General features: G+C 52.0%; 2 protein-coding genes across 12 annotated transcripts; both read left to right on the plus strand.

The window, feature by feature from the left end:
* Positions 1–506: 506 nt before the first annotated feature.
* On the plus strand, positions 507–97,890 carry EPB41L1 (erythrocyte membrane protein band 4.1 like 1). Of its 10 annotated transcripts, XM_037043979.1 has the most exons (26): positions 507–525; positions 971–1,020; positions 46,455–46,648; positions 47,612–47,776; positions 49,728–49,832; positions 50,446–50,488; positions 53,845–53,920; positions 56,363–56,581; positions 59,675–59,762; positions 60,323–60,475; positions 61,738–61,835; positions 62,111–62,286; positions 65,134–65,282; positions 66,135–66,170; positions 68,562–68,744; positions 71,334–71,438; positions 76,058–78,040; positions 78,526–78,633; positions 79,691–80,101; positions 82,147–82,248; positions 83,891–83,971; positions 88,379–88,465; positions 89,280–89,363; positions 91,318–91,398; positions 91,680–91,796; positions 92,978–93,201. In XM_037043979.1, exons 3-26 carry the CDS (start codon positions 46,469–46,471, stop codon positions 93,008–93,010), a joined length of 4,863 nt encoding a protein of 1,620 aa, XP_036899874.1. In that variant the 5' UTR covers positions 507–525; positions 971–1,020; positions 46,455–46,468; the 3' UTR covers positions 93,011–93,201. The 10 variants fall into 10 exon arrangements, with proteins under 10 accessions (XP_036899874.1, XP_036899871.1, XP_036899872.1 ...); XM_037043976.1 differs by lacking the exons at positions 507–525; positions 92,978–93,201 and adding an exon at positions 97,057–97,890 and having other exon boundaries at positions 874–1,020; XM_037043977.1 differs by lacking the exons at positions 507–525; positions 92,978–93,201 and adding an exon at positions 97,063–97,890 and having other exon boundaries at positions 874–1,020.
* Positions 97,891–103,900: 6,010 nt separating this feature from the next.
* AAR2 (AAR2 splicing factor) lies at positions 103,901–121,501 on the plus strand. 2 transcript variants are annotated; one of them, XM_037043987.1, is made up of 4 exons: positions 103,901–103,960; positions 106,556–107,359; positions 110,711–110,940; positions 120,148–121,501. In XM_037043987.1, the coding sequence occupies exons 2-4, from the start codon at positions 106,603–106,605 to the stop codon at positions 120,313–120,315; spliced, it is 1,155 nt and encodes a 384-aa protein (XP_036899882.1). In that variant the 5' UTR covers positions 103,901–103,960; positions 106,556–106,602; the 3' UTR covers positions 120,316–121,501. The 2 variants fall into 2 exon arrangements, with proteins under 2 accessions (XP_036899882.1, XP_036899883.1); XM_037043988.1 differs by having other exon boundaries at positions 120,171–121,501.
* Positions 121,502–121,874: the final 373 nt, after the last annotated feature.

The raw sequence follows: 121,874 nt of genomic DNA on the forward strand, positions 1-121,874 counted from the left end.
ACTGGGTGGGAAGCAGGTTGCCAGGTGACCGTTGCTGCAGCCAGAGTAGCAGTGTCCTGAGGCCCTTGTCCACCTCCGGAGGTGGGGCAGGAAAAAGTCACTTGGGCACACAACTTCCGTTCCTGCTGGTCCAACCTCAGCCCAAGTGACCTTCCTATTCACCCGACTCTTATGTTCTATAGGAAGTGGAAACACAGCCCACCTGGAGACTTACTGTTCTGAGTGTGTGAGTCCAGGGGACCTGAGGCTTCTCCCTCCTGCTGTCCTGCCCCACTGTGTAGTAGGCTAGGCCTGTAGTCGAGGCTTAAAGATGGTTGAAAAGGGGCTTAAATACTGTGAGCAGAATATACCAAAACAGAATCTTAATGCTAAAAAGACCCCAGGGACCACTGAGTCTGGCCACATTTATTTTTACAGATGGGGAGACTGAGGCAAGGATAGGCCAGGTTGGCAGAGTGATGGGTATGTTTTTCCCGGATCCTGGAGCCCATGGCACTGACAGGGAAGGAAGTGCCCAAGGGGCAGGTAGGCCCCTGCCCTCCCTCATGCCCTAGATCCAGCCCATTACCACTTTTTCTAGCTCTAGCACGGCCATCCGGTCTGGGCCCTTGTCACGTGCCCCCTGCACAACTGCAATGACCTCCTTACTCACACACCTCAAGCTACTCTTGCCCGTTTCCAGTCCAGTCTCTACATTACAAGCCACTCCCCACTGCTCTTGGAATCAACACCGGACCCTCTGCCTTGGCCTCCAAAGCCCTTCACGGCCTGGGCCCTGCTGGCTGCTCCAGCATCATGTTTGTTACTTTCCCTTTTGCTCTCTGCGTAGTCACACGGGCCTTTCTGTTTAACAGGTTCAGCAACTTCCCCAAGGTTCCTCGGAGAGTCAAATGCCAGCCTCTCACTTTCCAGCTCCATGCTGGGCCCATGATCTCAGTTCAGAGGAGCTAACACTGTTCCCTTCTTCTAGGTGCCCGAGTGACGTCGTGCCCCCAGGGAGCTGGTGCGAACCTCGGACCGGTGAGTCTTGCACTGCCACAGCCGGTCTTTCCTTCTCCTGCTCGGGTTGGACAGATCTGTCTCCCAGGTCCTCAGGCTCTCCGTTTTGATACATTTTACTGCTGTGGAGGCATGAGGATTTGTCTAGGGCACAGATTTCTGGTGGGTTTGAGAAAGGGGGGTGGCTCAGTGGGTCCTCCATGGTTTTGGCTTATTTTGAGGTAGGGGCTGAAATGCATATTTATTGAGCCAATCTGTGGTAGACAGTGTGCTCTGCCTGTGTAGCTTTTTCCATGCTATTGTGGCTGGTGACGGGTGACCTTGGACCTGGAAGCTGTATTAGTGGAAACCGGAGCCCTTGTTTTCTTTTGCTTAACCACTTCTAGATTGTAGACTGGATTCAGGAGAGGGCGTTTGGGTTCTGGTTTTGCCACTGATGACTAAGCGACCTTAGGCAGCTACCTTCCCTTTTGTTGGCCTCAGGGATCTATACACAAAGTCAGGGCAGGGGGTTGGGGAAGGTGGGGTCAGAGTAAATGAGTTGTTTTCCCACTTTCCAGCTGGAAAGTTCCCTTTTCAAATGAACTTGAAAGACTCTCAATGTATGAGTCAGGGAAAGGGGATGCAGTAGTGGATGGAGTTAGGGTAGGGCTCAGGCACCCCAACTGGCCAGTTCCTCAGCCCCCAGCAGCCCAAGACAGGGAACTGTCCTTGGCTCTGTGCAGGTTGTTTTCCCAGCCACTGGCCCCGGGACATGTCAAAGGCCCCTTCTAACTCCGAGGTTCTGTGAGTCTGGCAGAGTGAGGGCGTGGAGAGAGGACCTAGCCAGTGGAGTCCCACTGATGGGGGAATTGCGAAGTAATACACAAATGTCATCATGGGGTTATTAATAAGGCACAACTGCCAGGGTGGTGATGATGTCATGCTGGAATCCTCTGGTTTTTATTTTTGGTTAGCTGTGAGGCACCTCTGTACCCCTGGGGGAAGTCTTGGGGGGGTGTCTCTCTCCCTAAGGAGCAGGGCCTGTAGGAGATGGGTGGGGCTGAGCCAGGCTGGGGCAGGTAGAATAAATGCCAAACAGAGCTGGGAGCATGTTGCTGGGGGCAGGGTGGGGGGTTGGGGGAGAGGGGATGGGTGTAGGGGGTGGTGTTAGTTCCAGTTAAAAGGAGGCATTTGGCTCCTTCCTGCCAGTGCAGGGCCCACGGAGATCTCTGGGCAGGAAGCACTGGGAACAAGGAATCCTCTGTCCGCAGCCACAGCGCAGCCAGGACAGAGGAGGTGGGTTAGGAGTTCCCAGGAGGGGCCTGCTGGTCTCTCCCTGACATTTGGGCAAATGGGTAGGGAAAAGGGGAACTAAATGGATATGTGCATGGAGTAGGGGGAGCGTGGTAAGGGGAGCTAGAGGTCAGTTCATACATTTATTCCACAAGTTCCTTGAACTCCCAGAAGCCCTCCAAGAAGCCAGGCAACTCTCTAGGGCTCAGAGCTGAGAAAGATGAGACTCTGGGTATTAACCACCATCAGTTTACTGGAGGAGACGAGGAAATGCGAGAGGCGGTAGATTTCCACAGGCAGTGTGATGTAGGGGAAGCCGTTTGGCCTGCGAGCCCACAGCCCCACACTGAGGTCCTTGCTCTGGCACTGACGTGCTCTGTGGCCTTGGCTGCATCATATCCCCTTTCTGGGCCTCAGTTTCCTCTTCTGTAGAATAGGGATGGACACATCAGCCTTGGCTACTTCTCAATGCTCTTCTTATCCATTAGAATAGGGTCTTTCACATTTTGGGGGGCAGCAGAATCAATCTCTATAGGAAGCACTTGTAACACAGCTGCTGTGGTTGAACTGGCAACAGTTTACTCAGAATCTTGCCGCCTTCCTTACTGGATCAAAGACAATCCCAGAAGCTGTTCCAATACCCATCAGCACTGGCCAACGGCAGGAAAGCCTCAACACTGGCTTCTGTCTTCTAGCTTTGCTCTGCCACTCATTAGCTGTGTGACCTTGGAAAAGTCACTTACCTTCTCTGAGCCTCAGTTAACCCACCCACAAAATGGGGGTAATCCCTACCTTCCCTGTCAGGATTCTGGGTGAAATGTAATGAGATGAAGAATAGAAAAGCCCTTTGTAGGAAATACGCAAGGGATTTAGATTCTGGCCCAGGTGTAAACCAGGTGATAAAGGCCACGGGGATGAAGAAACTCCCAAAGAAACAATACCCCTACCCTTCTCCACCTCCTCATTCCCTTTGAAAATGCTGGAGTCCCTCCAGGCCAGCCCCAGCCTGCTGCTCTTGCCAGTCTTGGCTGACTGACAGGCTGGCCTTTTTCTTCTGACAAGGTGGATGTGATCAGCCATTTGTTGGGGAGCATCCCTTTGTGGGATGTTGGAAGCATGTGTTTCAGCCTGCTTCCCAGGGAGCAGATGGGGAAACTGAGGCCAAGGTCAGTACAATCGTGGCATTCAGGTCTGCTCAAGAGGCGAGGCTGGGCTGATATGGTGGGCCCCTTTCCCAGAAAAGCCACAACTTTGTTTCATGGAGTGGAACACAATGTCCACTGACTGTTTACATTTTGCTCAACTTCTGCTCCAGAGAAATTCTTCCTAGTGGCTCCCTGGTTCTTCCCAGAAAAGTGGCATTGGGGCCAAACCGGGGTGGGGCCCTGGGCTCCTAAGGAGCAGTGGGGGCTACGCTCAGCACTATCGAACAACAACTGGAATTCTGAAATTAAATGCCAGCGATGGTTGCACAACTCTGTGACTGTGGTGCTGGCATGTCCTTGAGCTCCAGATGTCCCTGGAGTTGGGGGCAGCAGGGAGCAAAGGCGCCGAGACTGGCCTCCTGGGCCTGACGTTGGCTTCTAGAACTCATTGCTGCACCAAGGTTAGTTTCCCCACATGGCATCTGGGGAAACGAAGACTCAGACTTGGAAAGTAATCGGCGTCGGGTGCCAGCTGTACCCGCTGCTGGCAAAGCAGTGGAGTGGGGGCAGCGTGATCAAACTAGAGCAGCAAACACTGCCTCCTTACGAGTGCTCCCCAGAAGGTCTCAGGAAGGCCTGAACGAATGACGTAGGCAGGCCCCTTTCCCTCTCTGGGTTTCAGTGGTCCTCTCAGGACCCATTCTCTGCAGTCCTTGGAGTTAAGGCACATGGTTGCCAAGTTTTCACAGGGGCTCAGTTGCCTCACCGGTCAAACAGCCAGTGCTACCTACCTCGAGGGTCAGCGAGGCCGCCACATGACTTCAGAGGCATGCCAGGCTTCAGCAAACGGGGAGTCGCTTTAACAAGGCTCACAGCCCAGTGCTCAGTACCTGGTGGGTGTTACTGTGTTGTTGACAACCATAACGGTGATGATAACGGACATCTAGAGATTGGGATTCTGTGGGGGCCAGCAATGGCAGTGTTATCATTATTAATAATCTCATATCTGTCACTGTATGTGACCTTCAGAGCACTTCTCAGTGGAGGCAGGAAGACATCATCATCTCCATTGTACAAGTGTGGGTATGAGTCTCAGGGGAGGAGAAGTGGCTTCTCCGTGACTTCAGCTCAGGCCTTTATGCGTTGGAAGCTCAACTCCTGGCCAGAGGTGTTGCGTGCACCAGCCTCTGGGTCAGGCAGCTCTGACAAGGACACAGGCCATGACTGTGACTCACCCTGACTTTCACTCTGTGAGTTTTGGAAAGTGAGTGAGCGACTGAATAGATGATAGAGTGTCTTGCTCAGTGGCCTTGCCCAGTCGCAGAAACACACAGGCAGGCCTTGAATTCATACACTCAGTGGGATGGGGGCAACCGGACTCTCACGTCAGATTTCTGGAGCCCTGGGCCAACAGTGTCCCTGCTTGTCCAAAACAGCCTGGCTGACCCCTGAGCCCCAGAAAGCCAGATCACATTTCCTCCCTATCAGTTCCTGCTCTCCCACCCCCTGCTGCAGGGCTGGGCCTGAGAAGTGGATTCTGCCTCCAGTCATTCCTCCACTGAGCCTTGGTGTGGCTGACCAAGTTCCCCCGAGTTCCTGGCACACACCAGGCACCGTCTCACATGCTAGGATACAGAGGTGAACACAGCAGCTGAACACATGATCAGTGTTGAGCAGAGCAGCAGAAGTTTGTACCAGTCTCTGGCCATTCCCAAGGGCTGGTGAGGAAGGTGTCTCGGTTCCCCTGTTGGGTGCACGATTGTGGATTTGGAAAAATGTCTGCTGTGGGAGGTGGTGTGTGCAAGGAGCCCTGGGCTGGGGGTCAGGCCTGAGTGGCGTTTCCATCTCAGCCACAGCCTTGCTGTGTGACCTTAGGCCAGTTGCTTCTGCTCTCTGGGCCTCCTTTTCCCTGTCTCCCAAAGGAAGGGGTTGGCTGAGATATGAGAATAGTCCCTGAGATTTGTGGGGAACTTGCCTGGCGCATGTGACCTGTGCTCACAGGAGCCCAGGCTGATGCCCAGGTTCCCTCCTACCCTGGAAGTGGTTTCTGACCTGGGCTCTGGGCTCCGGGATCATCGGCTCCCCCATAGCCTGGCCTGAGAAACCTTCTGCTGGCCAGCAGGCCCCCCTTCCTCAGCTGGGACCAGCGCTGATGGAACAGGTTCCAGCAGGGCAGCCCTGACACATGAGCCAGCCCTGTCCCACATGGACCCCACACAAGGTGGATGTACCCTCTTAGGCTTTCCTATCCAGGTGGTAAGAGATGGAGTGGAGATGGGGTGAGAACAAAATGTCAAGGTCCCAGGAACCATGGAGTTGACCCAGCCCCTCCACAGGAAGGGGGGTGAAACTGAAGACTGAGGTCAGGTTTCCCCGCATCTACCCAGAGTGTCACAGGGCTGTCTCGGAGCCACCCGTGAACACAGGTCTCCTGGCCCCCTCCCCCTACAGTTGCATCTTGTGTTTAGCTATTTCCTGGGCTTTGTTCACTGGGGTGGTGGTTGGGGGGAGCACGGAGGGTGGAGCAGGGGTGTCCAGTCCACGGCCTGCAGGCTGCACGTGGCCCAGGATGGCTGTGAATGTAGCTCAACACAAAATTGTAAATTTACTTAAAACATGAGATTTTTTTGTTTTTGTTAGTGTTTGTGTATTTAATGTGTGGCCCAAGACAACTCTTCTTCTTCCAGCATGGTCCAGAGACGCCAAAATGTTGGACACCCCTGGGTGGAGCGTGTGTGTGCCTGGCCAGACAGAGGGGGCCCCACTTCATCCTGGAGGCTGTGGTGGGAGGGCAGGTGTGTCTGTGAGCCATCTTGCTGTATTTCCCTGCCTCTCATCATGCTTCCCAGATTAGTTCCTTGCGCTCTCCTTTTGGTGGCCCTGACAGCTTATATGTCGAGGTTACAGAGGAGGAAAGGAAGCAGGGCGCAGGCCCTTGTGCCCGATGGGGACAGGAGGCCTGGTGAGTCTTGGTTGTGCCCGATTCTGGGTGAGGAGTGGTTCAGCCCTAAGCCCCCATCCTGGCCCTGGGACAGTGTCTGTGTGGCTGGCTGGCAGGCCAAGGAGGAGCCTCTCTGTGTCCTCTCTACTCCTCCCCACCCCCCGATGTTGGTATCTGCAGCCTCCCCATGCCTGGCAGCTCTAGGCCCTGCCACTTGGCCCTGGCACGGGGACTGGTTTGACAGGTTTTGCCACACTCATGAGCCACTGGGAGCTGGGGCAGGGCAGGCCTGATGAGGGAGGGCTGCCCTGTCCTTGCCTCGTCACCACCCCCCCCAATCCCAGCCTCACCTCTGTCCCCTTTCTCACCCGTCTCAAGGGAAGGTGCTGGGATCTGGAGAGCAGAAGCCACTCAGACTCCCGTCCCTGGCTCTGCCAATCACTCAGCATGTGACTGTGGGCAAATCCCTCTCCCTTCTTGCACGTCAGTGCCTTCATCTGCAGTGTGGCTTTGGGTTCAGTAATCCTCAAACTGCCACACACTACAATTCCAGTTTTCACTCTGCCATTTTCTCCCCTTCCCCGGGCAAGTCAAGCGCACGGAGGGCCTCAGGCTCTGAACGGGCAAAGTGAGGGTCACGACCCTTGCTCGATTCTTGGGGGTGGTGATAGGATTGGTTAACGTTCTAGCAAGTGTCCAGGCTCCTCCAAGGGAAGTGTTTTCTTTGTATATAGTCTGACATATCCTCAACTGGCTCAGAGGAGAGAGTTTACCCAGAGCTGGGGCTTCCTGTAGCTTCCCCTTCCCCCCATCCCCCTGAACCCATGATCTCCTGAGAAGCAGACTTTCTGAGCTTGTCCGTGAAGCAGCTGCGGGGAGAATGAGAACCCAGGGGGAGGCCTCCGAGCTCGCTGCTTCCTCTTCCTCCTTTCACATCAATCCAGGGTCCGGCTCAGGGGAAGGAGGGAGGCAGGAAAGCGCAACTGCAGTTCTTCTATCTAACAGTGAAGAGAGCACAGAGAGTTTTTCCTCAGAAACTCTGAATTCTGGAAATATAAAAATCAGAAGGAAGAGGAGTTGATAAATATATATATGTTGATATATATATATATATATATATATATATATATGAGAGTTGATATATATATATATATATGAGACACATACTGCCTCAGCTGGTGTGGATCAGTGGGTTGAGCGCTGGTCTGCAAATTGAAAGGTTGCTGGTTCGATTCCTAGTTAGGGCACATGCCTCAGTTGCGGGCCAGGTCTTCAATTGGGGGCGTTCAAGAGACCACTGATGGATGTTTCTCTCCCTCTCTTTCTCCCTCCCTTCCCCTCTCTCTAAAAATATATATGTGTTACCTATATCCTTAAGTCTTCTTTCCAAGTGGCAATGAGAATGACCTTTGTAAAGCAGCAGTCAGACCGTGTCACTCAGTGTCTTTCCTCTGCCCTTAGAATGAACTCTAGACTCCTAATCATGGCCCACAGGGCCCTGAGTAAGCTGGCCCCTGCCTCCCCTCTCCAGTTATGTATCTATCTCCCCATTGGTCATTTGCTTCAGCTCCAGGAGTCTTCTGTTTATTTAATAAATTCTTCCCCACCTCAAGGCCTCTACATGTGCTGTTTCCTCGGCCTGGAATTCTCTTTCCCCGGCTCTTGGCAGCCTCGGGTCCTTACTACCCTTCACAACCCAGCTTAATTAGGCACTTCCGTCCCCTGCCCCACTGCACTGCGCCCTGCCTCTCCCTCTGATTCCTCGTAATGCTTATCTCCACTTGTTGTCATTTGTCTTTTATTTTTAGTGTTGTATTCACTCGACCTCGCATTGCATGGCACAGAGTCATTATCAACAAGCATTTGTTGAATGAATGAATGACTGAGTTGTAGTGAAACAGGGGTGTTAGTCTAGTGCCTGGCAAAGGGCATGGCTCTCAGTAGGTGCTCAGTAAATGGCAGCTTTCAGTGAGAACCAACATGGATGGTAAATACCCACCGATTTATTGTGGCTGGAGCATGTATTGGGGCGGAGGATGTAGAGGGCAATTAAGGTTGAAAAGATGAGCTAGTACGAGATCCTGGTGGTCCCTGATGTGTGGCCAAAGAGTTTACACCTTAGAAAGGCCTTGCTGGGAGTTGCCACTGGGCCATTAGCTATAACTACAGAGCTTCGCTTCTGAGATGTGGGTCCAAGCAGTTTGTTCCCTCGGTGAGGCCACACTGTGCGTTTGAGGGCACAGCAGGGTGGGGAGCAAACTCAAAGAGGAACAGGCTGGACCCTCCCAGAGGCAGACTCTGAGGCCAGCTGCTTCCAAGCCCCAGAAGGAAGGGGTGGTGTTGGCAGCATGCTGTGCTTTCTGATTCACATCGTCACTGCTCTGCTCCTGGCGGGCAGAGGATTGTGGCCACCTAAGAGTCAGATGCTCGGATTTCTGTTTTGGCTCCTCCTCTTATCAACCATGTGGCTTCTGCCAGGTTCATTCACATCTCTGCTTCCTTTCTTCCTCTGTACACAGGCTGCATTTAGTGCCTGCCTCCTAGGGTCTTGGTGAAGATGAATGAGGTACTGTAGTGCATGCAAAGGGCTTAGCAGAGCACCTGGCACATTCTGAGCACGCAGTCAAGGTGAGCCATTATCTTCATTCAACAGTGGGGTGTTCAGAAAGGGAATTCCTGGCAGAGGGAACCATAAGTACAGAGAAAAATGTGCAGAGGCATGCCACAGGAGGGTGCTTTGGGGTTCACCGTGTGCGTGGAAGGAGGAGCGGCAGGCGTGCCCAGATCCTGCAGCACGCACACATCCGGCCAGGAGCTGGAACTTGGTCCCTGGGGAGAGGAAGGCCCTGCAGGGTTTTAGGTTGGCAGCGATATGATCTGATTTCTGGCCATGGGAGGATGAGTTGGAGGGGCATGGCTGGAGGCCCGGCCCCCACCATAGCTGGCAACCAGTGGACAAGCCCTTGGTGTGGCCCCATTGAGAAGTGATGGTCCTGAACTCAGGCATGCGGAGAACAGGGAACATATCAGAGAGTGTGTGAGGAGGGAGAGTGGACGGAGTGTGGGGCCCGATGGGAAGGGAGGGCAGAGAAAGCAACCGCATCCGGGTGGCTATGGGGTTTCTGTGTAGGGTGGCTGAGCTCTACAGAGCCGAAACCGTGCTGAGTACATGTTCATTGACCTTAGAGGGAGGGAAAGGGAGGGAGAGAGAGGGAGGGAGACACTGATGGGAGAGAGAAACGTCTACCGGCTGCCTCTTGTTCATACGCTCCCTGACTGGGGATGAACCCACAACCTAGGTATGTGCCCGGAGTGGTAACTGAACCTGTGACCTTTTAGTCTACAGGATGACGCTACAACCAACTGAGCCACACCAGCCAGGGCATATGTGGGTTTATTGACTTTCCTGGGAACTGAGAAGCTCCCTGAGAAATCTGCCTTTTTGTTTCGACGCTCTGTGGGAAATCTTTCTGAAATCTCTGAGTGATTGACTTCTCCCCTAGCAAGGACACCCTGAGCATACCTGCCCCCTGCCGGGCTAGGGCCTGGGCCAGGCGGTGGTGGCTTGGCCTGTAAGTGGCCAAAGCTAGGAATTTTATTTGGAAGGTGGTTTTTAGAGTCCGTCAGTTTTCTTGTGATTATCTTCCTTCTCCTTGAAGCATGCACGAAGAGGCGATGCCTGCTAGTAGAATGTGCTGTGTGTTGCAAGGCTGGGATCAGGGCGAGGCAGCCTTTCAACAGTGGTATGATTTTTCTTCTGGAAGTGTGGAGCGGGAGCTGTTTTAGCAGAGAACCCGAGACCTTTGATTTTACACTTTACAGATGGGGAAAATGAGGATGAGACTTGCTCAGGTCCAATTGCGAATTAAAGTCAGAGCTGGGTGGGGCCCGGCACCTCCCTTCCAGCCCCGGGCTCTTCTGCGCTTCTGCAGCTGACTCTGCGTCTCAGAGGAGTGTCGGGGTGGTGAACTGATTCAGGACAGCCACACAGGCCCCTGTCCCAGCTCAGAGGCACACACCTGGTGGCCGCACAACCCCACAGACTGGGCAGGACTCAGCTGTGGTCCGAAGGCCCCACCCAGGAGCCCATCAGTACACCTGCTCCTGGTTGCGGCTGGAGGTGGGAGGTGGTTAAAACCAGAAGGATTGGGTTGGTTTCCTCCTGATGAGAAGAGGAAAGCAGCCCATCTGGATTGGGGGACGTGCAGACCACATCTCTACTCCAGCTGATTGCTGTGCTGAGGAGAGGCCTTTGTCTGCGTTGCCAGGGGAACCAAAGTTTCTACCTCCATCCAGGGCTGTGATTGGCTCCTGGTGGAGCTTGAGCTTTGGTGAATGGAAGGGCCTCCTTCCTGCCTACAGCTTCCACAGACTGAGAGACTAGAGAGACACTGGGGTGCCCATGGAAGCACCGTGTGTGTTTCTGTGCCCTGCCCCCTCAGCTCCAGAGGTGATGGGTCTCCTCATTTATTTGCTTGTTCATTCATTCCAGGCAGCATCTGCTCCAGGCCCGTTATCCTTCTAGGTCTGGGAAAGCTAACCTAAGAGTCAGAGGACCTGCATTTGAATCCTGGCACAGCCATAGACTCACTCTTGGCCTTGGGTAGGTCCCTTCCCCTCCCCTGGCCTCTGTTTCCCTACCTGTAAAAACAGAGGCATTAGGCTGAACCTTCTGGTCCTTGCAGCTCTGACTTCTCTGTACAGCCCACATCCTCTCCTTTTTGACCTTCCAGGCTCCCATTTGGCCTCTAACCTGGGCTCTGACCATGTTCTCTCTTATACGTGCCCTTGTAAGGTATAGGAGAATAGGGAGGTGCAACAAGCTCTTAGCATTTTTTCCTAGAAACCTCAAACCCTACAGCCTCTCTTGCCACAGCCCTTCCTCCTGGACCCAGGCTCAGGGTAACAAGCCAAGGATAGCGAACCATGAATGCCCCATCTCTGCTGGGGGCGGGGCTAGGCAGCATGCAGAGCCGAGTTTGCAGGGCTGGGCAGTGCAGTTGGGAGAGCCCTGGAGCTCAGCATTCCTGGGTGCCAGGCCTGACTCGGTGACATGCTCGCTAGGTGACCTTGGCAGGGCGGCTCAGCTTTAGTCTCCACAGCTGTGACAGAGGAATTCAAATGCCACCTCGTGGGATTGTTGCAAAGGTTGAATGAGACGATATACTTGCCATGCAGGCGGCACCATGTCCCCTTCCCTGGTCTCTCCCCTAAAAAAGGCCAGATTGAGAAGGGCTCGAGGTGGCCAGGCCTGTGGTGCCATGTGGCAGGGCGGGTGCCGCTCATTGCTGGCGGTGCCAAAGGCAGGGAGAGGAAAATGTTGCCTTGGGTGGGTGATGTCTGAGTGGGGGAGGCGTGTGTCAGAGTTAATGTTCGAATAACACTTGTAAGATCCTCCAGGGAGCTCAAATGAAGATTTTTCAGATGAGCTGAAAATGCAGCGAAGTAATGAGGCTGAGCTCACTGGCAGGAAAGCGAGCAGCCTAACTGGTCTGGCCCTGTCTTGGCCCGGCCACTCGGTGCTACAGGCCTACCGGGAGGGCGGCCCTGCGTTTGGGCCATGGGCCGAACCAATCTATGTGAGCTTTCTTAGAGTGCGGCGGTAGAGGGGACCATCTGGCCATGACTCAGCCGTGCTTCTTGTTGACTCACTAAGCAGAAGGTCAGAGGTGGCTTCTTTCGGTCATTGGCCTTCAGAGCCTTGTTTAGCTTTTAGCTCTGTGACTCAGCTTCCCTCCACCTGTGGGCTGTGGGAACAGCAGCCCAGACGTGGCCACTGGCTTCCGTAGGTGTGGTAGGGGCAGGGATGGGGCCGTGAAGCCGGACCTGAACCTCTGAGGGGCCTCCCTGCTGTGGTCAGGTTTGTCTGGGTCGGTGATGAGGAGGTAGAGAGGGGAGGAAAGAGGCTCTCAGGGGAAGGAAGCAGGCTGGGGGTTGTGTGCGGGTGGGGGAGTAAGTGTGAATGGGGGTGTGACTGGGCATGCTTCCATCAAGGAGGCGCAGAATCTAAGGGACTTGTCTCAAGGAGGCTGAGCAAGGACCCAAGAAGCGAGTGCGCGTGTGTACATGTGGGTCCCAGTGGGAAGACGGGTGGTGGAACTGGACTATGGGCCAGGACAGTCTTGTGCTGAAGACACAAGAAAACCCTGACCAGGCCCTTCTATGGGAGGCCACCTGGGTGTCGCATGGACTGGGGCCGGAGTGGATGGCCATTGGGGCAGTGCGTCATTGCTTCTTCTGGGGCCCGGCCTGGTTTGCATTGGAAATGCTGCTTCTGGGAACACTAGTCATGGTGGGGACATTCTGAGAGTCCTCAGTGGGGAATGTGTGGGGGTCAATCACTGTAGCCTTCTTGGCACCTGGGCCGTGTTGTGAATGCATTTGGAGACATAGGGCCAAGTGTCAGGTCACCAGTGCCTCCCAGGCGCACTGTCCCCAGGGATCCCACCTCTTTACCTGCCCCTGGTCTCCACGATATCACTCCCTTCCAGCTCTCCCGCTCTCTGTCTGTCTGGCTGTCCTTCTCCTGTTCCCCCTTCTCAGCGAAACGTCTCACTGTGTGTGTGTTCCTCAGGGCTCCATTGCAGTTATGGCTCTTGTTTTTGTTTTTAATAATACTGTGAAATTTTTAAATTACGAAAGCAGTAACAGAGTGCAGAGGTTTTGGAAAACAGAAGGAGGAAAAACGTGATCCCTGGCTCCCCAGTGCGTCTCCAGCGCTGCCCTGCATTTCTGTCTGGCAGTGTGTGTGGGGCCACCTTCCGTGTCCCCACAGAGGATTCCGTCAAACCAGCATCCTTTCACCCCTTCTCCTGGTGATGGACGTTCAGGTTGTTCCCCATTTTTGCTGTTAGGCGTAACACTGCAGTGAACATTGCCTGGAGGGCTTTTTCTCTGTTTCAGATGATGTCACTTAGGGTGGGGTCCCAGGAGGGGACTTCTGGGCCAAAGGCTACAGATGCCTTTCAGGCTCGTGGGCCATCTTGCCAGACTGCTGTGCCACTTTAAGGCTCCAGCTTCCAGAGGGAAGGGGCAGGGATGGTTTTTGATTCCTCGCGTGTAGGCCCTGGGGGGCGTTGTGCTCTGTCCGGCCCCTCGTTCACTGAGATGGGTGGCAGGGAAGGCTGTGAAGTGAGGCGGCCAGGGCCAAACCAGGAGCTCCTCTCCACCCTGTTGAGCCCTTTCCTTGGTTGTGAAATGGCATGACCAGAGTGACTGCTCCACAGGGTGGTCGTGGGGCTTTATCTTGCACATAAAGCGTGGGAACGTGCAGCCCGGCACCCGGTAGATGCTGAGCTAGGAAGACAGTGCCCAGGCCCAGAGGGAGGAAGTGACTCAGGTCAAGCTGAAGCTAGATCCTAGACGTTCCGCCTTCTGAGTAGTCTCTTTCCTTGGTGCCAGCCTGCCGCTGGGGATGTCTGGCTTATGGGGGTTGGTGTCCCTGAGCTGGAGGATGTGGTTGGGGAAATTGAGTCCCTGGAGTTGAGCTGTAAGGGAAAGCCTCTCCCTTTGCTCCCAGAACCATCTGCTTTTCTTTTTCTAGGGTGCAGTTTCTCCCCAGGAGGTGTCTCTCTGGATTAGAGTTCAGGCCCCCAGGGCAGGCCTGTTCCCTAGAGGTGCACTCAGGGTACACTCTGGCCCTTGGGAGGGCTTCAATCCTGGGGGGAAAGTGGGCTCCAAGGGTCCCTCCTTAAGTGACTGTATTAGTTGCCTATTGCTGTCTATTGCTGTTGTAACAGATCACCACATACTTAGTGGCTTAAAACAACCCACATTTATTACCTTACAGTTCTGGAGATCAGACGTCTGAAAGTGGGCCTTATGGGGCTAACACCAAGCTGTTGACAGGACTGTGTTCCTTCTGGAGGCTCCCAGGCAGCATCTGTACCTCACCCTTTCCAGCCTCCAGAGGCTGCCCGCAGTGCTTGGCTCATGGCCCCCTCCCAGCAGTGACATCACTCCAACCTCTGCTTCCCTTGTCACACCTCTTCTCTGACCCTTGGTCACTTGCTGCTCTCTTTCACTCATAAGGACCTTGTGACTGATTGCATTAGGCACACTAGATAATTCAGGATAATCTCCCTACCTCAGAGTTCTTTTTAAATTTTTATTTATTTATTTATAGACATAGGGGAAAGGAGGGAGAAAGAGAGGGGGAGAAACATCAGTGTGTGGTTGCATCTTGTGCACCCCCCCATCAGGGACCTGGCCTGCAACCCAGGCAGGTAGCCTGACTAGGAATCGAACCTGTGACTGTTTGGTTTGCAGGCCGGCTCTGGATCCACTGAGCCACACCAGCCAGGACAGAAATCTTAACCTAATCACATGTGCCAAGTCCCTCTGCCATGAGAGGTATCATGTTCACAGATGCTAGGGATTAGGATGTGGACATTATGGGGGCACCATTATTCTACCCACCACAGAGGCCAGCACCAGGAGTCTCTCTGAATAGGTGGGCCCCAGGTACTGCTGGAGTTGTACCACCCTCCACAATGTAGAAAGGGCCAGGGCAATCCAGGCCTAACATGCTGTGGTTGGGGTGGGGCACGAGTCTGTGCCACCAGACGAAGGGTCCGGAGGGAGGCCTGGTACCCTGGGACAGTGTGACAAAGGTATTCTGTGAGGCAAATGTCAGAGAATGTAGCTCCTGGCCTTCGGGGTTAGGATCGGCAGGTGAGGGGACGCCGCGGGAAGCCGGCAGCCCTGCCTGTGCACCGCTATCACTGCTGCGTGTCTGTGTGTTTGTGTGTGTGTTCACTCGTCTGTGTCTCTGCAGCGGTACTCCTGGGAGGGGTCAAGGAATGACTCTTTAAAAGGCCTTTCTGTTCTTATTCTAAGCAAAATAATTACACAAGTGACTAATTTTATCCCTAATCCCATAATTACTTTATTATGAACTGGTGAGAGGGCCCCGGGCTGTGCCTATGGCGCCCCTTTGGCTGCTGGCCCAGCTGGCCTGTTCTGCCAGCGCGGGGCCTACCTTGCTTCCGGCCTCGGCCTGCCAGGGTGGCCGGGTCACTCCCGTGCCATCCCGGCTGAGTCCAGTGACATGTGGTATTGGGGTCTGAAAGATCATTCTCCTTCCCCCCAAATTTATACCCAAACACAGCTGCCTAGAGAGTGAGAGCTTGGACTTATGGGACGCAATCAGTAAGAGTCAGGAGATCTGGGTTCTGGGTCAGCTCTTTCATTAACTTGCTCCTGGAGCAAGTCATTTCCCTCTGGGTCTCAGTGCTGTTGTCTGAAAAATGGGACCCTTGCCAGCTTGACAGTTCATGGTCCCATGACAGGAAGTGAGAGAGCTAAAACTTTGAGACTGAGGTAACTTCTTTTTATGTTTATTGATTTTAGAGAGAGAGGAAGGGCTGGAGAGAGAGAGGGGGAGAGAGAAACACTGATGTGAAAGAGAAACATTGATAGGCTGCCTCCAATACACGCTCCAACCAGGGATTAAACCCACAACCTGGGTATGTGCCCTGACCAGGAGTCGAACCTGCAACCTTGGGTTGATGCTCCAAGGGATGATGCTTCAACCAACTGAGATACCTGGCCAGGGAAAGACTGAGGTAACTTCTTGCTATCTGCTGACAACATACTCCAATCAAAGCATTAAAGATAATTTGCTAACAGTAGACATCCACCGCAAGGATTGTACCAGGTCCTTTATATTTTTTCATCCTAAAATCACATGATTCTATGAGGCAGGTGGTGCAGAAGAGGAAACAGCAATGATTGGTAAAGTGACCTGCCCATCAGGAAGTGGCTGTGGTAGGTCTGTAAATTATGCCCTTAGCTGCTGCCCAGAGTTCTTGCCTTTCCCAGTCAGGCTTGTTGAGATGACTAACCCTCTGGAAATTTGAATATGTAAACTTCAACTTTATACAACAATAAATGGGGATGGCAAAATAAATTGGAATCTTCATTAGACCAGGCTGGTGAGAGGCCCAGGGTTGCCTTCTAGCTTTGCCAGGGGCTCAGTACGACCTTAAGCAGCTCCCTGCTTATCTCCAGGCGTCAGTGTTCCCCTCTGTATGAGGAGGGGTGGGACTCGATGGTCTCCCAAGACCCTCCTGGTGTTGATGCTCTGCACTTGTAGGTCGTCTGGTCCCAGGAGGTGCTGTGGGGTGGGGACAGCCCAGGGCAGAGGCCTGTGGGTAGCTGAGTTGGCGGCCCTGGCTGTTTCTAGGATGTTCACCCTGGTGAGAGTGGAGACCGCTTAGACTGCATCCCACTCGGCGTCTCCAGTACAACTTTCCCAGGCCATGGAGTTGAGAACAGAGTGGGGAGGTCACTTCCAGGATGTTCCTGCTGCTCCTGCAAGATGACTGCCCAGCCTGAGCTCTTAGCTCTCTTGGGGGTTGGGTCTGGGTTCTGCCTCGCTCCAAAGGGACTCAAGCAGGGACAAGTGGTGGCTCCGAGTTCATCTGTGGGCCTGTGGAAGGCCAATCAGGGGTGCCTAGAGACCTCAGCACAATGAGTAATAAAAGCTACTTTGTTTCCTGGCATTACCACATGCAATGCTGTTTCCTGGCAATATTACATTTAATTCTCTTAAAACCACATGTGGCAGGTGCCACAGCCATTCCCACTTTGTAGCTGAGGAAACCGACACTCAGAAGGCTAGGTAATTTCTCCAGATCACACAGCCAGTGAGGGATAGAACGGGATTTGGGATTCAGACTCCAGAGCCCACAGTGTGGCCTTAGGTCCTGATACTGCCTAAGCTGAAGGAATAAGCACGAGGTTAGGAGTCAGCTGGTGTCGGAATCCCTACTCTCTGCTCTGTATTTCCCCAGGCAAGTTACTTTATCTACCTGAATTTTCATTTCCTTCTCCACAAAGTGGGTATATTAATACCTGCCTGTTAGGGCTACTTTAAAAATTGCTGAGATGATGATGTGGGACCATGTCCAGTGTGTGGTATGTGGTCGATAAAGGCCTTTCACTGTTTGCCCCCCTCCTTACTTCTGCTTCTCTTCTGCCACCTCACAGTGCTCCTCACACATGGCTCATAACTCAGGGCCTTTGCACATGCTGCCGTGTGGCCTGCTGGAAGTTGCCGTTTTTTACTCCCTTTTGGGCTTTGATTCTTCCCTGTTTCCCTGGGGATTCCAAGAAGGAGAAGAGGAATGAGGCCTGATTCTCCCACAGGCCTGGGCTTCGCTGGGGATTAGAATTAGGGGTAGAGAACTGGCCTTGAGAGCCCCGGAAGTGCAAACCCCTGCTGAAAATTCCCTCCATTGCCCCTGAAGGACTGAGAGGGTGTGCATACGAAGTGTGTGGCCTCCTTTGGATCACTCCATTCCCCACCCTGCTGTGGTCTCGCTTTTCCCTATTTCTCTAACCTTTAATTCTCTTTCTTGTTTTCTCTCTGATACTTTTTAAAATTAAATAACATGTTATTGTGGTGAAATATACATAACGTCAAATTTATCATCCCCTAAGCGTTTTGAAGCATATAGTTAGGAGTGTTCGGAACACTCACATTGTTGTGTAACCATCACCGCCACCCAGCTCCAGAACTTCTTTGTCTTGCAGACTTAAACTCTGTGTCCATTAACAATAACTCTCCATCCCCCGCCCCCATCTCCCGTGGCAACCACCATTTCCGCTTCCTGTCTCTGCGAACTTGCCTACTCTAGGTACTGCATGGAAGTGGAATCATACAATATTTATCCTTTTGTACCAGCGTAATGTCCTCCAGGTTCATCCATGTTGTAGCAAGTGTCAGCATTTCCTTCCTTTTGAAGCTGAATAATATTCCATTGTATGTCTATACCATATTTTATTTATCCATGAATCTGTCATTGGACACTTGGGTTGTTTCCACATCTTGGCTGTTGTGAATAATGCTTGGAACATGGGTGTATAAATGTCTGTTCAAGACCCTGCTTTCAACTCTTTTGGGTGTACACCCAGAAATGGGTTTGCCGGGTCATATGATTAGCACTTAAAAAAAAGAGTTTGTTTATTTATTTTTAGAGAGAGGGGAAGGGAGGGAGAAAGAGAGGGAGAGAAACAATAACGTGAGAGAAAAACATCCGTCAGTTTCCTCTCGTAGATGCCCTGACCGGGGACCAAACCTGCGATGACCTTTGGCTTTATAGAATGATGCCCAACCCACTGAGCCGCAGCGGTCAGGGCTGGTTAGCACTTTTTAAAGCCACTATTTATTGCGTGCTTACTGTGTTCCAGAAACTGGGTTATGTACTTTTCATATATTGACTCACTCTGTCGCTCCAACCCCTCTATGTCGTGGGTAGAATTGTCCCCAATTTTCAGCTGAGAAAACCGAATCTCAGAGGTTGAAGTTATTTTCTCGAAGTCTCGGCCAGCGAGCGCTGGAGCAGGGGTTAGAGCCCCAAGCAGCGGCCAGTCCCTGGCCATCATGTTGCCCCGTCTCCCAGCGGCCTCTCTTTCTTCACCCGTCCATCAGATCTCCCGCCTCTACTGGGGTGCTTCGCTCTCTTCCTGTTCACATCGTCGTTCTCTCTCCTGCCTTATGCTGTATTTGCTGTCCCCAGAAACTGTGTGTGCCCTCTCTGGAAACTTTGAGCAACTTGAATCAAGGCCCTCTGACTGCTAGAAAGTTTTTGTGAGTTGGAAACCTATAGAGGAAGGCCTGTAATTTGCTTTCGAATCATAGTTCTCTGGATTTATAGCTACTTCTCTTCCAGCAGCTGACAATCTCATTCTGTTGCCATATGGCCTCTGGACCCACAGACGTGATTCCTAAGAGATTCAGTGTGGTCCAGTGGTGAGAGCATAGACTTTGGTAGCAGACACATTTGTTCAAGTCTTTGTGCTGCCGTTCATTAGCTGGGTGTCTTTAGGCAAACTGCGCCACAGTGTTCTCATCGGTAAAACGGACATACTAGCTCGGGCTTCTCGGGGCTGATTGTGAGGATTGGACAAAGATAAAGTAGCCGTCTTGTTCCTGGGACTTTTATTACTGCTGCTTTTAATCTTAATATTCTGGTGGGAAGAGTCCATGTATTTCAAAAATGCAAAAGTAAGTTGGAATTCACTAGCATTCAAATCCTAGGATTCAGCTTCTTTTTTTGTCCCAGTCAGCAGATCCACAGATAGTTAGACGCTCAAGAGAAGGTCAGTGCCGCCAAAGCCAGTGCCCCAAACGTGGAGCTGGGAAGAGGCCCTGAGCGGGACTCTGTGGGAGCTGTAACCCCCATGAGAGGAGCCTGCTGGCTGGAGACCGGCTTTAGCTGGAAGAGCCCAGAGGTGGAGAGAGTGGCTCTGCAGGATGTCTTGTTGCTAGGAGACCCCAGGAGGCAGCAAGGACCTGTTGCCAGATGATGGGCTGGTGTGGAGGCGCAGGGCACATGCCCCCAGATAGGCTTCTGTGGGGTTCTGGGCAGGAGACGCTGGTATAACATCTGTGACCTCAGCTTGGGGGAGGGGTTCAGTAGAATAGGGCTCCTGAGAACGAGGGCTCAGGAAAACCCATTCAGTTCTTCCATTTAACTCTTTTATGTCAAAGTTAGACCTACGTTTGAATCCTGATTCGCTGTGTGACCTTTGGGCAAGTGTCATGCTGCTGTATTCTTGCTGGGCCTCATTTCCCCATCTGTACATTGGGTAAATAATGCCAGCCTCACGAGCCATTGTGAAGGTTAAGTGAAATGTATATATAAAGCGCTCTAGAAATAGGAAAACAAAGTATAAATCTGAAGTTCCACTCCCCCTCTTATCTTTTTTATAATAATTATTATTTCCCTCACTGTAAAGTGAAGGGATTGGGCTCTCTCCACCTGGATGAGAGTCACAGACGGGGAGCCCTGGACGGTGGGATTGCCAACGTGGAGGCCTGTGTCAGGGGACTGTGGGCATCCGCTGATGGGGCCTCCAATTAGTGAGACTCCAGGGGGCGACTGAGAAGGGCTGCCAGAAGTTCAAAGCCAGAAGGAGATTCGATAGGACTGGTGGCCGAAGGGGCGGCAACTCTAGTGAGACTCCAGGAAGGCCTTTGAAGCCGTGAGATGAGGGTAGTGGGTCTTTTTTGTTGTTGTTTTCTTTAAATAATGTGTATTCTCACACACACACACACACACACACACACACACACACACACAAGAAAATAAGCAGTGAACCAAAACCCAAAGAAGCACGAAAGAAGTATTCCAGTGTCATAAAACAACCACTGGAAACATTTGGGAGGGATAGTTCATTCCAGCTTTCTTTTTTATGTGCATGCTCACATACATGTGTGTTCTATAGCAGTCAGATCATGTGTTGCATGCCGTTTTGTATATGTCTTTTTCACTCTGTATTATGATATGGACATGAGTACATAGGAATATATAGATCTATGACATTATTTTTTAGCAGCTGCTGCTTAGTATATTAGGATATGTGTGTGTTGCTATTTATATAATGTAGCTACTACTTTTGGACATTAATGTTTGTTCCACTTGTGTACTCTGGTATACAAGACAAGACTCTTGTATGTGACACACAGATGTTCTTAGAGCTGTGTCTTTGTGTAGCCATTTTTCCTGCAGGATGAATATGTAGGAGAGGGACTTCTGGGTGAGAAGGTTTGCGCACTTATCATGTGCTTTTCCAAAGTACCCTCCAGGAAGATGGAACTAGCAGTAGCCGCATTGATTCTGTCCAAGTCTGCCTGATTTGCTGAGTGCCCACCGCCTTGATGACCAGACTGGGGGGTGCGAGGCTCGCTCAGATGGCCGGGGGTGGGTGGCAGAAAGGGGACCACAGTTTCTGTAAAGGGACTGTGGCAGAGAGAGACCCCTGGGTGGCTTGCTAGAGGAGCTGGCCTGGCACACATTGTGCTTGTCCGGGCTGCACCTGTCTGACCGCTATTGGGCTGGGCTGCTGGCCTGGGTAGGCTGCCCTGGCCCAGGCAGGACAGTCTTACCCCTGGTGTGATCCTGGGCTCAGTTGAAGACATACCCCTGGTGTGACCAGCATGGGCTCCAGTTGAAGACATTCATTCTCAAAGCCGGCACAGCATCTCTGGCTGCCAGACGCACCCCTTCACATGGGGAATAGTGATTGGTCGGAGCTGGTAGAGGCAGCAGTGGCTCTGAGAGGGTGGGACTACCCTCACCCATCCTGTCACTCAGCCTCTAAAAATAACTCTTGCCAGTTCTGGGCGACCGCGCCACCAAGTGTCCAGAGGCACAGTTCTTTGGCCATGGCTAAGGGAGAGAGGGCAAGCACGTGGATATGTGTGTTGGGGGAGTGGTATCTGAGCCAGGGGTTTGGGGTAGGGAAATGAGAGGCAGGCCAGGCTCCTCTTCTTGAGGGGGCATCAGCTGGGGACCCTCTGTCTACTGGGGAAGTGGCAGAGAAGCTGGTGGGGGCACAGGTGTCTTTTGGATTGTGATCACGCCCTGCTGAACAGGGGGAGCATAGGAAGAGGGGGAGACTGGAAGCAATATGACAAGGGCGGGAGGCAGGCTCAGGGAGGAATGCATGGTGTTTAGCAGATCAGCAATTGAATCCTACAAAAGCCCACTTCAAATCTCAGCTTTAGGGTTTCCTTAAATTAAACACAAGTACAGCTGACTTCTTATCATGGATGACTAGGGACCATCTAGCCATGGTCTCTTAGGCAAGTATCCATGGACCTGGGTATGGAATCTCTTGATGCCTGAAATTGTAATAAGGGTGTGTGCACTTGTGTAAACTATGTGTCTCTGTGTTTGTGCCCATGTGCATTTTTCTGGGGAGAGGCTCTGCAGTTTTCATTGTATTTTCAAAAAAACAATGACCCATAAAAAGTTCAGAACCACCCTAGTCCAACCCCTCACATTACAGGTGAGGAAATTGAATCCAGTGAGAAAAATGTCTACTTGAGTTCCCATAGTCCAGATCAAAATCCCAGTTTCTTGACACTGTCCCCTCCCGACTGGTTCCCTGAATCAGGACCCAGCTACCTGCTGTAGGCAGGACCCCAGTGGCTGTTCCCCATGCCCTCTTCTTGGCTGGGATGGATCTGACTCAGCAGACTCGGGGCTCTCCATGGCAGTAGGCAGCCGAAAGCTCACTTCCAGACCATCTTGCTCACAGGTGGTCTTGAAGGAGAAGACTCCTGGGGCATCTGACTCGCTCCCTTAAAGGGCATGTCGGCTTCACACATCAAATCCGCCCCTTGTGCCTTGAGACTCTCCCCTGGCAGGAAGTGCTGCTGCTCTTTCTGAGGCTGGGCCTGGAGAAAGTAAACGGTGCTGTGGGGGGGGTGAGCTTCGGAAAAATCATATGATGCACCGGCAGGAAGTCATAGCTAACAGTAAGAGGCAGATGCTGGTCCACTGTCTGGGGGAGGAGTTCAACTTTGTACCAGAGGAGTTTAAATGAAGTGGCCTGTAAGGACTAGACGTGATAACTAGCACTCACTGAGCACTCCCTATAGGCCAGGCACTCTTCTAAGAAATGTACATGTGCTGACTCCTTTCATCTTTATCGTAACCACAAAGGGTTGTTGTAAGGAAACTGAGGCCCAGACGAGATTCAGCGCAGCCAGTAAATGGCTGAGCCAGGCTGTGAAGGCAGAACTGCTGACTCCGGCCACTCTGGACCCAGTGCGGCTCCTAGCCTCTGGGCAGGTGCGTCTCACACCTGAGTGCGCATCCGGGTCCTGAGAGGGCTGAGGAAAGCAGAGGTTGCTGCTCTGAATCCCCCCATTTCTGATTCAATCGTTCTGGGGTGGATTTGCACACTAAGGCATTCCCGGGTGATGCTGTCGTGTTCCAGCTCTGCCCTCCTGCTTACTGATAGCAAGAGAGGAACAGAGGGAAGAGAAGTGGTTATTGATCTCTCTTGTTTTATTGCAACGCTCCCCCTGGGTCCAGGCCTCGGCCACCCTTTTGTCACCTGCTCTTCACTGGGGACAAATTAATCTTCCTCAAGCCCAGCTCTGATCATGTCATGCTTCTGCTCAATCTTTTGGGCTCTCTGCTTTTTGCACTAGAGCTGTCCAGCAGAACAGTCTGCAGGGATGGAAATTTCTGCATCTGCACTGTCCATTAACCACATGTGCTACGAATATTACCTTTTTCTCAATGTCCAGTAATTGCACTTTAAATAGTCACATGCAGTTAGTTGTTAGTCAGGGCAGGGAACCACTCGGTGTGCCGTTCGAGGCTCCCATCTCCCTCTCCAGCCTCAGCCTCAGCCTCAGCCCAGGCTGTAGGCCATTTGAAGCGTTTCCTGGGTCGACCCTGCACTTCCCCAGCCCCGTTTTATGCTAGCTCCTCTGTCTGCACTGCACTTCGGCCCTGCCTTTGATGCTCAACCCAGATGCTTCTTCTGCCTTGGAGCCTTCTTTGATGCTGGCTCCCCTGTCATCTCTTTGAACTTCCAAAACTCTTTATCCTTTTCTTACAACCTCAGTACCTTTTGCCTTCTATCGCAGTTGGCTGGTGTAAGTCTTTTATTTCTTTTCGTAAACCGTGAGCTTTGGAGAACGTGACTGTTTTCCAGCGGGCACTTGTCCCCTAGCACACAGGTCCTTCCAGGCATGCAGAAGGGCTCACCAAATCCCAGAAACCTCTGTCCTGGTGCATTGGGGAAACAGAGGTGGATAACATGCCCTTCTTGTCCTCAAGCTGCCACGGGCTCTCATGAGAGTCTCCTGATTGATGCCCAGAGAACTGTTGAAGCCAATGGTTATTTTGGGCAGGAAGATAAAAGCCACAGAGGGCCCAGTTGGCAAGGGGAGTCTGACAGGAGCCTCGAGTGCAGAAGGCTGTGTTTACACACCCAGGTGGCTTCTCTGTCCAGCCCAGCCTGGTATCAGGAGATGGGTACATCCAGACGTTGCTGCCTGGCCACCTCCTGAAGTTGGGGATCAACCAGTGATGTAGCAGCTGGTCCAGCCGTCTGGTCCACCTGGGTGAGGGGGTGGAGGAGAGGGATGCAAATATTGCACAGCAGCGCAGGCTTCTGGAGATGGTGTTTGGCTCGGCGGCACCTGGGCTGGGAATGCAAATACAAGAAAATGCTCGTGTTCTAAGCATTGGACAGACAGCGGGTGAAATTTTGCTCTGGCTTGGGGATTTGTGAGGGCTTAGAACTTCCTCTATTGACACGGGAAGGCAATTGAAAAGAAAAAATAAACAGCTTTCTGGCTTCAGATGGTAATGCTAGAGAGTATTTCATGCCTCCCAAACTTCTAGCACAGATTCATCTCTGGGACAAAATGTTTTTAAAAGATAAAACTTTACTGAAGTTATAACATAAATGTAGAAAAATACACAGATCCTAAGTTTACATTTACTTGTGTGACTACCACCTGCCCACCCCCAGACCAGAACTGAAACACAGCCAGTGTTTCCACAGTAAATTTGTTAGAGCAGATAGATATGTAGGACTAATGGTGGAAAACAGGCTTTGCAGTCAGCCGTGCCTTGGCTTGAATCCTGGTTCTGCCCACTAGCAGTGTGAACTTGAACTAGCGACTTAATTGTCCTGAGCTTCAGTTTCCTTCCCTATAACATGAAGGTGGAGCATATAAGCTCTGCCTTACAGAGCTGTAAGAAATTAAAAACTGGAAGTGTATGTAAATTGCTAGGCACAAGTTGCCGGCAGGCAGTGGGGTCTCAAGCACTCTCTGCGACGATGATACTGATGGATGGTGTTGCTACAGCGTCTCCACTGGCATAGGCGGGTCCACAGGCATACGCGCAGGGCTTCGCTTCCGTGGCCTCTCACTGCTCCTGGCCTCTCTGTGATACTCTCTAAGGTCTCTTCTGACTGTAATGAGTCTGTGATGCTGGGATGATGCAAGTCTCAGCTGACAGTGCAGGCACCTGATGGGAAGATGCATGGATGTCTGTACTCAGTGGAATGTGGCCAGACCTTTTGTGTTCAGGCCCCAGGAGTGTGACTCCCGGCCCTCCTGGGGGAGGACTTATTTCCCAGGGGTGGTCAGCGTGTGTGTCCCAGGTAGAGTCGGAGTCAGCTGTGGGGGTGCCCTGGCACCCCGGTGAACTCCTGCCTCCCACTTGCCCCCAGCCCGTGGCTCCAGGAGTGCAGATGTGTCCCAGGGGGGACACACTGCACATGTTTTCAGCTGGGCACTGAGCTGGGCAGGGCTGGAAGGCAGAGGGCAAGAAGGAGGGAGAAGCCAGGGCATTTTTTCTAGCTGGGAGGGGTTGCTGTAAAGAGGAGGGCATCAGGGAGGGCTTCCTGGAGAATGGCTGGAAGAATGACCACGGGAAAGGGAAAGAGGGCCTCCCAGGCAGAGGAAAGGACGTGTGCAAATGCAGAGAGGGAGAGCCCTGCTGTGTGCTTGGGGGCCCAGAGCCATTCAGTTTGGCAGAGCTGCCCACACAGAGCCTGAGGACGAGCCTGAAGAATCGGGTGAGACCAGGCTGTGGACAGTGTGCAGAGACAGGCCGTGGTGTTTGGCTTGTTTTGTCAGAGATGAGGAGCCACTGAAGGTTCTTCCTGTGAGAAGGCACATCAGGACCAGCTCCTCAAGATTTGCTCAGTGGAGACCAGCATATGTGCAGTTATTCAGACCCGCAGTGTTTTTGGAAAAGATGGTGGCCCGCGCTATCCAAGCCACTGGAATGGGCTGTGAGAGCCTCTGGGATGCCTGGACCTGAGCAGGATGTGGGGATGGGGGTCTGGGGGTGGGGTAGCTGGCTGTGGGTACAGAGAGGAGGGGAAGGGGAAGGAGGAGGAGAAAGGGAGGAGTGGGAGGTGGAAGGGGGACAGAGCAGAAGGCCAGGCTCCCACCTTTGGGAGAGTGCAGTCCTGTTGGAGGAGCCAGAGAGCTTCATGACGACTGAGCCCCAAATTCAGAAGTGAAGAGGAGATGTGTAGCCCAGCAGGGTCAGGATGGCTGGAGCGGGGGTGGAGAAGGCAGGAGGGTGAACTCCCTGGAGCGGAGGAAGCCCCTGGAGGCTCTGGAGAGACAGAGGGCACTGCATGCTAAGCCCTGTGGTTATCGTTTCATGTTATCTTCCAGGAGCTCAAAGACATGGTGCCGATATTATCCCCATTCTACAGAAGTGGGAACTGAGGCTCAGAGAGATTGATACCTTGTCTAAGGTGGCACAGCTTCTGTAGTATTAATGAAGCTCCCCCATCCCCGTCTCTAGCCCCCTCCTAGAGATAAATGTTGCCTTCAGCATCTTCAACACCACTGTACTAGATATAGAAAAGCATCTCCTACTGTGTGACTTGTTGTAATTCCACCCTGCGTATCGCCTAATGCAGGAGTGTGTGAGCTGGCAGGTCCCTGCAGGTTGCAGTGCTGTCTGAGGGGCTTCCTGGAGGAGAATGAAGGAGAGAAGGTAGGGGCAGCTGGAGGGGAGAGGTCTCTGTCAGGTGGGTGCTACCACCTGTCTACCCTGCCTTCTCCCTTCGGACACAGCTGCCCCGTAGTGCCCTCCAGAGAGTGTCGTGGATTAGTGAGAGCCGCCTCGCCTGGCAGAGCTTCCCAGGCTCATGGGTCATGCTGCTCTGGAAGGTTTGGCTCTGGTCACTTCCTCCGGAGGCTGGCCCAGCGCTCAGCTGCCTGGGGCGACAGCTCAGCCCACCCAGGCCCTGCAGCCTTCTGGGGCCAGAACCAGATGCCCTGCAGCTCTCTGCCCTGGAATACCCTCCTCTCATGATCTTGCCTTTATCCCAGCTTGGTTTAGGCATTCCTCCTCCAGGAAGCCTTTTCTGAGCCCGATGGGCTGGGTTCAGATCTCAGAGTATCCAAACCTGTGTTGACCAAAAGAGATATAATGTGTATTACACATGCAAACTACTTACGTAATTTTTTATTTATTTATTTAGTCCTCACCCAAGGATATGTTTATTGATTTTAGAGAGAGAGGAAAGGAAAAAGAGAAATAAAGAGAGAGAGAAATAGCAATTAGTTGCCTCCTGAACATGCCTTGGCCAGAGATCGAACCTGCAACCTAGATATATACCCTAACTGGGGATCGAACCCACAACCTTTTTGTGTATGGGATGATGCGTTAACCGGGCCACCTGGCCAGGGCACCACTTATGTAATTTGAAGTTTTCTACTAGACACATGAGAAAAAGCAAAAAGAAACAGATAAAATTTTTCTCGTGACTTATTTAACCCCATGCATCTGAAATATTATCATGTCAATACAAAAAGGCATTAATGAGATGTATTACATTTCTTTAAATATTCCAAATCTAGTGTGAACTTTGCACTTACAGCACATCTCAATTTGCAGGTGCCACATTTGAAGTGCTTGGTAGCCACTGGTGGCTGGTGGCTGCCGTCGTGGTCAGCCCGGTTCTGGAGTCAGGGGGAGGAGCGAAAAGGCTGACGCTCAGGGTTTGGCATCAGGGAGACACAGCCCTGTTGTTTATTAGCTGGGTGAACTCCGGGAAGTCATTAAACCCTCTGAACCTCTGTTACTTCATCTGTGAAAGGCGCTAATAATTTTGATGCTGGAGAAGTGCTGCAAGGATTAAACAAATGAACGTGTGTCGGGTGCCAGAGTGAGTGCTCAGAAAGCGACGGTGGTTCATCTTACTCTGGCCTCTCGTGTACGGGATTTTAGGCCACCCTCCCCAACTGGACTGATTGCAACTTCAAGGGCGGAGGCTGCCCGATTTCTCTCTCCTTCCTCAGTGCCCATGTTCAGTGTGAACGTCACTACTTGATGAATGAAAGATTAATTCCTCGGGCTGGGAGCGTTTGCCACCCACCCTGCCCACTCTGGCCACTGGGAGTCAGAGAACACTCACTGCGTGGGGTGACCTTGGCAGAGACCACTGACTACATGGGGTGACCTTGGCAAGTCAGCTTTGTTCAGGACCTTGGTTTTCTCATTCAAAAGATAAAAAGGGGGTGGGAGGGGCATTGCCTGGAGTGTTTGGTTTAGTCTCTGTCCCACAGTGGCCTTGACAGGGGCCTGTGGCTCACACTATGTGCTTTGCCTTCCCAGCCAATGGAGAGGATCGTTTCCATAATTTCTCTGGCTTTCCTGTATCCTGGCACTTTTGCACCATGAAGAATTTCTCCTACCTTCTAGGCAGACCAGAGAGGAGACGAGGGATCCCGTCCCTTTCCCTCTGCCATCATGTGCTGACCTCCCATCACAGCAACCCTGGGACAGAAGTAGGCAGGAAGGGTTGCTCCCATTTTACAGGTGAGAGCACTGAGGCTCAGAGAGGTCAAATGATCTGCCCCAGTGACACAGAAAGAAGCCACAGAGCCGGGGCCGGAGGCAGAATTCAGAGTGAACTGAGAAGAGGCTCTCTTCGTTGTGGGGAGGGTCCTCTCCCTCCTTGCATTTGTCCATGGAAGCTTTCAGGAGATAGGGCCCAGGGTTGGGTCCTGTTTCTGTGCCTCAGTTTCCCTGCCTGGGGAATGAAGGCATGGTGATTTTAATTGATGCCTGTAGGGGTTGGGTGTTCTTCAGAGAGTGCCCCTAGCCTCCCCTGCCCCCAACCATATTTCTCTAGAAAAAGTCACTGTAGGGTGAAGTAGAAAGTGTCTGATTCACTGTGTTATGGTGCAGGTGTGACCTTGGACATGTCACTCACTCCTCTGGGCCTCTGCCTTCCTATTGATAAAGTGAGAGGTGAGGTGATGGTGTCTCCTCAGATGTGAAGATTGCCATGAAAATACTTCACAAACTGGAAAGTGCTTAGAGAAGTGTTAGTCAATAATAGTAATAATAATAATAACAATTTAGAAATAGAAATAATGTTAATGGAAGCAGCCTAATTTTTCTGTGTGGTCCTGCTGACCTGAAGTGAAATGGGCCCTGTGTGTATAAATCCAGAATGATGTCTGGGAATGTCCTGCCTTGGCCTTTGGAATGTAGTCTGGATTTGTCTGGGAAAGTGAGAGGCCCCATCCAGCTGAAGAGGGTGGGAAAGTGACCTTGCCCCAGGGGAGGAGGGGGAGGGCTCCTGCTTGGGGGCAGGAGGGGAGGGAAGAAGGGTCCAGGGAAGGAAAGGAGTGGAGGGCTCTGGCCATGCAGCTCTGTGATGCCCACAAGGGCCAGAGTTGGGAAGACCAGCCAACAGAGGAAGCTGAGTCAATTTGAAATAAAAATTCAAATTATTTTTTGAAATAATTCATTTATTCATTATTCAAATAATTCAAACATTTATTTTATTTTTTGAAATAAAAATTTGAAGGCAGGCAGTCAAGAATCTCTTAGCAGATGTGCATATGAAACAATAGGTTCATCTGAATAAATGGAGAGAGAACTGAACTCTTAGCACCCCCACCTGGCAAAGTGATATGCCAAAGCCACACCCCAGAAGGCCTGGGGAGTTCCTGGGAAGGACCGAGTTGGGGAGGCTGGGGAATGAAAAGTCCAAAGCACAGGAGGAAATCTGGAAGGAAGTCTGCCCAGCAGGACTCTGGTCCTTCTGTGAATTGGCTCTGGGCTGATTTGTCCAGCTCTGTCTCTTGTCTGGAGGGAGGACGTGTTCTCTGGGACTCGGAGGAGCTGGCTTCCTTCTGCTCTGCCCACTTCTGAGCCTAGTGGGCAGCAGGGAGAGTGAAGAGACAGGAAGCTTTGTCTTGGGAACATCTGGAGAAGGAGTCCATTGTGTCAAGTTGGAGAAGAGAAGGCTTGGTTCAGGGATGGGGAGAAGGGGCACAGTTGCTATCTTGGGCTTTCTGAGGGGTGCTGGGGAGAGCGCCTAGCCTCATTTTGTGGAGGCCTTAGTGTTGATACTAGGCCTCGAGCAGAACTTCACCGTGATGGAGCAGCCCCTCTGGGAGGGAGGAGTGAGGGAAGGAGTTACCTGGCCTGGAGTGTGGGGGCAGAGATAGATTCAGGTGACGCTGACACCGAGGAACCGCAGTGCAGCACTGGGGCCGGATGGCTCAGCTCACGTCTTCCCAGCTTGGACATCTGTGGTTTCCAGCTGGTGGATTCTGTGGTGCCTAGAACTATGGCTGGCACATAGTAGGTACTTAGAAATTATTTGAAGAGTTGAGAGAATAAATGCGCGTGCCACGGCGTGGGGGTGGTTAGGGAGTAGGGGCCATGCGCACTGCAGATGCAGACCTGCAGGAAGACATTTTTGAGCTCACGCAGTGGGTTACCCCCCATTTTCTCTCGGCCTTCCCATAGAGAACCGGGACCCCTAGAGATGGCTGCATCCATCCGTTTCTTTCATTGCCTGCAAACTGAGGAAAGCATTTTGCCTGAAGGTACTGGTTGGGCCAGTAATCCAGCTGGACTGGAACCCAGGCCCTCTGCCTCCCAGAGTCCTCTGCTGCTTGAGGTCCTGGTTTGTTGGTTGACTAAGTTGTAGGCGCAGCAGTTGAACCAGCTTTTTGAGTGAATGATGCTGGAGGGGAGGAACAGGGCTTCCCTTGGTTTTGAGCCACCACCCCTCACCCCAGGCCCCTTGGTCCCTTCCACCGCCTTCCTGCAGTCTGGGTGCACACCCAGTATGTGCTCACCCATGAACCTGGGCCTAGTCCCCGCTGTTACACTTATGGTCGTCATCCACACATATGTGGACAAATGTGCACGTACACACACAGAGTCGCACAGGATCCCAGGAGACATTTGCATATAACCTCCTTCTGGAGAGGGGAGGAGGTTGAGTCCAGGAGAGATGGCCCTGCCCTGCTGCCTGGGAAGCAAGGGTGTCTGGTTAGGTGGGCTGGCTGGGAGGCCCACTGAGACTGAGTCACCGCTGCTAAGTCAGGGATCCGCCCCCTCCCTCTATCGTCCCCCTTCCTCTCTCCCTGCTGAGCCCCCAGGAGGGGTTGGCCCAGCTAGGAGGGCTGAGGCTGGCTTGGGCCCTGGTGGAAGCAGTGGAGACCCAAGAGTTGGCTTGTGATGCACGGTCCCGCAGTGATCCGGAACTGCCGCTGTGGCAGTCAGTCCCTGGAGGGAGGAGGAGGCCTGGGAGCCTGAGCGATAGAGCGGGAGAGAGGGAGACAGGCAGAGAGGAGGCGGAGGCAGGGGCAGGGCTGCCCGAGGGAGCAGGCAGGCGCGCAGCGGCCGCTCCTGGGCTGGGCGAGGAGGCCGGGCGCGGGCGGGGGCTGGCCACACGTTGGGCGCCAGGCCCGGGGCTGTGGGCACAGTGCCCAGCCCCCGGCGCACGCCGAGCCGCCGCTGCTGCAGTCGGCATCCATCAGCGGGCGGGGGTGTCACGGAACAGGCTGCTCCGCAGAGCTCGCCCCGCCCCGAGGCCTGCCACCCGGAGGAGCCAAGGGGGCGCCCCACACCCAGACTTCCCGAGATGGGGACCTCCAGGCTCAGGTAGGCACATGGGGGAAGATCAGGTGGCGGGTGGGGGGCGGCGCTGCTCGGCACTTGTAGGCCCAGTCTCTAGCCCTGGGGGAGGGCTGGGGGGTGAGATTGGGAGGAACTGAGTTTTCAGGCGGTTGGTCCCCTGGCCAGTGTGGGGGTGGTCCTTGCTGTTTCTCCCTGCCTCCCTGCTCTGCAGTCTCCCCAGGGCCCAGAGAGAGAGGTGGGGAGGCTGGGCTGGTGCTTGCTGTAGGGATGGAAGGTTGCTGGGCTCATCCCACGGGTCCACTCTGTTCTCTGAGGCCAGTTCTGCCGCCTCCGTTGAGGTCGTGTTTCTCAGGGTCTCTCCCACCGGGCTTCAGGTGCTGCAGGGTAGTCTCTTGGCTTGGCTGGAGGCTGGGAGGCTGGGATTCTGGGGGGCTCCTGCCCTTGCCCCCACCCTCAAGGTACAGACATTTCCCTGCTCCAGGCTTACTTTCCACCCCACCCCCTTCCAAGTCTCCCCAAGCTGGGGGGTGGGCCTTACCCCCAGGATGTCAGTGGGCCTGACTTGGCATTGTTTCGGCAGTCGTTGTCCCCACTAATTAGAGGGAGAGGACTTGAGGGTCCCAGTGTGTCTGGCACCTTCATACTTGGAGATGCCCAGGGCCTCAGAGGCTAGGATCTTGGGGATAGACCCCGGGTTGTGTGTGGGGGGATCCATTAAGGTATTTACTGGGTGCCGAGGCCCCTGTCTGGCAGAGCTGTGGCCCACAGAGATCCATGCGGACCTTGAGGGACTGGACAAGGACTAGGAAGGAGTTCTGAGGATGCTGGTCTCCCTCCTGTGCCGGTCATGGCCCTTGCTTCTCCCCGAGCTCCGAGGGTGCACTGGTGGGGGAGAGACACCACCACATGTGCCTGCCTTCACCTCTGGATCTGCGCAGCACCTCCTCTGTGCCCAAAGGTGGGAGTGTAGGAGGGCTGGGTTCAGGCCCTCACTGAGGCCTCTGGGGTCCAGCTGCTCTGTCTCTCCTGCCCCTACCTCCATCACTGGGGGACTTTTAGAATCAGAACAGTTGGACCAGTTTGAAAGCCGGGGATTGGGATGGTGCCCTCAGAAGCTCCTGGAAGACTCAGTGCTGCCTGTCCTGGGCAAGGGTGTGGAGAATAGAGGCGGCCATGTGCCTGCCTGGCCATCCAGTCCTCCAGATGGAGCCTGCGGCAGAGGCAGCCTGTGCCAGCCTCCTCTCTGAGCCGCCGGGGCCTGTGGAGGCTCTGCCAGCTCCGTGCAGGGATAGTGCGGGCTTCTGCTGGCCAGTCTGAGGCCATGCTTGCTCGGGGACACCATGTACCGCATTTGTGGTGTGCAGAGCATGGTCCCTTGAGGGGTGGGCACCTGAAGGCAGTCCTGGAAGAGATCAGTGGGCACTGTTCCTATTAAGACCCTTCCTGGGCCACATGGCTGTCCCCTGGGCCCAGTTCTGTGAGCTCCGTGGAGGGTTGCTTCCACGGAGCTCACACAAGAACAGTGTTTGGTCCCGTAGTCCTCAGTCGACAAATATTGGAAGGTTGAGTGCAGCCTGGACTAGAGGAAGAGTGACTTGTCCAAGGTCATGTAGCAGCTGAGCGGGAGAGCCAGCACTGGTGTACCAGGTCTTCTGTCTCTGGGTTTGGGGGCTTGCAGCCCCAGTGCCTGCTGCCCTGTTGTGGTGGCTGTCCCATACCCAGGGCTCTGACAGGGGCTGGGCATTGTAGCCTGGAGCCCATGGCTATGCCTTAGGCGGGACCTTACACTGCGCCCCCCCCCCCCAAGCCTTTGCTCCCAAATGTGAGGAGGAGAGGCCAGGCTGCCTCATAGATAATGGGCCAAGACTGAGGCAACAGGTAATCGGTAGCACTGGGCCCTCTTGGGATTGTGCGGAGCTGAGAGGACGTCAGGTGTGCAGGGGTGTCCTGGGCCTGAGCCCAAGCCCCCTGGGACAGTGGAAAGGGCCTCAGGTGGGAGGTGGCCCTGTGTTAGCTTCAGCATGGGCATCGCTGTGGGTCCCCCTGGGCTTGTGTGTCCCCATTATTGAAAGGGGGTGATTAATCTCTACCTGTAGTGAGGATTATAAAATTGGAGTGAGGGTGCACCGAGTACTTACTGTATCCCACATGGTGCACTAGGCGCTTTGCATCAGCTCACAGCAGCCCCGTTAGGTAGGTGCTATTACTATCCGATTTTTAGAGATGGGAAACCAGGCTCAGAGAGGTCGTGTCACTTGCCCAAGGTTACACAGCTGGAAAGGGTGGGGCTGTGTGGGTTCAGAGCTCGTCTGTCCAGCAGGACGTTATACCAGGGTCAGTGTGTGGGAGAACCAGGTGGCTATTCAGCAGAGTCAGATACCTGGTTTGCCAGGGTGGATCCAAGCAGAGAGACCTGTGTGTCGGGTCTGTGGGGACAGGGTAGTCCTGTGGCCTCAGTGCTTCTGTGGTCCTGAGGGGCAGGGCCAGAGAAATACTAGCTAAGAGGCCTGAGAGTGGGGTCGGCCTTGACCCTTTGCTTCCTGGCCAGGTCTCCTAGAAGCGGGGATGCTCTGGATTCCCTGCCAGCATTGGCCATTAGGGAGACTGACTGGCCCTGAAACTCAACCCCATGCCACATTTGGTAGGTCCCCAGGGACCAGAAAACAGAAAGGTGGGAATGCAGGGCACCAGCTAGGATTGTGTGGAGGGGACCTGAGCCTGGGCGGGTGTCTTGGGAGTGGGAGTGGGCTGGTGCCACTTCCTCTGTGCGTGGGAGGCTTGTGGGTAAGACCAGTAACAGCCAGCACTTAGTGGGTACTTATTACCTGCCAGGCACTCTTTTAGGGGCTTACCTGTATAGCTTATACAAGCTTCACAAACCCTGTGAGATAGGAATTCTTCTCCTTCACACTTTACAGATTGAGGGAACTGGGCTTTGAAAGGGGAAGGCAGTTGCTCAAGGTCACACATTTAGGTCCCAGGGAAGTCAGGATTCAAATCTAGGCAGTGTGGGTCAGAGCCATGTTCCTGAAGGGCTTATGGTCCATCCGGGAGGCACAGACATGACACAGGAGAGCGAGAGGGGGAGCTGTGGCATGGGCTAAGCATGGGTTCCTATTTTGGTGATCCGAGAAGGCTTCTGGGCACCAAAGACCAAGTGGAATTCTGATGGTTTTGGGGGGAGGGCATCCACTCCCCCAAGTCAGAGGGGAAGGAAGTTGGGATGCCTTTGAAGAAGAGCAGATGTCTTGTGTGCTTGGAGCAGATGGTGCAGGGGGCTGGGGGTGCTGGGAGGTGACTCAGAAAGTCAGCTTGTGTTTGGGTCTTTTGGCCAAGCTCTGAAATCCACCAGATCTAGACTCTAGTCACAGCTTTGCTGTGCACTCACCACATGGCCTTGGGCACACAGCTGTTCTGAGCCTCAGTTTCCTCGTCTGTAAAATGTGGATAAACACAGTACCTCACAGGGCCCGAATTTGGTTGTTGTCATGTAGAGGACCTAGCGCCGTGCTGGCACGTCACTGGGACTCAGTCAACAGTAACTCTGCCCACCCTCCATCTCTCTGAAATGTCAGCCTAAGGTGTTTCCACTTGACAGGAGCCCGGAGGCCTTGGGCAACTGCAGGTGTTTGGTCTGCATAGAACGTGCACTGGGGCATGACAGAACTGTGTTTGGGAAGGTCCCCTCGACAAGTGTAAGGACCACAAGGAAGGGTGTGGATGTGGCCTTGTCGGAAAGAGCCAGCCCTGGTGACTCGGAGAGCTGGGCAGGAAGAAGGTTGCAATCACAGTAAGATGTCTGTTCCCTCGGGTGCTGGGAGCAGCTTGGGGTGGGGGAGCCACCAGGGCCATGACTTCAGTTTGAGGCCTCACGAGTTTAAGATGAAGGACTTATCTGAGGTTTTGCAGCGTCTTCTTTGTGATCAGCCTCCTTTCCCCTCTTCTGAGTAGTTTTCTTTGCATGAATCCCCATCAGAGCTTCCTCTGTAACAGCAGCAAATTGGGACTAAGTGCCTGACAATAGGAAGATGATTGAGAACATTTTGGAACATCCAGTGGATAAAGTAACACGCAAACGTGGATGGCCACAGGCATCCTTATGCTGCAGCATATGGAGCTGTGCACTCGTGAAGCTCTTTTGCATCCTTTATTCATTTCACTGCCTATGTCCCTGTGCCAGAGGCAGGACAGGGGTCAGATCCTTCCTGTGCATGAAGAGATTCAGGCTGGGCTCCGGGCTCTGTAAGGCAGGGTTCCTATTTTACTCATTGTTGTACCCTCAGCTTGTAGCTCAGTGATTTGCAAATGCTTGTTTGGTGAAAGCATTGTTTGTGTGAAGGAAGCAGAGGGGGAAGTGACCTGTCCAAGGTCATGGAAATGGTAAGATCCAGGATCTGAGTTTCCTCATTCCTACTTGCTGGGTGGAGAGGTTCCTGGCGAGGACTTGGGATGCACACACACCGGGTCTCCAGTCTAGTTTCTGTCCTTGTAACGGAGACGTGTTGGCAAATCAGCTCATCTGTTCAAACCTCAGTTTCCCATCTGGAGCGTGGGTGGTCCGAGCACCGCCATCTAGGGTTGTCGTCAGGACTAAGTGATTTACGGCATGTGGAGCTCCTAGTGCACAGTGTAACTCTCGTGAACATCAACTGCGAGGATATAACAACATGGAAATATTTCTGATACCATGAATGTTAAAGGAACCCCCCCCCCCCTACAGTTCTGAGCACTCAGATTAAAAGGATGTAAAGTCAGGGACGACTGTAAACAGAGATTGTACTCAGGCAGAAATGGAGTTTCAGCAGGTACCATGGGAAGTAACCAAGACTAAATCTTTTTTTAAATATTACATTTGTTTTTTTCTTAGTTTTAATTACAGAAGAATATGTAAAAAATCCTAATAATTCAGAAGTATATTCTCTCTTTGGCCCCCCAAATCCTTCTCTCTAGAAGTGGCCAATAGTGGCGTGGGCTGCGCCCTCCAGGGTATTTTCTGCCCTATGTGAGCACACACCAGAATGGCAATAAATTGCATTCGTGTTTTTAAAATTGTGGTTTTTTTCCATTTAATGCTGTATAGACATCTTTCCATGCCAGTACATAGAAAATCTATCTCAAAAATATTCACGATAGGTATGTACTACTTTTGTAATTAGTGTAATGGATGAAACCTCATTCATTTGGACACTTAGAGTGGCTTGCAGCTTTATTCCAAATAAAGCTGACAGTCAGCTCCTATGGTGTTTAAACAAGTGAAGGAAATCAAGTGGGAGGAAGGGCCGTCAGTGGCGGGGCTGTGAGAGGGGCAGTCGGCTGCTTCCCCTTCTCCTTTCCCTCCTCGCCTCCCTTCTCGGCAGAGCCTGAGGGTCCAAGGACACGGAGGGCTGGCCTGCTGGGAGGGGACCCCTGTGTCACCCTCAAAGTGTGGGGCTATCCAAGGGAAACCCCTCTACCACTCATCCAGTATGGAGCTCACCTATGAAATTTTAGAATTCTCTTTGGACACTAAAAGGGGCCCCCTGGGCCCTGCTGCTGCCTCTTGGGTGAGTGTTTTACATTTTTCGGACCTCAGTCTGTCCATCTGTGTGGTGGAGACAGCCTTACTGGTGGGAGCCACCGCTGCCACTTACTGAGCGTCCACTATACGGCAAACACGGTGCCAGAGTCGAGGTCCGTGTGCAGCCTCTCACTTAATTCTCACTAACTGCCTTTGGGATGCAGAGGGCATTATTCTCACTCTACATGCTCACACCGGCTCTCAGAGGTTAAGCACCCTGGCCAGGTCCCCAAGCCAGGGCAGCTGGGATGCAAGGCGGTGCGAAGCCCCTGTTTATAGCTGCCGTTCTGTGCTCCCTCTCGCCAACCGCCCATGAGTGAGGTCCATGCGAAACGATGGCTTTGAAAGGATCCTTTAAATTGTCAAGCACCTTGCGTGTGGGAAGGGTTGATACTGCTGTTATTATTTCTACATTCAGAGCAACGGTAGCTTTGGTTACATGGTTGACAGCAAGTTGGAGGTCGTGGGATGTAGCAGGATTGAGGGGGAAGAGCGGAGGACCGTGAGCCAGCAGACCTGGGTCCTGGTCCCGGCTCCACCCAATCTGACTGGCTGCATGACCTTGGCCAGCCAAGCCAGCCCCGGGAATGAGCCCACCTACCCTGTTTGGCCTTCATGCAGCTCCAATGAGACAAAGCCTGGAAGGGAGCCAGCTCATTGCCAGCCCTCAGAGGATGCCTGGTGACAGGGCGGCCTCTGTCTGCCTCTGCAGTCATCGGTGGGTCCGAGCTGGAGGCCTTTCTCCTTTCTGGTGCTATGGCTCCGCAGTGCTGGGCCTGTCACGTGGTCCCTGGCCCACAACTGCACATCAGTTTGTGGCTCCGTGGTGGCACGTGGAACCTTTGGGCAAGAAGCCAGTGCTAACGGGTGGCAGCCTCTTCACGTTGCTTGGCTCTATTTAATGCAGTGCCCACGGGCACCACAACCCCCTGACAAATTGCCATCTCCCCACTGGCGCTTGGGACCTGAGCAGCAGTAAGAACCTCTGTGGCCCGGCTCCCTCTTCAACCCCCCTTCGTCCATCGGGAGCTCCTGGCCTGGCTGGGGGGTGGCACGGAGGCCGCTCTCTCGCCCTGCACCCTCCCTCCTCTTTGCCGGCAGTCACTTCATTCACATCCACCCGGACTGCGTCACTCCAGGAAGTGAACGTTCCGTTCTGGGGAAATCCCAGTGGAAGTAGCATCATCTCCAGAGGAAGACAATGGGTCTTAATAGTCTCTCTCTCTTTCTCTCTCTCTCTCATTTTTCTTTTAATTCTTTTTCTCTTCTGACTCTAAAAGTCATACATGTGTCATACATGTTTGCATATAAAAATTGCAAAAGCAGAGAACCCCTAAAAAGAAAAAAATTACCCCCTCTCCAAGGGAATGTTAGTGTTCAATGTTATTAAACACTACAGCCTTTAGATGTAGTATTGAAGATGAGAATATCCACTGTTTCCTGAGCGCTAGGGTGGGTTTGGGCACATGCGAACTGCTTTACAGGCATGACCCGATTCAATGTTCGCAACCAACCTGGGAGGTAGGCCATATTATCATCCGGGTTTTACAGATGAAGATACAGTCACAGAGAGTGCAGGGACTTGATTAAGGTCTCCTTGTTTCCCATCTTTCCCTTAGCTACTAGGTTGCACTGCTTTTTCCTGGATTTCTCTTTCCCTCCCTTTCTTAGGTCCTTTTACATTTAGTGTCAGGAGGTATATCTGTCAGACTTTGGAAGAAAATAGAATTTCTTTATGGTACATGCATCAGATGCTTCCACTGAGTTCACTGGTAATAAAGGTATAGACAGGGTTAAGGGAACCCACAAGGAATGCCTGCAAGCCAGTGGTGACAGAAGCTGCTACAGTGAGAGAAGCTGTTACCTCCCCTTGGCCTGAGTGACCAGAGGGAGCAGACCACGTTCCCAGAATTCTCCGATGGCTGGGCTTGTGCAAGGAGCTGTCACAGAGGGGCTCAGCCACCGCCAGAACCACAGGAGGGGAATTGGGAAGCTATACCCTGACTTCTTTGCACCCTCTGACTTCCTGCCGGCGCCTCCCGTTGGCCAGACCCAACCAGGAGTTAGCAGGCAGGGGAGCTCAAGGGGCAGGCCAAGAGGTCAGCCTCTAGCTTCCTTGAGTGAGGCGTGTAAAAGGAGACCTGCAGCCCAGGAAGCGTGGGTGTAGGGGGATGGGGGAGATGGATTCCCCCTGCCCTGTGATTATGGAAACATCATTCAGAATGGAAGAGTTGCACTTCCTGCCTCCCATTTCAGCCTCTTGGTGTTTTGGCGTCTCCCATACCCTGTCCATTTCTCTCTTTCTGCTCCTTCCTACCACCCGTCGCTACCTGATTCAGAGTTCTGGGGAATGCCTGGATGAGTGCCGCCAGTGTCCAAGATTTAGAAGAGGCAGCCTTGCAGTTTAGGGAGTGATGGTTCATGGTCATGGGCATGTGTGGCCGTATGCATCCCAGTGCTGTTTCCCTGCGGTGCACGTGCACACAAAGACATGTTTCCGGTACACGTCATAAACATCTGTAGTCTGTACTCTCCCTGTATTTGCTGTGACTTCAGCTTTTGTGCTTTCAAGTGCTTTGCCTCTCTGCAACATCCTGTGTCCACATGGCCCTTTTCTGCAGCAGGAGGACAGGGGCTCTCGCCCCCCGTTTGACAAACGAGGAAATATGCTCGGAGAGGGAAAGCGACTCGCCCAAGGCCCCTTGGGTAGGAGGCAGCAGAATGGAAAGAAGCAGTGGCCCTGACCTGAGTGCAGCTTCTCCCGGTGCATTTGCCTTTCGATCTTGGGAAGTTTCTCCATAGCCAGCCTCACCACTGGCAGAAAGTACAGGATGGCCAGTTGCAGCTAGCTGCTGAAATGCCATGTAGTGGGGTGGGCCCAGGAGTCTGAGAGACTTGGCACAGCCTGTATGACCTTGAGCAAACTGGTGCGCCTCTCTGGGCCTGGGTGTCCTCGTCAGTAAGAGAAGGATGATACTATCAGGGGTTTGGATAGAAAAGTCAGGTGCTTAAGAGCTGATAAGTCATCAGGACAGGCTGGCTGACTGGTGCCCAGAAAGGCTCCCGAGGTGGGTGTAGTCCCAGTCTCTCGCCCCAGTTGAGAAGACTTCGGAATTGTCTCGTTGGGATTCCATCCATCCGCCCATCACCCCTGTGTTTGTCCATTTGCCCATCCACCCAGCCATCTGACCTGAGAGCCCTGGGTTTCAGTCCTGGCGCTGCTGTTTGCCAGCTGTGCGGTCATGGTCAAGTGACTTCTCAGTGGCTTCTTGTGTAAAGTGGAGATAAAAAGAGTATCTATTATAGGTTATTATAAAGATTAAATGAGTTAATTGATGTAAAGTGCTTAGATCAGTGCCTGGCAAAAAGTGAAATAGCTTTGGTGTTGTTGTTCATCGAAACTGCGCTAAGCCCCCGGGGTAAGGGCGAATGAGACAAAGGTTTGTCTTTTTGGAGTTTATGTTCTAGAGGTGAACAAATAAGTAAATTGACCAATAAATATAAGTGTTGTTTGGGACAGTTATTGGGGAAGAAATTCAGCCTGCTTGCTAATGGGTGCACAGTTTCTGTTGGGGGTAAGGAAACATTTTGGAAATAGGTACTGGTGATTTCTGTACGGCACTGTGCATGCAATTAGGAACCTGAGTCATTACACTTAAAAATGGTTAAAATGACAAAAAAATCCCTAAACCTGCCAAACAAACAAAAAATCAGCATGTTGTAACCAAAACTACTAGGGGGAGGGGTCCACTTTAGACAGAGTGGTCCAGGGGTGCACCGATTGAGATGTGAAGGGTGAGAGCCACCAGGGCCAAGACCCAGGGGACAAGCCACTGTCCACACAGAGGTTCCATTTAAGGACAGAGCTCCAGAGCAGAGGCAAGTTTGGTGTGGGGGAGGAGCCGACAGAAAGGCAGTGTGACAGGCTCACAGTGATGGTGGCAGTAGGGTGCAGGTCCCATAGCAGAGCTGCCATCCAAGGGCCATAGGCAGGGACCTGTAGCTTTGGTGAAGAGTCTGTGTTTTCTTTTGATGGGAAGTCATTGCAGGTTTTAGAGGGCATCCGATTGGAGTTTTGAAAAGGTCCTGGTGGCTCCTCAGTGAAGAATAAACCCTAGGGAGCCCCAGGGAGTGCGTGGAGAAGGCTGGGGCGGCCATGTGGGCATGAGGTAGAGTGGCTTGTACCTGGGCAGTGGCTGTAGGAATAGAGAAAAAAAATGCAAGTTACTGGACTCGGGGATGCTGACTCATGCCAACCCAGGTTGGAGGGCCTGATGTGTAAATCTGTCCATCGATTTCGGTGAGCAGAACAACAGCAGGCCAAGTGGATATTGTCTTGGACGGGCTAGAACCCCCTCTCCCAGAAGGCCACCCAGATGGAAAGCCACAGTGTGTGAAGGCTGCCTGGTGCCCCTGGAGGGCAAGCCAGCAGGCGGTTGTGATGTTGGAGAGCATCGGATGCGGCCGGCCTGCAGGGCTGGCCCCAGATCCACCACGTGAGCGCGCTGGGCCTCGCGGGGCCCCTCTCCTCCAGACAGGGCGGCACGCACTCCGCCAGCATTCACTTCTCTGGCTGACCTCTCCCTTTGCTAATCCTACACATTCCAGTTTTCATATTTAGCATCACCAGTCAGGCCTCTGTCTCTTAAAACATCTCTTTCTCCATCCGTTCTCGGTGGGCACTTCTGAGCTCCTGGTTCTTGGACCCTTCCCTACTGCGGCTTCCTGTTAACTGCTTGTGGTTACAGACCCTCTCTCAGGGTGCTTCTGTTGGGTGCAAACTGTGCGGAGCACTCTCTTGGTGTTATTTTCCTGAATCTCCCTCACCACCCCAGGAGGGAGGGAAGTGTATCTGTGTTTTTTAGGCGAGGCTACCTAGACTCAGAGAAGTGAAGTCACTTGCTCCCGGTTGCAGAGAGGGCTAGTGGTGGAGCCAGGCTATGGGTCTGGGTCTCCTGTCTGCCTGACCTAGGTCTGTCCCCGCCCTGCCACCCTGTGAAGGACCATGAAATGACCATGAAGTCCCTGAGCCTGGCCTGGTCCACAGCAGCACATAGTGATGGGAGTCTTGCCCTTCCCAGCAGAGTCACACTTCTGACCCCTGCAAGGCGGCCCGCACCGCCCCAGCGCCTTCACCTCTCCGGACTCTAGCCTGTGCCTCCTGCCAGGGTGCTTGACACGCACCTTTATGGGCTTCCTGTTCTGAGGTATCAGGGAGTCAAGTCCTCCTATCTGTCCTCTGCACAGTGCTACCTGTCCCCCTGTCCCCCTCTCTGGGCGTTGGCTCGCATGATGACTCAGCCCGAATGCCCTCCCTGCCGTCTCCTGTCTAAATTCTCCCGGTTTACAAAGCCTGACTCCGCCTCGCCCTCCATTCCCGACTCTATAAGCCCTTCTTTAAGAACTGCAGGCCATGTTCCCTATCACCAGATATCCAGAATCTTCTAGGGCCTGAAACGTACACGAAGTCACGTTGTGCCTGCTGTTAAATGGTTTCCCAGGTGAGCATCGCCCTTCCATGCAGCCGTGAGTACCAAAGGAACCAGCACCTGCTTCTGTGGGGTCCCCCATGGTGCTCGGCCAGCCTGGCTGCCTGTTGGCTCCGTCGGTCTGTGCTGACCTGGACCTGGGCAGAACTGTGCCCACGTGACTGGCTGTAGCAGAAGCCACAGCCAGGTTCTTGGCTTGTTTTCTGTGGCCTAGTGAGAGAGCCATGCCATTATCCTTGGACTTGTAAAATAAGGAAGGATGTCATCATAGGTTTTTTAAAATATTATTTTTCTTTTGAATTAGTGAAAAATTTTCAAGTTTAAGCAGACTTTATCTCCTCCTCATCCTGTTACATCAGCCACGTGCATTGAAAAAAATTATTTTTCAACCTTTGTTTTTATTTTTTAAATGTTGTGAAACATTTATTTATTTTTATTTATTTTTTAAATTCTTACCTGAGGACATGCTTACTGCTTTTTGAGAGAGGAGAAGGGAGGGAGAGAGAGGGAAGAGAAACATCGATGTGAGAGAGAAACATCAGCCAGCTGCCTCTCACATGCACCCTGACTGGAACCAAGCCATAACACAAGCAGGTGCCCCCAACCGGGAATCGAATTCGCGACCTTTTGATTTATGTGTCAGTGCTCCACCCAACTGAGCCACACCTGTCAGGGCAAACTCTAATGTTTTAAGTCAGAGAACATGTACGAATGACCCATGGACATGGACAATGGTGTGGGGATTGACTGAGGGAGTAGTGGGGGCTGGGCAGAGGAGGGCAAAGGGGGAAAAATTCTATAACTGTAATAGAATAACAATAAAAAAATTAAAAAAACAGAAAATAAAAGAAATCTCCAAGTATAGCAGAGAGAAATTGAGAACTACTATTAAGCAGAAAGAAAACAATCATCTATACTCTTGCTGTCTAGAAACAACCAAAGTGAATACTTTGCTGAATTTTCTGGGTCAGTCTATATGAGTTGATCAAAATAGGGTCAGTCTTTACAGACGTTTGTGTATCATGCTTTTTCATTCAGATGTTTCCCATCCTCTTTTTAAACCCTTAGGAGTGGGTGAGCCGTTGTTGGTCTAACTAGCCCCTGGCTGTGGCCCTTGTTGGTGGCTGATGCCACCTTCTTGTGCCTGAGCGCATTCTCCTTTGAGGAGAGTCCACTGAGATTGGCTTGAAGCAGCTGGGATGGGGCATCAGGAGGCCTGGAGGGAGGAGAGTGGGTGGGAGGAACTAGGGACCCCTGGCTGAGGAAGTGACTCAGTCAAGTCTCTTTTGCTCTCTGGGTACCTGTAAAAGAGGAGATTGAATTACCTTTAAAAAAAAATCCTCACCCAAGGATACGTTTATTGATTTGAGAGAGAGAGAGAATAAAGAGAAACGTTGATGTGAGACAGAAGCATCAATGGGTTGCCTCCTGTACACACCTTGACTGGGGGGGGGGGTCAAGCCTGCCACCTCTCTGTGTATGGGACGATGACCCCCAGCTGAGTGAGCCACCATCGAGAACAGATTGGATTATCTTAGAAGACGTCTAGCTCTTCTCATCTGTGGTTCTGCCACAACCAGATCTTTACTGCCAGCAGGCTCTGCTAAAGACCCGGGCAGCGCAAGGCTGGGGTATTTACTTGGGATTGTTCTCCCCGGTGGCTGCAAGGAGACGCAGGCCCGGGGAGGGTTCAGAGAGTGTGGGCTGACACCAGACCGAGGCAGAGGGGAGGAGCGGATGCGCCAGGGCCTCTGGGCTGCCACATGAGGGTCATGTGGACTCTGCTTCTCACAGCAAAAACAGCGATAAGTCTGGGGAGTCTTTTTTTTTCTTAAGCAAAGTTAAGTAGGCATTTATTTTAAGGATTCTTCCCTATATGCCTTATCTAGCATGATGGCCAATGGACTCTAGCCCAGGCAAAGAAGAGATCCTGAACCAGGCGGACAAGTCTCAGTTTGGGCTGCGAGCTCCCCGGGAGCAGTGGCTTTGTGTCCTGGCACAGATGGCACTTGGCGTCACCCAAGCGACAGGGAGCCTTTATTTTACTGTGGCTTTAGGTGATCCCCATAAAGCCCAGGGTAATGATGTGAGCAGCAAGCATTTCTGGGTGGGGATGAGGCAGCGCAAACCCAGGCCCTCCCTCCCGCTTCATCTTTTACCTTAACAGCATCATCGGTCACAGCCAGCCCTCTCATTTGTGCTACGAGTTCCAGCCTGTAGAGCAGCATTTCACTCGTTATCTCCTCGGTGAGGCGTGAGGGTGCTCGTGATCTGTCTGGGCCCCAGAGCTCTTGTGTGGTCTAGGGGGGCCCTTCGGGGCCCCTGATTTCTGTCCAGTGCCCTTTGCTTTGGGTTGGGCTGGTGCCCCCCCCAGAATACAGGGAGAGGGACTGAAAAAGGAGGTGTGGGGCAGGGGTGTGTGCCCTTGGAAGTAGTTTGATGTTGAAGGGTAGATCCAACATCTGTCTGTCTGTCTACCTGTCCGGGGGCTCCCGTGGTCAGGGAGGGGCCTGCAGGTGTAGTCTTGATCTTTCTCATTTATATCCTGGCACAGGGTTGCCAGTTGGTGACACATAAGTGACAGGTGGATTCGGAGGAAGGCTCCGGGCTCGGGGGTAAGGGCTCCCTGGTTTTAGTTCCAAACTTTTCTTTGAGGATCCACTGATTGGGGTCAGAATGGGTACTTTCCTCCTCTTAAAAAAACCAACTTGTAAATTAAAAATATAAGTATATACATATTTAAAGTTATACAAGTAATCCCAAAGTGTATAAAGTACAAAAGCAAGTCCCCTCTCTTATCCTACCCCATGGAATTCTCTCATTTTCCTTTATCCACTTCTGAATAGTTGGCCTTCCTTAACAGTTTGCTGAGTGTCCTGTCCGATCTTTTACTGCCCGCGCACAAGCACAGCGATGTGGTGTTGAGGTCATTTTGTGTTTTATCTATGAAGTGGGATCGTGCCATTCTCTCCCCTTTTCTGTGTTTGCGGTTTGCTTATTCCACAGACTAGCTGGGCAATAGGTCCTCGATTCTCTGAAATCTCACTTCTTGCTCCAAGGGGAAGATGATAACAATAGCCTGTCCCAGAGATAACTTCTCTAAGCCCCCTGCTCTTTGGGTGGGTCCCAGAGAGGTCAAGTGAATGCTCCATTTGTGGGCCACCTGGAGCCTGAGCTCAGTTGTGCAACTCTTCCTTCGACAGGGCTGTGTGTGTGTTAAGAGTGCCTTCCTGTCTTGCCCTTCGGATCCATCCTGACAACCTCCCTGTGGAGTCAGCAGGGCAGGAGTTACTGAGGCTTGGGGCATGAAGAACCTTGCCCAGACCAGTGCCAAGAGGGCCTGCAGCCCAGAGCTCTTTGGTCGAGTTCGGTCTACCCAGCCTTTGCTGAGGGGTTACTGTGTGCCAGCAGCCTAGTGGGGCTCTCTGGGCCTGCTGATCATTGGACGGACAGCCTGGCCAAGGCCCTGCCTGTGGGAGGTCACTTACTGACTGTCCCCTGTGTTCTGGGCAGAGCGGGACTCCCTAGAGAGACTCACATTGTCCCTAGAAAGGGCCCCCATTCCAGACCTGGGACTAGAAATTGGAGCTATATGGACACAAGGTTAGGAGAGAGGAGTCTATGACCTCAGTTGTGATCACTAACCCCTCACTTCACTCTCTGCATCCCTCCTTCCCTCCCTCCCTCCCTCCTTCCCTCCCTCCCTCCCTCCTTCCCTCCCTCCCTCCTCACTGTGGCTCTTTGTCCATTTGTCTCCATCTGTCTCTCTCTGCATGTGGTTCCTGCCCCTCTCGCTCTGTTCTGTCACACCATCGCTGCCCCTTTCTCCATCCCATGTTCTTCTTCATGCCAACGCAGGCGTGCTGGTCACCATGACAACAGAGACAGGCCCTGATTCTGAGGTGAAGAAGGCTCAGGAAGAGGCCCCGCAGCAGCCCGAGGCTGCCGCCGCTGCTGTGACCACCCCAGTGACCCCCGCAGGCCACGGCCACCCGGAGGCCAACTCCAATGAAAAGCATCTGCCCCAGCAGGACACTCGGCCGGCTGAACAGGTGTGTGCCCCGGAGGTGGGCATCCCTCTTCCCGCCCAGCACCTTCTCTGGGACAAGCCCTTAAGAGGAGGAAATGAGGGTTTGTTACTGACCCACTACATGCCGAGCGTAGTGCCAGAGGCATTGTTTTTGTTTTTATGTTTCATTCCCCCAAACCTAAGAGAGTAGCTATTAATCTCCCCATTTTACACTTGGGGCAACTGAGGCTCAGCAGGATGAAGGGCGTTACCCCAAGTCACATCGCTATAAAGTGACAGAGGCAGACGTCGAATCTAGATCTCATTTCGAAAACCCATGTTCTTTCCACCTTGATTTCCCTGCCTGTCTGTTCTAGCTGGGCAAGCCCCATGTCGCCCCAGAGCACAATTTATCACCCTGAAGCTGCAGGGGACTTCAAGAGTCACCTGGCCATTGAATCCACACCTTCCTTAATTCATGACAGGCCCAGGTAGGGCAGGGACTTGGCCAAGGTCATTGAGGGTGTTGGTGGTACAGCTAGGGCTAGGGGACAGGGCTTAGCCCCCCTCCCCCTCCATTAAATCACTCCACAAGTCCCCAGTGGGCCCCCACTGGGCCTCACGCTAGCCCCAGTGACAGGCCGAGGAGGAGGAGACCAGACGGCTGCCCTGATAACTCGTGCACCGTCCTTGGGGGACAGGACAGCTCTGGCCACCGGGTTTGGTTTTGTGGGGTGCTCTCGCCCACAGAGGCTGCCCCCAGCAGCAGGAGCCTGTGGGAAAGCTGCGGACCCCGCACGTGAGCCACCCTGAGCTCACGGAAGCTCTGGCTCTCCCCCTACACGTACCCACCACTGACCCTGGTCACCCCGGGGGCCTTGGCCGGCAGTGGCTCTCACCCTGGGGCTCTTCTTATCCCCAGCTGCCTCCTCATTGCATCTCGTTGGGATGAAAAGTTCTGGTTTCAAGCCCACTAACCAAGCTTTCCCCCTGCTTGGACCTGCAGAGCCTAGATATGGAGGAGAAGGACAACGGGGAGGCCGACGGCCTGTCAGAGAGGACCACGCCCAGCAAGGCCCAGAAGTCGCCCCAGAAGGTTGCCAAGAAATACAAGAGTGCCCTCTGCCGAGTCACTCTGCTCGACGCCTCTGAGTATGAGTGTGAGGTGGAGGTAGGGAGCACCCAGAGCCCCACGCCCCATCCCCGCCAGCTGGCCTCAGAGCCAGGGCAGGCTTCTGTGTGTACACAGCCCGGGCCGAGCCAGAGGGCGTCCATTCTCCACGGAGCCTTGGACAGACCACAGCGCCCTGGGGAGATGACCTCGCCAGCCCTCCTTTGTACAGATGGTGGCACCAAGGCTGGGGAGGGCTGTTTTGATTGCCGATAGAATTAGACGGGGCACCAGACTGGCACCAGGCAAAGGTTTCTCAGAGTGGCTGTACCTTGGCAAGGAGCCACTGTCTAGGGGCTGATCTGCAGCCCAGAAGGCCTAGGCACTGGGCCCCTCGGTGTGACCCAGCAGGTGCTGAGGTTTCAGCAAGAATCATTTTCATGTATTTATCGGGCAGGGAGAGGGTCCTCCCTCATGAACCACCCTGTCTAAGGCACCACCTCTAGTCTCCAGGATAAACTGGCCATTTGAGGGTTCCATGCTAAGGCTGTTGTCCCCTAGGCGTGGGGGGTGGCCATGTAGAAACGCTGTGGCATGGTCCTGTCCCACCCTGGGTGGCAGGGCAGATGCCTCCTCCCTGGGGTCAGCCCTCCTGGGCCCACATTTAGCATCTCTCTTTTCCTATATAGGCTCAGACTCTTGCCCGAATTCTGAACTCTCACTTGGCCCCTCGGGTTCTTCCCTAGTCCAGGCACCGTTCCTGGCTCTCTGCCTATGTATGGAAGAGTCCAGAGGTGGCCTCACTGCCAAGGGGCCACCTCCCCTTCTTCCCCATGTCCTCAAGGGAATTTGGCTGGCTCCTGAGCCCTGGGAAGCTGGATCCCTCTTATTTTCAGGGTTCGGTTTTTTATTATATTTTTAAATATATCTTGAAGCGTTTCAGAATAGACACCATGCCTATTTCTGGGCACCATAAAGCAATATCTTCCCTCTCGTCTCTCTTGCCCCCGCTGGCCCGGGAGGCTGCCTCAGGCTTCCCTGGGAGGGCGCAGGGCATTTGCCCGAGGCCTGTCTGCCTGACCTAGGTCTGTCCCCGCCCTGCCACCCTGTGAAGGACCATGAAATGACCCCTTTCTCTGCGGGACCCCTCCAGTCTCAGGAAGCTCTTTGCTTCCCAAAGCTGCTGGCCATAGTCAGGCCTGGTCTCGGTCCCCAGGACCTAGCCAGACCCTGCAGGGATCTCACCCTCTCTCTGGAAGCCCCTGCCTCTTTGAGTAGTGACTGCTTGTCACTCCCCCTGCCCTGCAATCCCTTTATCGGTGCTCACCCTCATCCCTGTGGGTTTGGGGTCCCCAGCCAGGTTCTGGGATTGGCCTTGTGCATGACTCCTCAGGCCCAGATGGTGTTCGGAGAGGCACTGAGCCCAGGCGTATGGGGGCGGGGCAGAAAGGGGGCTCTACGAGGGTGAGGTTGCTTCAAGCTGAGGCTGATTCAGGCCCCATGAGCCCCTATAAAACCTCACTCGCTGCCCAGGGGAGGGGTGGCATTCCAGGCAAGGCCACCCTGGGTTTCACTCACACTCAGTGTAAGGGGAAGGGCAAGGGAGGGAGAGCCACCCTGCAAGCCTGCATCCCAGGGCCCGCCCCTGCCCCTCTGTCCACATCCTTCATGTACTGCAGGCGGCTCTTCTCTGCTCATACCCAGAGCTTAGACTTCCACCCTCTGCTCTTTGCATCCAAGTTAGTCTCCTTCTCTTAATTGCTGTAAAGGAAGGAGAAACCGGCCTTGGGAGGCTCTGTTCCCAGCCCCAAGCAAGCCCAAGGTCTAGGAGGACCCCAGCAAGGCTTGGAAGAAGGCAGCTGACGACCCAGGCGTTAGGGTCAGAGCCAGGTGGATGGGGAGATGCCAGGTGCTGACATCTCTCCAGACACTGGGAGGCTCTCGGGGGTCTCCCCCTGCGCCTCACCGAGGTGTGTGTTCTGGCCTCACAGAGCTTTGCTCTCTTCTTCAGAAACATGGCCGGGGCCAGGTGCTATTTGAACTGGTCTGTGAGCACCTCAACCTGCTGGAGAAGGACTACTTTGGCCTGACCTTCTGTGACGCTGACAGCCAGAAGGTGCCTGGGTGGGGGAGCAGGGCTGGCAGGGGAGGTCTGCGGTGGGGGACACTTCTGCCCTCAGGGGCCCGGAGTCCTGGTGGCATCCCGTGGCTTCCATTGGTTCTCAGGTTGTCACTAGTCACCTTCTGTTTTTACACGTCCCTGAGGTTCAGCCAGTCCTACATTGTCCTCAGTTCCCTGTGTCCACTCCACCTCCTAGTCTTTTCTGGGTGACAGGGTGACTCTCCAAATGAGTCTCTGGAGAGCCAGCCATTGCTTCTCAGAGGGAACCAAGGCAGCTCCCCCCAACCCTTGGGAGGCTGTGTTCTGTGCTTCCCCTGGTTTCCTCCTTCCCCTGGTTTCCCGCCAGTCCACTGAAGCTGTATTACCTGTTCACCGTACTGCCTCAGGGCAACGCCAGCCTTAGGGCCTTGAGTCCCAAACCCTGTGATGGATCCAAGCATCGTTCCCTCACTTCCTAGTCCCAGGGAATTGAGCCTACAGAGCTCAGCCAGGGAAGGGTGTCCCCTGCCAGGGCTGTCAGGGGCCACCACGGGATATTCCACCCCCCTCCACCTACCTGGGTCCTCTTCTCTAACTTCCCTCTAAAGAACTCTGTCTTCTCTTGCAGAACTGGCTGGACCCGTCCAAGGAAATCAAGAAGCAGATCCGGAGTGAGTGGCCCGCAGTGGCTGGGAGCTGGGAGCCTAGAGGGAGGGCAGGCAGGGGCTCTGGGCCACGAGGCCGCGGTTGTGCCGCTCTGACCTGCTTCAGGAAGCGCATTCGGAGCCTTGAGTCTGTTTACTCCCCGTGGAAGGCCTTGGGGAAGGCAAGGCATTGGTGTATAGAGTTTATAGATGAGGAAACTAAGGCCTGGACAAGAGACCTGATTCCCCAGAGCAGCAATTTTCACCCTTTCATCTCAGGGTATACATAAACTACTAAGATTCTGCACATCAAAAAAAAAAAAAGGGTTTGCCAACCTGACAAAAAAATTGGCATAATATTGATTCATTCACACCAGGCGGTTATTGTTGCGTTGGCTGTTGTCATTTTATTTGACAGTCTCGGGGAAAAGAGGTCAGTACTCATGACTAAACAGTCAGGCATCGCGTGTTTTACAAATTCTTGTGGCACCGGTTGAAAGTCGCTGATCCGGAGCCACATGGCAGGTTAGCACAGGGATCAGCGACACCTCCAGGACGTCAGCACTGGAAGGGACCTGTGGGGTCCTCATCTAGGACAAGGGGGCAAACTGATGGCCTGAAAACTGTCCAGGGCCAGTGAGGGCTTTGGGAATCAGCTCGGAATCTCTGCCTCCACACACCCTGGGCCACTGTCAACTGACAGGGTTTAATGTGTCAGGAGAGAGCCAGGCCCATCCCTGGTCTCGGCTATCTCCTGTGTTGGGCGGGATGGCTGCAGGCCAGAGAGAGGCAGTTATATACCCAAGGTCACAGAGCAAGTGATCGGGTGAGTCGGGCCTTGAGCCCTGGCTTTCTGACACCATCCTGCACTCGTTTTCAACAGATGAGCAGGCCGACAACCTGTGCTCTACGTTGGGAGGGGTCGGGCAGCCTTCAAATGGAGCAAGGGGGAGGTAGGTGGCCTAGGCCAGGGCTATGCAGTAGGTGGAGACCTGGAGCCTAAACAGCCCTCCCCCTTGCTTGGACTCTCTCTCTGGTCCCTGAGCTAGAAGGCTCTAGCGGAGCCTGTTGCCATGACAGCAGGCATCTGGGCCCAGGGATGCCAGCTGACTCTGTGGGAGGGGGCTTGAGGAATTCTTCCCTTTGGCTCCTGTCAGTAGGAGACAAAGAGGGAGGCACACAGACAGAGCAAGCTCTTCTGGAGCCATCCGGGTCTTAGGTGTGAGCTTCAGGCTGTCCCTAGGAGCCCCAGCCTGGCTGGGAGGCTGGCCCTCCTGCCTGGAAGGATCAGAACACATACAGTGTTCAGTGTTGGGGAAGGACTTGAAGCTTAGGAAAGAGAAGCAGCTGGCAGTGGTGGAGTCTCAGCTCCCTCCCCGGGGCAGGGAGTCCGAGCCCTCCTGTCACCGAGGAGCAGTGCTGCCGCCTTGTGTAGAGCCACGGTCTCTGTCCCTACCCATGTGACTCCCACCCATTCATTCCGGTTCTGCGCTCTAGAGCCCCCATGGGGCGATTTTGGGCTCCCTTTCTTTCTCTGAGACAGCTCCCCCTGCCTTCGGAAGGTGGCACAAGTCCTCGTGTCTTGGGCTTCAGAGTTGGGTCTATGTCCTCCCAAATCTCTGTGGCCGTCCTCGAGGACACTTGGGGACAATGCCTCCACCCCTCTGGGCTCCTGCTTCTCCTTGGCAAGTTGATTAGTGATTCCTGCCTCACTCGGTGGGGATGACAGTTAAATGACACGTGTGTGAACAGTACCTGGCAGATAGTAGGGGCTTTTCTGAGGCAGTGGCGTGGTGGTTAAAAGGAGGGAGAATGAGGCTAAACTGCCTAGATTTGGTTTCTGACTCCATCACTTCTTACATGAATGGTTTTGTGTCTCATCTTCCTCTTCTGTAGAGTGGAAATAACGACAGTGCCTACCTTCAGTGTTGTTGTGAGGATTAAGCGAGGCATTAGGTACATAACACCTGAGATGGCGCCTGCACCAGTAGCATCCGATGTGTTTAGTTATTATTATTATTACTGTTATCATTTCTGAGACAAGGATTGTTTCCGCTGAGGCTTCCTTTTCCAGGGACTCAGCTGTGGTCCGGAGCCCGGGTTCTGGGGTCGGATGACACAAGGTTAGACCCTTGTCTAGCTGAGTGACCCTAGGAGAGTGACTTCATCTCTCAAAATGTTCATGTATAGAAACAAAAGGATCAGAATGAAGATTAAATTCCCATGCATGCCCATAGTGTTGTTAACAAAATAAGTGACCAGTGCTTAGTGAGGGTTGGGGACATGACAGCTGTATGGCAAAGATGGTGATGACCACGGGGACAAGGATTATAGTGACAGCTTGGCCTCCAGCCCTTCGTGACTCCTCTCCTGTCCTGGAAGGGCCTCACTTTCTTACTGTCAGGGGTCTTTCTAGAGCGTGGCGCCCGGAATGTCCCAGAGGTGGTCTGACCGTTGTTCGGGACTGTGGCCTTTCACCAACACCCCCTCTGCGTCTCTCCCCCGTCTCCCTCCTGCCGCCACCACCCTCTCCCATCCCAAGTGGTCATCCCTCCTCCCAGCTCACAGAGCTAGTTTCCGGCGCAGACTCAGCCTTTATTTCTCCCTGCCTCCTATAGATGTGCCATTAATTTTTCATATCTAAAGGTGGAGGTTAACATTTATCCCCGCGGAATGTTCTTTGTTACTTTTAGCCCATCACATTTGCCTTTTAGGTCTTGTTTATAATCCAATTCTGTCATTTGAGATAGAGTTAAGGCGAGATAGAGCGGAGTTTTCCAAAGTGTGTTTCAGGGAACATTAATCTGCCTTATGAAAAATGGATACAGCGGGTCAAATGAGTTTTGGGAACTTGAAAGCTTGCCTCCTTTAGAGAGGTACAGTTTGTGATGGCAGAGTGAGGGCTCTGAGAAGTCTAAACTTAGAAAGCCTGTTCCATGTGGTACTTCCCAGACTTCTTCCCATTAGCATCCCACGGCGTTGACTTTGCAGAAGAGGAAGGGGCACGAGCTCTGGAGCCAGGCGGCCTCGGTCTGAACCCCGGCATCCGCACTTCCTAGCTGGGTGACTTTGGGCTGGCCTCATTTGCAAAGTGAGGATATTCATAGGCTTTACTCACAGAGATTTAGTAAAGTGATGTGTGTAAAATAATGGTGTGCCTGGTGTGCACCATTGGTGTCCTGTCTTTCTACCTTTCTTCCTGCTGCTAGTTCACAAGTCTCTTAACCAGGGCCTCAGTCTTCTCATCTGCCAAGTGGGAATGGCCCAGACTCCGAGATTAGAGATGTGAGAAGACTTTGAAAATTGCTGATAGGATGGTTCGCCTGGGCCACCCACTGGGGTCACGGGGCCTCTCTGATCTCTGCCGCATCTTCTTCTCACAGGCAGCCCCTGGAATTTTGCCTTCACAGTCAAGTTCTACCCCCCTGACCCTGCCCAGCTGACAGAAGATATCACAAGGTGAGAGCGGTGGAGGGAGGGGCAGGTGTGCTGGCCGTGGGAAATGGGGTGGTGTGTGATGGCAGCTGTAAACTCAGATGCCCCCCAAAGCCGGGCAGACCCTGTCCACAAAGGAAGCTGACTCAATCCTAGAGAAACTGATGCAAACACAATAGTCAATGGCAGGTGGCCCTTTGCTTCAGAGGGGGAGGTGTCACAGGGAGCAGTGGGGACCAATATGAACCCAAGGGGACAGAGGCCATCTAAGACAGTTGCTGTTCAGCTTGGGCAAGCATGGCCTTGTGGGAATTGGGCCCAATTTGAGAGTAAAAACCACAATTTTTAAACATTGTAAACTAGTTCAATTTTTTTCAAAAATGCTGTGTGGGCATCTCTGGGTAGGACCAGCCAAACACATCTGAAGACCTGGGGCGCTGGGTGGACCACTGGTTTTTGGCTTTGGGATCAGGAGGGAGTAGAGTGCAGGTGCCGCTGCATGTGGGGGTTCGGTCTTGGGTGCTGTTCTGTGTGCACCCCTGGCATGTGGGGGTCCAATGAAGCGTGCGAGCCACCCCCAATGCAGGCCAACCTGGCTGCTGGGTGCACACGGGTTGCACGTGCAGTTTCATTGTGCCTCGGGGCCAGTAGATAATGTGGCTTGAAGATTGAAAGGGGGTATAAAGCATCCTTCCGGGTGAGAGCTTTTGTGGGGCTCATCCCACCTCTGGAAACTAGAGCAGTGAGAGACCCTCCTCTTTATCATAGCTCATTCCAAAGAGATAGCCTCACTTCACGATGTCCCGGGCCGTGTCCTCCTTGTGCTGGGCCCTGCCCGCACACCAACAGTAATGTGTGGACTTGGCCTTACTCCTACAGCAGGGGAGGGCTATTGAGCTATCTCATCCCTACCATTGAGTCCCTCCTTCATAATGTTGGCTGCCTTTTTGCAAGGCAATGGGCCAAGGTCAAGATGCTGACTTTGGCCTTGGGAGATAAGACATTTGTCCCTGCAGTAGATCTGGCTGGAGGCCTTGACCTCATTAGCCCTGAAGTCCAGCTTGCGGCTGAGATTCTGCATCCATTCCTAGGAGGACTGAGAGCTTCAGACCAGCTCAGCCCCCAACCCCTGTGGCCTTGCCCTCTGGTGCTTCTCTTTGTGCCAGTCCCCAGGCTTCCAGGGACCCCAGGAGGGAAGTTCGCCTTGTCCAGCATGGATGATCCCAGGGGATGGGGTGATTTAGTAGAAAATATCCAGGCCCAGAATAAACTGGTCAAAATGACAACTTGATTGAAATGAAATATCGATCAGAGTGCTTGGTGATAATTCCTGAAATCTTAGACTTGAACAAAATGCTCATCTGTCCACACTCGGTTCCTGTGATGTTGGAGCGGCCGCTGATTCTGAGCCCGCGCCTTGGCCCTGAGCGCACACTGAGGGTGTTCGTGCCTCCTGCCAGAGTTTCAGATCAGACTGCAAAAGAACATCACAAGCAGGAAAAATTATATTAAAAGCCACTTAAAAGGAAAAGAAACAGGCAATTGAAAACATGGTGAAACACAGCAAAATGGGCAAGTAGGCACTGCTGGCAGGGAATGGCCGAAACATTTGTTTTAATACACAATAACCAAAAAAGCAATAAAAAATGGTTTTAAATGGTCCTAAAAATTGTAAAATCATCCAAGTGTGCATAAAAGTTATAAAAAGTCATGGCCTAGTGGTTGGAAATGTTTCTTTTAAACCAATTTATTTTTAGACAATTCACTTAGTGCCAGAGGCAAAATAAAAAGTGTTGAGAAAACACTGGCGAGCAGGTCCATCCAGGCAGTGGGCGCGCTGTGCGGAAGATAAAATGAGTGAGGGCACGTCTCCTGTGCTGACCTGGGAAAGGCTCTGCCGAACAGGGTTGGATCTGCAAAAGCAGGCTGGAGAGCCAGATGCAGCCTTTGATACCATGTGCACACTAAAAACACGCACGAACCAAAACCACGCACAGGCCTGTGCAGCCGTGGAGGAAGAAGGTGTAGGACAGCACAGATGGACAGGTGGCGGGGGGACCTCCAGTGGAGGGGATTCTGAAGAAGCACATCAAGAGGAAGTTCAGAGGCATCTCTAAAGTTTACATTTTTCCACAATCAGAATACATTCATTGTATAAACAAAAGTACATGACATTTTACGAAAGCGGTCAAAGTAGTCCTATTTAGCTTGAAAATGAGCTATAAATTGAATATGCTCCCACACTAGGAAAAATCCTTCAAACTTAGATGTGAACAAAAATGCTTCGAGTCATATGAAACGGTGCAAAACACACCCAAATTGTCCATGCACGAAGTGGTGGTATCTTCCTGCTCTCCTGAGCTGAGGGGCGGTCAGCTTGGTTCTAAAGGGGGGCAGCCGTGCTGAAGTGGGGGCATCTCGGGAGGGAGGGGCCCCGTGCCCATGCCCACTCTCCCCTATCTCCAGATACTACCTGTGCCTGCAGCTGCGGGCAGACATCATCACAGGCCGGCTGCCCTGCTCCTTTGTCACGCATGCCCTGCTGGGCTCCTACGCCGTGCAGGCCGAGCTGGGCGACTATGACGCTGAGGAGCATGTGGGCAACTATGTCAGCGAGCTCCGCTTCGCCCCGAACCAGACCCGAGAGCTGGAGGAGAGGATCATGGAGCTGCACAAGACATACAGGTGAGAGGGCCTCCACCTGGGGCCTCCCTAGAACCGTCCCTGCCAGGCCCCCAGAGGCAGTGCCGGAAGTACCCCACTTGGCTCTGCCGCTCGTTCGAGGTGCAGATGAGAAAGCAAATCATCTCATCAGATTGGAATTTTAGTAACAGGAATGTTAGTAACCAGCTGTGTGACCTTAAATGACCTCTCGGGAACTCAGGTCCTAAGCTCCTTTGCAAGTGTGATAATTCTGCATCCTTGGCTTCTTAGAATCAGTCTCTTTACCTGCCACCTGGAGACAATAACTGTTGTGTGGCCCGATGTCTGGATCATGGCGTAAAGTTCTCGCACTGTAAAGTCGACTGCCTGGGCCTTCTGGAGTGGCCGCTTTCTAACGAGGGGGTCTCAGCCTTGTCATTTTACTTCCCTCTGCTTTAGTTTCCTCACCTGTTTGGTATGGACGCTATTAAAACTTGCCATGGAGGGTTGTTGGGAGAATTAAATCACCACATGCAATAGTTGATTGTGCAGAGGAAAAGCACTTTGTTGCAGAAGCTTGATGATTAGCTGGCTAGTTACCCTGTCAACCTCATTTTTAAAAGATTTATATTTATTTTTAGAGAGGGGGAAGGGAAGGAGAAAGAGAGGAAGAGAAACATCAGTGTGGTGGCCTGGCCCGAAACCAGGCATGTGCCCTAGACTAGGAATTGAACCTGCGACCCTTTGGTTTTCAGTCCGGTGCTCAATCCACTGAGCCACATTAGCCAGGGCAAATCAGCCTCATTTTTTACCTGTATTTGTACAGACTTCGCTTGTCAGTGTTTCTCAGCTGGTGGTATTTGGAGGAGGAGAATTCATTCTGGAGGATGTGTGGCATCCCTGGGTCTCAGCCATTAGATGCTCTATCACTCCCTCAGTCACTATAGTGACCCAAATGCTCCTCCCCATTTCCAAATGCCCACTATGAGGGTGGTACCAGACCCCTGGCAGGGAACCCCTGAAACTGAATGGTCTCTAAGGTCCTCTCAGGCTGGAAGTGCTTTGGGCTCCAAGGCCAGGGTTGTTAGGGAAATCCAACGTGGTAAACAAGGGGTTCGATTCCCAGTCAGGGCACATGCCTGGGTTGCAGGCCAGTTCCTTGCAGGCTAACTACCAGCAGGGGATGCACAAAAGACAGCCATACATTGGTGTTTCTCTCCCTCTCTCCTTCCCCTCTAAAGATATATAAATAAATAAAATCTTTTTTTAAAAAAACGTGGTAAACAATGGGAAAGTGCATTATGAGCTGCAAAGTGTGGTGTATGGTGATGTTATCTCATTGCTAATAAGGATAGAGGGAACAAGGAGTGTTGTGTCCTGGGGGCTGTGCCAGGAGCCAGTGCCCAGGGGCAGATGTGGGGAAGAAAGCCTGCTGGGGTGTGACCGGGAATTCGGGGTCTGGGTGTCAGACATGTGTCTCTGAGACTTGCACACCAACTCCAATTGGTCAGCAAGGGCCATTGTTGTATTGTGCTGAGTGGGATGCTGAAACCATACAGCTGGTTAGCAACGTCTGCCTGGTTTAGGACTAGGAAGCGCTGGCCCGCCTGCCATCCCTTTGTCATTCCTGTCGTAGGTAGTTCGATGTGTGAGAGATTTGCGAGAGTCAGAATACAGGCATACCTTGTTGTATTGCACTTCACAGATACAGTGCTTTCAATACATTGGAGGTGAGACCCTCCCTCAGGGATTAGGAGTTGCTGAAGGCTGAGATAACAGCACTGTTCTTAGCAATACAGTACTTTTAAATTAAGCATATCCATTTCACATACATAATGCTGTTGTGTACTTAATAGACTATAGTGTAAAATAAACATCACTCTTACATGCACTGGGAAACTAAAAAGTTTGCATGACTCACTTTATTGTAACATTCTGGTGGCCTGGAAGTGAACCTGCGATATCTCAGAGGTGTGTCTGTGATTCCGAGAAAACAGCTCAGGTCGCTCTGGGCCGGAGAAATGCCAACGGCCGTCTCATTACAGCTCTTTCGACCTAGAACACATTGACATCTAGTGTCCAGATGTGGGTCACCACGATGGACAGAGCAGAGGAGACTGAGGCCCAGAGGAAAAGAGATGGCTGTAGAGCAGGGGTTGGGAACACAGACTCTGCATTCAAATCCTCACTTTGCTACTTTTTTAAAAAGATTTTATTTATTTATTTTTAGAGCGAGGGGAGGGAGAAAGAGAGGGAGAGAAACATCAGTGTGTGGTTGCCTCTCACGTAGCTGCCACCAGCGACCTGGCCTGCAACCCAGACATGTGCCCTGACTGGGAATCGAACCTGCGACCCTTTGGTTTGCAGCCTGCGCTCAGTCCACTGAGCCACAGCAGCCAGGGCCTGACTTTGCTACTTAATAGCTATGTCCTTAGGCAAGTTATTCAACCTCTCTGTGCCACAGCTTCCTTGCATGTGTAATGGGAATAATGATAATACCTACTTTATAGAATCATTTTGAGGATTTAGTAGGTTCAGATGTGTAAAGTGATTGGAAAAGTAACTGCATGTGGTCCTTATTAAGTGTTTGCTGGGACTAAGTGTAAAATGTGTGGTGTCTGGAAGTGAAAACAAAGGAGGAACTTGGGTTACATGACTCTTCTTTCCAGAAAGGAGAATGGGCACCTGTTCCCCAGGGGAAGTTACGTGGTTTCTCATATCATATTCTAGAATAAATATCTTATGTGGGTGGTAACTTAGGGGCCCCTGGGTGGGTCCCTAATTTATGATGGACAAAGTCTTCACAGTCATGGAAAAGCAGAATTTATGGCTCACATTTAACTCAGTGGCAGAATGAGCCAAAAATCCTGAGTCCCAACCCAGCCCTTGAACGCTTCCTGGAGGAAGCAAGACTGGACTTGAGCTTCGGCAGGAGACTGGTTGGACAGGCTAAAGAGGAGTCTGGGGGTGCACCGTCCTGCACTGAGAGCAGAGGCAGGGGAGGCCTAGCCCTACACCTGCTCCTGAACATTTCCCTTCCCAGAATCACAGGGTCTGACTGTGGTCACCTTCGGGCAGCAGGACCCAGGCCTGGGCCTTCCCCATGGCCGCCTGTGATCATTTTCTTTCCCATAGGGGCATGACCCCTGGAGAAGCAGAAATCCACTTCCTGGAGAATGCCAAGAAGCTTTCCATGTATGGAGTAGACCTGCACCATGCCAAGGTACCGCTGGGTCCCAGCGTCCCCCTAGCATCCTGGGGTGTCCCCAGAGAACTGCCATGTTCTCGTGAAGGGCTTGGTGTGCCAGGCCTGTGTTCCTGGCAGCCTAAAGCCTTTTCTGTTCTCATTTCTCATTCCTCAAAGTTCCATAACCTTTATTCTCCTGTGACCATCATCATTTCCTCCTTGCGTTATATTTATCTTGGGACCTGTTTGTGCCGTCCCTTGATCCGGAGCATCAGGAGGGGGAAAGCCAGGGCCTTAATTTATTCTGTTTCCCAAGCATGTAAGCACATGGCCTGGCACCACAGATGCACCACTAAGTATTTGCTGGGTAAATAAGTGATGAGCAAGGACTGGGTGCATAAATGACAAAATGAACGAGAATGGCTGAACGGCTGGGTGAGGAATTTCTCGGGAGCTCCAGCATGGAGGCTCGAAGTCCACCTGCTTCTTAGGGCTCGTTTATATAAGCAGAGCTCGGGGAGGGACTTGGGGGTCAGTGGCAGGTTGCCCCAGGCGTGGTCGCCAAGCCTGCTGTTCCATGGTCCCTTCTCATGCAGGACTCTGAGGGCATTGACATTATGTTAGGGGTCTGTGCCAATGGCCTGCTCATCTACCGGGACCGCCTGAGAATCAACCGCTTCGCCTGGCCCAAGATTCTCAAGATCTCCTACAAGAGGAGTAACTTCTACATCAAGATCCGGCCTGGGGAGGTGAGCCTGGCTTGGAAACCCCTCTTCCTCACCAAGTCGACTAGACTGGACAGGGTCCAGGCAGCAGGCCCGGATCTCCCTACTCAGGGTGCATGGATAGGGGCGCTGGGGTCTGGCTGTGGAGGGAGCTGTCTTCTGCTGGGGCTCCCTTCAGAGACTCACCCCTTGCATGTGTACTTGCAGGAGCACACACCTGAGTACACACCTGAGCACACATATAAAGATAACCACACATATTCAGTGTGCATAGAGCAATGAATACATGTCCATGTCCCTGTGTCTGTTTACATGTAATAGTCAAGTATGTACACACACTAAGATACATGTAGACACACAACTACACACACACACAAACACGTATACGTTTGACCTCCACGGCTCACCCATGGAAAGTTCTGTTTGGTTCTGCCTCTAGAATAAATGCACACCCATCCGCTCTCCTCTGCACTGCACCTGCTCCCAACAGCCACCCTCTCTCACCTGCGTCTCTACAGTGTCCTTCTCACTGACCTCACTGCCCCATGGTCACTCCAGGCCATTTCCCCATAGCTGCTGAAGAGAGCTTAAAAGTCCCTTCCGTCATATCGCGTCACACTCACCCCTGCTCCCACTCCTTGCTTAGATATTTTGAGAGTCTCTTCAGCTTCTGGGCTACAGTCCAAACTCCGTCTGTGACCACCTGCCTCTCCCACATACCGCCACTCCACTGCCTGTCCCATGCCCTCTGCGCTCCAGCCCCTTTGGCCGTCTCTGAAATTCTTGAATAACCAAGCTCTACCCCATCAGGAACCCTTTGCTTTTGATCTTCCCTCTACCTGAAATTCTGTTCCACACCTTCTCAGGTGGCTGGTTCCTTCCCCACCCTTCATACCTCTGCTTAAAGATCATCTGGTCATAGGGCATTTCCTGGTCACCATTTGTACAATAGTACCCAACCCTGCACCTACCCAGGCTTCCTCTGTCACTTCACACATCTCTGTTCATTCCCTTTATGACCTTAGCCATATCTGAAATGATCTTGTTTACTTGTTTATTATCAAAGTCCCCTCCTCCCCAAATCTTCTGTCTCAATCGCCATGGTGTCTCTTGCTTTGCACAAGACCTATCACAGAGTGAGGGCTCAGTCCACTTTATTGAGTAAATGAATGAGTCAATGAATGAACAGGCCAGAGTCACACAAGCTGAGAATAGGTTCAGGAAGGATGGACTGGAGGTGAGAGGGTCCAGGTCTTCCTTCTTATGCACCCGCCTCGGTTTTGCAGTATGAGCAGTTCGAGAGCACCATCGGCTTTAAGCTCCCAAACCACCGGTCGGCCAAGAGGCTGTGGAAGGTCTGCATTGAGCACCACACGTTCTTCCGGTAAGCCAGTCCCTAGGGCGGGGTGACCGGCCTTGTGACAGAGGCCGAGAATGTATGCGTGGGTGATGTCTGTGTTTCGTGAGGGGAGAGCAGGAGGAGAAGCTAGTAAGGACCCTGGGAAAGACCTGCCCCCTCCTTTCCCTAAGTCTCCCCATTCCTGGACCACTTAGAATTGTAGCTGGTGGGACAATGGGATAAAAGGCCAGCTGCGGTCCAGCCTTGGGCCTGACAGTGCAGGTGTGATGCCCCTCCGCACCTCCATCCCTCCACTGCAGGCTGGTGTCCCCTGAGCCCCCACCCAAGGGCTTCCTGGTGATGGGCTCCAAGTTCCGGTATAGTGGGAGGACCCAGGCACAGACCCGCCAGGCCAGCGCTCTCATTGACCGGCCCGCACCCTTCTTCGAGCGTTCCTCCAGCAAACGGTACACCATGTCCCGCAGCCTTGATGGAGGTATGCCCCAAACTGGAGGTGGGGGAAGAGCGGTGTTCAGAGGGAGGGGGATGGGCATGCCAGGTGCGGAGTGAGCAGAGAAGGTGGCAGGCACGACCCAGGTTGACTTGCACCGGGCGTGGTGGGCTGAGAGGTCTGCTGGACCTGGGCAGCTCTCGGTGGTTTAGCCCCAACCTATGGCCTCACTATTGCTGAGATGTGACATAGCCATTCCTGGACTCCCTGTGACTTCTCTGAGCCTTTTGGGTCCCAGGTTTAGCCATATGGGTTTTGGGGCCCCCTGCCCAGGGTGCTTAGTGATTCACAGGCTGTCCTCATACCGGGCTTCGTTGAGCTGATTGACATCTAACCACCTGGTGCTCTCCTCTCAGGCAGACAGACGCCCTCAATACCAACCAGAACTGGCCCTACATTTTCCTGTCTCAAACAGACCAAGGCTTCTCAAAATGAGGCCTGTAGACTGATTGCCTGCATCACAGTCACCTGTGAGTTCTGGGAAACACTCAGATTCCCAGGCCCTGGCCCAGACTTACTAAAGCGGCACCCCTCCGGGCCAGGACTCCCCGCAGTGTGCACACTGGAGTTTGTAGGACAGGGTTAGAAGTCACATGGGGCACTGGAGAGATCCAGTTTGGCAAATCTGAGTTCGAATCTCAGCCTTGACACTCAGCGGCTGCTCTGTGGACACAGGTTGTGTCCCCTAAACATCTGAATGAATGAATGGGAGGCCTTGATCAGCTTAGCTCCCTGTGACTATTTCCTCGTCTGCAAAATAAAGAACACTGCTTTGCTCTGTTCTGAGATAATACCTCTACCACGCCCAAAACAATTCCTGGCACATAGTAGGACTTTAGTAAATAATACCCTGATGAAAATAAAGTAAAGTAAATAAAATAATTGTTTATTGTAGCAATAATAAATTATTATTGCTTTTAAGTTTGTAGAGGGTGGTTTATAGGGAGGAAGTGGGGCCTTGAGTGGGGAAATAGCAAATACTCCCAGAACACACTGGGGCTGGCCTCTAGGCAAGTAAGTTCCACTCAATAAATATTTTCTGAATGTTAAAATAAATACGGCCCTTTCCTTCGAGGAGCTCCTAGAATAGTATTGTATTATGAGCATTTCAGGTGATTCAAGCACTGGGAGGAATATGTACAGAATACAGAGCAGCCTTGAGGAGAGAGGGATGAATTCTGTCTGGGAGGAGCAGAAAGGGCTTTGCAGCGAGGGTGATAATGGTCAGGGCTTTGAAGGATACCTAGGAGTTTTCTGGGTGACCAGGGGAGTATTTCCGGACGCTTTTCCTACAGTATGAAGGTGAGACCTGTCCCAGGACTCACTGGCCATTTTTGAAGGACATGCAGTTTTGTAAAAGTCTGTTTGTGGCTGCCACCTTCTTCCATGGATTTGGACCCACCTTATTCTCCTTGAATGGCCAAGGGCTGAGAGCTAAGGTCGGCCGTATATTGCCATGTATAGTGTGCTCCCCTATATGATGTGCACCCACGTTTTTGGCCCATACTTTCAGGAAAACTTTTGTTTTAATTGTTTGATTCAATGATTTATTTATTTATATTCAGAAACAAAACCAACTATTGTATTCCAGGGTATTATTTTGCATATGGATACCATTATTGCTTTCTAGAGTTACACTTTAATGCATACGCACAAATAAAAGAATTAAAAACATTTATATAGATGCGGAATTCATACTACCCGTGTATAATGGGTGTCCTTATTTTTTCCTCAAAAATTTGGGGCAAAAAAATTACGCATTATACACAGCAAAATGCGGCATGCGGAAGGACAGGAGGGCCCCCGCTGTCTCTCTGTCCCCTGCAGTTTTCATTACTGTGCCAGGGGCTGAATGAAGCCCAGATTGTGCAAGGCAGAAAAATCAGCCCAGATGTGGTGAGGTTCATCCAGAGGGGCCCGGAAGCCTGGACTCTAAGCCAGTAGGCCTGGGCTCTCCTCCTGATTCACCCACAGGTCGCAGAGCCTCCCTTAGTCCTCTGTGAAATGAGGATAATAATTTCCATTCTAGCCATCAACACAGAACGTTGTGCAGCTCAGATGAAATGATGTGCGTGACAGGGCACTGTGCTGAGTAAATATGTACGACTGGAAAGAATAATTTTCTCCTTTCTAATTTAAGCCGATCTCAAGGATAATCTGTATTCTGGTCATTTTAATTCAGCGTTTCCCAGTCATTTTTTCCTACCAAGACCCAATCCATGGGCATAGTCTGGGCTATGCCCAGAGCCTGGTGTAAAGTGTGTAATTCCACTTCTTTCTTTCCTGCTCAGAAAAGTGCTTTAGAAGGCCAGCAAGTGAGAGAGGTGTCGTTATTGCAGGGGTCCCCTTGGGCTAACCCCTCACGGTGTCTGTGTATTGTTCAATAGCAGTCAAGTTAGTATTCTGCCGCAAACGCCACAAGAAAATCAACATTTGTGGGCCAACGTTGATCGAATTGGCTCACTCTGTGCCAGCCACCCCTCTAAATACTTATACACATTGGCTTATTTGTTTCTACTGCTCCCCGCAACTGTCTGAAGCAGGTACTGTGTATAGACGATGAAACCGAGGCCCTGGAGAGGTTGTGTAACTTACCCAAGGTTGCACAGCCAAAAAGAGGTGGATTCAAGCTTTGAATCTGGGCTCTGGTACTGTAGATATCAGGAGGGGGCCCAGGTTCTGGAGGCAGTCCACGTGACCTGGGGAAGGCTGCTTCACTTCAGTTAGGTACTGGCTTCTGTCCCCAGTGTGCTGGGGGTGTGGAAGTGCATGCTTGAGCAAGTGCACCTGGCAGGCGTCTCACACGCCGCCTGGCTGTTTCTGCCCCTTTAGCAGAGTTCTCCCGCCCAGCGTCGGTCAGTGAGAACCATGACGCAGGACCTGATGGTGACAAGCGGGAGGAAGATGGCGAGTCTGGGGGGCGGCGGTCAGAGGCTGAGGAGGGAGAGGTCAGGACCCCCACCAAGATCAAGGAGCTAAAGGTAGGAACCTGGCTTTCTCATACCCTCTGATCCTGTGTTTAGCCTTGGCCTTGGCCTTCAGGTGCCCCAGCTGTGGCCCAGTGCCCTTGCTGTGGGGTGCACCATGTTCAGGGCCTTGCCCTTGGGTCATGTTCAATACTTGGATGTGCCCAGGTATGGGGGGCGTGCTGCCCACCCTATACCCTCCTTTTGCTCTGCTTTCCTGTAGGTAGCACACTGTCCCCAAGGGGGCTCCAGCCTCCTCTGGCCCATTCTGGATTTGTCCCTTTGACTCCAGTTTGAATCTGCACAGCCCCCTTTTCCCCCAGAGCATGATGGGGTGTTTCGGCGGGGCCTCACAAGTGTCCCCCTCCTGTGACCTGCCTACATTTCCCACACACCTGTGCACACTCTTGTGCAGGCACGCATGGCCTCAGACTCACAGATGTGCACCCCTCACCCATTGGGTCACGCACCCAGATTTTCAAACAGCCTGCACGTGGGCACCTGCACACGCGGGTGGAGTGTTTCCACCACTCAGCCCACTGGGAGCACAGGTCCCCGAGCACACATGCTGACTGCCAGCAGCAGGAATGCCCAGAACCCTCACTTCCATCTGCTCAGCGTGACTGACTGCTCACTTTGCCTCCAGTCCTCCTGCCCGCTTCTTCACCTCCCCGGGCCAGCTCCCCGTCTCACACCCCACACCTCTGACCACTCACTGCGCGTGGGGGGCCCACCCAGCTTCCCTGGCCTCTGTTGCTTGGGTGAGAGTGCTCTGGCCTACCTGCTGGACCAGGTTGGTCTCGGTGTCTCTAATCCACTGGCTCTACTGACCCTACTGGTTCCTTTCCCTCCTCCCATGCCCGCTAGCCGGAGCAGGAAACCACGCCGAGACACAAGCAGGAGGTACTGCATGGGACCTGCCCCTACCTACCCAGCTCATTTGTCACCATCCCACAGTCCATCCCAGGCTCATCTGGTGCCACCTCAGCTTTAGCTTCATCTCTGCTCCCTAGCCATCCTCCTCCCCATACCTTCCCCCAGGCCCATCCCCCACCCAGCTACCCTCAGCCCCTCTTGTTAAGTTCATCTCTCTAGCATCCTGCTCAGACTCCACCCCCAGCAGTGTTTCCCCTCCCTCCTGACCCCCCTCTCTACCCAGACCCACTCTGCCTCCCCAGACTTCCCTCCCTGCCCCTGGTCCCTGCTGACTGTCCCACTGTTCCCCAGCCCTTGCAGGCCATTCTGTGCTTTCAGTGAACTCATCTTGCCCTCAGACCCTTTCTTTGGTTCATCTCTTCATCTGTGTCCCTTGTCCCCTCACCCCAAGCTTCTTTTTCTATCTGTTGGCAACTTTGTGGGAGGGGTGGGAGGGAGGAGCCTCAGAGCACACCTGTATTTTCTCAGATTCTGTTGTCCCTCCCCCTGGGCGGGGCCTGCTGCTGCTCCAGCTCTGTCAGGAAAGCCTGCTCCCTTTCTCCTGCCTTCTCGCCTCTTCCTCTCCCCTTGGTGCTTCTCTCAGCTTATCCCTCCTGTGTTAGCTACTTCTCCTTCCCTTTCACACCATCTCCAACTCTTCACCTGAGCTTCCACTGCAAGAGAAGTGGATTTATTCTTGGGTCCGAGGGGAAGGGTCTGAGGCTAGGGAGTAAGAAGGGCCTGGCCTTGGAGTAGGGTGGTCTGGGTTTTAGCCCTGAGTCTGTGACTGATGCTTTGAGGGTCTTGGGGATGACCCCTTAGGCCCCAGCTCCCCATCTGCAAGTAAGGCTTTTGGACTAGGCTTCCCCAAGGCCCTTCGAGGATCTCAGGTTTCCGCTGCCCGCTCTGGCCTTCTGGAACACTGTACGCCCACACAGCCGCAGCAGCCGGTACAGGACAGACGGTCACAAGACATGTCTCGGGTCCTTTGTAGCCCAAACCCATGCATGCCCTGTGCAAACTCCATCAGGTTGGATTTCTGTCTGTGTCAGAGATCGTGTTGACGTAGTTGGCACCCCTTCAGCTCATGAAGGGGTGCCAGGGGGACACACAGGTGTTTAGAGGCAAAGCAGAAGTCCCAGTAGCATCGGATGCCTTTCCAAGGTCACCTCGGAATCCATCCTCGTGGACCCTTGGATGCCAGAGATAACCCCGGGGGAAGAGTCTAGCTTGTCTGAGCACAAACTTACCTTCCAAGTAGTTCTAGAACCAACTGAACTGAGTTTCTGATAAGCTAGACTGTCCATTTCTTGCCCTGAATTGAGTTGACATGAATCCTCAACAGCCTTACAGATAAGGGTCCTTGGACTACCAGCCCACCGCCCTGCCCCAGAAGTAGGCAGGCAAGCAGCTCTGACAGGTCACTGTCACCTCCTGTGCCAGGGCTGCACTTCAGGTGACCTAAGGGCAGGTTACACTGTCACGATGCACTGGCCAAAGCTGGAACTTGGCAGTTTAATGTGGAACACACCTATGACTCCAGCTATACCTGGCTCAGTTCTTGTGTCCAGCCTTGGACTTACTGCTCTTCTTCCTGGTCTGTAATTCTCCTGATCCTCCTGAACACCCCACACCACCCTAGTCTCTCTCTTCGGCTGCATCTCACCCTGTCTGCTGTTGATTCGGTACCCACAAGGTATCTGGAAGATCCAGGGTAGTTGGGAAAGGTAGTGGCTGTCAGCAGAGAATACTGAGCACAATCTTTTTCTGGCCCCTGGTCCTTGGTGTAGGAGCAGAGCCCATTTTACTGGATGTCCCTGGCTTTAGAAGGGCCCCACAGGGCTTGATTACAACATATTTTGGGCCAGGAGGGACCTAGACTGGGGATCCTGTTAAGCACAGTGGCTCAAGTCTTGGTCAGAGGTGGGGACCAGGGTCTGGGAGGCCAGGGAGGGGGCCAGAGCTGCCCAGAGAACAGGGTTGGCAAGTGCTCACTGTACCTTGGTTGTGAGTGAAGGGAGGCCACCGCTGTGCCTAGAACTGGGCTCGCAGCACCAAAGGGAACTTGCCCAGACCTGTGGGAGTTGGTTGGGTCTGGGCTCCAAGGCCAGGAGCCAAACGGGGGAAGAAGAGAAGGTGGCGCTTGACCACAAGTCTCCCCTTTTTAATCTCACGTGTGTTGTGCATCTGTTGGGGCTGACATCCTGGCCCTGCTTGGCTGCAGAGGTGCTGTGAGAGTGACACTGGGTCATGGATGGGACTCACCTCGCTGATACAGGACAGCGACGACGGTGACTGGTGACTGTTAGCGTCTTCACCACGCCCCGCACCCCATCGAGGAGCTGGTCCTCTAATGGCGTCCTCTCCATCCACCCCTAGTTCCTAGACAAGCCAGAGGACGTCTTGCTGAAGCACCAGGCCAGCATCAACGAGCTCAAGAGGACCCTGAAGGAACCCAACAGCAAACTGATCCACCGGGACCGAGACTGGGAGCGGGAGCGCAGGCTGCCCTCCTCGCCCGCCTCCCCCTCCCCCAAGGGCACCCCTGAGAAAGCCAGCGAGGTAGGTCTCACCCCAAGCCCCTCGAGGGGGGCCTTGGGTAAGTGGGGTGGGGAAGGTTGCTGCAAGCTGACTCACTGTCAGCCTCCACACCTGTGTGCCCCCCCCCCCCACTGCTGCTGCGTACGGGGATGATGGGGTTAGGGTGGCGGGTTAAGCCGAGGAAGCCAAAGTCACTAACCTTTGGAATCTGCAGTCCCAGGGACCACTCTGAAAAACTCAAAGTAGCCTGGTGTATTCCCCTTCCATCAGCCAGAGTGTGATGGGGAAGGAGTGCTTGTTAGAAACGCAGGTTCTGGGGCCTCACGTCAGACCTCCTGAATGAGAATATTGGAAACAGAGCCCTGGAATCAGCATTTGAAACAAGTGCCCTAGGCAGTTCCCATGCACACCAAACTTTAAGAATCAGGGTAGCTCTGTCCAGTGGCCAGACCCTTGCGTGCCTGTTGTAAAAGCACAGATTGAGGAGTGTTCTCTCTCAGAAGGATGCTCGGAGGCCACTGGAGGGGAAATAGGTCCCCCAGGAAAATCAGAGCTACCCCCGTTGCCTCAGAAAAGGATCCCACACGACCTGCCTGTCAGAGTGGAAAGCAATTGAGCAAGAGAAAGACAGGGCTGTGAGAATTCCTGGGTGATAATCCCAACTCGTCGTTGTTAGCACTGTGACATCTTGGCAGAGTTTGCCCCCATTTATACTTGGGTGTTTTCTCCGTAGTGCTGCTGCTTACTGGGCTCCAACTCACCTCCCAAGTTTGAACTCTGGCTCTGCTGTCTGCTGGCTGGGGGGCCCTGGGCCTGTGACTTAGCCTCACTGAGCCTCCATTAGGTAGAGGTTATAAAGCAACATTTCTGCTTCTTAGGAATGTTGTAAGGAGCGAATGAGATCAGGCATGGAGAGGCCGGCAGAGACCCGGGTGCTCAATACTTACTGTTTCATTTCGAGAGTCCTGGGTCTCACTCAGAAGGTGAACTTTGAAGGCATCCTCAGAACCCTCTTGGCTCAAGGTCATCCCTTCACAGATGGGGCCTTGAGGCCCAGGAAGGGAGGAACTTTTCCAGTGTCATAGTTGATTGACGAGGAGCCAGAACCTGATTTTCTTGTGTCTCAGGCATTGCGTTTGCTATTAAATCACAGCTGCCTAGACACAAGACCAGACCAAGTGAAGGCCAGACAGAGGGTCAGTTGCGTGCCTGCTGCCCCCTAATGCTTCGACACTGGGTGATGCAGCCACAACCGAATGAGCAGGGCGCTCCGCTGACTCAGCACACCCTACCGAGTCGCTGAGGGCCTCGTCCAGTGAGGCTGCTGTGGTAGCTCCCTGGCTGGCGATTCACAGAGCTAGGGATGACTTGGGGGCCTTTGGGACAGTGCCATGGAAGGAGGGCACATCTCTGCATTTGCCAAGAGCTTCTGTGGTCATCTTAAACTGGGCTGGGGGGCTGGTCTAGTGATCCAGTTACATGCCCCACTCCTGCCCTGAGACACTTGACCTGTGTGGTCTCTCTTCAGTCCTGAAGCCGGTGAGGTGGGGTGCAGGGACTTCTGAAAGGGATGGACTCCAGCAGAGGAGGATCAGATGAGCCCTGCAGGACTGGGCTCTGGAGCGTTGGGCAGACCTCAGTGCAGCCTGGCTTGAGGGGTGCTCCCCCTGCTGGTGGAAGCAGGAACTGCTAGAAGATGCGTGGAGTCTGTTCCACTGCCTATCTTCTCACTGCTGTCCCAAAAAGTGTGGCCCACTGCTGGAAAGAAGTTTGGTGGAGGAGCTCACCTTGAGCATTGAGAGGCCCTTGAAGATCTAGGAGATGCAAGGACACTTCTCTGGGGACTGGTCTGAGTCGTTGGGCAAGTGACCTCACCTCTCTGAGCCTCACTGGCTAGTCAGTCAGTCTAAAGGGAACCAAAATTGCCACTGTTTACGGTTGGGTATTTGGGAAGGTTGAGCAAAATAGTGGATATAAACATACTTTATAAACCGGGGGGTGTGGACAGTCATGAGACCATTGCTGATGGTGGCGAGAACTCCTGCTCCAGGTATGGTCTTTGCAGGGCTGTCCTGCGGGGGGTTTCACCCAGATTTTCTCGGAGCTTCCTCATATACTGTAGAGTTTCATCTGGGCCAAGAGGGAAGCAGGAGGAACTTAAACCAAAATAGGGACCCCAAACTATAGAGAAGAGTTCCCATTTGCCAAGCCCAGGTTTCCAAGTCAAAGATAACTTCTTAAAAGGGCCTGAGACCCGAACGATAGGATTGGACCATGGTTTAAAGTAAAGACACCCAGACAAGATTTGGAACCGGAGTGCAAGTGACATGGCTTCAAAACCTCCTGAATGAGAACAGGCAGGTGACGGGGAAAGTGCTGCTGGCAGCCGACCCCTTGACTGGCTTGGAGGGGCAGTTCCTTCCGGTCTCGCCCCACAGTGCAGCCCCCTCCTGACCCCCTGTGTAAACCCTAAGGATGTGGGATTTGCAAAGTGGGGCTATTTATGGACTCTGTGTGTGTGTCTCTCCTGTTCTCTCTCTCTTCCCCTCTCTGTCTCTCCTTCCCTGCCTCCCTCCTTCCCTTTCCTCTGGCCCTGGGCCTCCCCTGCAGTCCCAGAGGACCCAGGACACCTCTCAGCAGGATTTGGCACCTGAGCCTGGGACGGCCACAGGCTTGGAAGTGTTCACTCAGAAAAGCCTCGCTGCATCTCCTGAGGTTACTGTCATTACCTCCCCTCCTACCCAGAACCTCCCTAATGGTCTTAAGAAACCCCTTTCTCTGGGGTGAGGGGCGTGGGCCACACTCTGCCGTGCACGTGGGGGCAGTGGGTAGCCCACATTGTCTCCATGCTGTGACAAATGAGCATCCCCGTCTAGTGATCCACAAAGGGCAGGCCGCTTCCTCATCTCTTGTGTCCCAGGAATCGGGACTGAAACCATTCAGGGAAGATAGAACAGCTGGAGTCACCTCTGGCTTCAGAGGGAGGCAGAGATGATCTCCCCGGAGGCCAGGCAGAGGCAAGTGGCCCTAAAAGCAGGCTCTGCCTGTTAAGCTTGGAATCTGAGGGCGTGGCCCCTGTAGGCCTTCTGCCCTAAGGTCTTGTTTCTGTTCAGAAGCCTGAGTGAGGTCTAGCTATGGCTGCTTGGAGGATGGCATCCCATCCATCCCACCTCTTCTCTAAACTCCACTTGGACTTGGGTCACTCCAGGTCTCCAGACAAGATACTCCTTGGGCATCTTGCTCCAAGGAGTGTCCTTGGGGTTACAGAGATACTGTCATGCAAGCGTCCTAAGTGAGGGTGTTGCGTCTGCGCCCAGGAGAGCAGCAGGTCAAGGGCTCTGGGAACTTGCTGGGCCCCTGCACTCACGGATGCCAGGTGGAATCCAGGCCCAGGGAACAGGGGCCGCATCTCCCCTCCTTGCCAGCACCTCATGGACTGTCAGGATTGGAAGGTACTAACCGATCATCCAGGTGAAACTCCCTTCCCCCTGACATACGACCCTCCTCTGTTGGCACAGAGTGTGAGGGCACGCGCCTTTCTCTCCCGGAGAAGAATTGCGTAGCTGCCAAAAACATGCAGGAACCATGTAAGAGACACTAGTAGGCTACAGTAGTGGTAAAACATAAATCACAGTTCTACTCTGAATTTTTCCTGTTGTAAAAATAAAGACAAGACTATGGGCACTCTCTTGAGAGAAGTTGGACAGGAATCAGGAGCATGCCAAGGTTCGGGCAGCACTGGTACCCTGGAGCACAGAGATGGCCCTAGAGCCAAGGACAGATGCCCATACTTGGGGTGGGGGGCAACCTGCGGCCTTCATCAGCGTTCCTGAAAATTGTCCATCTGGCCCCTTTCACGGAGGGGGCTCTGCCTGTCCTTAACAGTAGCTCCTTTTGTCTTCAGTCTTCCATTGTGAAGTTTTCATACTGAATTATCCGACCTTCTGAATCACCTGTCTGTGGGCCTCCCTCTGTCCCCAGGCCCCTTAGACCTGCTCTCAAGGCTCTTGGGAGTTGAGCAGAAGCCATCCCTCTTTCTTCAAGTTTCTCCCAGGACATAGCTTCTAGAGGGCTTCTCGTCCTGGACCCCTCCTCTGGGCCCAGAATGTGACCCAGAGCTCCAGGTGGGGCCTGAGAGGCCTGGAGTCAGCACAACTGCCTGGCTGGAGATTTTCTGCTTGTCAGTAGCCTGTGTGGGAGCAGAATGGGATCCACTTGGCTCCCAGCTTCCGTCCCGTGGCTGTTTTTCCACGGTGCCTCCATCGGACAGCAGAGGGCGCTCTGAGCAGGCTCTGAGGGGCGCTGTGGGTCTCAGCTCAGTGGAAACAATGGCTATGGGACCAGTGCCCCTGACATCTTTCCATCCTTAATCCCTAGGGCTCCTTGCGGCTCTGCCAGTGTTGTGGTGCCAGTGAAGCGTTTCTCCTTTCTGTCCAGTCTTTCCTTATGTAGGAAAGTAGGTTCCTACATACCTCCTTTCACTTGTTAGAAACAGAACCTCGTCTTCCCTCAATGCTCACTGTCATCTGCTGACTGCGCCCATCACCTCCTGCTGGGAGGCCCCTTTTCCCCTTCTGAAATAAGGAGAACAGCACGCGTGTCACAGGTTGCCACGTGGATTAAATTTACTGTGTTTTTTGGACCATAAGGCTCACTTTCTCCCCCACCCCCTATCCCCTGCAAATTTGGGAGGAAGGAGGGTATGTCTTATAATCCAAATGTAGCATTACCTTGGTGAAATATTATGTTACTTATGTTATTAAATATTTTACCACATGTTTTGCTTCAAAATTTTTTTTCCTATTTTCCTCCTCTAAAACCTAGGTGCATCTTATGGTCCAAAAAAATACAGTACTAACTTAGACCAGCAATTTTTAACCAGTGTGCCATGAGAAATTTAAAAATATGCAGCACCTGACTATTTAGTCAGGGGCACTGACCTCGTTTCCCTTAGGTGATCAAATTAAAACATGCCAACAGCCAATACAATAGCCATCTGGTGTGAATGAATCAAAATTATACCTATTCTTTCCATTAGATTGTCAAAAACTGCATTTTTTTGGTGTGCTGCAGAATTTCAGTGATTGGTTCACGTGTGCCACGAGATGAAAAAGTTGGAAAACCGCTGACTTAGACAAAGGGCTGACATTCCCTGGCACAAAGTCACTAAACATGGGTATATTTCCCTTTCTCTTCCTATCTAGTCTTTCTGTTCTGCGCCAGCTCCCACCCCACTCAGCCCAGGAGGCTTCTGCTTCCTAGAAACTAGTTTCCAGTTAGACCTGGGGCATCAGTGTCCCAGAAGGGGTTCACGGGCCATTGCTGGCCATCCTTCCACGCTGAGGATGTTGGTGGAAGCCAAAATGGGAGCAGCTAAAGACACCTGCTTCTCAGGTGGAGGAGAAAGGGGGCCTGACGTCTGGAGACTCTTGGAGCACTTCTCTCTGGGAAGGTTCAGGTGCCGTTGTCCTGAAGGCTCAGCAACCTGAAGCGAAATCCCAGAACCCGCGCCTGACTTGATCTGGGACTTCCCCTTCCTTTCATAGCTTTTTTCCGTTGGCAAGATTCTCTTAGTGAGGTTTGCTTCCCTGACAGTCTTGGAGATTTTGCTGAAATGGGGTGGGGGAGTAGAGGTAAGAGGTTAGATACACTGTTCCCTTGATCCTTCAGAATCCTTTAGATCTTACGGCATCTGACAGACTCCTCACCAAGTCATAACCTGAATTGGAGCCCAAGGCCTGTTGTCGGGAGCAGTTTGGGGACCTCTTCCTGGGACGCACCTCACAGGGCTTGGAGCGAGAGGCTGCCTGCAGGCCTGCCTTTGCCACTAGCTCACTCTCTGACCTGGGACATGGTGCTTACCTTCTCTAGGCCTCAGTTTCCACATCTTTACCATGAGGGTCATGCTTCAGAGCAGTGATTTCTGTTTCTTTTTTAAGATTTTATGAATTTATTTTTAGAGAAAGGGGAAAAGAGGGAGAAAAAGAGGGAGAGAAACATATGATGTTGTGAGAGATACATCATCACATGTGAGAGAGACACATCCATCGGTTGCCTCTCACATGCCCCGAAATGGGGAACTGGCCTGCAACCCAGACATGTGCCCTGACTGGGAATCGAACCAGCAACCTTTCAGTTTGCAGGTTGGCACTCAGTCCACTGAGCCACACCAGCCAGGGCACAGAGCAGCAATTTCAAAAGAAGAAGGCACCTTAGGGCAGCCCCACATTCACGCTACACATTAGGCTTCCATGAAGATCTAGTGTAAAGAAGTTTTCAGTGGCTGTAAGATTAAAATCTCAATGGCCTTCTTGCTTTTGGATGATTCTAGAAGTTGTTCATTCCCTCCCAAGCATGGTTCCAAGGGCTGCAGGGAATGCAGAGGCTGTTCTGTCAACGGTTTGGCAACGCTGCCCTCTTGTTGGTACTTTGGACCCTCAATGACACCTGAATTTTTAGGTTGTTTCCTTCTGCGATGTATTCTGGTTAGTCTTTCTCTACTCTTTCTGTGGATCTTGTTGGTATTTTCCAAGGACAGGCCATGGTACCTGTTTCTTTGGGAACAAACCCTGCAAAGTTCAAGCTGTTCAAGCCACTGTGGTGACCGGCACCAACCTCCAAGGCTGACTGCTGGTATTTCTCATTCTAATCTCCTTCCTTCCCAGAAGTTCTTGCAGAAAGGCCCAATTTCAGGCCGTGGCTTATGGGACTTAACTCAGTGCTTGCTGTCAACTTGACATTAGCTCACAGTTGGGACGCATATTCCATATTCCATTAGTTAGACAGGATCTGAGGCATCAAGAATCAGGCACTCTTTTCCTGACTCTACCATCAACTAACTGCGACCTTGGGTACGTCACTGACCTTCGCTAGGCCTATGTTTACCCATTTGCACAAGGAGGAGATTGGACTGAAGGTGTCTTAGGAGTTCTTTGGGCTCTAACAGTCGAAGGTTCCGTGTAACATCAGCTACTTTCCCCTCTGACTGTGGCAGTTAGATCATTGAAAGAGGAAGAGGAAGAATCCTGGCCCACCCATGGGTCTTTGCTTTCCCCGTGGTTAACACGGGGCGAGCAGGAGACCCCATTCCATTTTACCAAGTTGGGCTGGTGGTTGAGGGGACTTGACAAGTAACTTGTTGGTGCCTTGATGGGCGGAGGAGCCTGGAAGAGGCTGATGGGCATTGTCATGCCTGCCTCTCCCCAGCCAGTTCTGGGGATGGACGTGTTGACCTTTTGGTGGTAGATTGGTTCCTTCTTGTAGAGGGAAAAGGTGACCCATTCTTCAGGTGCCATATTTCACGTTAACCTCTTCTTGCTCCAATTGAAACACAGGGTTCAGAGCATTGGGTATTTATAGAAAGGAAGTACGCTAGGCCAGAAGAACTCAGTCTTCCAAAAGTGGCCACCACGCAGCAGGAAGAAAGTGAGGCAGGCCTCGCAGATATCCTTGCTGATGGCAGACTCTCCAAGGTGGACATCCTGGTGGACAAGTTCAAAGTTGAAGTGGCCACAGAGGAGATGGTGGGAGACAGAAGAGCAAACGCCCAGCAAAAACGAAGAATGATCGCAAGCCCTGAAGACTTCGAGTCCATGTGGGAGGAAGGCCCCTGGGTCAGGGACGGCCCGGAGGGGGCTTCTCCGGCTGCAGGCTGCACTCTGGCAGAAAAGCCCCTTGAGGGCTCCCAGCTCAGGGTGGGCACTGGGGAGGCAACCATCAGGAAGCGCCGGGTCTCGGGGCAGCTGGAGGGCTGCATAGAGCGAAGGAAGGAGCTGGAGGAGTTCCAGGGTGGTGAAAGACCCACCATCTCGGGGACCAGGCCAGCTGAGGCGGATGTGCCCTCTCCAGCCTCTGACAAGGAAGGACTTCAGTCGTTTCTGTTGGACCCAGCCCAGGCGGAAGCCAGAGCCGACTCCAGTGATGAAACAGATACTTCCTTTGCAGAGAGGAGCTTCTACTTCAACTACGGAGAGGAAGACACTGAAGACCAAGTCCTCCCTCCACTGCTGGAGGAGAGAGAAGAGCACCTGGAAGCCCCTCCCAGAGGCAGGACTGGGCCGGAGCTCTCCGAGGAGCTTGCAGAGAGCTCTCAGCTGAATTCCTCAGACCAGTGGGGCTCTCCTGCAGCTTCCAGAAGGAGCACGTATGAAGCAGGTAAAGCCCACACAGCTTTCTTAGAGGAAGGGGCGGGGCCCCCCCGAAACCACGGAAGAGCAGACCACCCGGAGGCCTTTGCTGAGCAGCACAGCACTGGATCTTTTCCAGGGCAGATGTTCGCTGAGGACTGGGAAGGAGCGGGGCGGGGGGTGGAAGGAGAGTTCACCCACCCAGCATCCACCATCACTGTGGAGGAAGAGGCCCCCAGGGGTCAAGAGTTGATGGGAAAGGCTGAGAAAAGTCCCCCAGCAGGATGGAAGAACCACTGGCCTCACGGAGGAGGGGGCGTGTGCCCAGACCTCCCGGCCTGCGCCCCTCCGTGGAAGCCAGCCAGACTGGGCGGAGGCAACTTCTTGCCCAAAGACAGGGGGCCTGTTCACATGCAAACAGGAGAACCTGTGACAGAGGACAGCAAGGTTCACATGCCGTTTCTGCAGACGGAGGTGATCAGCCCCCTCCCAACCTCTCCTGGTTCCTTTCAGGCTCAGTCACCTCCTGAAGAAGCTTCTCTGAGCCCAGCACCCCCTGGGTCAGGAGAGCCTTTGCAACTTGGGGGTCCCTTTGGAGAACAGTCCCCTGAATTTCTCAGAGACAGCCCAGAGCCCAAGCACCGAGGTGAGCCTGTGGCACCTCTGTACAGAGGCGAGCGCAAGGCGCCTCCCGTTGCCAGCAGAAAGCCCAGAGTTGTCCTTGAGGAAGTTGAGGGCGCTGCACCCCTGGGGTTGGGGCTCCCTTCAGGGAAGCCAAAGATGACTCCTTTCCAGGCTGGGGGCCACGAGGGCTCCCTGGAAGATATTAGCAAGACCTCAGTGGCCAACAAAATTTGGATCTTCGAGACCCATGGAGCGGAAAGCCGTCGAGTGAGCCAGGGTGAAATGCGGGCCCTTCCTCGTGAGCTGCCTCTGGAGGCCTCCCCGGGGCAGGTAGAGCAGCAGAGGAATAAGCTTTTAGACCTGAGTTTCGTCCAGCTCCAGCCCCCGGGGGACCTTACCGGCCACAATGCCACGCATTCTTCCTCAACGATGTCACCTGCTACCAGGCACTTCAGGGAGGGTGTTTCTACCACATCCCACCAGGAAGGATGCATGGAACTCGAGCTCATGTCCCCAGATTCGGGCTGTGAAACTACGCTGGAGGAAACTACAGGGGGAGCTGGCCACGTGAGCCCCTGCCCCCCCACCCCCTGCCCCGAGCCAGGGGAGCACCGCATGCTGGGTAGCTTTCTAGAAGCATGTTTCAGTGGCTCCTCATCATTAGTGCAATCAGAGGCTGCTTGTCCATCCCTGTGAGTTCTATTCCCTAAATGGGCCTGAATGTAGTGCGAGCAGAATGCAGGGTCATCTGCTTAGCCTGTGTGAGCCTAGCCGCAAAAACCCTCGAGGGCCACACAGACCCAGCGGAGGAGGTGGCACAGCCTCTAGCAAACCACACTCTTGCTTTGCCTCGCTGCCCCCCACCTGCTGGGTTCCTACCTGTTCGCTTGGCTTGTCCAGCAACCTTCCTTCATTCCTTTCCCTCCCCTGGTTCTCCTGCCTTGGGGAAGTGGACAGTCCAGAGGTTTCCCTCCTTCACTGGTGGTTGCCTCTCGGTCCCAGTGCCAAGTACCTTTCTGCCTCCTTAAGACTAACTATCCTCTCTAATCCAGAACAAATCCAGAGACACCCTCAGGGAAGAGAAGCGCATCACCACTTTAGCAGCAAACGCCCCCGGGAAAGGGGAGTGCCTGAGATCCGCCAGCCCCTCAGGCCCTCAGGTCTCTGCAGCCCCTGGGTGCCCCCGATGACCCACCCAGTCACCCTCGCCTGGCCGGGGCGCATCGCTGCCTTAGATCCCCACCTGCTCTGGCAGTGCTTCCTGCGTCAGCTCAACTCTGGCTTGTCTGGACGTGTCCTCACACCTCTCAACCGCCCCGAAACTGGCCACATGGACGCTTGTTAAGCAAGTGAATCTCTAAGTGCGCTGAGCCTCTAGAACCTGAAGCCAAGCACTTTCAAAATGTTTGGTGGGTGTTCGATTGGTCTTAAAAAGGAGTGTCACGAAGCAGCCCCAAATGTGTGTGTGGTGTTTGATCCCTGACAGTCCAGTTGAGAGGTATGCCTGTCAGACAAGAGTTGCTGGTTCCCCTCTGGCATTTCCTTGGCCTGCTGTTGTCAATTGCACTGATGGGACCAGAACCTTCCCCTCCGGCCTGCCCGGCCTGATGTTGCACCCAGCTCCCAGGAATTACCCCACACTGTTCCTCCCTGAAGACAATGCTGATCCCTCCCGTGGAGACTCAGTGGAATTGACAAACCATGCTGGCTTCCTCTTTGGTCCTGAAAGCTCTTGGCTCTAGCCTGTCTGCCTCCCCCACCTGGGTTTCCTGGTCCCTGGGTCTCCCTCCTGGGTTTCTGTCTCTCGGCGCCAGCCTGCGTGGATGGGCCTGGGCCCTGGGCTCCCACCCCTGCCTTGTGTACAGTGCCGCTTCTGACAAGCTCCCAGATCCACGCACTGGATGGAGCCTCCTGTCCAGGAAGCAACTGGCAGGACAGCTGCTTTGTACCTGCTTTGCCACCGTCAGGAGACCCTCGGAAAGCAGCGACCCCACTCTTGAGGAGTTTGGGGGGTTTTGTTTTTTTTTTAAACTTATTATGACATCAAGGAACCTCTCCTGGTGTGTTTTTTGTTTCCTGACCTGCTCTTCCATTTGGGACGTCGATGTGGCCCCAAGATTTCTTCTGTCATTCACCATCTTTCTCTTTTTTTTCTCTCTCTCTCTCTCCTCCCCTCTCACTCCACACCCCTGTTCCTTTGATTTTATCTGGCCATAGAGAGCAGGGCTGAGGGAGGGCTCGGAGGAGAAGGTCAAACCGCTTCGTCCCAGGGCCCCAGAGAGTGACACGGGAGACGAGGACCAGGACCAGGAGAGGGACGCGGTGTTTCTGAAGGACAACCACCTGGCCATTGAGCGTAAGTGCTCCAGCATCACGGTCAGCTCCACGTCCAGCCTGGAGGCTGAGGTCGACTTCACGGTCATCGGCGACTACCACGGCAGCGCCTTCGAAGACTTCTCCCGAAGTCTGCCTGAGCTCGACCGAGACAAGAGTGACTCAGAAACGGAGGGCCTGGTGTTCTCCCGGGATCTCAGCAAGAGGGGCCCCAGCCAGGACGACGATTCCGGGGGCATGGAGGACAGCCCCGACCGAGGGGCCTGCTCCACCCCGGATATGCCCCAGTTTGAGGTACAGTGGAGCACCGTGGAGACCGGGCCGGCAGGCATGCATGTTCAGAGGGCCCTGGGCCGCCCGCGAGAAGACCGAGTCGCCAGCCTGCAGCCCAGATCCCTCAGCCTGAAGCTGTGTCTCGTGTTGCATGACTGCCCCTCCGCAGAACAGCATGGTTCTGTGCTCGCATGTTTGCCGTCTCGGTTTGCCCCTAACGCGCACTCCTTGGCATTTTAACCCTATGACCCCACCGTTTGCCTGAGGTCAAGCGAGAGCAGCAGTCAGGTCTTCCTGGACTCCGCCTCTCCCTGCCCCTGTTGCATGGTGCTGCAGAGAGCACGTGCTTGTGGACGGCCCGCAGGCGCCCCCACAGCCTGGTCTGAAACTCGGACGGTTTCTCCTGATCCCGGCCAGACCCCTCTCCCTGGGGCCTGGGCTTCCTGGGGAAGGGGCAGCAGTCTAAATCCATCTGGCCCTGGGGGAGCAGCAGAAACTCCCAGAGGAGGGGAAACGCCGTCACTTGGGGGGACACCGGGGTACACTGTGTCTGGGCCTCTCTGCTTTGTGCCCTTCCCACCGGGGATCTTTCTTCATGGTGTCCCTTTGCCCCCTCATCGCTTCCAGCCCTATCCTACCTCCCACCCCCCCACCCTCGCCTTCCAGGCATTGAAACAAGAGCTCATTCACTCATGCTGCTCGCTCTGTGTAGAAGGTTTTTCCTCCCTTTCTTGGCCGTGCAAGTGTGTCATGTTCCAGGTCAGAGTTCAGACGTCACTTCCCTAGCAAATGCTTTCTGGACCGCCTTGACCAGAAGCATTATCCCCACCACAGTCCCCTTGCTCAGTAATGCTTCTGCCCCTGGTGGTGTCCCAAGGAGGTTAGTGGCTGAGAGGTCTGCTCTGCCACCAGGCGGCAGCTCCTGGAAGCCTGCACGTGGCAGGCACTGATAGGTGATTGGCTGAAGGAACGGCTAGATCTCTGGGTTGTGACTACCCCTGAGAATGCCTTCACCGCCCTCCCAGCCCGATGACGAGCTAGCTTTCATTCGTTCTTTCATTCAGCCCACGTGTTAATACCTGCTGTGTGGATAGCCGTGAACGAGCCCAAGGGAGGACTCAGAAGAAAGTGATCGTTTGACTTAACGACTTCTAGAGCAGAAGATGTAGACTGGTGGCTCGGGGTAGACCTGGCCAGCAGATGTGCTGTCATTGACCTTGATTTAGCTATTAGGATACTGAGTATGAAATCCAGGAATTTCTTCGTATCATTAAAAAACGGTATAAAAAACGTTTACATCATTTTAAAAAATCAGAAGATTCAGTCACTCAGAAGCCGTGGCCACAGTTGGCCAATCCAGAGTGGCACCCTGTGTGCTTTCCGGTTTACCCCGGGCCTCGGCGAGCTCCCTCGACTTGTTCATACCACTGCCTGGCCCCATGGGTCTCCAGTGTGTGACTTCTGCTCTACAGAACCAGTCCAATGAAGTGGTAGCATAACCTCTGAAGTCATTCACAACTCAGTGACATTATGTATATGGGGAAACTACCTAGCATGGGGTCTGGCCCAAAGCATATTCATTGAATAGTAGATATTCTTTTTTAAATATTTTTAAAATTGATTTTAGAGAGAGTGAGGAACATCGATTCATTGTTCCGCTCATATTTATTGGTTGCTTCTACTATGTGCCTTCGCCAGGGGTTGAACCTGCAACTTCGGCGTATCAGGATGATGCTCTGACCAAGTGAGCTACCTGGCCAGAGCCGGTAGATACCCTGTAAATGGTAGACCGGAAAATAGCATATGGTTACCATGAGGTTGTGTGTTTTCAGGGTCCGTGGCAGGCCTATCTGGGTACTGCTGGTGGGTGATTCTGGCTCTCCTCTTAGGGTATTTGTCTGTGACATCACACAACACCTCTTTGGCCTTGACCTGTGTACCTTTCTGGAGTCTTGGTCAGTTGCAGGGGTGGGAGGGAACCTGCTAACCCTACACCACAGCTGCCCATGAGCAGGAGTCGTGCCGGGCATTTGAGTTACGGAGTATCCTTCCTCATCTCCCTGCAGCCTGTGAAAGCGGAAACCGTGACTGTCAGCAGCCTGGCCATCAGGAAGAAGATTGAGCCAGAGGCTGTGCTGCAGACCAGAGTCACCGCTGGGGACACCCAGGTAAACCGCGCCTTTCGGCATGCCTTGAGCTCAGGCGTGCGGCATTTGGGAGGGAGATTCCCACTGTGAATGAACCCCCTGGCCAGCCCTCGCCACCTTGGCTCGCCCAGAGCCCTCATCTCTACCCCAATGCTCCTGAAAGCATGGTTGCCCTTCCTGAGCTCTGGGAGTGGGTGCTGGGCATGGGCTTCTGTCCTGGGCAGACTGCGCTCTTCATGCCTCCACTTCCCCACCTTTAAACCGGGGTGATCATGTCTCTCCTGCCCCCCTGGGAGTGTGGTGAGGACCAGTGGCTAGTGGATTAGGATGGAGGCTTTCAGATTGCCTGAAGGAGTTGGAGACTTTCTTGATGTCCCTCAGGGGCCGCTTGGGAAGAGAAGACGTGAGAGCCCGAGCCAGCTGCAGTCACAATGGTTCACATTGAGTCATTTTCTTTTTTGTGCGTGGGGGTTCCACTCAGATTGTCAAAATGAACAAACTGGGGAATAGAGAGACCCCAAGTCATTTGTCTTAGTGAGGCAAAACGCTCCGAGTACCTGGAAGAAGGCCGTTGTGAATTGACACAGGTGGTTCCTAAATTCCTTTTGTGGTTTTTAAACTTTGAAAATTGAGATTGTGGGTCTTGCTCCTCCCTGGTGGGAGGAGCTGCTGTGCTGGGGGCTCCTTGCCCTGCAGACCAGTCTTTGCCCCAGGAACTGAAGTGAGACGCGAACCAACACACCGCGGGCGACTCTGTCACTTCCAGAGCTTGGCCTCCATCTCTCTAACTCACACAGGGGTTTCTGGGGCTGCTGGTGCCACAGTCAGGACCCTTGAGTTCTGATGAGCCACATGACCTCAGGCAGCGTGTTCCCCCTCTGGCCTATTTTCTTTTAGTACTGTGTTTTATTTTCACACAGAGAAATATAGAGGAAATTAAAAATGGCCCCAAATCCCACAACTCAGTAATCCTTACTGATATCAGAACAACAACAAAATGCTCATTGTTATGAAATTCAAACAGAAGCAAATGAGATTTTTTCTGTATGCATATACCTTCCTATATACTTACATGTCAAGATGTTATAAAGTTTTTTACAGAAAAGAGATTGTTCTCTTTTACATTGATCTTTTAAAATAGTTTTCTTATGAGAGGTCTCCTTGTCGGCATACATGGACCCACCTCGCACTTCCTAGTCCCACTCAGGAGTGGCCCCCCCATTTTCACAGTCTCCCATCGATGGGCCTATGCTGGTTTTCTCTTTTGCAGTTGTCGAGTGCCGCAGGGAATTTCCTTGTCTGGACTTCTTGGCAGAGCTTCCACAGTTTCTTTCCAAAGGGTGAATTCCTAGCAATGGGATCAGCAGGGCAAAGACCACGTGCATTGAAATGTGGATAGAATTGGTCGAATTGCTTGGGATTATTTCTCCTTTGTCAGTCAAATAAGTTGACTGAAGTAAACCAGCAGACTGTGAGGCCCATCTGTACCTCAGCCTGTGTGTGGACAGCCCGTGCCCCTGGGCTTTGTTCACTTACGCAGCCACCAGGTGGCTGGTCACCTGGTAACTGGGACCGCCACCAGCCCTGGTGACGGATGCCACAGGAGTATCTGGCGTTCCCTCTCTGTGTGTCCCACTCTGACGACCCCTTCCTGTGACTGCAGGTGGACGGGACTGCCCCAGGGGTGAAGGAGTTCCTAACAACCACACCCTCCATCACCACGGAGACCATATCGACCACCATGGTAAGTAGGACCCAGGAGGCTTTTCTCTCCGCTCAGCCTCTGCCCTGGAAATGATACTAGCTGCTTCAGGAAGTCCTTATCTGCGCTCCTTGTGCCCAGCCCGAGACAGGCGACCATAGTTGTCTGACACCATAGTTGACATCTGGTCGGACCTCAGTTTTCTGGACTGAATAGCGTGGGAGGTGGAACCCCTGGGTGTCAGTTATCCAGACCGTCCAGGCCACGGCGGGGATAAAAGGGGGGTGGAACTGTTTGATTATTGGCCACGCCTGCCGGAGGACTGTGTCTGAAAGTCACAGGGCCGGTCCTCCTAGCCGCTGCACATTTGCTCCCATCTCTCCCACTTCCTTGCCTTGGTCAGTAGATGGCGGCAGGGATCCTAAATTGGCAGCTCAGGATTTCGGACCTTCTCCTGAGGGACCTGTGGCTCCACCACCTCTTCGCTGTCTGACCCATGACAGGAGGTCCTTGGCCTCAGGCGTCCTCAAGTGGGAATAATCCCTATCCTGCCTGGTTCAGAGGTTCTTGAGAGAGTCTAGTAACATCAGGTACTTCAATGACAGCATAGAACGAACAGCGTTCAGCACACAGGTTGTGGTGCCAGCTCGTCATCTCACTGGTCTTCACAAACCTGTGGGGTGGATGCCGTTTTGTTCGTCACCCTTTCCAGATTAGGAGATTGGAGATCAGAGAGGTAAAGTGACTCACCCAAGGTCACACAACCAGTACGTGGTAGAGCCAGGTCAGGCCCAGGCCTTCTGAGTCCAGAAGCCCTGCTGTCCACCTCGACCTCTCTGCTCTGTTCCCTCATCCAGACCCTTGACAGCACTGGCCACGTGGGGCAGGGTTTGGTGCGGGGCTGGGGTTGGGGCTGCGGCTGCGCGGGCATCACTGCCTAGGCCAGACCTGTCTTGAGCTGCTGGGAAGTTGTTTTCAGATGGTTCCTCTTGCCAAACCCTGGTAGATGCATAGGAAGAGAATTACATTAATTTAGACGACCCTGCAATAGATTTTTGAGTAAACAAGATTTTAAGGTAAATAAACCCAAACCAGTTGGTTACCAGCTCTCACGCTTTTCCCTGGTCACTCAGTTCCCCCTTCCCCCGAAACCTTTCACCGCGTGGCATCGGGATCCTATGGAGCTAAATGTAAACCCACGCTACGGCGAGCAGGCAGCAGCATCATTCATTTACTCATCCATCCATTCATCCTCCGTTTGTTCCAAACACACTTATTCACCTCTCTATCTGTCCAGCGTGGGGATACAGAGTTGAAGAAAACATATGCCTGCCAGAATTCATTTGCCAAATAATAATCCTGGGCGTACTGAACATGCTGTGCCCCTGTGTTTAGGGGCTTAGCACACCATGGTGGACAAGGCCCAGCTTTCCCACTTTCTGGCTGGATGACCTTGGGCAGGTCACTTGAACCTCTGCAAACCTCAGTTTCCACCTCTGTAAAGTGGGGTGAGGGGTAATAATAGCACATGTCTCAAAGGGTCGATGTGCGGATGAGCTAAGGTTGATCTGTGCAGTCCCCTCAGAAGAGAGCCTGGCAACATAGTAAGTGGTCTGTAATGTGAGTAGCTGTTGAGGTTTTTTTTTTTTTTCCTGCTTTCTTAGGACAGTGGCATAAGGCATTCGTAGGCAGCACAGGGAGAAGGGGTATCAGTGACACCATAGGAGCCAGGGAAGGCTTTATCTAGTCAGTGATATCTGAGCTATGCTTGAAGGATAAGTTAAGGTGCAGTTGGGGGAGAAGGCATTCCAGGCAGGGGGAACAGCAGGTGCGAAGGCAAGGATGTGAAGGAACCTAGCAGGGAAGTGAGGTGTCAAGTGTGTGTGGGGGCGGGGAGCTGGGGAAGAAGAGGTTGGAAAGGGAGTCTAGGCTGGGGCTTGAAGGGCCTTGAATGTCACCTACAAAGTTCAAGCTTCATCCTGGAGACAATGGAGAATCACTTGGATTTTTTAATGAGGGGCACGATGTCATCCAAACAAGTGCGTCTGTGTTTTAGAAAGATTACTCTTGCAACCTGTGTGGAACATGCCTGGAGCCAAAATTCCTCCCCTTGGGGCACGGGTTCCTTTTGTTTTTCCTCCTTCCCCCTTTCCTCCCTCCCTCCTTCTTTCCTTCAGCAAATACTTACTGAACACCCACGCTGCGTGAAGTGCTGTGCCAGGCACCGCAAATCCAGCGCTGAAGGAGACAGTGCTCCTGCGCCTACGTGCCGTTAAGAGAGGCCAAAAGAGAAGGCAGGGAAGTAGTTCAGGGGCTGGCGCAGGGCCAGAGTGAGGAGGTAGATGCCAAAGAGAGGGACAGGGGTAAGGGACACCAGAGAAGGGAAGCACAGGGTTTGGTGCAGAACGTGCGGGCGGCAGGAAGAAAGACGGGCCGGTGCTGCTGCTCACTAGTCAGCTGTTCTCAAAGTGCGGTCCTGGGAACCTATGAGAAAGACCGCCTCTGGGGTGCCACCTGGACTGACGGAGCCATAAATAAAACGGGGTGAGGCCCAGTAGCTGTGCCCTCACAGCTCCCCCAGTGACAAGTCAAAGGTGCTGACGAAAACAGAGCCCTGGAGGGAATGTGTGTGCCGGGGGGAGGAGGAGGCGGCGAACTCTGTTTCGAATCTGATGAGTTCCCTGGGGCAAGTGGGACATTTCCAAGGGAAAATGTCTAGGATGCAATTGATTTTGAAGGTCTAGGGTTCATGAAAGATCTGGGCCACAGGTACAGGGATAGGGGACAGTGGCTTTGATGAGGAAGGCTTGAGTGCCTGAGGTGGTCCGGACACAGGACAGACGGTGAGGGGAGAGCCCTGAGTACGTGGGGGAAGGGTCCAGGCCAGAGATGGTGACATGGCCCTGGTGGGGACAGGAGCTGCTCCTCCCTGAGGCAGGAGAGAGGACAGACTGAGATACAGGAGAGGCAGGTGCAGCAGGTTGTTTTAAATGACCTCTGTCCCCATCTGTGGCCTCTGTCAAGGTCAGGGTGAGGCTTTGCCCAGGAAAGAGGAAGCAGTGGCAGAAGAGGCTTGGGGAGAATGGCCTGAAGTGACAGAGTAGGACTTGAAGTGGCGAGTGGCTGTTTCCCAAAGAAGAAAGGAAGCGTTGAACCCGGAAGTCCGTCCTTCTGAGGTCTGCTGCTATGACACATTTTGGGACTCTGTCCGAGGAAGCTGCTTGTAGATAGAGTGCCAGGTGACCAGGCAGGGCCACGGCAGGGAGAGGGCACCTGTCCTCATGCAGCCCCCGGCAGGCGGAGGTCCAGGTCCATCCCATGCACAGACCAAGACCAGGCTCAACCCCCTGGGCAGCTGCAGAATGGACGCAGCTCTGGGCCTCTGGCCAGACAGGGCTGAGCCCTGACATGGTGTGGAAGGTGGGAGGGAGAGGCAGACAGCCCAGCCCCTTGCCAGATGTGGGCCAGTAAACCCAAGGCCAATTCCAGGAATATCTAGCAGTTAGACGGAGTGTAGGTCCAGGAGAGCTGGCTCAAGGGCAGGCATTCTGAGGGCAGAGTGGTGGTGAGGGACAGGCGTGGACCCAATTCCTGGCTCCATCACTAACTAGCTGGGGTCTTGAACACGCCACTTAACATTACTGGCCCTCCAGTTTCTCAGCTGTAAGACAGCTGAGAAATGATTAAAATGATTTGTCCTGAGGATTAAATGAGATAATGCCTCCTTAGGATAATATCTGGTATGTAGCAAGAACTCGGGAAACGATAATTATTGTGATGTTGTTAATAGCTATTTATCCTGTAGATTTCCATTCACAAAGCCCTTTATCCATTGTTAGCTTCATAACGTCTGTAGGGGAGTGGGGCAGGATTTCCAGGTTGTTTTTTTTTTTAATTTTAAGACTTTAGTTTCTAGAGCAGTTTTAGATTCACAGAAAAATAAGAGGAAAGTACAGAGATGTTCCATAGGCCCACTGCCCCCAAACACAAAGTCTCCCCCATTGTCAACAACTCCCCACAGTGGGGCAGCTGTTGCCCCTGATGAACCCACATTACAGGGGCCCCTCTTCACAGGTGTGTTCCTGAGGCCCATAGAGGTGGCTCTGCCCCAGGCCACGTGGCTAGAAGGTGGCTGGGCTGGGACGAGAACCTGAGTGTCTCAACCCTTGTACTAGTATTTCTAGAGAGCAGTACCGTGTCTTATTCACCACCGTGTCCCTCATGCCAGGCACCCCGGACCTGTTTGCCGAGTGAATGATGTCTAAGTGTGTGAATGGGTGAGTGAGTGCGTGACGAGTGAGAAGAAATTGAACTGAGTGAGGCCTCGAGCTCCTGCTTCTAATGTCGCTATCCAACCCACGGCCACGAGAGCGACACGGCCGCATGCTGTGGCCACCCTGGGGCCCACCCACCTGAGACTTGGCCATCTGAGCACTATTGTTTCCCCAGGAGAACAGTCTCAAGTCCGGGAAGGGGGCAGCTGCCATGATCCCAGGCCCACAGACGGTGGCCACGGAAATCCGTTCTCTTTCTCCGGTAAGTGGGCAGGGCCAGCTCAGGCTAGGGGACTCCACGCTGAGAACACGGACCCGGGTCCACAGCTGGCCTACGGCACATGCCACGCAGAGCCCAGAAGGCTGCCCTTTTCAGGGCAGCGCCAGGGAGCTGCATCATTTTCAGGGGCCTATGGGGCTCCCTGGCGCCCACCAGAGTCTCGTCCATTGCCCTCCATTCCTCCCCTACACACTCCCCAGGAAGGCGTTGGCAGTACGGGGGTGAAGTGGCTCCCCGCTTTGGTGGTGCCTGTGCTGTGATGTAGCTCTTCTGCATCTGCTCTCCTTACTGACCAGGAGGAGCAGTGAGCTGGGATCTGAGGCTTGGATTCTGGGCTCAGCTCTGTCGGTGGCTGCCCTGTGAGCCCCAGTCTGTCCCTGTGAGGTCTCTTGCAGCTCCTGTAGAATCCCGATCTGTCATTCTCATCATCAGCCCTGGAGAGACCAGGGTAGGGGACTGAGAGGGAGCTCTGTTTCTGCCTTGGATCCCTCTGTCCTTTCTTCTAAGATACCAGGAGTCTTAAATTCCAGGGTCCTGTTAGAATTCTGGGCCTTAGGAATCTCAGGTTCTAGGAATCTTAGATTCTAGGCTTTGAGAATCTTCTGGGTCTAACTTGCTGAAGATTCCAGTTTCCCTGAATTCTTAGATTCAGTGGTTCATAGCATCTTGGCTTCCAAACTCCACCGTCATGGGATCCACTCTGCTTGTCCTTTGGTTTACCCCCCACCCCTGCCCCTACCCTGCAGAGTCTAGCACCTCATCTGACCCCAGGGTGGGGGGTGGTTATATTCTGCAGATCATCGGGAAAGATGTCCTCACCAGCACCTACGGCGCCACTGCGGAAACCCTCTCCACCTCCACCACCACCCATGTTACCAAAGTGAGTAGCAGCAGGGTGCCCTATGCCCGCAGCCTGGCTGCAGGGCCAGGGAAGGTCATTGCCATGACTCAGCCTTGGGAACACTTGGGGCGTTCCCAGGTTCTGGAGTGCTGTGCACTTGGTTCTGAGTTACGGTTTACCCTGGGTATGGCCTTGCTCTTCCACATTGACCGCCAGGCTTAGAGGACAAGCCCATCTCCTTGGAAGCAGTTGTGAGCCATAGCATTTGTGGCTCACAGTCCTTAAGTGCTGGAGGGTTTAGAGGCAGGCAACATAAGGAAGGCTCAAAGAGTGAGGAAGGGTTTTCTGGAAAAAGTGAGGTTTGTGCAAGGTCTTGGAAATCCAGGTAGGACTTGTGAGGGAGAAGAAGGTAGAGGCAGAAACTGCGTGTTTGCTTATTCGTCCATTAAGCAGATTTTACTCTGTGCGAGGGGCTGTGGGAGGCTGTAAGCAATGCATGTTGGGAAGCAGGAGCAGTGGTCTCTGCCAGCAAGAAGCAGCATGGCGGGACGTAACCATGGGAAACCGGGGTGGACTGGGGCCAGGAGGAGCAGCCTAGAGACAAGTCGGACAAATTCCAGGACAGATGTGCTGATGGAGGGCCCGAGTCTGAGAACCACTGGAAAGCTGTCAGTTCCTTAACTGAGTAAGTCAGTGAGGAGGAGTTTAAGGAGAGGAGGTTCGATCCTCCAGGGTGTGCAGGTAGATGGGAGAAAGCAGAGCGCGAGTGCTGGCGAGACTGGGGGTGGAGAGCCTGGACCAGGGTGGGGGTCAGAGTGGGGGAAGGAGGAGGAAAAGCCAAGAAGAGAGGCATTCCTGATGCGTCGGCTGTGACTCAACCAGTGAAGACAAGGGGCTGAGAACAGGCTGGCAAGGCCACGCTGAGAGGTCAGAAGGAAGGCAGGGGGTGCCGAGGCCCAGGCCGGGGGCCAGAAGGGGAGATGCCAGGGAGCCAGGTTGAGTTGCAGGTTCTGATGAGTCATCCAAAGAAGTCTGGTGGGTGGCACTGACCCTTCATACACTGTCCCCGCCCTGCTCCCTCCTACGTAGGACTCAGCACCTCTGCGTAGTCCCCAGAAAGCACCCACTCTCACCCGAAGCATTAGTGAGCAACACTGACTTCACTGAAAGCTTGACAGGAAGGTGTTCTATCACACACCCCATTGAACACAGCTCGGAAAACTCTTTTACCCGAAGTCCCTCCTGGCCCTGCCGACTGGGAGCCCCATCTTCTTTCTGTCCACTCCTGGCGCCAGCAGGACTTCCCTCAGCCACCGCCCTCCTTGACTCTGCCAAGCAATGAGGCCCTTCCACATTTCTTCTCCTGAACTTACACCCAAACCTGCCCTTTCAGAAATAGTGGCGGTTACCAGTGTCATCAGCAAAATTTCTCTTGTACTGTTGTTTAAATTCATTTGAGGTAGAACCTTGTCACCATTCACATTTCATTCATGTGTTCATTCAACAAATCTGCATTTAGCACCTGCCCTGGTCAGGCTGGACAGGGGAGGTGGGGACGAGGGGATACAGAGATGAAAGAAGACAGCCCCTGTCCCTGAGATCCCAGGGCTAAAGAGCAAGGCCAGGTCCCACACTTAAGGTCGGCAAAGGGCAGAGAGGCCCTGAACCATGAGAGATGAATTTGGCACTCAGGAAGTATGAGAGCAGGGAGGCGGGCGGATCACCAACAGGGTCCGGGAGAGCATATTTGATCTGGGCCAGAAGACCTAGAAGGGGGGACAGTTTCGTGTTTGAGGGAGCGATGATCACGAGGCGAGCTCTGCGGTCGGAAGTCCCGAAGCCAAAAGAGGGAAAATCTGAGGGAGCTAAGAGAGAAGGCAACGCGGCCGTCGTGCCGTAGAGGGGTACTTTGGGTAGGTCCCCTGTCACTGCTGCTGGTCCAGCAGGACCCAAGGCTGACCTTGCCCCCCTCTACCCCCCCCCCCCCCCGCAGACTGTGAAAGGAGGGTTTTCCGAGACGAGGATCGAGAAGCGAATCATTATCACTGGGGACGAAGATGTTGATCAAGACCAGGTATGGGAATGAGGGACCCCATATTGGTTACCTGTGAATGGTTGCCCTTGTGGGCTGGGAAGGTGTTCACTTCCTGCCGATCCTGTCCCGACAGGGGGCCCCCAAGGAAGAGGCATTGAATGGGGACCAGAGGAGCCAGGAGATCCAAGCTCCAGTCTCTTCCTTTAACTCTGACCGCTGCCCCTCCCTGGGCCTCCATTCTCCCTGCTGTGCCCCAGGCAGCTTGTGGGTCTCCACGGTCTCTCGCTCGTGTTCCATATTCCGTGTTTCCTTCCCACTAGGCCCTGGCTTTGGCCATCAAGGAGGCCAAACTGCAGCATCCCGACATGCTGGTGACCAAAGCTGTCGTGTACAGAGAAACAGACCCATCCCCGGAGGAGAGGGACAAGAAGCCACAGGTAAGGCTCGCGAGGCTCAGCAGCCACGAGAGGGAGGAGGGAACCGGGGCAAGGTCCTCTGAGGGTCGTTTCTGTCTGAGACCTCATCCTGTGGCTTGGGCCCTGGCACAGCTTTGCCCGCCCATCATCACCAGGCACAATGAATCAGAGCGGGAAAGAAGCCTGGGCCCTTGGTTCTTTGGGGTTTCAGGCCCTAGACCCAGAAAAGCAAATCTGAAGTGGTAAGAAAAGGGGAGACAGGACCGTCTGTGGATGCTGAGGCAGGACAGGGGGAGGCACGCAGGACAGGGGGAGGCACGCAGGACAGGGGGAGGCACGCAGAACCTCCCCAGTCAGTGCCTATGAGCCGGGGGTCAGTAGAAGTCCCACCGGCCCAGTGCCACATTGCTGTCCCAGAGTCTCCGTCTTCGTCACGGTCGCCGGATGCTGCTGAGGGAAGGTATGAGGGCCAGAGCCCTTGAGCCCGTGTGTCCTGCCAGGTGGCAGACCTTCAACTTCTCAGGCCCCTGGGATCAGGATCTTAGGAGCCCCGACAGTTGTTCTGTTTCCTCTGGGCCGTCAATACCCTGGTGGAAAAGAGGAAGGAGGTGGCGCTGCAGCAGCGGAAATCCGTCAGAGCTACCGACAAAATCGGACGGACACCGAGTCGAGTGAAGCGGGTCAGACACAAAGGGTGTGCGTGTTGGGGTCCGTGCACAGGAAGTTAAAAAATGGGCAAAGCCAATCGGTGATGGTAAAAGTCAGCCTCGCAGCTACTTCCGGGGACAGTAGGGGACTGACAGTGGGGGACTGCAGGGGGACCTGCTGCGGCCGGAGAGTCAGACCCAGACCTGGGTGCGCTCCCCGGGTTTACACACGCAGGGGCGGGCACGAGCAGGCTCACGGCTGTGGGGCAAATAAAGAACCCAGGACTTAATCCTTAAATGACAGAAAAATGAACTCCTTTGCGTACTCACGACTGTCACCCTCCTCCTGCCTGCCCCTATTCAGAACAGTCTGTCAAGCTCTGCACTGAGATTTTTGCCCTTGACACACGTCACGTGATGCCCCAGAGAAAAGACAGCCATTTCAAAACCCCTCGAAAATAGCAGGTCTTCCCCGATGAATAAAACCAGTGCCTTTTAGAAAGATCCAAGAATGTTGCTCTCTTCCCTTGATTACCATCCCTTTTGTGTTGGAAGCAAAAGCGTGGAAGCGTTTTCCTGCCACATTGAAAGCCCGCCCAAACCCTGGCCTCCACCGACCGTGCCGTGAGACAGAACTCTCCTCAGTGGCGGGAGTGGTCGGTCCATGCTGTGCAGTGCGGGAGCCACACGCAGCTACTGAGCCCGTGAAAAATGGCCAGTCCGAAATGAGGATGAAGTGCCTGCAGGATTTTGAAGGTTTAATACAGAAAAAATAATGTAAAATGTCTCACCCATTTTTATATTGATTACCTGTTGAAATGATAGTACTTGAGTATGTTAGGTTAAGTGAAAGATATTATTAAAATTAATTTCACCTGTTTCTCTTTATTGCTTTTTTCATAAAAATTTAGAGTTTTAATTTAGAAAATAAAATTTTCCATGTATCTAGAGAACTTTAGAAAACTGAGAAATTTAGAAAATGTTGTCAAGAAGAATCTGTCATCCAGAAAATTTTAAATTCCACCTGTGGCTCACATTCTATTCTCTCAGACAGTGCCGGTCTAGAAGTGTGTGCTGGTCATGGGCAGAGCCTCCCTTCCAGCTTTCCTCAGACTTTATGCAACTCAGTTGTCATGATAATCTTGCTTTTTGTCCCCCGGATCTCAGAGCTGTAGGGCATAGGTCACCAGCCAAGCTGGTGCTGAGCTGGCGATACCACCTGGGGAACACACGTACTAGACAACCAAGGCCCTAAACTCTGACTTAGACAAGGGCCTGGGAGTCGCCACACTTTCACCTTGGCCCTGAGGAAGTCCACGTGCAGCCAGGTGTAGGAGCCGCTGAGGCCAAGAACTCCATGCTGGGAGTCTGGGGCCTGGCTCCCATCCCAGCCATCCCACTGACCCGGTGCGCGACCACCGGTCAGTTTCTTCCCCTGTGAGACTCTGTCTCCTCATCTGCAACATGAAGAGATGGGGCACGCCCCTTCCAGTGACAGCCCTCTAGCTGTTTGTTTGCTGACCTAGAGTGTCTGTCCTGTGTTTTCCTAGAGCGTCTGCCCCAACCCGTCTCACTCGTTCTCATCTTTCCTGGGTTGCTCCCAGCCCACCCACCAGGCTCCTGCCTTCCTGTTTCCCTGGCCATCCAGAGCTCTCCCCAGGCTCCGTGCCCGCCCACCCACCACCCTGCAGTCTCTCACATCTGCCTGCCTCTCAGCTGCCTTGGCTTTCTCACTCGCCCTCCTCACCCCCCTCAGTGCTTTCTTCCATGATGCCGTTGTCCCACACACCCCCATGCACCCTCTCTCTCTTTTTCACATGCTTCTGTAAAGGTCGCCTCGTTTGTATTGCCCTGGGGAGCTAGAAGTTTCTCCCTTTCCATTTCCACCCACAGGCTTTGCCCTTCGTTATCACCACGGGAGGAGCTACCTCTTCTGACTCAATATAGCCACACTCACTAATTCTGCGGGACAGGTCTGCTGTGAGTTAGACAGCTTTATTTAAAGTGCTTGGAAACGTCGACTGAGTCAGCGGATACACCTTGGTACCCCAAGGGAGAGCCCTGTAGTGCTGCGGGCCTGGGTTCCGCTCTCGGTTCTGCCCATCATTAGCTGCGTGGCTCTGAGCAAACTATTTAACCTTAGCGGCTGTGTTTCCTCACAGCCAGGTGGCGATGACGATCACAGTAGTAACAGCTGCTGCAGCTCAGGCTATTGCAGGTACAGGCTGTGCAGCAGCCTTGGGTACTGTCCTCTGGTCCATTCATTTTACACATGAGGACACAGGGACTCGGAGACATGAGGTGGCTCGCTCACAGTCGTGGATCTGGGAGAACATGAAGTACTGATTAGAGGATCAATCCTCACCAGTTAGACTGCAGATCCACCCTGTGGCCTCCCCCTCCTTGCCCGCCGCACTGACTGTCCACAGAATCTGCCTCACAGGCTCACTGAGGTCGTAAATACGCAGTCGTCAGCACAATGCCTGGCGTATAGTAAGTACTCAGTGGAAGTTAGTTACGACTATGGTTACCGTTAATTCAAAGCAGGCTAAAAAAATGCTGCTCATGCGGACTCTGCTGCACTAAACCAAGAAGAATAAATTATAGTACAGTATTCTTTAGAAGTCCTTGGTACTTCTGAAATATCTGCAGATGTCTGAAGACATCCCAGGTACCCAGAATCCTGTTTACACCTTATTAGTTGGTGAGTGAACCTGAAGTGCAGCCTGCCGCTGTACGACAGAAATCTTCAGAAAGTAGCAGAATTGAGCAGAAAGAACACACCCAGGCCTTGGGTCAGAAACACCTGGCTCACCGTGTGCCCAGATGAACCTCCATGGGCCTCAGTTTCCCCATCTACAAAAATAGAGTTAATCTCTAACCTGGAGCTGCTGTTATAATGAAACCACATCTGTGACCATGGACTGGGTGGCTTAAGCAACGCACATTTATTTCTCAGTTATAGGAGCTGGGAAGTTCAAGATCGAGGTGTCAGCCAACTCAGTGCCCGGTGAGAGCCCACTTGCTGGTTTACAGACAGCTGTCTTCTCTCCATGTCCTCACACAGCCCAGAGAGGAGAAGGATAATCTCCTGTGCGTCTCTTCGTACAAGGGCACTCATTTCATTTATGTGGACTCCACCCTTATGACCGAAGGCCCAGGCTCCAAATGCCATCATGTGGAGGGTTAGGACTTCGACATGTGAACTTTGGGAGGGGGGGGACGTCAACATTCAGTCCACAGCAGTGACATACCAGGGCCATGTCCCACAGACAGAAGGTGTGTGAACCTGCTTCCTTGTCCTTTGAGGTTTTGCCATGTCCTTAGAGGTGATGAGAGTCCTGAGTGAGTCGGACCTTAAACTTCCACCACCAGCCAGGTGCACTGGGCCCTGTTTCCTCATGGGTTTCCATCTTCCTAGTCTTCATCCTCTCTTCTCTCCTCGAGTCCTCCAGAAACGTCTTTCCCTGCTCCATTCAACTCCATCTTCTTTCTGGAAATTCTTCCTCCTTGAAGTTCTTGCTGTGAGTGTGGGAAGCACACGTACATCACAAAGTATTTTTTCTTTTTTCTGCGACCTCACAGGCCATATGTGTGGCTTCTGCTCCATCATCTCCCCCTGGCCCGCCTCCTTCGGCAGGACCCATCTCCCAAACCCTGTCAAAGAGAGAGTGGCACTTACCCAGCTTCCTAGGGCTTTCTTACCCTCAAAATTTTATTTATTTTTTCAAAGATATCATTTATTTAATTTTAGAGAGAGGGGATGGGAGGGAGAAAGAGAGAGAGAAATATCAATGTGTGGTTGCCTCTGGCATACAGCCAACTGGGGACCTGGCCTGAAACCCAGGAATATGCCCTGATGGGGAATCAAACCGACGACCCTTTGGTTCTCAGGCTGGTGCTCAGTGCACTGAACCACACCAGCCAGGGCTCCACTTTCTTCATTTAGACTGCACTCTGGGGTTCAAGCCCCAGGACACAGCAGGCCCATGGAGAACAGAAAGGAAGAACAGACAGCAGGAGGACATCTGTAATCACAACCAGTCATTACTTAGAACTGAGAGATGTAGCGGGGGAAAAGTGAACGTTAAAGTGTGACGTTAGCCCTGGCTGGTGTAGCTCAGTGGATTGAGCGCAGGCCTGCGAACCACACAATCGCAGTTCGATTCCCAATCAGGGCACATGCCTGGGTTGCAGGCCAGTTCCCAGCAGGGGACCCATGAGAGGCAACCATACATTGATATTTCTTTCCTTCTCTCCTTCCCTTCCCCTCTATAGATAAATAAATAAAATCTTAAAAAATATATAAATAAATTTTTTTAAAAAAGTGTGACGTTAGCTTCTCAGCACTAAAGAAAACTTGGACAGATTTCCAGGCCAAAGGAAAAGATACCCCCTCCCTGGAAACAAACAAGCAAACATACCTGGGCTTTGGAGCAGACAGATGTGGGTCCACTTACAAGCTGGGTGGCCTCAGACAATCACTGTCATCCTGCGCCATAGATACAGGACACACGGTATTGGCTAGCTAAAAATACTCTCTTATCGTGTATTTGAAGATGGGTGGTGAAGAGTTACTAACTTTTCTTGTCCCCCTCCTTCCTTTGTGCACCCCCCACCCCCGACGACTCTGGCCCCAGGAATCCTGACCTCTGTGAACAGATGCTGGCGTTTCTGGTCCAACCCAAGCCAGAGAACCGTTAAGAAGGGGCCTTCGTTCTGGATTCTCCGACTCAACACCGACGTCCCAGCTGCGACGTACTGTCACTGATGAGAGACCGGGAAAGGAAAAGCATATAAATATATATATAGATATATATAGATATAGATATATATACAGGAAATACTGCGTCCTTGCACTGCTTCTGGGGGCTGGCCAAGCCGTCGGCCAACTGCAGCAACCAACATCTGAACAGCTACATTTCCTTTGCAGACAAATTGAAGAATTGGTGGGATTTTTCAGGGAAAAAAAAATGATAATGCCAGTAATCCCTTGCTGTCCCCTTCGAAGCCCTGTGGAACAGCCCAAGCAGGCCGACCACGAGGACCGAGGAGGTGCAGTGCGACCTGCACGTCACCTCTGGTGGACACACACTCCGTTCGTTCTGCAGCGTCTGTCGCCCACGCAAGTGCAAAGGAAAAACCCTTTGGCAGCAAAGCAAGATAAGTCGCAGCAGCAAGACACGCACCGTCAACCGTTTTCCGAGAGAGAAAGAAAATTCCCCACGTGGAGAGGAGGAGGAGGAACACTGGGTCATTCCTTCCTGGGTCTCGACACTGGGCTGCAAAATCCACCTTCCTTTCCTCCACCTCCCCTCCCCGTCATGAGTCTTGTCGTCATTTTCTGTCTCGGCTCCCTCCGCCTTCTCTCCCAGCCCTGTCCCTCTCACTGTCTGTGTCCTGGTCCTGCTGAGGGCCACTGCAGATGACTGTCATTTGAAACGAGGAAAAAAAAAAGAAAGCAAGAACAGAAAACCAAGCCACAGGAAGGAAGTAGACATTGTATGTTTATGGGTTCTCATTATGAAGGTGCAGCTTGTAGGAGATTTGTATGGATGTGCTTTTAAGTTATGTATATTACATATAACGGGAAACAAATATGAAAATAAACAGTGCTGGTAAGTATGAAGCCGACATTTTAAAATTATAACTATCTGACTGTGATTGATGTATCCCAAGGTTCCTAGGTCTCACTGAACCGGCCGGCCGAGGAGACCCGGACTCTGGCCGAAGGAGATGACGGTTCAGTGTAGTAATACAGTGTGTGATGTTTGTCATTGGTTGATTGGTGGGGAGGGGAGTGGTCCCCAAAAGGAGAGGCCGGGGTTTGGCAAGAAGGAAGCAAAACAGGTGTAGTCCGAGATGCCTTCTCCCCTGGGCAGTGGCGCAGGGCCTGGCCTGTGCTTGGCTGTGGGGTCCAGAGTTAGGATTTTGCTGCAGACCCCCTGGCTCAGTTCCCACCCCCTGCCCACCTCCCTTGGTGGCTTGCCCCAGTTTTCAGTCCTCTATTTTTTTGCCACATGTCTTGCCTTTCCCTGACCGAATCGTGACAGCTGACTCCCATCCTAAGGGGGGTGACTCCCCCTAGCCGTTGCAGAGGACGATGGCTTTAACCTGGCTGGCCGAAAGCCCCCAGCTCAGCCCCCTTTCCTTTACCACTCCTGTGTTCTGTCAGAACCATTCTCTCCTTCCTGGGCCAAAGCAGCCATTGTAGAGACCGTGAACCCACGGTAGGCCCCGATAGGTCACAAGTGCATTCCCGAAGGCTTCGCCTGCCCCAGAACAAGCTGAGGATGAAAGGTGGTGCTGCCCAAAGGCCCCATCTACGCATAAGACCCTGGCCTTGGAGGCCTCGCCTCCGGTCCACGTCCAAGCGCTGAGCCTGTGCCCTTGGAGCCCCAGCAATTGTCTCAAGACCATAGGTGCCCTTGGAGAAATCCCATCAGAAGCCTGGTCCCTAGGCCCCTGGCCACAGGCAGCTTCCCTGAGCTCGGTGAGTCCCCTTCCAAGGGAGTGTGCCCGCCCCTCTGCTGCACTTGAATTTCTCAGTCCCATCTCACTCCCCAGTCCAGCTCCTAAAACCGTTGATATATTTGTTCAGCAACTATATATATTAAGCACCTACTTGTATCAGGTACTGTTCCTGGACTGAAAGAGAGAGTGGGGGAGGGAGGACATGAAGGGAGGACATGAAGGGAGGACACGAAGGCACTGGGGAAGTCCCCTGGGCCAGCCTTACATTTCCAGCTGTGGCTGGCCCTTCAGAGGGCATTTCTACATTCTCTCCAATTATTGAACATTGCCCAGAGAGGGTCCAGGCTTGCTGATCAGTTACCCCAAGGACACATATGATTAGCTCCTTAGTTGGTGCTGACTTGAGGCAGAACAAGAAGCCCGAATAATTTTCCTCTGTAGACAAAAATGGGATGGAGAGAGGGCAGAGAGTCCTGAACCTGGGGATCAGAGGGCAGAGTCAGCCACGTCCCACCCCGGAGCGGGCCAGTGGTCCATTCCAGCTCCCCGAGTGTGACAGCATACTCTTCAGGCACCAGGCCCTCTTCACACTCCTGGTCAAAAAATCGCAGAACCTCCTTTTCGCCCTCTCAACCTGAGAGTTCCCACTCTTTCTGGGCCCAGAGCTGGACTAACTCCACCCTCTCTGGGCCACCCAGAATTTGGCTCAGACACCCCATCTCTGCGAGACCCAGGCATTCTGAACATACTTCAGAGGGAGAATATATTTTCCGGGTCCTCCGCCTTCCCACAGACCCCAGGTGTGCAGCTTCAGTGCAGGGATGAAGTGACCAGGCTTAGCTCATGGGCCAGCCAGGGTTTGTGGAGGCCTCTGGACCACACATACTCTGACCTCCCTTCCTTCCACGGACAGGCCAGCGGTGCTGCCAGGGAGGAGGAGAGCTGCAAATCTAAAATCTAGGGCACTGTTCCCTCCCCACCCTCCTCTTCATAGAGAACAGAGACGTTCGTCTTGTCTGTCTTCAACCTACTTTTCCTTTTTTCTTTTTTGTGTTTCTCATCCTTTCTATGCTGCCTGTCCACCCAAGAGACCATGCAGCATAGTGGAAAGTGTCCCAGAGGGCAGCTGAGAGCACTGGGTGGCCATCCCGGCTCAGCACCTAACTCGCCATGTGACATTGAGCTAGGCCCATGCCTTCTTTGGGGCCTCAGTTTCCACACTTGTGAAATGATGAGGACAACCCAGATGTTCTCCAGGGTCTTTTTCTGCCCTCCCATCCTATAGATTTTCGTTCAGTTTTGTTTCTCGGGATCTCTTCCATCTGAGGGTACAGGAAGTGCCAGGACCTGTTTCAGTCTTTGAATCCAGCAAGCACATTCCGAGACTGGCCTGAAATTGCATGAGCAACATCACTCAATTTTTTTTTCCCAAAGCACCTTACCAACCAATGCAATGCTGTCCTGTTCCTTTTTACTCACACCCCTCTCTCCTCTCTGGTTCCCCACGCTTCCCCACCTCAGTGCTCCGTGCTGTATGCGTGTGCTCTCTGTTCTTGTATACTCAATAAAAGTGAAATAAATGTGTTTGATGCTGAACCACAAACTGCCTTGGTGCGCGCCTCTGTCTTTCTCTTCCTCTCTCTCCCTCCCTCTCCCCACCCCCTTGACTACCATAACAGGTGGCATTGTGAGAAAGGCTACAACTGGAGTGGAGAGATCCCAATCTAGTACAGTTTCATTCAACAAGTATTTGCAGCTCTGAATGTGGTCCAGGTCTCAAATTAGGCTTTGCAGGTACAACAACAAGTAAGACGAAGTTCCTGCCATCCAGAAGCTCGCAAGGCTAGCGGGGGGAACAGACCACAAAACAGGCAAGCAGTCACAGTTCCAAGTGACCGGCACCAGGAAGGACATGCACAGAGGGGACGGGGATGGTCACTGAAGGAGACCACCTTAAATAAGGTGGCCAGTTACGGCCTCCCTGGGGAGGTTACTTTTGCGCTGAATGAAGAGAAATACCCAGTAAGGTGAAGAACTTGGGTGAGAGCGTTCTGGGCAGAAGGCATGATAAGTGTGTGGGCCCCAGGACACAGGGGGGCTTGGTGTGCAGAGGGGACAGCTCCCAGCTCCCTCTGTGATCCCAGCTCCCCTCCCTGACAGAAGAGCACCTACATCCAGGTCTCTTCCTGCAAGTCCCCTGCACGGCCGACTAGTGGATAATGTAGACGGCAACCCCCAGCTTCAGCCTCCGCCCACTGCCTTCACGTACGTTGCCATAGCCCCCTGCATACCTCCTGTCTCATTATTGACTTACCATCACTTTTTAAGACTTAACTCTAAAAAACAAGTTTATTTAAAAAGGAAACTATATTACTTCTGCAAATGGAAAAACTAGTGTCACATGCCAAAAAAAGGAGGTCTTCATAAAAATAAATGCAAAAATATTAAAATTAAAAACCCATAATCCATGTAAAACTTAAACTTGCCTCTTGGACTACCTGAAACACATATACCAGCCCTTTCCTTTTTATTCTACTAACTTACACCAACCCACCTTTTTTTTTAAATTAATTAATTTATTTATTTATTCTTAGAGAGCAAGGAAAGGAGGGAGAGAGGGAGAGAAACATTGATCTAGGGACCTGGCCCACAACCCAGGCATGTGTCCTGACTGGGAATCAAATCAGCAACCTTTCGGTCTGTAGGCCAGTGGTCAATCCACCGAGCCACACCAGCCAGGGCCACACCACCTGTCTTTATTGCTCCAAATCTCACAAGCAAGAACCTCACAAGCTAATAATTTGGGGCATATTCTTTCAGGCTTCCCATGTATGTGTATTTTTCCAAAATTGAAGTTACCTTGTACGTACCATTCTAAGTACTTTTTGAAACTTACACCCTGAACACTTCCCTGTAATTTCAGGCATTAATATTATTTCTTTTGTGTTTAGAGATAATTCATTAAATTACACAAAGTGCTATGCCGTGCAAAGCAATTCTTCAACCCCCTGCAGGCTCCTGTCTATTGCCAGAGGCGATTGCTTCCAGGGGCTTTGTGACTCCTTTCTTGAATTTTCCTGTAGCCATCTATCACCCTTGGGGTTCTGCAGGAGGACTTGGTGTGCAAACATTGGGTCTCCACATACCCTGGATCTGTGTCTTTGTCTCCCATAAATGTAGGGTCAGCCTCTGCGCTGCTTGGAAATAACCTGAGGTTGTTTCATCTATATCAGTGGTTATCAACCGGGGGGGGGGTATTTTGCCCCCCTGGAGAATATTTAGCAATGTCTGGAGACATTTTTGGTTGTCACAACAGAGAGACACTATTGGCATCTAGTGGGTGGGGGGCCAGGGCTGCTGCTGAACATCCTACAATGCACAGGCCCCAAATGGCACAACAGTACCAAGGTAGAGAAGCCTGATATGGAGGGACATGTGACTCACAGGTGGCATTCTTGGGCCACCATCTACATCTTCCATGCCCATAATTCAGTGCCCTGGAGTCTCTGAGAAGATGGTGAGCTTGCCTGGAACAGGAAGGTCCGAGACCAGACACCAGAGCTCATTGCCTAAGGCTGGGAATAGGAGGGTACTAGGAAGGAACTGAGCTTCTTCATGCAGGAAATGGAATGGACAGGACAGGCTGAGACTGACACGCGTGACTGTGACTGATGGAGGCCATTTCTGGTGAATCCTGCAGCAACTCACTGTGACTAACCATGACTGCAGGACCCAGTCTAGTCTGAAACCACTAAGAGATGAATTTTGACTGAGACAGATTGGTGTGTCCAGTGTCACTGAGGAAATGTGACAGACAAGCTACAGAGCAGCCAGCCAGCAGCACAGGGAGAAGAACAGCCTGTCAGACCTTGGTTTGCACCCCAGCTCTACCACTCTCTTACTGTGCGTCCTCTCAGAGCCTCAGTTTTCTCTGTAAGTGATTTTCTCTGTGATTTCTCCGTAAGTTGGAGGTGCTAATATAGTCTTTCTAGGGTAATGTAAGTTTTAGAAATCACATATGAATAGTTTGCCCTGTGGATTTTGGACTTATCTAGCCAACCCTCACAATCACGCAAGTCAATTCCTTGCAATACTTCTCTCTCTATCTATCTATCTATCTATCTATCTATCTATATATATATATCCTATTGTCTGTCCTTCCTTTGTTGGACCCTGACTAGTACAACCACCCAGCACAGGGCTAGGCCCCAGATAGAAGCTATTTCTTAATACCAAATTACTGTTATCAGTTAAATGCAGAATATTGTACATGTACTGAGCTAAGCCTTTGTGCCTGGCTTTGTGCTGGGTTCCAGGGAAACAGTAAGAAACAAGAAACAAGACAGGCAGGTGCCCCTTCTCTGGGAACAGTTACAGCCTGACCGAGATATCAGACTAACCCTGTGCTGCAAGAGAACACTGGGCGGTTATGGTTGCAGAGTCCGGAGTAGTGACTACTGCTACTGAGACAGGTTCTCTCTGGGCTGGGAGCTGGGTTTCTGAGGCTCCCCCTTAGGCCTGAGTGTGGTTGGAAGGTAAGATGGGGAGATGATGGGCGAGCTGTGACCCTGTCACTCAGGTACACATTGGCTGACCAGGGCTGAAACTGAGTATCTGACAGCGGCTACTAAGCAGCCATGACCTAGACCCCAGCTTCAGTGACCAAAGGACTATGGCTGGCCCCGATCCGTGTGGCTCAGTTGGTTGAAGCATCATCCTACAGACGGAAAGGTCAGGGGTTCAGTTCCATCAGGACACACCCAGGTTGTGGGTTCAATCCTCGGTCGGGGCACATATGAGAAGGCAACCAACCAAAGGATCATAGCTGGCGGATATGCAACATAAAATGCACAGTTTGACAAAAGTTGTTACCCACGGTACAGGAACTGAAACGAGAAACTAAAAGTAAATGGTTTTATGGGGCGGAACTTGTAAGCGCGGGCCGCTTTTCCCGCGACCGAGAGATCTGCCGGGCCGCTTTTTCTGTAGCTCAGGTCCGGCGCCAATGCGGTGAAACTTCCGGCGCTTCCGCTGTGCCTGAGCCGGGGGCCGAGACCGGAGGAGGTGAGTGCGGCCTACGGGCGTGTTTTGACTCATCTGCTTTCGTTGTCTGTTTAGCCGGGCCCCCCGGCTTCCTGGCCTGGGGTCGCGGAGTGCCCTGAAGTAGGGCGCCTCACTGGGGTCTGTGGGCCGGTGGTAGGACCCTGGTGACTCCACAGGCCTTTAGCCGCGAGAAACCGTCACCAGAGGTACTGTCTCCAGTACCTCCTGGGACACCCGGGGTAAACTTCGCTTTTTTTCCTAGCTTTAGAACTTGGGTACCGGAGGCCTTGGCTGCTCCCGACCTGGTTCTGTCCGACTCTCTGCAACTTTTCTGGTAACGCCTCTCCCTGAAAGGAGCCTGTTTCTCAACTACAAAGTGGATATCATATTTTTATTAAATAACTGTTTGTCGGGTGTTTATTCTGTGCTGGAGGAACAGATGGGCAAATCTGGTGGAGGGGACAGCTCTCTGTTAATTATAGGCACAGTTGCAGACCTGGTAAGTGAAATGAAAAGGCATAGGGCCGCGTGAGAGTATCACAAGAAGCCTGACCTGGGAAGTTTTACTGAGGAGAGAATATTGAGCTGAGATCAGAAAAATGATTTGAGAAAGAAAAGAGGGAAGACTTTTCGAGTCGGGAGCCGCTTCCCCGCCCCGTTTTGGGGGTCTGAAAGAGGCCAGTGTGCCTGGAGTCGAGAGAGCTTGGTGGGGAGCAGAGTATGAAACAGGCTGGAGGAGTTGCCAGGGGCCAGGCCATGCATGCCTTGTAGGTCATGGTGAGAATTGTGGGTGCCCATATGCTTAGACTGGCATTTTGAAAAGGTCGTTTCTGCTGTGGGTGGAGAATGGGCCCAAGGGGCGAGTGCTCTGGGTGAGGGACATGGTAGCATGGATTAAGGAAGTAGTGAAGACAGGTGGCTAGATGTGACTTTCTGCATCCAGGGCATCTTCTCTGTTGTCAGGCCACGTGCCAGCTGCTGAAGGGATAATGAATAGAATTACAGGCTGATGGAATTAGCTCGAAGGAATGTCGTTATCGAGGAGGGGCACACAGCCACCACACGGGAAAGTGGCTAAATGATGAGCAATTATTCTAAATGCAATAGCTGTGCATTTAGCAAATGTTTATTAAGGACCTTCTGAGTTCAGGGCTGGGAATAGGAAGATGATGATATAAATTACTTAGAGCGGTGGCTTTCAGACTTTTTTTGGCCATGACCCATAGTAACGAATACATTTTATGTTGCAACCAAGAGTGTGTACATACACACAAAGCTTCAGAAAACAATTCTCTTTTCCACTCCGGATACACTCTAATTTTTAAATTCTGTTCTTTTCATTAAAAAAATTAATGCTGGTTGAGCCTCTCAAAATTGTTTCTTAACCGACTACAAGTTTTTACTTGAAGTTTGAAAATAAATGCTGATTTAAAGTGAGTCATTTGTAGTGTTTTTGGGTTAAGAGTAAAATATGCTCTTAATATTTTTGGGAAAAGGTCTGTCTTCCTTTCCTCCCTGTTTTGTTTTGTGTTTGTTTAAAATACAAAGAGTAAAAAGAACTAAACAAGCAATTGCCCTTAAGAACTGTTTGTGAAAGCATAGGGCCGTGTTTGTACGTCTGGCCAGACCGAAAGTGCCTGAAGGGTAGCGGCTGCCTCACCCTGTGGGTGTTGTATTTAGTGCCCAGTGAAGGACCTGGCACAGTGCAGGCATCCAGCGATTACTTGTTGAGTTGAAAAGGTAGGTGTCTGGGGACTAGAGGGTCAGATAATTATTTGTTTTAAATTAATTTAATGTTGAAACCATTCCTATAAACACCACATAGGCAGTTTCTGTCTGCCAGACAGGAGTTTTACAGAGTGTTTCTGTGAGTAGTTCAGACATGGGTAAAATAAGTCTGAACTCTTTCTCTTCTAAATACTGATCCTGGGCTGGCGATGCCACCCAAATCCATTCTGGGCAAGTGGTCCAGAGTTGCCCCTGACTGTGGGCCTTTGGGAAGTTGTTTCACTCCTTGGACCGTAGGTTGTTATGTGTAAAAGGAGGAGGGAAGGCTTGTGGTTATAAAGCTCTACACTTCCCAAATCTGTTGTGAATTTCGGATGCTGGGCACTGCTTTCCACCTCTGACCATTTCTGAGCTTTCCCTGAGGCTTATGGGAAATCGGGTGTGTGTTTGATTCAGTCGTCCTTCTCACTTCTGGGACTCCCTAGCAGTAGGCTCTGGGCAGAATTATAGTTTAGAGTGGACCAATCGGATTTCTCTACTCTCATCCGAGAGTAGATCCTGGGTGGACACCAGGAAGTACACTGGCCAGGAGGGCAGGGTACTAATTTGTGTGACTTTGTATGTCCTCATGTGACCTTGAACATGTCACTTGTCTTTGATGTCTTTCCAGCTGTGAAGTGAGTGTTCTTGCTCATTGAAATAAGGCACAGAAATCCTCTTCTCTCTGAGTTTCATTTTTCTCATCTGTAAAATTGATGTGGGGTGTAGTAAGGATTAAGGCGGTAATTATGTCAAGGGTTTGATTCAGTATCTGGCATGTAGAGAATGCTGAGCAAATGAAGCATTCTTTCCCAAGTTCTGGTGAACTCTGATTGCTTTCTTTTTCAGCTCTTCTGAAAGATAAGATCTCCTTTTGATCTCCCGCCACTGGCCCCATGGCTGCCATGCAGATGGATCCTGAACTTGCCAAGAGCCTCTTCTTTGAAGGGGCCACTGTGGTCATCCTGAATATGCCCAAGGGGACTGAGTTTGGCATTGATTACAACTCTTGGGAGGTGGGGCCCAAGTTCCAGGGTGTGAAGATGATTCCACCAGGCATCCACTTCCTCCACTATAGCTCTGTGGACAAGGCCAATCCCAGGAATGTGGGCCCTCGTATGGGCTTCTTCCTTAGCCTGCAGCAGCGGGGGCTGACGGTCCTGCGCTGGAACTCGGCCCAGGAAGAGGTAGACCTTTCCCCAGCCCCAGAGGCTGAGGTGGAGGCCATGAGAGCCAACCTCCAGGAGCTGGACCAGTTCCTAGGACCTTACCCATACCCTACACTCAAGAAGTGGATCTCACTCACCAACTTCATCAGTGAGGCCACAATGGAGAGGCTGCAGCCTGAGAGCCGGCAGATCTGCGCCTTCTCAGAGGTGCTTCCTGTGCTCTCCCTGAGGCACACCAAGGACCGGGTAGAGCAGAATCTACCCCTCTGCGGCACTGAGTGCAAAAGCTACCAGGAAGGCCTGGCTCGGCTGCCTGAGATGAAGCCCAAAGCCGGGACAGAGATTCGTTTCTCAAAGCTCCCCACACAGATGTTCCCAGCAGGTGCCACGCCAGCGGAGATAACCAGGCACAGCATGGACCTGAGCTATGCTCTGGAGACTATGCTCAGCAAGCAGTTCCCCAGCAGCCCCAAGGATGTGCTCGGTGAGGAGGACCAAGGCTCTTTGGGAGTAGCCAAGGGAGGGGTATTCCATTAGGGGGCACATCTGGGGTTATCTAGGAAAGTGGTTCCTAAACCTGGCTAAGAGGCAGTCATGCCCAGTACACTCATTACAGCTACAGGTGTCTGGGCCTTCACCATAGAGGTGGATTCAAAGAATCTGCAGTGGGGCCCCGGCAGTTGGTCTGTCTGTCCATGTATGTAGTAAACAGGAATCCCAGGCGGACCTGATGTGGACAGTCCTGTGTTTGGGAACCACTGACATGGCCCGGCCCCTCATTTTACAGATGGAGGCCCTTAGAGGGAAAGGATTTGACTAAGTGGTCGAAATGCGGTCAGAGCCCAGGGTTCCTGGTTCCCAGGCCTCGAACTCCCCTCCTCAGTTGGCTCCTGACTCTTTCGAGGTGGTGGTCTCTCTACTGGCTTAGACCAGGACAGTGACTTTTTAAAAATTTATTATAGTTTTTATTTTGCCTGTTTATTACAAAAATATATTCATCATAGAAGAAAAACAATAAAATTCACTCCAATTTCCACGGCCTAGAAGTAACCATTTTTTACATTTTGGTATATTTATTTTCTATCTTTTACATGTATATAGATCTAGATATTTTATTTTAGTCTTTTCTCTATATTCATTTCTATATATTTCCTTTTAGTCTTTCTAATAATATATTTATATGGATATGTGATTTTTTTTTACAAAAACATAATTACACTACATTATTTTCTAATTGACTTTAATATAAACTTTTTTCTATGTCACTGAAACGGTCACTCCTCCCTAATGGCTGCTTAAGTTCCCTAGTTATTGAACCAACGCATTGCTGATGGACCTTGAAGATATTCCTATTTTCTCTGTTGAAAGTGCTGTCTAATGAACATTCTTGTGTGTGTCTATGCATACGTGTAGTGTTGAAATTGTTGGATCAGGGCATGCATGTTGCCAGGACAAGGTCGCGCATCCTCATCAGCTGTTGGGAGGCTGTTGCCTATCACCTGACATAGCAGTTGAGGCCTCTTGCAGCCGGAGGGTTGGAGAATGACATCTTATTTCACTGTACAGTTGACCCTGAACAACAGAGGTTTGAACTGCAAGGGTCCACTTATTTGCAGATTTTTTTTCATTAACTATCTGTACTGTGTTGATCTCCAGTCAGCAGTCCCCAGATGCAGAGGGCCTACTGTGTGCATTCATCTGTGCCATGCATTCACAGATTTTGGTTTAGAGGGAGGTGTCCTGACACTAACCCTCTGTGGATATTGAGGGACAACTAAGTTTTGGGGGAGTTAGGTTCCATGCAGATTTTTGGCTACACAGGGTATCTGCTCCCCACCTCCCTGCGTTATTTAAGGGTGACTGCTTTCTTTGGTTACCAGTGACAGCAGACATTCATCACGTCTCCAACAGCTACTTCTTTTTTTTTTTTACAAGTTGTGTAGGTGTTTGCATATTTTGCTATTGGAAGATCAGTGAGAAATTTGAATATAGGACCTTTCAGATCATTGGCTCAGCTGATAAAAAGGGACATTTTAATGACTGCATCTTAATGCATTACACGGTATTTTCATTTAATAAGTAACGGTTGAAATTCTGGCTTAAAAATGGACAGAAATCCTGTTTTCTACCTCTAAAACACTTTAGTTCTTCAAAGTAGTCTTGTGAAAAGGTCTCTTGCAGGGATAACTTTAAATCTTCATGACAGCTCTTTGAAATTGTTCCTGATCTGCAAATATAATTTTAGACTAGGCCAGAAATGCATGAATTTAAATAAATGCCCTAAATTCAGAGAATAAGCTCATATTTTCACAAACTTACCAGGAAAAGCCAACTGAAAAAGCACATCATTAATCTCTACCATACAAAGAAAATTTGACTACCTATGTTGAAAATATTGACCAAATGCCCTACATATCTAGACCAGGCAGCCAGCTAGTCACACAAACCAAACTTAGTTCTAAAGGCCTGGGGATAGGGAACTAGTTTGTCAGGTGTCTGGAGGTGACAGATCAAGCACTGTGCGTTTAAAGAGGAGCGTGGTGTTGAGTGCATCTGTTGTGTTTATGTCCTCCACATAGGTCCACAGAAGCCCTCATTAAATTTGAAGCCAGACAGAACGTCTCTGATCAGTAAAAGTATATCTTGGTGACTAGAGACCCAGTTGCATGCCCAAGGACAGTGGCATCTGGATCCTCAGGTCTCCTTGTTGAGACAGGCATCCAGTGGGAATAATAACGAATATTTCTTGAGTGCTGCTTTGTGCCATGCATTATTTTAAATATTTTACCTGTATTGATTCATTTAATCTTCACTAAACCTTTATTTATTTATCTTTAGAGGGGAAGGGAAGGAGAGAGGGAGAGAAATAGCAATGTATGGTTGCCTCTCGTGTGCATTCCCTGATGGGAACTGGCCTGCAACCCAGGCATGTGCCCTGACTGGGAATCGAACTACAGTTGTTTGGTTCACAGGCCTGTGCTCAATCCACTGAGCTACACCAGCCAGGGCTTAATCTTCACTAAACCTTTAAATAAGGAAATTGAAACATAAGCAGATTAACTAACTTGCCCAGGGTCGTACAGCTGCTGAGTGGTGGGGCTGAGATTTGAACCCAGGCAGTTTGACTCTAGAGCCCATGCTCTTTGCCACCAACCTGCTCTTAGAGATTGTCATAGAGCCCCGTGATTAAACAAACAAAAATAATCTGGCTGGCAGGACAATTACTCATACATTTTCCTGTTCTGGGAGGCTCTAGAATTGTTCCTACCCAATAGGAAATCTGTTTTATCTTTTCATTGTTCACATCCCTAAGCATTAGATGTGAAACCTTGGGCAAGTCCCTTGACCTCATTTATACAATGAGGCAGAAAACCACCTTCCCCTGACCACCTTGTGGAGTTGGCCGAGGATTCCGTGGTGTTATACAGCATTCCCCTGAACCTGAAGCAGATCATCTGCATCAGAACTAGAGCTACAAATACTGAGGTCCCATCGTCTGTCCTCAGCCAGGATCTCTGGGAGTGAGGCTCAGGCAGCTTTATCTTTAGCAGTCCCTCATAATTCTGATAGGCATCCGAGTTTAGGATCTGTGTGGCACATATCCATGGGCACATTTTGTAAACTCTTTAAATGCCAGGCAAATACTAGGTGTACCTCCTCTCTTGCAGTCTGACTTTACAGAAATTCACGTTTATAGCAGTTCAGCAAACTTTTATTGAGGACCTGCGTGGTGCAAAACCCCACCTCTTGCTGAGGTCCAGTGCAATCGACAGCCTCACAGAGTCAGCTGGTACTCTTCCTCCTTGGGGTCATTTCTCCTTTCTCTACCTTTCAGGTGAACTTCAGTTTGCCTTTGTGTGCTTCCTGCTGGGGAATGTGTACGAGGCATTTGAGCACTGGAAGCAGCTCCTAAACCTTCTGTGCCGGTCGGAGGAAGCCATGGTGAAGCACCACACCCTCTACATCAGCCTCATCTCCATCCTGTACCACCAGCTTGGCGAGATCCCTGCAGACTTCTTTGTGGACATTGTCTCCCAGAACAACTTCCTCACCAGCACCTTACAGGTGAGCAGTCTTTTGCACCCCCAGGGGGCTTACCTTTTTGTTTCTTGCTATTCTTTTGTGACCCAAAGTTTTCTCGATTTTAGTCTCCTAATCTTGGGCAGTTTCCTGGTTCTCTCTCCCCTACTCGACTGTAAGCTCCTTGATGTCAGAGACCCTCTCTCTGTACCACCCTCTCCCCACCTGCCACCAGAGAGCCTAGTTCTGGGTACTTGGAATTTGAATCCCCTCCACCCCTTTGAGCTACGGTACTGCGCTCAAAACAGTTTTTCTCTCTCCCCATAGCCATAGCTGCAACCCAGTAGGACAGAGTTTGGGAGCTTGTTACTCCCAGGGAAACATCTGCAGCTCCTTAGATCTCATTTAATCATTAAAGTAACTTTGATTTCCTGTTCAAACAAAATGTGCCAGTTTCTGTAGAGATTCTCTGACAGAAAAAGTGAAATTTGCTTTTAACTTGGCAATTAAATTTTCATTATGAGTGGTAATTAGGGAAGAAGCTTCAAACAACTCGCAATCTTCATCCTGTGCTATTTCCTCCCTTCGCAAACAGATTAGCTTCCTGTATGTTCTTGGGACAGCCTCTGTCACTCACATTTTGTAACTTGCTCAAGCACAGAAGAGGCAGAAGCTGCGAGATGTCAGTCTCCATATTTTTTGTTCCGTGAACTGCTTTCTTCTCCCTGTGTGTGAGACCCCATGAGGCCCGCTCCGTACAAAGTGGCTATTCACTGACCTCCCGCCCCCACTTGGGGGACAGAGCAGACATTCATCAAGTACCTGTTGAGTAGCAGGTGCCATGTTTATCATGTTGTTACCTGGGTTTCCTCATTTAATCTCTGGTGTGTTGTAAGGCAGGGAGGATTACTCCATGTTACAAATAGGAACACTGAGACTCAGAAAGGTTAAGCTATTTGTGTAAGTTCACACAGCTGGTAAGTGGCAGAGTCAGGATTTGTACCCAGGCCCAAGTTTTGGTTGAAGGCCTACACTTACGCTCTTACATATTGTAGGTCTCCCCAAAAGGATTCTTGATTGATTGGAGTGGAGACACCATTATGCCTGCTTCTCAAAGGTACAAAATACTTCTAAAAACGCTCTGTTGCAAGAGTCTCTGTGAGCAGCAGCTAACTTAAAACCGGCAGCTGGAGGACTTGTGCAGGCCATGGGGACAAGTCAGTCAAGCTGACGGCTAGAGCCTAGTGTATTCCACTTCAGAAGAGTTATAAAACTGCCCTGTTATTGGTTCCTGATATAACAGAGAAGTTAAATCCTTTTATCCTGCCTCTGCAGGGAGAATCCCCACCAGAGGTGCAGGGTCAAGGTCGCAGAGGAGTGGGAGCCTCAGCCCCGAATTTGCCTCTGGCAGTGGCTGTGCCCACGGGAATGTGTGCACCCTCAGGGTTTGCGCTAATGCGGTCTCGCAAACACGGGAGCGCCACCCTGTGTTGCTGGCGGTTCTGACCATTGTCGGCTCAACCAGCAGCTGAGCTCTGACTGCTGAGGCTTTGTTGCCAGCAGTGATTTACGGAGCGGAAAGGGCCCAGCTGGAGTGCTCGATGCTCAGGTGGGGTGTACAAAGCCAATGAGTGGAAGAATTCTGTCTTTGGACGTTTCACCAAGAAAATTTAATGTTATTTGGAAAAATCCAAGATGTGTTTGTGAGCATTTTCTCTTTAAATATTACATTCTCCTGAAAGTGTTGAGGATTAGACAGGGTTCCTGCCCTTGAGAGATTAGTTCGTTGATTCAGCAGGTATTTCCCGAGCACCTACTGTATACAAAGCCTTGTCCTAAGACTGGAAATACAGCTATGAGCAAGACAGAAAGAGTCCCTGACTTTCAGCTTCTATTTCAGTAGGAAAGTAAATAAGTGAATTAACCTAATAACTCCAGAAAGTGGTGTTTTAGAAGGCAGTCCTGCCCAAGTACCATTTTCCTAACCCAGGTCTTTTGGTCTCTTCGAGGCTGCCTCAGAGTCTGTCAGCGGCCATGCCTGCGCTTGTCAGTGTGTCCGTCTCCCACTCTTGCCACCTGAGCTGCCATTCAAATGCACTCCTGACCCTGTTTCTCTGCAGCTCCTCGTTGTACAGAATGTTAAAAGCCCAAACATGGGTCACCAGGCCCATTCTTTTCTGGCTCATAACCTGTTCTCTAGCTTCTCCTTCCTCCCTGTTTTCCTTCTTCAACTCAAGTGACAGAGGTCTCCTTGCAAGTTCCCAGACGTGCTGTGCTGTTTCATGCCTTCTTTTTTTTAAAAATTGTGGTAAAAAAACACATAACATGAGGTCCCCTCTCTCAACAAATGTATAAGCGTGTAGTACAGTATCATTAACTATAAGCACAGCAGCTCTCTCGAACTTTTCGTCTGGCATGACTGATGAAAACATGGGTGTAAAGTTTATTGCCTTCCTAACCGAACCTGACTCTCCCTCTGCCTGGTGTGTACTTGTTTATCCTGCGAGATGCCCTCAAAGCATGCCACTCCTCAGCTCTCTCCTTTCCGTGCTGTTAGCCTGCCTCGTGCAGTGAGTGTTGCGTGGGCCGTGCTTGCCGAAACGTACGTGGCGTCTGCCTGGCTGCCCCGCTGAGCCATGAGCTTTCACCCAAAGCCTGTTTTTGTTCATCTGGTTATTTTGAACGCCCAGTTGAGGCCTGGCACTTACCTCACTCTGTGTTCCTGGGTGTTTTGAGGTGAGTAGAGTGTGTAATTCCTGTGGCAATGTACAGATGACCCTGATATGGTAGGCATGAACAGTGACGTCTGGCCAGAGGGTGTTAGGAGCAGCAGAGACTGCTTAATTCCTACTGGGGTTGAGACTTGAGGGGACAGAGGATCAGGAGTGGCTTTTTGCAGGAGGAGGGGTAGCATTTGTCCATGAGCTTGAAAGATGACTGAGATTTCAATGGGCACATAGAAAAAGATACTACAAAGAAATTTTTAATGGAGAGTTACATTGAAGCCATGTTGGCAGTGAGACTCCAGTGCCCCCACACAGAGGCACTCACTCACTCACTCCGGGTGTTTATGACTGAACAAATCAGCCCATAAAAGCCTTCCTCAGCCAGCCGCCTGCTCTCCCCCGAGGCAGTCAAATGAGTGGGACTGGCTCTCACTTAGGAGCTTAAATGGTTCCTGCCCGTGGAGAGGGGCTGGTGTTGTGTGTAAGCACTTAAAGGCAGTTGCATTAACTGTATGAAATCAGCCACGTAATGGCCTCTGCCATCAGAGGTCGTTTTGAATAGATGCCACTGGTTTTTACAAATCCCATGGATTTAGCTTGAATAAAAATTATTCGTTTTATAGAAATAGTTTTTTCTTTTATTTAAAGCTACTTGAGTCACCGCAATTTGTTTAAAACCAATGAAAGGATAATCTGAATTTAATAGTATGTTAGGAAGTGAGTTATGTACAAAATAAGAAGTCTTAATGCTGATTGCATAGCATTTAGGCATGTAGTCACATAACCTGTTTTTTTAATACTTGTTTTATTTATTTATTAAAGATTTTATTTATTTTTAGGGGGAAGGGAAGGAGAGAGGGAGAGAAATATCAATGTATATTGATACCGTACATCAACCATACATTGATATGTGTCCCCTGCTGGGAACTGGCTTGCAACCCAGGCATGTGCCCTGACTGGGAATCGAACCTCGATCCTTTGGTTCGCAGGCCTGCACTCAGTCCACTGAGCTACACCAGCCAGGCCTTTTAAAAAATAATTTTAGTCATAATGGGCCACATCTGCTTTCCAGCTTCATTTCTTGTAAGTATTGTAAACGCCATTGTCCTTCGTTAAATCTTGAGGAAAAACATTGGCTCTGACAGTGATGTCTCTAGTGTTTTTATTATCATACCAGCCGAGGTATGGTAACACCTCACCACCAGCAGGTGATGAATTTCACCTACCTACTCCTACATCTTCTGCCATCAGCTGTCTTAGGTTTGCACACCTATTGTGCATTATTTATTATCTCATGTAACCCTCAAAACAATGCTCAAAATTAAGGATGTAATCCCATTTTACACCTGGGGATAAAGGATTAGAAAGGTCACATAATGTTGCCCAAGATCACCAGAGCTAGTAGATGGCAAGGCTGAGCTTTGATTCGAAAGCCTGTGGGGGCTGTTATATATTGGAGCCCCAGATGAAATATCCCAAATTCTCTAAACTGACTTCAAAATTGTTCCTGCTGCCTTTCACTTTCCTGGTAATCATTGCGAAGTGATAGTTTTGCTTTTAACACCACTTTCTTCTTCTGCAAGTAGAAATAAAATGTTCTACCTCTGACTGGTTTTATTCTAAGTTGAGTAATCATTTGGGATTTGAAAAAATTAGGAAATTTCATCTTTTTTGTCTAGCCAAAAAGTAGGATAAGATAGTGACTCAGCTTCCTTCCTTGATATTTTAAATTTCTCAAGGTGACCTGACTGATCTCAAGTTAACTTGGGGTTAAAAGAAAGCTTTTACATTTCTGACTGAAGTAATTTATAATTTTAGAATACACAGACTTAGTGATAAAAGTAGTCATAACTTCTTTTGCATTTAAAGAAAAATACCCAATGGCTGGGCTTTTAGTTTTAAATAAATGCAGTTGTTTGTGAGCTGTTAGCCTGTTTCAAAGTATTTTGAAAATATTCAGGATTAACCTTCCTATGTTAAGGTCATTTCTCAGTGACACTAAAAAGTATTTACTTGATTCTACTTTGATAAATATAATAACCAGATCATTACAAAGTTTCCTAAGGAAGGCATTAAATTGATCTAAAAAATTAAAGAATCAGAGTAAACTAGTGCTTGAAAACTAGATATTGTCTAAACATCCTTGCTAAATTATTTAAAAAATACAAAGTTTGTAAACTATAGGAACAAAAATTAAAATAGATCAGTGAACGTCAGGGGTGAAAGGTGGGGGAGGGTTGGACCACTAGGGGCACTCGCGGGAGCTCGTGAGAGTGCTGGGCTCTGCCGTATCCTGACGGGGGTGGGATGGGGCCCTTCGAACACAGAACTGGATTCTAAAAGAGAAACTCTGAGTGTACATTTGTCTCGATTGTGTCATATAGTGTTTGGATGAGTGTTTACATTTATCAAAACAAATTGAATGCTTAAAGTGGGTGAATTTCATTGTATGTAAATTATATTGCAGTAAAGTTGATTTTTTTAAGTCCATTTTATCTAAAAAAAGTCAATCTGGCCTGGCTGGTGTAGCTCAGTGGATTGAACGTAGGCCTGCGAACCAAACGATTGAAATTCGATTCCCAGTCAGAGCACATGCCTGGGTTGCAGGCCAGTTCCCACGAGAGGCAACCATACACTGATATTTCTCTCCCTCTCTCCTTCCCTTCCCCTCTAAAGATAAATAAATAAAATATTTTTTTAAATTAAATAAAAAATTAAAAAGTCAGTCTGGGTTGTGCCCTGGATCCTGGAGGCCTGCGGAGGGGGCAGCTCCAGAAGCACCCAGTCTCTAAGCCCCTCCGCTCCCCGAGGGGCAATGCCAAAAATATGAAGGATGCATTAAGTCCATGGCAACACCAGAAGAAGGCCTTGGCAGGGAAAAAGGATAGAGATTTCTCTCATTGGACGGGATCTTGCTTGACATTTATCACTTAACTTGCTCAGCATTTATCACTGTTCTCATCTGTACAACGGGAATAGTAATTTCCTGTCCTCTTTCCCCTGGGTTTGTAGTAAAGATTAGATTGATAAATTCTTTACAAAGGACAAAACACCTTTCAAATTAGAAGCCTTATTTTTCAGACTGAAGGCCTTATTTAGCTGCTTCTCGTTGATTTTACTACCAGGCAGTGTCTGAGCGATGGGTGGGAAGGATGAGTGATGAGTATGGGCTCCGACTATTCCAGCCTCTCTGCCGGCCATTGCCAAATGCAGGGCAATCCCTACATCTCGTTATCCCTTCAGTGACTGTCCTACGGCCCTAACTCTATGCCAGGCGATATGCTTTGTGGGGCACACTGATACCTTGGACTCACTTCCCACTCTGAAGGCGCACAGGTCGCTGTGACGCCAGCACAGCGTGCAAAGTACCGGAGTGGAAGCAGGGGCTGGAGCAGTTGGTCTCGTCTCGGGCTTTTGTGAGAGGCATATCTCACAGAGGTGGCTTGTAAGCTGGTGTCGTGCAGGGGCCTGGTAAATAAGCCACCCTCCCAGGATGCGTCTCTTATTCTGTCCAAAACCACCAAAATTACTGAGCGATTATTTGGTGCCAGGCACTGTACAAAAGTGAGCTGGAAATGGGTTTTCATAGATGTGCATTAAACATCAGTTGCGTTTTTTTGTGTGTCAGACTCTGTGCCAGGAGTGGGATGCAGGTGTGAGAAAGAGTCACTGCTTCGGAGATGCTCTTCGTGTCTTGGGAGAGCTCAGCTGTAAAGGGACTGCTCCCTGATTGAGATTGGGGCTCTGATTGAGGTAACCCTGGGCACTGGGGGAGAATGGAGGAGCATCTGTTCCATCTCCTTGGCCTGGGAAGACACCCTGAAGGAGGTGATGTCTGCACTGAGCCTGACTTGCTAGTAGAAATTAGCGAGGTGAAGGAGGAGAAGACAGGGTGGAAGGGTGTTCTAAGTAAAAGAAACGTGTGTGTGTGTGTGTGTGTGTGTGTGTGTGTGTGTGTGTAGAGGCACAGAAGAGGAGTAGATTGTGTTTGGGTCACTGTTCAGTGTGGCTGGAGAGAAGGGCTGTGTAGACTAGTGTGATGTCCAAAATGAGGAGGGGAACAGGAAGAGGCTTTGGATAATTCAGCTGGCAGGTTCCCCAGGGCCTCTGGGGACAGACTCATGGGAATGCAGGGCCTCTGGAGCTCATGCATTTTGAAACAAGGCTTCTCTGCTGCCCATACCAGGCCCCTCCCCTCCCGGAGTTCAGCTGGGCTCCATATTCAGCGCTCCACAGCAAGCTCCATTAGCTGCCTACAGACAGGCCGCCAGCTTCCCCACTGTCCTCTCACCACCAGGCTCACACGGCCCCTCTAATTAGTTATTGATCTGGTACTTAGTTGTGGCTCTGCTTCCCCGCTCCTCTATTTAGTCGATTCCCAAGTTAACGAAACCAAATTCTGTAAAACCTCCTCTGCTGCCACCCCCTTCCCATATCCCTCTGTCCCTACCAGACGGAGTGTCCCCTGTCACTCTAACAAAATGGCTCTAAACAAAGGCCACTGAAAATGAGCTTTGCTCCTCCTGCACACGGAAAAATAGTGGGGAAGCAGGTGGAAGGGGTGTTGTGCAGGAACCAGCTGCAGAGCACACACGTTACCTTTGTCAGGTCGAGGCCGCTGGAGCTCGTTTTCCTTCTATGGTGGTCTGCGGGCCAGCTGTGGCACGAGCATAACGTGATCAAACATCTTCTGCCCTTGTGCTCCTGTGCCTGTGGGGTGGTCCCTCGGGAAGCCGATGGGTAGTCTGGGGAAACGACAGCTTTCTTTCTGGACAGCTTTGATCCAGTCAGCCAGTTCTTCTCAGACCCCATTGCTAAAAAGTAGGCGTTCTAGGGGGTCTTCCAGGGCGCTTGGAGGGTCCGTTGGGATCCTCTGTGAAACTTCTCTGACACTAGTGAAACTGTGTGGGATAGTGGGTTTGCTGCTGTTCCTGGGAGGCACTGGGATCTAAGATGGTCTGGGGTGGAGTTTCAGATGGAGAGAAGATTACTGTTCTGCCCCCTGCCCATGTGTGCGTTAGATGAAACTGAATTAAAAAGAATATCAAAACAGGGTGCTGGGGGTTACTATCCAGAATATTTAAAGAATTCCAATAACTAAACAATAACAAAAATGCCAACCTGATTAAAAATGGATGAAGGGTTTGAAGAGACATTTCTCCAAAGAATATATACAAACGGCCAAATAAATACATGATAAGATGTTCAACATCGCTAATCACTGAGGAAATGCAAATCAAAACCACAGTGGGATGCCCCTTCACACCCATTAGGATGGCTGAAACCCAGAAAACCAAAAATAGCAGATGTTGCCAAGGCCGTGGAGACACTGCAACCCTCGTTCATTGCTTACGGGACTGTAAAATGGCATGACCGCTGGGGAAGTCAGTGCAGTGATCCCTCACCACGTCAGACAGGGTTTTCTTAGGGTCCAGGAGCCTCACTCCTGGGTTTGTACCCAAAAGAATTGAAAGCAGGGACTATGAGAGATGTCTTACACCCAAGTTCATAGCAGTGTTGTAGAGGGACAAGCAGCGCAAATGGCCGTTGACAGATAAATGAAAAACGACATGTGCCACAGGCGCATGGTGAACTATCTCTCAGCCTCGAGAAGGAGGAAATTCCGACATGGGCTACCGCATGAGCGAGCCTTGAGGGCATTGTGGTGAGCGAAATAAGCCAGCCACAAAATGATAAATACTTTATAATTCCATTCACGTGAGGTACCTACTGTCCTCAGATTCCTAGATACGGGAAATAGAATGGTGGCCGCCAGGGGTCGGGGAGGAGGAAATGAGAAGTGATTATTTAATAGGCTCAGAGTTTCATTTTGGGAAGCTGGAAAAAGTTCAAGAGATGGACAGTTGTGATGGTTGCACAACAATGCATACATTTAATGCCACTGAACTATACGCTTAAAAATGCCCAACATTGTAAATATTTTGTTATGTATATTTAACACAGTTTTTGGATAATGTAAAAAAATTGGTTAAAATGGTATGTTTGTGTTGCATATACATTATCACAATTTTGGAAAAAGAACATCAAAGACAGCTTTTAAGGGGAACAGAGACCTCAGACTGGCAGCCTGTGGCTCCTTTTGTTTAGAGCCGCAATTCAGCCTCACTGGTGTGGGGCCTGTGACTGTATGGGATCTGGGGGCTTATAAGCCCCCCAAGCCCCTTTAGCACCAGGTGGTGTAGCTACTGCCTCTTCCTCGGAGTTATAGCCCAGGTGCCCAGTAGATCTCCCTGGGGGGCCGGGCCAGACCGATGGCCCCACTGGCCTCACTCTTGGTGGGGCAGCTCTGCCCAAGATGGTAATTTTCCATTCTAGTCCTGCCCCGGCTTCTCAGCCAGGTTTGGACCTTCTTTCTTGGTTTGGGGGAGCACAGCAGGTGTCCTGAACCTGTGCTACCAGCAGCTGATCTACCTGCCCCAGAGAGCTGAACGCCATGAGGAAATTTCCACAGCTTTCTTGGCTCCCTCTGTGTCCGCAGGAGTGACTTATCCTCTGTTCTCTGTAGGTTTTCTTTTCCTCTGCCTGCAGCGTTGCTGTGGATGCCACCCTGAGGCAGAAAGCTGCAAAGTTCCAAGCTCACTTGACCAAGAAGTTTCGGTGGGACTTCGAAGCAGAGCCTGAGGACTGCGCCCCGGTGGTGGTGGAGCTCCCCGAGGGTGTGGAGACTGGCTAACTGGGAGTGCTCTCAGCCAGCGGAGGCCCCTTCCCGCCCAGCTGCAGTCTTGACCTCTTCACTCACCCCTTCTCCTGGGACCTGCCAGAGCAGCGGCCCCACCAGGTTCTGCAGTGATGGAACCCGAATTCCCTCCTTCACCAATAAATGAGTTCCTTCAGTGCCAAAGAGGCTATACTGTCCTGCAGGTCCACTGTGGGCTCCCCATCAGCCTGGCCTTGGTGCCAACCTGACTGAATTCCAGGTGGACTCTTCCCAAAGCTCTTGGGAGAGGCCTGCCTCAGCAGTAATCTACTTCCTTCTGAATGAGAAGAAATTGAGCAAAAAGCCCAAGAGAACTGATTGCTCATTCCACAGAATGGTTAGAAAACAAGAAACCCTGGACCACCAAGGAGTCTGAGATGTCAGTTGGTGACTTCTAGGTTCAACAGAGGGCAGCAGGGAGATGAGCCCAAATTTCTGCTTGCCTCCTGTTGAATGGGAATACATCACAGAAAACATGGGCATCTGAGCACTCAGGAGCCTGGACTGGGGACGGTGTGACACAGAAGACAGTTGAGTTGTGTCTGAGAAGTCATCAGCTTTTGTTTTCTCCACCTAAGTTCCTTTCTCCATCCAGAAGTCCCAGTGAATGATCTTCCCAAGGTTGCCATGGCCCCTGACCTCAGGGGCCTTGGTGGCGCCACACCTCTCCCGTTTGTTCCATTCTGAGATCTCAGAGGCAGAAGTGGGACTTGGTGACCCTCCTGTGTGGCCGCATTCCTCATCAGAGCCGTCATGACTGTGTTTGATGGCCTGGAGATTCAACAGCAAAGAGAAAGGTTCTTGCTCTGGACAGGCTACTTTGGCCCTGTTGGAGTTCTGTGCCCTTGTTCAGAGCTGTAGGGATGGCCGGTTGGCCTGGATCATTCCATCCTGCTGTGGAGCTGTCAGCCACAAGTATAATGACGCTCGGGTTTGCTGGGGGTCCTGAGAGCCTGCCCATCACACACACTGGCCCCTCCATCCTGACCTCAAGAGGGTGTACTATGTTTAGAGTCCCTGTAGTTTCTTTCCCACGGCTGCAGCTCACACCAGGTTTCTAAATGAGAAGTCCTGCTGGTTAAGACGTTTGGTTCCACTTGTTTCCTTGGAGATGTTTTTCCAAGAGGATAATGTACATTAAAGTCTTTGAGTTGAGACTGAATCCCCTTGTGTGAGTCTCTTTTGCAGTTAATCTGCCCAGTTCCTGGAGCAGCCAGGCCTCTGCCCATAGACATCTCCTCCCTCCTGAGCACCAGGACACACTTGCCCAAGCTCTGCAGCCCCTGGAGGAGGCAGGCAGCCAGCATTGCCTCCCGTTCCCAGCAGGGCTCCTAAGACAGGCACACCAGACAGGCAGGCCCGAGGCCCTGCATGTGTATAATAACCAAAAGCTTCACCTTGTGTGAATTTGCTATTGTCCTCCCCAAAGCCCACTTACCGGAATACCTGGGGAGCTCATTAAAAGTGTGGATTCCAAACGAATGAAGTCCCGATTTATGCTGCACCATGGAAGAACTTGGAAAACATTGTACCGA

This window comes from Sturnira hondurensis, unplaced genomic scaffold, assembly GCF_014824575.4.
Source record: "Sturnira hondurensis isolate 20B ecotype Veracruz unplaced genomic scaffold, ASM1482457v3 Scaffold0004136, whole genome shotgun sequence".
NCBI lineage: Eukaryota > Metazoa > Chordata > Mammalia > Chiroptera > Phyllostomidae > Sturnira > Sturnira hondurensis.

Excerpts from the sequence above, each read along its gene's own strand:
- EPB41L1 (XM_037043976.1), top strand. The coding sequence starts at position 891 with ATGCCAGCCTCTCACTTTCCAGCTCCATGCTGGGCCCATGATCTCAGT. Across the intron at positions 56,582-59,674 it reads GAGCTGCACAAGACATACAG|GGGCATGACCCCTGGAGAAG; the intron begins GTGAGAGGGCCT and ends TCTTTCCCATAG. Across the intron at positions 66,171-68,561 it reads CGCCGAGACACAAGCAGGAG|TTCCTAGACAAGCCAGAGGA; the intron begins GTACTGCATGGG and ends ATCCACCCCTAG.
- AAR2 (XM_037043987.1), top strand. The coding sequence starts at position 106,603 with ATGGCTGCCATGCAGATGGATCCTGAACTTGCCAAGAGCCTCTTCTTT. Across the intron at positions 107,360-110,710 it reads CAGCCCCAAGGATGTGCTCG|GTGAACTTCAGTTTGCCTTT; the intron begins GTGAGGAGGACC and ends TCTACCTTTCAG. Across the intron at positions 110,941-120,147 it reads TCCTCACCAGCACCTTACAG|GTTTTCTTTTCCTCTGCCTG; the intron begins GTGAGCAGTCTT and ends TGTTCTCTGTAG.